The 144179-nt window shown below is 41.6% G+C and overlaps 4 protein-coding genes across 4 annotated transcripts in view; all 4 read right to left on the bottom strand.

The window, feature by feature from the left end:
• Positions 1–599: 599 nt before the first annotated feature.
• On the bottom strand, positions 600–29033 carry mgarpb (mitochondria localized glutamic acid rich protein b). Its single transcript, XM_033623161.2, has 6 exons — positions 28819–29033; positions 22773–22870; positions 20005–20077; positions 17521–18022; positions 6933–7828; positions 600–1856 (listed from the first exon to the last, which is right to left on the bottom strand). Exons 1-6 carry the CDS (start codon positions 28889–28891, stop codon positions 1819–1821), a joined length of 1680 nt encoding a protein of 559 aa, XP_033479052.2. The 5' UTR covers positions 28892–29033; the 3' UTR covers positions 600–1818.
• Positions 29034–36920: 7887 nt separating this feature from the next.
• LOC117255701 (ras-related protein Rab-33B-like) lies at positions 36921–42142 on the bottom strand. The gene is made up of 3 exons (XM_033624840.2): positions 41698–42142; positions 37587–37765; positions 36921–37451 (listed from the first exon to the last, which is right to left on the bottom strand). Exons 1-3 carry the CDS (start codon positions 41914–41916, stop codon positions 37124–37126), a joined length of 726 nt encoding a protein of 241 aa, XP_033480731.1. The 5' UTR covers positions 41917–42142; the 3' UTR covers positions 36921–37123.
• Positions 42143–43331: 1189 nt separating this feature from the next.
• Positions 43332–75807, bottom strand: LOC117255676 (N-alpha-acetyltransferase 15, NatA auxiliary subunit). The gene is made up of 20 exons (XM_033624802.2): positions 75626–75807; positions 62806–62890; positions 62599–62703; positions 61914–62071; positions 61030–61164; positions 60306–60459; positions 58925–59044; positions 58692–58787; positions 58347–58453; positions 58052–58124; positions 56289–56458; positions 56030–56182; positions 53302–53430; positions 52512–52725; positions 52211–52404; positions 51959–52067; positions 51517–51615; positions 51177–51320; positions 48532–48629; positions 43332–44983 (listed from the first exon to the last, which is right to left on the bottom strand). The coding sequence occupies exons 1-20, from the start codon at positions 75677–75679 to the stop codon at positions 44786–44788; spliced, it is 2595 nt and encodes an 864-aa protein (XP_033480693.1). The 5' UTR covers positions 75680–75807; the 3' UTR covers positions 43332–44785.
• A 26984-nt stretch (positions 75808–102791) lies between these two features.
• The window catches only part of maml3 (mastermind-like transcriptional coactivator 3), a 182165-nt gene continuing 140777 nt past the window's right edge, over positions 102792–144179 (bottom strand). The window contains exons 4-6 of the mRNA XM_033625142.2: positions 113875–114144; positions 108146–108224; positions 102792–106105 (exon numbers count right to left, since the gene is read on the bottom strand). Of these exons, the coding sequence (XP_033481033.1) occupies positions 105003–106105; positions 108146–108224; positions 113875–114144 (1452 nt within the window). The 3' untranslated portion in view covers positions 102792–105002. The remainder of the gene's footprint in view (positions 106106–108145; positions 108225–113874; positions 114145–144179) is intronic.

Below are 144179 nucleotides of genomic sequence, written 5' to 3' on the forward strand. Positions count from 1 at the left end.
AAAAAGCCCAAAAAAATCTTAGGGAAAAAAAAAAAAGTTAGGGCTGAAGCCTCAGACACCCAGGCCTAACAATGCCACTGGCACTGACATTCACCATAGCACAGTGCATTGCAATGTAGATTAAAATTACAGGGGAACACCACCTAAGTTAAGAATTCCAGTTTGTTATTTCCACAGCCAAGGACAGTTCAACCAATATTTGTGAATACGAGGAGCATTCTCTCAAAGCCAGAAACCAAAGTAAGTCTCACACTTGTGATGTCATATTCTGGAGCTGCTCTATAGACAATGAATTGGACACTGATTTTGTGGACCCACATACTGCTTGTTTTCTTGTTCATACCCAAATGATCCTATTCTATTGTGGTGCTGTCAGTTCTAAAATAGAAAATGTACCCATATACTCAGAATATTCCCCTGGGTGCTCTCTGTGTCATCTACAACATTTTTCCCCAGTTCATTATTTATGGAGCAGCTCCAGACTTTATACCCTATGACATAGATTTGAGTTTAAGCACTCTAGTTTTCGGATTTCGGAGAGAGTTGTTCCTGTTTACTAACATTTCTTCAGCTGTCATAGACCACAGGAATAACATGTATGAATTTAAAATGGGCATAGTTCCCCTTTAATAATACTGTTTCACACACCAATAATTTTTAACACATCACTTTATTTAAAGTATCTAAGAGAGCACATTATCATGACAACAGGGACACAGTTGACTAATTACAAAGTGATATATTAACTATGTAATATATTGATTTATATTAACTATGTAATATATTGATATATATTTAGTTAATATATGATGTATGTATGTATGTGATGAGTGTATGCAAAGTACCTACAAATATCTTTAAAGCAAATAATCCATCAACTCTTAGATATATTGTCACATTAGTGTTGAATATAATGTCTAAGTACAAATCAGTTCATATTACCAGTAAATGGTTTTTTGTTTTTTTTTTCAGTCTTTTGCTGTAGAAGGTAAAACACAGACAGTGGTAACACAACAAAATATATAATAGATATTCACCAACATATGGATTTACTATTGACATCAATTGAAATCAGCTTTCAAAAACAAATATCAGCATTGGTGTTGTATTTATTTTACCAATATGTTTTCTTTTAATTTTTTTTATATATTAATTTTTTTTCTTGGTTGGCTATGTTCATAATACTGACTACGCAACAAATTACCCCCTTGGGATAATAAAGATATTCTCGACCCCTTGAAACTAATGCATCCCTTTAAAATTAGCAGCACAAGTGTAATGGTCTTAAAACACTTAAATGCCTCAAGATAGTCTATATTCTATGACAAAAGTGACAAAAATACAAATCTTTATACTATAATATCAGCCGACATAAGTGGGAAAATGACTTCATCAGTTTGAAGGAAACAAATGGGTGAATTCACACTTAAAAATCTTGGTACTGTTTATAGATATTGTTCGGCAATATCTATGAAAATCAGTCTATCACAGCATGAACAACAAACCCCTCCCACCACTGCCTAATACAACAGAAACAGCTACAAAGAAACTTGCGTTCCATTCAACTAGTCATGAAAAGCTTTGCAACAGTGGCACCTAGAGGACAAGAGACATAATGGCAATCATTTCTCAAATACTAATATAATTTGAGCAGGAACAGATTGGAAACATAAAAAAACAACATCTCTGTTATAACATTTCAAAAAAGAACACATTATCTAGTGAAACCAGTTGCTCCTTCCTCATGTTGTTTTCCTTGGTCGTTCTGGCTTGGTTGACAGATAAGTAAGTGTTGTGGAAGGCACACTGTCTGCCATGTCATGACTGGGTCGTCATCGCAACCATAGTCTCTGTGGCTGAAACAAACAAGCACAACACAAGTTTGTTTGGTAGAAATACACAAGCTTTGTGTACGTGTCATTTTGCAACATACATATTTTCCTGAGGTTTCTACCGTTTTTTTTCCCCGTAAAAGGGTTTTTTTTTGGGGAGTTTTTCCTTATCCGCTGTGAGGGTCTTAAGGACAGAGGGATGTCGTATGCTGTAAAGCCCTGTGAGGCAAATTGTGATTTGTGATATTGGGCTTTATAAATAAAATTGAAAATTGAATTGACATATCCTAGTTGAAATAAGTAGAATGGACATGGGCAGCAGGGTTTTAATAGAGAGCAAAGAAAAATAATAATAATAACAGTGTCAACATGGCCTTATATACTAGAGTATATAAAATGTGGCTATCTGAGAATAAGATGTCCATTCTACTGTCTCTAACTCTACACAAATAGGTGTGCTTTTAGCTCTGCTTGTTTTGACTGTTTACCTTCTTAACTGTACTATTACATCACTGAGCAGCTTTTTACAGTCCAGACAGACACCTTTGGCTCTGTGGATATAGGCAGAAATACATGTGGTCAGAGCCAAATAAAGGGAAGACTCATATTATATTGGGATTTTTTTTTTGTTTTTTTGTATGGTTAAATTGAGCAGCAGTAAATTTAGCCAGATTATGTTCTTTATTGTGTCATGTTAATGTGTTGCTCAACAGTTAAGATTTCTTCAAATCTACAACCCCCATTCCAAAAAAGTTGGGGCACTGAGTAAAATGGAAATAAAAACAGAATGCAATTATTTGCAAACCTATAATTATTTGAACACAGTACAAAGACAAGATATTTGATGTTCAAACTCATAAACTTTGTTTTTTGATAAATATACACTAATTCTGAATTTGATGCCTGCAACACGTACCAATACATTTGAGACAGGGGCATGTTTACCATTGTGTTACATCACCTTTTCTTTTAACAACACTCTGAGGACACTTACTGTTGAGGTTTTGAAAGTGACATTCTTTCCCATTCTTGCTTGATATATAACTCCAGTTGCTCAACAGTCCGGGGTCTCTGTTTTTATGCATTTTCAATAGGAGACAAGTCTGGACTGCAGACAGGTCAGTCTTGTACCTGCACTCTTTTACTATGAAGCCATGCTGTTCTAACACTTGCAGAATGTGTCTCATTGTCTTGATGGCATTAGCAGGGACATCCCTGAAAAAGACATCATCTGGATGGAGTCTCGTTTAGTCTGGGAAGACAGTCTCAAAACGTATAAGAGGACCCTCCGCAATGCCAGAGCAAACTATTACTCAGCATTAATAGAAGAGAATAAGAACAACCCAAGGTTTCTTTTCAATTGGTCTCAATGATTTCTTCATCTAAATCATCAACGTGTCTCTTAGACCCCATCCTAACTAGGCTGCTTAAGGAACCTTACCTTTAGTTAACACTCACATATTAGACATGATCAGTATATCTTTATTAACAGGCTATGTACCACAGTCCTTTAAGGCAGCTGTAATTAAACCTCTTCTAAAAAAGCCCACCCTGGATCCAGAGGTGTTAGCCAACTATAGACCAATTTCTAATCTTCCCTTTCTTTCAAAGATCCTTGAGAAAGTAGTCGCAGACCAGCTGTGTGATTCTCCGAGATAATAATTTATTTGAGGAATTTCAGACAGGATTTAGAGTGCATCATAGTACTGAGACAGCACTAGTTAAAATTACAAATGATCTTCTGATTGCTTCAGACAAAGGACTCATCTCTGTACTTGTTTTATTAGATCTTAGTGCGAGATTTGACACAATTGACCATCAAATTCTGCTACAGAGACTGGAACATTTAATTGGCCTAAAATGTTCAGCACTAAGCTGGTTTAAATCTTATTTATCTGCTCGTTTTCAGTTGGTTCATGTTCATGATGAATCATCTCTATGTACTAAAGTTTGTTTTGGAGTTCCACAAGGTTCTGTACTCGGACCAATTCTGTTCACTTTATATATGCTTCTCTTAGGTAACATTATTAGAAATCACTCTGTAAATTTCCATTGCTATGCAGATGATACTCAATTGTATTTATCGATAAAGCCAGAAGAAACGGATCAATTATCTAAACTTCAAAAATGCTTTAAAGACACAAAAACCTGCTCCAATTTCCTGATGTTAAATTCAGAAAAAACTGAAGTTGTTGTTCTTGACACCAAACACCTCAGAGACTCTTTCCCTGATGACATAGTTTCTCTGGATGGCATTGCTCTGGCCTCTAGCACTACCGTAAGAAACCTCTGAGTAACATTTGACCAAGATTTGTCTTTTAACTCCCATATAAAACAAACCTCACGGACTGTGTTTTTTCATCTGCATAATATTGCGAAAATTAGGCCTATCCTGACCTGAGAAGATGCAGAAAAATTGGTCCACGCTTTTGTTACCACTAGGCTGGATTACTGTAACTCCGTATTATCAGGTAGCTTTAATAAATCTTTAAAAACTCTCCAGCTAACCCAGAACACAGTGGCACGTGTACTAACAGGAACTAAGAAACAAGATCACATTTCTCCTGTTTTAGCTTCTCTGCACTGGCTCCCTGTAAAATCTAGAATTGAATTGAAAATCCGACTCCTAACTTACAAAGCTTGAAATGGTCAGGCTCTGTCATATCTTAGAGAGCTCATAGTGCCATATTATCCCACTAGAACACTGTGCTCTGAGAATGCAGGGTTACTTGTGGTCCCTAAAGTCTCCAAAAGTAGATCAGGAGCCAAAACCTTCAGCTATCAGGCTCCTCTTCTGTGGAATCATCTTCCTGTTTAGGTCTGGGAGGCAGACACCGTCTCCACATTTAAGACTAGACTTAAGACTTTCTTTTTTGATAAAGCATATAGTTAGGGCTGGCTCAGGCTTGCCTTCGACCAGCCCCTAGTTAGTTATAATACACCTCCTATAATACACCAAGCACCTTCTATCTATCTCTCTCTCTCCTTTGCTAACACTCATGTCCTGTTACTGAATCACGCTAACTTGGCTCTACTGCATGTCACTAACTTGGCTTCTTCTCCAGAGCCTTTATGCTCCACTGTCTTGCAGATTAACTGGCATCGTAGCTGTGCCTGGATCGTGTGATTTGTGGCCAGCCTAAGGCACACCTGTGCAATATTCATGCTGTCTAATCAGTATCTTGATATGCCACAGCTGTGAGGTGGGATGGATTATCTTGGCAAAGGAGAAGTGCTCACTAACACAGATTTAGACAGATTTGTGAACAATATTTGTGAGAAATGGTCTTTTGTGTATATAGAAAATGTTTTAGATCTTTGAGTTGAGTTCAGCTCATGAAAAATGGGAGCAAAAACAAAAGTGTTGCGTTTATATTTTTGTTCAGTGTAGATGCAATGACGAACTGTGTTTACTAACAGTGGTTTTCCAAAGTGTTCCTGAGCCCATGTAGTAGTATCCTTTATACAATCATGTCGGTTTTCAGTGCAGTGCCACTTGTGAGGTTGAAGCTCACGGCCATTAAGTGTTGGTATTTCAGCAGGCATCAAAGTGTGTATGTATATTTACAAAACACAATAAAGTTCATTAGTTTGAACATTAAATATCTTGTCTTTGTATTGTATTCAATTGAATACAGGTTGAAAAGGATTTGCAAATCATTGCATTCTATTTTTGGTTATATTTTACATAGTGTCCTAACTTTTTTGGAATAGGGGTTGTAGAAATCTAGCAGCATTCACTGATAAAGGTCCTTTAAGTGTACCTCTCTGTACTGACAGTGTTTTATTTTGTAACATGTCACTTCATTTTCTATTCTTCTCAAGACTCAAAATAGCAGAAGAAACATGCAGACGTGTTTTACAATTCTTCATATGATGCATGTTCATTACTGTAGGTTTATTGATGTGGGCTGTTCGCTGCACGGTTGAAAGCCGATGTCTGATTGCCCACCTCCACACTGATTTTGGCAGAGGTGGGCAGAGGGTCCTGTAGCAACTCTAAAATATTAATTAAAGAATTAATCATCAGTTATATAGCTGAGCTTCTGACTACCATTGCTCCACATCATGACTTGAGATCCTCAAGCCTACCCTCACTAGTCGTCCCTAGGTCAAGGTTGGTAGCTAAAGGTCACCAGGCTTTTCTCATCAAGGCCCCGAGGCTCTGGAATTCTCTGCCTGAGGAGATTAGGCTCGCTAGCACATTACCCTTTTTTAAATCATTGCTTAAAACATGGTTTTATAGGAAAGCTTTCCCTTTGAATGCCTGATTTGTAACTTATGTGTTTTATTTCCTTTTGTTCTTTTTTGTTTTTTGTTCTTCTTCTTCTTTTTTTTTTAAATATTGTAATGTTAATGTTATCTTATTGTCATGCACTTTGTGAAGCGGCTGTGGCTCAGAGGTAGAGTGGGTCGTCCACCAATCAGAAAATCAGCGGTTCAATCCCCCGCATCCCCCCTACATGTCGAAGTATCCTTGAGCAAGATACTGACCTCCAAGCTGTGTGAGTGTGTTTAAAAAAAACCAACTGAGTAGCAGGTGGCACCTTGTAGGGTAGCCTCGGCCACCAGTGTGTGAATGGGTGAATGTGACTTGTAGTGTAAAAAAGTGCTTTGAGTGGTCGGATGAAAAGAAAGGCGCTATACAAATGCAGGTCCATTTACTTTTTAACCGTTTTTGGATAAGTGCTATACAAATAAGAATATTATTATTATTATTATTACAATTATTCTGGTGAATGCATTTGGGCTTCGAAAATCATAAAAGTGAAAAGCAAATGTATCATAAATGTTTGTTTGCTACAGAGTTGTTTTTTTTGCAATAATCCAAAATTTACTCTACTTATTAACTTTCTGACGAGGGAACCAGGGCGACGTTAACTTCTGTGTTGGCCTAAAGAAAAACATCATCCCTGGAGCACTGTTTTTGGGCAGGTCTTACTCTATCATCTACTCCACCACTATTTCCTTGATCTACATTTATCAAAACAAGAGAGCAACAAGTTGAGCTATTATGCAGCATTGTGGGTAAAGCTAAAGTGGGCAGGTCATTGGGTGTTCAAATACTTGTGACTGGCAGTTCATACAGTGTGTTCTTACTTTGTCCTTCCACCAGTGACACTGCTTCCTTGACCTCATATGTTATATCCACAGCTTCCTCACTGGCCAGCTGCCCTCCCAAAGCAGCAGGTGGCGCCACGTCCTCTGCTGCGAGTGGAGCAGAGTGGCAGGAGTGGCATTGCTTGACCTCATGTACTGGAGCCTCTGATGTAGATTCTGGTTCCGCAGCTGAAAGGACCTCTAGGTCTGACCCAGAGGAGGCTGCTGCCAGCTGAGTTGAGTCCACAATTGTTGCTGCTGCACTGTGCGTTGCCTCGGCTTCAACTGTTTCCTCTGCTGATGCTTCAACTGTTGCCTCCTCCACTGATGTCTCAGCAGCAGGTGTCGTCACATCCACTGAGGCAGCTGGTGTAGTGTCCTCGGCAAAAGCAGCATTTTCAGGTGAGGCCTCTGTAGAGACAGCCTCCTCTGATACAGCTTCAGGGACCGCAGCCTGATCTTCAGACTCAACCTCACCCACCTCCTCCACTGTTGGGGCTGAGGTTGTAGGTTCCTCAGACAGAAAAGAGGCTGCCTCCTCATCTGCTGCAACAGAAGCAGATGTTTCATCTTCAGCAAGCTTTTCAGCAGCGGGAGATTCCACATCAGGCTCTGCAGACTTCAGCCCCTCCTCATTTACTTCATCAGCTGCCTCATCACCTGCTGCTTCTTTAGCTCCCACCTCTGTGGTTACCTCCAGGACCTCTGGCTCTACCACCTCCAGTGTGAAGTCCAAACCTTTTCCATCGTCCTCTATTTTCTGGACAGCTTTTACCAGAGTGGTCTCTCCCACGGAAGCTGCGGCGATCTCAACTGTAGAGCCTGTCAAGATCTTCACAGCTGTGACGAGATCTGGCAAAGACTCTGAAGTACAGAGGGAGGACATGAAGTAGTGGCTTAGAGACATTTTAAATACAGTGTAGAATTTAAGTTCATACACTACAACAATTCTTAATATCTGAGTATGAAATGGCTTTGTGCACTTTAAAATTACTTTAATATTAATGTCTTAAACTAGTACGTACTAATAACTAGTAACCAGTTTTATTATTGGGTTTTGCACTGTTGGTTAGAAAAAAACAAGACATCTGAGGACATCACATTGGGCTCTGGAAACTTATGATGGACATTTGTTGACATTTCATGCACATAATGATGGATAAATTGATCTAAAAAAAACCCTAAATGTCACATCAACCAACTAGGAAAATAATAATTTGTTGCAGCTCCAGTAAATTCCCTCAGATTAAATTAGGATTACACCTCATGTATTTTCTAATTCACCTTACTGTGAACGCGAGGCATGTGCTGCACTTATCCTGGTTTATACAGTGCTGTGCTGTTTTTATTAAATTCCACTTACTTTGAGCAGGTGTCTATTACTGCATAGTCTACAGTCACCGCAGGTTCAGGAACAACTCTACAGGAGACTACCTGCCTATTTCATGCTCCCTCTGCAGGTGTAAGCTTTCGAGAAAAAGTGTGCATGGCACTTGAAAAAACAGATGGCTTTTCGAGTGAGTGTAGTGAGCAGTCTTAACACTCTTATTGGACAGAATTGGTTTGATAGCATGTCATTTCAACACAAAAGCCTTAAGTCTTGTTTTTATGACATGGAAACAGATGGATGTTTTTATAAAGATGATCCCCACATGACATTTAAATAATGAAATCACATGGCATTTATGTGCTGCTACATAGTAAACATCCCTGGATTGCCACCAACTGGTGAGCCACTGGGACACCCTAAAACAAGCACTGTAATCTAGGATTAGTCTTAACCTGTCTGTGGGACTGCATTAAACTACACTTGTCACAATTAAAACTCCAAGGACAAAGCTGATACAAATCAGTGACAAACAAATCAAAACTGAAGGAAATTAGAAAGGTAAGGTATTTAAGGTATGGTTTACTTTGTTGTTACTTTCAGTTTGTTTCCCTATAAAGTTTTTGGTAATATCTACATGTATCTATCTATCTATAGAAAACATCTTGCAATTTTTGATTTTTCAGTGGTAATCAGAGTTTCCCCCTTTCAGTTTAGAAATGATGGCTTGTTTCTTTTGCTTTTTTATATCTTAAATACCAGAGGCTTTACTGCCTTTTGGCTGTTGTCATAATATTTGTATTACTCGGGTAAAGGCAAGAGGCTTTTCTGTTTCATCTGTTCACAATGTATGAAAATTATTTTGCTTTTTTTTTTTTTTTGCTCTCTAATATATGTGTCCTGGATTGTCCTGCATACATTGTAATCTTTATACCTCTCCTTCTATTACATTTGTTTCTTTTTGAGCATTTTTTTCTTCCCAGGTTGCATATGATATTATCTCTCTACTTCCCATCATACAATAGGTGTCACCTCTTCTTTTTTTATTTTAAGATATTTTGGGGGGCATTTTTGCCTTTAATTGATAGGAAAGCTAAGGGTGAAGGGGGGAGAGAGAGAGAGGGAATGACATGCAGCAAAGGGCCACAGACTGCAGTCGAACCCGGGCTGCGGCAACAGCCTTGTACATGGGATGCCTGCTCTGTCCACTAAGCCACCGACACCCCAGGTGTAACTTCTTCATTGTCGTAGAGCTGAGGTGGCCTCCCAATGGACTTTATATCTACATTCCTTATCTTCAAACAAGGAATTATTTAATCTCTGTGATTTTTCCCTCTTTCTGTTTCCAGTTGTACTGTTAATATTATTGGAGCATGACCTCCAGACATATTGTGTCAATTTCACATCTGTACTCTTGTTATGTTATGTGCTTCAGACCTTGTGGATTTAAGATTCGCTAAAAGTCCACCCACTCCTATTTCTGTCTCCGCCTTCCTTAAAACTGCTGCCGTTTTATGTTTCTTTTTGCTTTGTGTGTCTTTTGCATTTGTGATCATATTAAAGTCCCTTCCCATGATGGTTATTCCCCTCACCTCTGTAACCAGTAGAGACAACCATAAAGTTTTGATGGGCTATAAATATTAAGAAGGAACACTGGTTTATTCTCTACATCTCCCATATTTGTCTTTTACAGTTTTGTTAACTGTAATATTTGAATCAGGATAGCTCTTCTAGCTATTCATGACAGTGCCTATTGCCAGTGTCTATTTCTCCAAACACAGAAGAAAGGGGAAAAAATAAAAATAATACAATGATAAGATAAAGCAGAACAGAAGCAAAAAAGAATCCTTTCAATAACCTGTTTTTTTTTAAATGAAAGTATTCCTCTCCCTGCCCTCAGCCTCTTTCATCCTACTTTTCACATGTAACCAAAATTGTATAATTCTACCAAAATGTTGTGAGACTGCTGCATAATTCCCTTCAACACCCTTCTATATCAAACTTTAACACTGGAGGAGAGAACGTATAAAAAAGAAAAGTCAGCACATTTTAATAAAGGGGGCTAACAGGAGGGGGAAAAAAAACATTCCTTTAAATTCCACCTCCCACCTATCACCAATCATTCACTGAGTGGCTAAACCCTTTTTGTATTAGGCTTTGGATGAGGCTTGATCAGAGGATCGTGTATTTTGGGCTATTTCCAGGGGAAGCACAGGGCTTCACCTTTTTCCATCCCAGGCGCTGTGGTCTCTTCCATCTCCCCTGGGTCGTCTGCTTTAGGGTCTGTTGACATGATTCCATATGCCTGTTCAGCCTTTGACCTTTATCCTCAATCATCACCCAGGGTTCTGCTAGGTATTTAGTCTGCGGTCTGATCCCCTTCTCCTTTAGGTGATTCCAGATATTCCTGAAACCTTTTTGCAACTTTGCAACATGGTCTAAAGTCTTGAAATAGATTCACTCTGCATGACATGCAAGTTTCCTCCTCGCCTACACAGTTTTTTAAACTTGCTGCCCCATCTCCACAGTGGGAAAACTCACTGCAGGGCTTATTCAGTATTTCTGTCACATTGAGATTCTCCCTTGGAATATCCAGGATCTCTGCATCAGCAAATCCTCTAATTGTATCACATTAACAGAATTATTGTTTTCTTCGATATTGTAGATCATGATGTTGTTATGGCTTGATTTATTTTCAAGATATTCCAATCTCCCCTCAGTCTTTTTTCAAAAATTGCTTTTTTATTCTTTCCTCAGTCCCCTCAGTTTTTCTTATTTTCTGCTTTTTTGTTTGTTTGTTGCATTTTTAGGCCGAGATTTAGAGGAAGCTAAACACTTGAGCTGCCATCTTCTCCCCCTCATGACCAGAAGTCACACCTGGATTAGTAAGATCTAAACTTTTCTAGCATTATATTAATTTATTATCTTGATGTGTAAGAGTGGTCATGTGGTCATCATTTCAAAAAACAAGCAATACAGGAGAACAAAGGACTGAAGGCAAAAACATTCCTTAGATCAGTGGTCCTTGAACTCTTTTCAATTATGTACCCCCTTTGAAATACTTTTAGCTAAGTCCCCTTTGACCAGCACACATTTCTTTTGATAGAAAAAAAGAGGTACAGCAAAGCACTGCTCCATCAGTGTCTGATTTACTAAACAACTTTGAAACTGAAAAACACTGAAACACTACAACACTGCTTTTGGTCGTTGTCTTTTCATCTTACACTTGAAGCACAGGAGCATGAGCATGGCACGAGGATCTTAAGGAAATGAAGCATTTCTACAAGAAGTGGGTGTTTCTACACCTACAACACAGTCCTGGTCACAGTCCTGAACTGACTGAAAGATGTTACAAAACAGCACACTGTTGTATTGAAGTACACATGGAGGCCACTTAAGTCAGTGTCTACGGTTTCATTTGTAAGTTGATGTGTAGTGGAAACCAGTGAATTCATGAGCAGATGAAAATGAGGACAAGACGAAAGAGAGACAAACTTTTAAATATGCCTTTTTTTCTACCATGTCTGTTATATTCTGCAAGTGACTTTCACCAGCACAGTACTGTGATGAATGTTGATATACAGTGGTGTAACAGAACGCATGAATTCCAATATAGCTGTTCAGAGTGAGGTCGCACTGCAAAAAAATATAATAAATAAATAAATAAACATACATATATATATATATATATATATATATATATATATATATATATAAAGTGACCCCAATCACAATTGAGAGGATGTTCATGCTGAGCCTGTTCACATCTGGTATTATCATGTCTCCAGTCACGAGTGGAAAGTTCTAGTTGTCTGTTTACACCAGGCATTTGAATGCATCTCCACATGCGTTCCTAGTGACAGGATCTCACTTTACTGGTCTATGTGCAAATAAATATGTGAATTATCTACCTTTGCCATGACCAAATTTCTCTGTTTTTGACAGGAGGGAGCTATGTAGTTCTATAGGCACACTTACAGCCTTTACTATTTACATTCACTTAAGTCTTATCTAATTGTAGGGCTGCATGCAGGATATTGACAGCCTCTGCATTGTTGTACTTGTTTATCATGAGAAAAGTGTACCTTTAGCAGCCTCCTGCTGCAGCGTGTGAGTGCAGGGCGTAAATATAGACAGTGCAGGCAGTGTGGTTGCACTGGGGCCCATAGGGGGAGTGGGCCCTCCAACAATGTGTTGGGTGGAGAACGGGCCCATAAATTTGATTGCCACCTTGAAAATATGCCTGTGTTCAAAGAGAAACTCCCATTACATTAAACACAGTGCCATTTGTTATACAGTGGTGGAAAAAAGTTTTCGGACACCCCATGCATTTGTGAAATATTGCATTAAGAATCACTCTTAGGTCTTCAAGTGCAATTTCTTTTAGTACAGTCACAGCCAAAATACTAAATAAATCCTAAAAAAGCCATTAAAAACTTAAAATTGATTGGTTCCATAAAAATACATAAGAAATTTTGAGTATTGGGTCATTTTGGTACCAGTGATGAAGGTCGTTCTTTTTATTAAAAGACACAATTTTTGTTGCCAAGCTTCGTGTCTACATAAAGCCAGCGCATTTGAAAGTTCTTCAGACACAAAAATGGCTAAAACAAGGAACCTAACGCAGGAAACACGCCTGAAGATAAAGATTCTCAGCCAGGAAGGGTACAGCTGCCGCCAGATAGCCAGGAAGTGCAGATGCAGTCCTTCGGCAGTTGGATACACTCTGCAGAAATACAGACGAACCAACAGCTTGGAAGACAAACCAAGATCTGGGCGTCCAAGGGTTTCTTCAGCAAGAAATGACCGCATCCTGATCCGCATGTGCAGGCAAAACCGCCGAATGACATCACAGGAGCTTCAGCAGCAGTGGTCAAACCAAACTGGTGTCCAGTGTTCCACCCGCACTGTACGTGGCCGACTTTAAGATCATGGCTTAAGGTCCTACAAGGCTATCAAGAAGCCCCTGATCAATGAGAGACAGAGGTTAGCCCGGCGTCGTTGGGCCCAGGCACACAAGGACTGGACAGCCAGGAACTGGAAGAAGATTTTGTGGTCAGATGAGTCCAGTTTCCAGCTTTATCTTCCTCCTGCTAATGTGAGGGTACGCAGAAGGCCAGGTGAAGCATTATCTCCAGCATGTACAGTACCTACTGTCAAGCATGGTGGAGGCAGTATCATGGTTTGGGGATGCATGAGTGCTGCTGGTGTTGGTCATCTCACTGTCTGTGATGGCACATTGAACTCTACCAAGTATTGTACCATTCTCGAAACCCACATGCTCCCTTCTGCACGTGCACTGTTCCGTTGAGGTAAAAACTGGATGTTTCAACAAGATAATGCCCCTTGCCACACATCCAAGGCCAGTAGAACTTGGCTGCAGGAGCACAGTATCCAGGTCTTAGAGTGGCCAGCTCAATCCCCGGACATGAGCCCCATTGAAAATCTGTGGTGGATTATCAAAAGGTCTGTTTCAAAGCATAAACCAAAGAATTTAGAAGAATTAAAAGCAGTAATTCAAGAAGAATGGGACAAGATTACCCCTCAACAGTGTGAAAGGCTCGTGGGGAACATGCCAGCCAGGATTAGAGCTCTACTGCGTGCCAATGGCAGGACTACTAAATATTAATTTGATGATGTGATGTTTTATTTATTTTTTGTTCAGTTTTGAACACATTCTCTGTTATTTGTTGACTTTGATACCGACAATGTTGAGAACTGACATATTGAAACTGTCAAGAATTTAGTTTTGTTATTTTTTCTTGTAAACAATAAACAAAAAAATATAATTTGTATTTGTTTGTATCTGTCTAATGCAGCCACACCTTTTGAAACACAAAAAAGATTTTTCCACAAATATTTCATGAGAATATTTGAGATTGTGTAAAATTTTAAGGGTGTCCGAAAACTTTTTTCCACCACTGTATATACTCTTAAAAAAAGATAAACTCATTGGTCATATTTCTTTTTTTGTAAAAGTCAGCATCTATAACAAAATGACATGCATATTCTTTAACTATAAATCAACTATTCTATAAATTAACTATTTTATAACTAGAAATCAATTAAAATTGTTAATTTCTTAATGTCTTATTTTCATTGGCATTTGTCATTGACAAACAGAGTGAAAAATTGAATTTCCCCTCGGGGATTAATAAAGTATATAATAATAAAAAAAAAAAAATTACAGATATGCAGTGATGATTGCTGGGTAAGCTGTGTGTTGATGTTATCCAATGTAAAGTCTCTGATCATGTGACGAGACGATGTGTGCATAATAGCATGTACTGTGGCCCATTTTAACTATCTTATGCCACTGGTGTGAGCTCCATGTTAGGGACAGCTTGGGGCGGCAGTAGCTCAGTCCATAGGGACTTGGGTTAGGAATATATATATTTTATATATATATATATATAATATATAATATATTTTATATATATACAGTACAGGCCAAAAGTTTGGACACACCTTCTCATTCAATGCGTTTTCTTTATTTTCATGACTATTTACATTGTAGATTCTCACTGAAGGCATCAAAACTATGAATGAACACATGTGGAGTTATGTACTTAACAAAAAAAGGTGAAATAACTGAAAACATGTTTTATATTCTAGTTTCTTCAAAATAGCCACCCTTTGCTCTGATTACTGCTTTGCACACTCTTGGCATTCTCTCCATGAGCTTCAAGAGGTAGTCACCTGAAATGGTTTCCACTTCACAGGTGTGCCTTATCAGGGTTAATTAGTGGAATTTCTTGCTTTATCAATGGGGTTGGGACCATCAGTTGTGTTGTGCAGAAGTCAGGTTAATACACAGCCGACAGCCCTATTGGACAACTGTTAAAATTCATATTATGGCAAGAACCAATCAGCTAACTAAAGAAAAACGAGTGGCCATCATTACTTTAAGAAATGAAGGTCAGTCAGTCCGGAAAATTGCAAAAACTTTAAATGTGTCCCCAAGTGGAGTCGCAAAAACCATCAAGCGCTACAACGAAACTGGCACACGAGGACCGACCCAGGAAAGGAAGACCAAGAGTCACCTCTGCTTCTCAGGATAAGTTTATCCGAGTCACCAGCCTCAGAAATTGCAAGTTAACAGCAGCTCAGATCAGAGACCAGATGAATGCCACACAGAGTTCTAGCAGCAGACCCATCTCTAGAACAACTGTTAAGAGGAGACTGCGCAAATCAGGCCTTCATGGTCAAATAGCTGCTAGGAAACCACTGCTAAGGAGAGGCAACAAGCAGAAGAGATTTGTTTGGGCCAAGAAACACAAGGAATGGACATTAGACCAGTGGAAATCTGTGCTTTGGTCTGATGAGTCCAAATTTGAGATCTTTGGTTCCAACCGCCGTGTCTTTGTGAGACGCAGAAAAGGTGAACGGATGGATTCCACATGCCTGGTTCCCACTGTGAAGCATGGAGGAGGAGGTGTGATGGTGTGGGGGTGTTTTGCTGGTGACACTGTTGGGGACTTATTCAAAATTGAAGGCACACTGAACCAGCATGGCTACCACAGCATCCTGCAGCGACATGCCATCCCATCCGGTTTGCGTTTAGTTGGACGATCATTTATTTTTCAACAGGACAATGACCCCAAACACACCTCCAGGCTGTGTAAGGGCTATTTGACCAAGAAGGAGAGTGATGGAGTGCTGCGGCAGATGACCTGGCCTCCACAGTCACCGGACCTGAACCCAATCCAGATGGTTTGGGGTGAGCTGGACCGCAGAGTGAAGGCAAAGGGGCCAACAAGTGCTAAACACCTCTGGGAACTCCTTCAAGACTGTTGGAAAACCATTTCAGGTGACTACCTCTTGAAGCTCATGGAGAGAATGCCAAGAGTGTGCAAAGCAGTAATCAGAGCAAAGGGTGGCTATTTTGAAGAAACTAGAATATAAAACATGTTTTCAGTTATTTCACCTTTTTTTGTTAAGTACATAACTCCACATGTGTTCATTCATAGTTTTGATGCCTTCAGTGAGAATCTACAATGTAAATAGTCATGAAAATAAAGAAAATGCATTGAATGAGAAGGTGTGTCCAAACTTTTGGCCTGTATTGTGTGTGTATTTTTCATATTTTTTTTTTTTTTTAATTTATATTTTTTTTATATATATATATATATATATATATATATATATATATATGCTAGCCTCAGACAAACAAGATACTTATTCTCAACAGATTCTTTTACAACCTACACAATCTTGATATATGCAAACAAACCCAAATCATAATTTTAATCATACATTCACCACACAACCGTTTACATAATATAGCACTTTTTTTAAAAAAAAAATAATGCAATGTTGAGACACTTTCTTCTCATCCAGAGATGTTTTATTCTTAGAAACTTGAGAATATTAATCATAATGACAAATTGCTGAGAGACAGGTGAATGAATTTTCGGTAGTGTTCCCTGAAAGATTTCACATTTAAAAAGGAGTAAAGAAACAAGAAAGGTGAGTTTGACACTTAAGAGAAAAAAAACGAGCGTTTCAGTATGGTCAAAAGAGGAAAAATGTGCAAAATGATCAAGAAAACGAGAGTGCTACAGCCATGAAAAAAGAGCAAACTTTTTTTTTTTTTTGGTAGAACTTTACAGTGAGACAGTTAATATTACAACACACCATCTGTGTTCCATCCCTACTGTTTGAATGATAATCCTAACCTAAGCAAAGTTTCATGGGATATAGATCGAAGTAAGCATTGGCTGAGCGGATGAAGATCAAGTGCAAATGATGTTGAATGAGAAAGACAACTTGAATAACTTAAGGATTGCATTCATTTACCGTGCTGACATTTTTAGATGAGGAAGAATATGTGAGGTTTGTTTTTTAAGGGCACTTAGTATAACATTTCGTAGAGAACATTAGTCATCAGCTCTGTCCCTTATATCACCTAGTTAACTCTCTATCAGCTGTACAGCAGCCAAACCATAATTTGGATTTGCTCTGATTATAAAAAAATTCCTATAGAAACTGAATTTTCCAAACTGAATCTAAAAACAGCCTAATGCCAAATGTTCTGGTTTGGGTCTGAAGTTTTTGGGTGAGGTAAGGAAAGGAGGGAACCCTGGGAACTGGACTGGTGAACCCCCAACTACAAGTGAAAACTAAACGCCATTCTTCCCCCCCCCCCCTTTTATCAAATAGGGGTTCATGAATCCTTTTTTCCTGGGCCCCAAAAGGTGGAACACAGTACAACTAACTCCTAGCCCTACTTTATGGGCAACTATCCTACCATCACAGCTTTATGCAGCCACCTCAGCAGCAGGGGTGGCCTCAGCCTCAGGGGCTGCAGGGCCAGTCTCTGCCTCAGCAGGGGGAGCAGGAGGGACTTCATCTACTGCTACTGCTGCCGTACCAACACTCTCTGCTGCAGGGGCTTCGACGGCAGGGGCCTCTGCTGGTGTCTCCTCCGTGGCAGTGACTTCTACAGTGACAGGAGCAGCTTCTGGAACTGCCTCTACCACTGCTGATGAGGCAGCTTCTTCTGTGACTGCTGGCTCAGCTGCAGCCTCAGCAATGACCACCTCAGAGGCCACGGCGGCTGCTTCACACACTGCCTCGACAACAGGTTCAGCGGCGGTCTCTGCCACAGGTTCTGCAGCGGTCTCTGCCACAGGTTCTGCAGGAGCAGGGACAGACTCTGTGGCAACTTCTGTGATGACCTCTGCAGCTGGCACTGACACCTCCACTGGGGCAGGGTCAGCTGCAGGAGCTGCTACTTCTGGTGCTGCCTCAGCTGCAGGAGCTGCACAATAAAAAAGGAAGCCGAAGTAAATAATAGCAACGTTCCTTGACCTGTGTCTCTTCATTCATACAGTTATGTGCAACAGAAAAAATTCTACCAAACTAATTAAAAAAACAAAACAAACAAAAAAAAAAAACAGCTAGTGCAATATATACCACAGATGCACCAATTGTGAAAATTTGGGCCAATACTAATTTTTTTTTTTCCCTTCCCCCTTTGCTGCATTCATTCAAGACATTAGGTAGTATTAAAAGACAGCACAGTCAATACCAAATGATCAGTGAGCACTCTGGAGTTAAGCAGTTTTTTTGTATCTGAATATTGTTTTTTAAGTAAAAGGTTTATTGGCTAAAATCCGAGCTACAAGCAGAGCTTCAGTGCGGCTTTACAAATTCTCTCTTCTCAGTTGCTGTTATTCAATATACATTTACAGCTCAGCACACTAAACTGCACTGTAGTGATACTCAGTGATGTGTATTCAGATGAATGTGTCAGGCCAATATGATCTTTAAATCACAATCACATCAATCACAGTCATGATGTGCATCAAGATGTTTCTGTGACTGTGTCTGGGAATCTGTGCTTGATGACATAATGTGATCACTGGCCAGTTTAAAGCTGAAGCAGTACAGTCTACAGTGCTGTAGGGACTACTGCTTTCTACTCTGGGAGCAGAAACACTTCCAGGCTGCATGTACACAACTGAACCAGTGGCATCTGCTGCTTATCCCCATTACAAGCTTGTTAGTCACTCTGGGCGTGGAGCCATGATCTCTCTGGGTTTATACTGGCTGAATAGACAATTTGCAGACAGAGATGAAAACAGACAGGCAAGATAAAACTTTTGAGAGTGATCATTCTACCATGTTTGATATTTGGGTGGTGAAGCCAGACCCAAGCCAACCAGCCAGGAAATGCAGCAGAATCTCCTGCTTTTTTTGCTTTCTGTTTCTCAAATTATTAGTACATATGTACACCTGGGCAAAATTAACATCAATATGTTTACTTCCACAGAATATTCTTTTTTACCCCTTACTCTGAAGAAGACAGTATTCCTATTAAGCTGTTTACATGGCTAATGAAAATCAAAGGGCATGTCGTAATACAGAAAAGTAGAACAGCTGGAGCTGCTTGTCATTTTTCTTCACATCAAAACAGAATTTTTCAAAAGTTTTCCACTGGTGGTGGATTTATGTCACAAGCTGCAGTAAAAAAATGCAATTGAGACATATTCTGAATGTGCTGTATACATGTCCAAACAATGCTATTAAAACCTGAATAATATCAGCATATCATACTTCTTAATTGGATAATGCTACATTAAGAAAGGTCAAATTTGGAATATCTAAACTGAATGCTGTTTACATAACCCGCATCAATTTCAGACTGTCATATTCAGAATAATAGTGTAATATTAATGTGTGTGTAAACATCGGCAATGTCACAAACTGCTTCTCTAGAAGCTAAAGATAGTTACTGACTGACCTTTGAGGCTGGATTGGAAGTGATCTGTGAAAATGTGAGACCCACTTTCTTTTGTGTAGTGTTATCAATTTTTCATGAGATGACTCAACAAAACCCTGAAATATTGGTGTGCAGATTGCTCAGACTGGTTATTGAATGTTGTTTGGATGAATAAGTTACTTAGTTTTGTCTGAAAACAAAAACCAAATAAACAACAAAAAGATACAGATCCCAGCAAAAATCCCATCAGTTTTGCTTATTTTCAGAAAATTAAAAAAAAAAGTATATTGTATAATATATCATGTATAATTGTAGAAATTCTGTGCCTGTAATTTATGCATTTGTTGCAGACATAAGTCTAAAATTCTAATTATGTAATTTACAAGAAAAGTGTGTTATTTATTTAAGAAATTATTCATTTCTGTAGTAATATTTAGAAACACAATCTCAGAAAGTTAAGTTTAAGAGTGTGTGTGTGTGTGTGTGTGTGTGTGTGTGTCTCTCTCTCAACAACTGACCCTTTTCTGTGGAGGCCATGCTGGCAACTGCATCCTCATGGCGCACACTATCACCATTGGCTGCCTTGTAAGCCTGACAGAAAGAGGGCAGATATGCACTTATTACATTCCAGCACACATCAAATGATAACACAAAATACCAGCTTACACTGAGATTTTTCTAACATGAACAATCACAGCTGATAGCGCTTGTGCTTTGCCAAGAGCCTGACAGCTATTGTCTTGGCAGACTGGCTGTATGCAGAAAGCACAAAGAACCTTCTATGTCGCCTCCAGTTTCTGAGCTGTGGTGTTGTCTGCTACACACAGACCAGTCTTTCCTGAGGATGCATGTTAACTGGCTCCCAGTTTACACCAGCCAAGACATCACACTGTAAAACTACAGATTGGATGATCACAAAGACCCTCTGCTGATGAGTCAGAAGTGGACGTCAATCCTTGCACCAGTGTTTAATGGATTCACATATTTTCTGATCTTGTAGATGATGCCTAGCTGCATTTATAAATATATAGAAAGAACTAATACATGCCAGTGTAACACTCTAATTTTTTTTGTCAGCGCCAGTGTTAACTGTACGGCTTAGCAGCTGCTTATGTCTAAAAATTTGGAATTTCATTATTTGTTCTGTGACTTGCGCAGTTTTTAACAAAAATAGACAATGACCATGAAAATGGTCTTTTGATAATCATATTGATATTGCACCAGCAACCCCGACAATGCCTATTTCTATAGATTATCTCACAGACATGGACAAAGATTTAGACAAAGATCACGCTACAGGGCTGCTATTAAGTCCCTTCTTTACACCACCTTTGCATATTTACACCACGTTACTCCAGTGTGTTATTTTAGACAGCATGCCAGCATTGCGAAAGCATAATACACTGCCTGGCCAAAAAAAAAGTCGCCACCTGGATTTAACTAAGCAAATAGGTACGAGCCTCCTATTGGATAATTACTGCATGGGCGATTATCTTTCAGCTGGCAACAAGTTATTTAACCCCAACTGATGCAATGAGTTGCTTCTCATTTCCTAAACAACCATGTCGAAAGACACATCCCGTGGTTGTGGAAAAGATGTTAGTCTGTTTGAGAAGGGTCAAATCATTGGCATGCATCAAGCAGAGAAAACATTAAGGAGATTGCAGAAACTACTAAAATTGGGTTAAGAACTGTCCAACGCATTATTAAAAACTGGAAGGATAGTGGGGACCCATCATCTTCGAGGAAGAAACGTGGCCGGAAAAAAATCCTCAATGATCGTGATCGGCGATCACTTAAACGTTTGGTGAGATCAAATCGAAGAAAAACAACAGTAGAACTCAGGGCTATGTTTAATAGTGAAAGTAAGAGCATTTCCACACGCACAATACGAAGGGAACTCAAGGGATTGGGACTGAACAGCTGTGTAGCCTTAAGAAAACCACTAATCAGTGAGGCTAACCGGAAAAAAAGGCTTCAATTTGCTAGGGAGCATAAAGATTGGACTCTGGAGCAATGGAAGAAGGTCATGTGGTCTGATGAGTCCAGATTTACCCTGTTCCAGAGTGATGGGCGCATCAGGGTAAGAAGAGAGGCAGATGAAGTGATGCACCCATCATGCCTAGTGCCTACTGTACAAGCCTGTGGGGGCAGTGTTATGATCTGGGGTTGCTGCAGTTGGTCAGGTCTAGGTTCAGCAACAGTATGTGCTCAAAGAATGAGGTCAGCTGACTACCTGAATATACTGAATGACCAGGTTATTCCATCAATGGATTTTTTCTTCCCTGATGGCACGGGCATATTCCAAGATGACAATGCCAGGATTCATCGGGCTCAAATTGTGAAAGACTGGTTCAGGGAGCATGAGACATCATTTTCACACATGGATTGGCCACCACAGAGTCCAGACCTTAACCCCATTGAGAATCTTTGGGATGTGCTGGAGAAGGCTTTGCGCAGCGGTCAGACTCTACCATCATCAATGCAAGATCTTGGTGAAAAATTAATGCAACACTGGATGGAAATAAATCTTGTGACATTGCAGAAGCTTATCGAAACAATGCCACAGCGAATGCGTGCTGTAATCAAAGCTAAAGGCGGTCCAACGAAATATTAGAGTGTATGACCTTTTTTTTTGGTGGTGACTTTTTTTTGGCCAGGCAGTGTAATAACAATACAGAATGGTGAAGCGGGATAAGTGAGTGAAATTCCTGCCTTAAAGAGGCAGTGTAAAAGGGGCTATTTACTCCTAACTCAACACTGACTGATTCTGTTTCAAATTAAAAGCCCTCTAGGTTCTCTGTGGACAGAGTCCCTTGATTTATTAACACAGGGTCCTTACTATAGATTTTATGAGGCAAACTCAATATAGAAAGACATAGATGACAGGCAGCAGGGCAACAGCAGCAACGCTGTCTGTGTGAACACCATACGCGTGCAAGCTGCAGCAGTTCAGTGAGTTAGCCATCATGCACTGCTCACACAGGCAGTGTGGCCAAGGCATAGAACTGCTCTGTTTAGCATGCAAGTCTACTTAACTCATGTTTCACATTTTGACTACAGTTTTAAGTTCCTTTAAAATTATATTCTCAGTTTTTAATATCATTTTAGTGTGGGAGGAGAAAATCAAGTAATAAATATTTTTAAGCATTCAAGTACTATTTCTCCCAAAATCTTTTAAGTTACACTCACTGCTGATTCTGAGGACAGATTTTGAGTGGAATACTACTTTAATTCTTACAGGTCAGGTCAACCTAGAATGGAGAAATCTCACACAGATACTCACATAGACGGCTGCAGCAGTGAGGCCTCCTCCGCACAGAACAAAGTACGCCATGTTGCTGGAGCCACCAGGGATTCCAAAGGCCATGTGTCGCACTGGAACTGCTGAGAGACACAGGAAGGCACAGTCACAGAGTTAGTTTGGAAATATGATTGGAAGCTGAGTCCTGGGGCTGTCCTGAATAACTTAAAGCTTTGAATTCTGATTTGGTCGTCGATTACCATGGCAACAATGGAAGCAATTGGGTCAGCCCTCAACAAAAGGTCAGTCACATCAACTGAAATATATATTATCATGAAATTACTAATTTTGAACTAGGACTGGACTTGTGTTCACTTTTATCGATAGGGCATTTGCTTTTTGTGTCATGAGATCCAAAATAAGCGTCATTAATATAAGAAAAATCAGAGAGTGAAAGTATGATAAATTTAAACATTTAGGTGTGTCATTCATTTCATTCAGGAAACTGCTCCATCAGAATTACGACTCGGCACATAGACCAGTGCATTCTGATGGCATCAACATGTCTCCATCCCTTAATCCAGTTACACAATACAGCCCTGGTCATTTGTAGCAGGGGAGATGGAAAGATTTAGAAGCAGCCAAGCTAAACACCTAATTGTCCCTTAAATTAAATCCCCAACACACGAACACATCCAGCTTCATGATCTTAGATGTGCATCAAAAATAAACTTTAAATGATCTAGTGGTCTTAAATTAACATGAACTAATCCCTCAGCACATCTGTCAGGAGTCAAAGAGGATCTGTCAAATGCTTTATAACAGGCGATTGGTGTGCTGGTGGTGACTGTGGATGGCTGCAGCCTGCGTACCCAGTAAAAAGATTTGCTGGTGTTTAAAGGATTGCCAGTAGTGCATGCAGAGGAGGCTGTAAATAAAACCACCCTGCTTCCCAAGAACTTCTTCATCCTAATCTCATTCTACCTAGATCTCTCACACACACACACACACACACACACACACACACACACACACACACACACACACACACACACACACACCGAGGAGTCTACATGCTGTTACAGTACATACGATATCTTTAGCATGATCCACACTGTGTGTGTACATGCACGTGGTTTACTCAGCAACCTGAGTAGGCCATCTTAAGTCATGAAAGAACACAATGTACAGCACACCCCTCCCCCTTTCGTCCTTCCCATGTTTCACATGTGTGTTCTGGCAAATCATAACTCATCCTGTGACTTTGCTACTGACAACTTATATCTATATAACATGGATGACTGTTTACCTGCTGCATTCACAAAATGTTTAATCGATCCATCACAGATTTAGATTTACATCAGTTTAAAAACAGCGATGAACAGTGTAGCATTTTGCAACTTAACAGACAGGAATTTGTAGAGATCAAAAACAGAGCTAAAAGAAAGTGAATATTTAATTTAAATTTATCAGGTGGACAGAAACATGAGTAACTGAACACTAATGTCTCTCTGTAAATGCTACCAAGTTTCTTATCAACAGGTCTGTCAGTGTGTCAGATTTGTGGCATCACGTGTGAGGATCCAAATTGCAACATACTGAAACTTCTGTGTGCCAAGTGTGTAGGAAAAGTACAATGGCGGACACGAAATTGCAACTGGCCCTTTCTAGTGCCAGTGTTTGATTTTTCCGTTCTGGGCTCATTCTTTGTCTTAGGTGACTAAAGCCCAGTTCAGATCAAAGATTTGCGACAAGACGAAACAGTTTTAGAATGTTGCAGAGAAATGTTGCCACGGTGTGAACTGGCCATCTGAGCTCGACTCAAGCTGGCTGATGGTGTCACCTGTAACTCAACTGGTCAAATCGTCGGTTGCTGGTTTTAGAACTTAAAGCTCGTCTCCTGTTTCAACAGCCAGCCGGCTTGTGCAGTCTGCGGGTCAAGTCAAAATGGCCGCAGATGGCGTGTTAACTTGCTGCTGCAGGTGCTCCGTCCCTGCTGAGCCCTCTGTTTCTGTCCTCATGGTGTGCTGGTGTAGGACAGTGGGTCACTGCTGCTGCTCGCTGTATGTACTTGTGCCCCGCTTGTACTTATGACTGATTAACTGGCGCTGGTTACTTATATTATTGTGGCGTATTTATTATGAATACAGTCCATCTGACACTGGTCTTGTTTCAGTTTTTCGGTTTCAGTTTCGTTACTACTACAAATGCAACTGTAGCCAGTATCTCACCATCACTATCCTCATTCATATTTTAAAGAAGCTACAAATTTTCAGCCACAAAATAAGCATGAAAAGCTGGAAATCAGAACGGAAGAACAGAGTTGTTGTATAGAGATGATACATCCTCTCATCTAGTTGCATTGGTATGAACTGGCAGGTTTTTTAGAACATTGCAGAACGGTGCATTGCAAGTAGTTGCCTGTTTCAACTCTACCCATCACAAAATCTTCGGTCTATTGCAAGTTTGATACCACTCTGATGTCTGTCTGCTAAATACGTAGCTGGAGGCAGCAATCAGTTAGCTTAGCATGGCATAAAGACTGGATACGGGGAAACCAGACAGGTAGGAAACTAGCTGGACTGGCTCTGTCCAATGGTAATGAAAAAGAAGGATCACTTTTTATCTTGTTTGGTTAATCTGTAAAAAACAAAACAAAACAAAAAAAACCCTAAAGTGTTAAAATGTCACACTGTGGTTTTCATGGACAGTTGTGTACCACAAATGGCCCAAATAGTGTAACATGTTAGTGAACTTGAGGTTCTCTGGGGCTGAGCAACCGTTTACCTCATAGCCTTTACGCTAAACTACCTGGCTGCTGGCTCAAACTACATATATTTGGGTCTAGTGAACGGAAAAAAATTGCAGCCACCATTGATGGTATCTTGGCTATCTAAGAGTGGGACAGCCTAAAAACGCTGTATTTCACCTGGGCGTGGTGCCTTACATCCTGCATCAAATTATGATCAATCTCGGAACCCATCAGCTGTATTCGGCGTCTGACTTCCGGCAGAGGGCGATACAGCCTCTGGGGGCAGACCCCCGATTTTTTGGCATTCCGGTTTGATTTGGGCGGAAACCAGGGCTCTTCTGCTCTTCTTCCGGAGGCAAGATCTCCGAGGTTTGCCTACAGACTCTACATTCACTGAATGTAGAGTCTGTATATAGAGACTACATTATGATTAACCTAATTTTTTCCTTAACCCCAGAATTAAACCTACAGAAGACTTCCTGCCTAACTAACTTCAAACAGATCAATTTTATTTTGTAATCACTGATTTAGAAAGATATACTTAGATTTTTGCTCCATGTACTGCTGACACGGCTGCAACCGCATCTAGAGTTAGATCTAGTCAGGCTTACAAGGCAGGCTACCAGTTTCCATGTATAGAGATGTGAGTCCAAATATACAAATTAAAAAGGAAAACATGAATAGTATATTCTGTATGCCCTATACATGACATAACTGAAAAACTGATCTCATATTGTATGCATGTATTATTCAGTCTAGTTGCCTAATTTTCCAAGCTTTAGAAATAAAGCGCAGTCCAACGTTCAGTGAAACAAAAAATAATTCAGGATTTTCAGCCATGCCAATAACTGTGCAAGAGTGAGTTGTGAAACTTAACAGGTGTGTAGCTGAGATTGCAATGAAAGCGTATGACAAAGATGGGTGTGGTACAAGCAAGGGGTCCCCAAAGGTAGAAGGGTAAGATGTAGGGAAAGGGCCATTGTTTTAAGTCATGGATTGCTTTATCACGGTTGGAATGATCCCATCCCAAGATCGTCTCTAGTTTTGGTCTTGTTTGTATTTTTGCATTTTACAAAAAGGTGCTTGCAGGTTGTTACAAGGTATAAACTTGCATTCGGAGCACAAGCTGAGATGGTCACAGAGCTTACCAAAGTGAGCACTGCTGCATCCCATATGACCATGCTCACTGAAATAGAGTACTGCAGGAATGAGTCCTTAAACTCAGACATGAGTTAGAATTTTAGTACTTCCAGTTCCATCTTCTCAAAGTCAGTGGGTTATTTAAAAATTGATTATTTGTTAGGTCTGAAATAAGGCCTGTGGTTACCGCAAGCATAAGAGACTTTCATGTTTTGTTCTACGACATCTGAGTTGTTAAACAGAAAATCCTGCACACTGCTTTTGCTCAGCTTCACAGTTTTTTAGTTTCAGTCCTACTGGACCTTGGTCAAGAATGTTCAATGATTTTCCAACACGCCTGCATCTGAGACAGTTGGATGTGCAAATATCTCTTTAAACAAATTGTTCTACGACATAAAATGCATCATTAAATACCCCACTGTCCATTTTGAAGCTTTTACGAGTCTTAAAAAAGCTGGTTACTAACAGTTTCTAATAAGGGACATTAATCATCATAATGCCAAACACTGTGCCAAAAATCCTTAAGTGGTGTTTATTTGTGAAGATTATTTTGCTGAGCAAAACCCAGAAGTATCAAACTTTTGTTTGCCAGAGTTTATTCTCTGCAAAAATCCAACGGAAAAACCCACAGCCTTCAAGTCCCTTCTCAAAATGGTGGGTTTGAACTCCAGTGTTTTAACTCCACCTGGTATTAGCTTACTTGAAACCAGGTAGAAAAGTACCAGGTAGCCTACTATACACAACTTTGCTCATGGAAACCCAGAATGGTTCCATGTGAGTCGGGCCATGCAGGACCATGCAGTGGAAATGACGCTATGATATCACTAAATTAAAAGATAATAAATTAGTAAAACTAAGTGTGTAGCAAACTCAAATAGAGCTGGACATTGTCCTCTTGTGTATGCCGAATCAATGTAGGAGTAAGTCCCCCCTCCTTCCTCCTCTAATACCCATGACACAGCAGCGTTATGCTGGGACAAGGCCAAGTACAGGTTATTTATACAGGTAATCAGTTAATCCCTGCAGTGAGGTTTAAGCCTGTAAAAATGGACATGCACAGCAACAACAGACAAGATGGCTGCTGTGATGATACACGTGTGTTGACCTGCGTGTTGGGTGTACTCTCCTACTGTCAGCTGACATATGCTGAGACAGAACCAGAGGAGAGAAAGTGCAGACATGCAGGACAACAAGGTCAGGCCTGCTGTGACCCTGACACACCTTCGTTTTTTTTTTAAAAGTCTTTTATTTCTAGAATGCAGCCTTCACGACCAACTATTTTTGCAGCTATAGTTCATTTTGTCTGCACCATCAGTCAGAGCTTCACCAATAGTTTTACAGGAAATTAAAGCAGCAGTTTGCCCTCAAGCTGAATTCCACGTGCTCAGAGCCCAAAGTAAAGGATGATCCAGGCAAGCACGCGTGCAAAGACAAAGCATCCTAAACTTTACCTGAATTCCCTTCATCTTAGATGCAAACACTCAGAGTTAGGTTTCAAATAATGCAGAAAAAATAAATGAAAATTCCGGTGTAGCCTCATGTATGCAACTTGTGCGAATGTTACTCTTTAAAATATGGTTATCATAGGCTAGTCCGTGGGGCTGGCATTTCTGCAGGCATGGTTGATCTCCATGTGGTCCAGCTCTGAAGTCTTGGTACAGCGTGTAACCATCACAAAGAATCACTACTAAATCGTTATTTCTTTGCAAACATTGGACTAGGCCTAAACGCTCGAGACTTTAATACTTTATCAAAAACATTAGGCGCATTTGATGCAGCTTAGTTATAAAACCTTAAAACCAAATTTTGTCGTGTGTCGTGCGCTCTTTCATAACCAGTGTGCAAGAACGGTGTGTTCCCAAAGCAGGACACACCTCCCTCCGACTGCTGCTCTGCACAATGGAAAACCTCTGAATCTAAATCTTTATGCGACTGTCTTCCCACAGAAATCAAAGATTTGAAAGGAAACTCTGCAACAGAAAGTCATTTTAAAAGCATTTCATTTGCACGAGTATAATCCCGCTTTTTAACAAATCTGTGAGACTGTCATTCACAAAACGTTTCAATTAGTCCAGTAATTAGTCCACAATGCAGACAAGCTGGTAAACGCACGAGGCAGCGATCTTTAATTAATTAGACGACACATCCTGTAAACTCCACACAGGTCATTAAGTGTGTTAACCTCAGGCTACTCACCATTTCTGGGTGTTGGTTTGAAAGCCCTTCGTGCCAGAGGCCCGACTCTCTGCAAAGCCCGTCTGCAGAACATCTTCTCTCTGTTATCAGCAGGTAAGTGAGTGTGTGTCCGTGTGTTCCCAGCAGCTTTTAAAGATGATTGAGGAGGAGCGCTCAGCTGCTGTCCAACACTGACTGCACAGAGCACCTCCTTTCTAAAAGACTGGGACACCAGTGCGCCCCCCACAGGCGACCTGGCAGAACAATGTCCGTGCTTTGCTGTGGCTTTGAGTTAATGTTGTAATGTTACGGATTTATAGTAAAATTATAAATATTACAATTAAGTTTTAATTTCCGTTCATAGCATGTGTCATGCTGTATAATGAGATGAAATGATGTTGACTGCTCTGTGGAGGATCAGACATCCCTCACGCTGCTTTCAAGTGGATTACAGTCCCATGTGGTTGCATGCAAAGAGACACTGAATTCTAGTTGCATAATACACTCTGTCCCAGAGCTATTGTGGGCCTGCACCATGCATGGCTGTGATTGGCAGATTGTCTTCTCTTATACTAATACACCAAGCAAGTATTTAAACGCAACACTTTTTTTGCTGCCATTTTTCATACGTTTAAGTTAAAGATCTGAGACTTTTTTCATGCTCTCAATAGATACATTTCTCCAGGTGTGGCATATCAACATGCTGATTAAACAGGATGGTCACAATAAAAGGACAAAGTTAAATTACACAACACGAACTGACACAGATGTCACAGCTTCTGAGGGAGTGTGCTATTGGCATGCTGACTGCAGGAATGTCCACCAGAGCTGTTGCCTGTGAACTGAATGTTCATTTCAGTAGCAGAAACAAAAGGTCCAGGGTCCAGGTATCACTGGATAATCCGTAATTCATTTGTAATTCTGAAACAAAACAAGCAGTCAAGTAATTGCTTTCTGAAACATCTAAAAAGATGATAAAAAAGAGAATGTAAACCCCTTCGGAACTGATCTAAAAAAAACTACAAGCCAGATTTTTACCAATGATAGGTTGCAATTGTAGATTGTAGTTAGTTGTACCTTGCTCTGTACAGAACACGTGAAAAACAAGTGTTACTGACACAGACACTCATCTCTTCTCAACTTGATGTGAACCATCCCTCAGTCACATGTGCTTTCAGAGTACTCCACATGAAACAAGATGGCTCAGAAGTGTTTAAAAAGGTGGAAGTGAACCCTTGTGTTACAGTAAGGACCTGTGTAAATATCTCCAAGTCTCCAAGGTTGCCATTTATGTCTCAGCAATAATAATAACAGGTGACAATGGTGCTCATGGAGGGGCACCATTGAGGAAATCACAATGCTCCCTCAAAATAAACCGATGACGTTGTACATCTCAAACTGGCAACCAAAATGTTCTATTATATTACTGGAAAAATGCTTTGTTAAACCTGGAAACAGAAGGCTAATGAGATTTTTTTGTGTTACAAGCCTGAGCTTAATAAAATAATAAACAGATAAATATTACTGTAAGTGAATTAGTAAGATAATAATAAAACAAAAAAGAACAAACAAATATCAAATGTAATAAAATAAGGAGAAAGATATAAAAAATACGAGGGTGGGGGTTGTAATGATTGTCTTAGAGTCACATATTAATCATAAAAAGAAACATTTTAGGCACATGTATACACACTATTCCTAACACACTTTTGTTTACATGTAAATCATTTATAAAGTGAATGTCAGTGAGGCCAGTCCACTGTGTCGCTGCTTCTTTCAGTTACGTCACTTAGATCATTGGGCTAGTGATTATCAGTGGCTGCCATATATTTATGAAGCTGCCCCATTGCTCTCATCAGGGGCCGGGCAGTTCTGCTGCTGCTCCCTCTTGTTTTGCTTTTTTTTTCTCCCAACCATGACATGTGTCTACCCATGCATGAAATAAAATCAACTTTGCACATAGGTCCAGTCCTATACCAAAGTTCCTCAACTAAACATTGGGGCTTATAGTCCTGATGGTGGTGCTACAGCAGTGTTGTGAAGTTTAAAACTTTGAAAATGTATAACAAATCGACTGTATGTGCTACAGCTTTGCAGTTTTCACCAAAATACAGCCCCAGCAGAAATATTCATACACGTAAACCTGGCAGGAGTTCTGAAGTCCATCACTCTGTTTCTGCAAAAACTGTTACACTAATCAAACCTCACTCTCCCACATTTTATTGCTTTTTCGACACCAAGTTTGCTACACAACATCTTGCAACTGCACTGCATAGACAATCCAGACAGATTTTTAGGTCAAAAATTGAGCCCACAATGCATGAAGATGTGTCAGTGTAAACAGTACTACAACCCCACTAAAACCTCTCACTAAATAAATCTCCAGGGTTCATGAAAAAAAGGACAACATTTTCATGACCTAGTAAAAGTGCAGTGGTATTTAATCTCAAAAATTGAATTTTGACAGTACTTTGAATTCTATGCTTTTATAACAGCCAAAGACAGTAAGAGCATCTTTAAACGTCAGTATGTCACTCATGGAGTAATCAGTCTTTGTGAAAATAAATGAAAGGTGACTCGATGAAGAACAAAAATTCTCAGAATTTAGTCTTGTTAACTAATTGTTGACAGTAGTTTGAAATTTGCCGTTAAATGCCATCCTGGTGATTGTGTGGAGTCACAGTGTGAAACCAATCTGTGACTTTTCACTTGACAGGTAGCTTAACAAGATCATGATGGGGGCAACAGCTCTGGTAGACATTCCTGCAGTCAGCATGCCTATGGCACACTCCCTCAAAACCTGCTACATCTGTGGCATTGTGTTGTGTGATTCAACTGAACATTTTTAGAGTGACCTTTTATTGTGACCATCCCAAGACATACCTGTGTAGTAATGATGCTGTTTAATCAGCACCTTGATATACCACACCTGTCAGGTGGATGGATTATCATGGAAAAGGAGAAGTGCTCACTGACATGGATTTTAACACATTTGTGACCAGAATTTGAGAGAAATGTATCTAATGAGGGCATAAAAAGTCTTCGATTTTTTTTTTTTAAGTTATTATTCATTCAACATATAACACAAAGACAATACACAAAACAAGGAACATAAAACACAATACCAAGGAGATGTTTACATTAAAATTCACATCTTTAATTGACATCTCAGATCTTTAACTCAAACCTGTGGAAAATGGGAGCAAAAACAAAAGTTTTGTCTTTAAATTTTTATTCAGCATACATTGAAAGTTCTTTACAACCAACTAAAATCCAGCAAGATGCTACAGTAGAAGAGGCATTGCACAGCTACTGTTACTGAATACATAAATCAACGAATAAATCGATCAATGCAGGGGTGGAATACAACCTCTGTAAAAGACTGTATATTGGCTTTTGGCAGTGTGGTAATTTGTGAAGCCAAACCATGAAGATATGTGACAACAGTCACATTAGTTAGCATTATATGTTACTGCAATCAGAATAGTGTGGACTTTGCACCCTAATGTAAGGGGGACCCTAAATCTAGCTGGTGTAATGGGTAGCAGCCGGTGTGATAATGCAGCATATAGCCTTTCTCTCCTCCATTCTGCCATACAGCTGTGGAGCAGAGTCAGGTCAGGGACACCGACTCCCTTAAGTTATCTAACATGATGCGATGTTGAGGGCTTGTCATCTCAGACAGATCCACCTCTCGCTCCTCCACAGTTCCACTCTCTAGCCCAAATGGTGACCACTTCTAGCCCCCCCCCCCCCAAAAAAAAAACAAAAAAAAAAAACAAGATGGCAACGTTCAACATACCAAACTTTAGTTGAAGTCAGAGTGGGAGTCCACAAACCAATGGGTGACGTCACGGTAGCTACAGCCATTATTTTCAGTCTGTCAGTAATGTGTTACATAAATGCTCTCTGGAGTAGCTACATTGAAAATCAAACCTGAATGAGTGACTATATTGTTTAAATAATTTTAATATTGCTTCAGACTTTTTCCAACTCCATGCACCTTAGAAGGAGATGAAGTTGTACCACAGATCCCTGCTCTGCTTCTACAAATTTTATACTATATATGTTATTTTTTATCCCTGTATATTAGCTTTGCACCATTTTAGGTTTTAGACTTAAAGCTAGAGTGCGTAACTTCTACAGGTCCGTAAATGTCTGTTTCACCCAAGCCACTACTAGAGGAGATGACACAATGCTGATTAAGCCGATCGGCTCCTCTAACATCTCGCAGTATTTTTCAGTATATATCATTTTTAGTATGCGTGTCAACCGGCGACATTCCCGCGCTGGCGCACAGGAAATGCTTCCTCACAACAAGAAGGGAGGGGGAGGACGAGCGGAGAGTCTCATAGCAAGAGGTAGAGCGCAGGTAGAAAGAGAAAGCAACATGGCGGAGAAGCGGCCGAGACACGGTTCAGAAGTGGATCCTACCACAAAGGCAAGTGTTACTCTGTGTACGGTGTGTGGCGACTGCCGAGTGTTACTCTGTGGCTTATTAGTTGTAATAACGCATTACCAGCTGGGAGGCGACAAAAGTTACGCACTATAGCTTTAAAGCAAAGTTCTTGAGCCCTCAAAATATATATCCAAGATCCTTGTGATGGTACATCAGCTCACAATAGGTTGGATGACACCTCCGTCATTGCTTGAGAGCGTCTGTTTCACTAGCACTGGCACTATGCAGTTTCGGGGTTCGGGTAGGAACCCAGACACAAAAAAAGACTACAAAATTTGGCTGCTTTACGGCATACGTCATATCCCCCTCCTCTCTTTAGAGGAGCGTAGCCGAACCGAGGTGAATGAAGTTAGATGTGGTGGTCATGGCTGAAGCGACAAAGAAAAGGAAGAATGTGCAGCTGTTGTCCAAGGAGACAAAGAAAAAAAAAGGGGAGAGCGATAAAACAAGAGCTCGAACAAAGATTAATATTGGCCCAGCTTTCACACGCTGGCGAGAGCTGAAAGAGGAGGAGGGATGCCCGACCGATGGTGACCTGGCGCTGTTACTGCTGTTACCCTCTACTTAGGAGACTCACTGTCTGCAGGTCGGCTGCCTCAGGTACATTTTAAGATAAAGTGTTAGCCTACATACAGACAGCTTTCATTTTAGTTTGTCTTTAACAGTTTGCTGTTAGCACCGCAAGTGCAATGTGCTTGTGTCGACCGCGATCGTAAATCATAATAGTGGTGAATGAGAGACTGTGGACAGAGCAGATTGAAATATGGCTTTCTACATGCTGATCACATGTATTGATAAAGTACTGGCTTGGCTGGCAGAAGTTTTATCACACTTACTCACAGTAACAAGCAAAACTGTCGTCAACTAGAGTCATCTTTAAGTTATATTCCCTTCATCTGCACTGCGACCTCTCTGCTGTTGTCTGACTTCACTCTGTTGAGTTTGTGTGTGTGTGTGTGTGTGTGTGTGTGTGTGTGTGTGTGTGTGTGTCTGTGCGCGCGCGCGCGCTGTGAGGAGGAGGTCAGCCCTGACATGCAGAGAGCAACTCATTTCTGAGTTTCTAAGATGAATAAATAAATAAAGCAATCGGCCTAATCATGTATGTACAAAATGCTATAAGGCTACTTTACCTGTTCTGAAGACATGATGATCGCGCATTACACGGCCAGCTTCAGGAAGTTCGCTGGTATCATTCGCTTGTCAACAGATGCACGCGCAGAAAGATTTTTGCAACAAGCAATACCGTTTTTCATCTGTAGGGGGACCCCATGAAGTAAAAAGCGCAGTCCTCCATTGTGTTGCTTTAACGTTCAGGGAAATACAACTTAATGTTTTATTGGTCTGATGCACTAGTTTGTTTTCGTTAACCCTGCTCCCTCTCTTCATTCACTCTCTACATCCCTTGACCTACAGAGAGCTCTGTCAGTCTCTTTGAACCAAGGAGGAGGAGCCATGTTTGAACGTTGTTATTACAGACAGTAAGTGACAAATCCTGTGTAGTATGCCTTTAAGCTCATTGCTTTTTATTTAAAATTTAAGTTTAAAATTACTGTTAATTGGACAAATCTAAAAAATACTATCCTCCTCCAGATGTCATCTCTCCTGAGTATTGAGTAAGACATCTACCAGTTGGCTGTTGAATGTTGCACAAATGTGACACCTGCATGTGCGCAAATGCACTCACTCAGTCACTCAGTCACTCAGTTACTCACTCACATACTCACACACTCACACACTCACTCACACACACACACAAATACTCTACTGCCATTACCTTTGGTGGTAATAGGATCTACAGCTGCCTTGTTCACTGAGCAGAAGACGTTTGCTTTCATCATGTGACGGCCTCTGAATCACTGATTGGACACACAATCACAGCACATGTGATAAACGCTGCCCACACTGCTCATGCACAAGACTGGTGCATGACTACTGTGATGTTTTGTTCATTTGGACATGGTCCTGGGGTGGGAAACCCTCAACAACTAGGATTAGATCGTCCCACACCATAACACCACTGTTCCAAAGTTACTCATAGCGAAAAGTGAGTGGATAAGCTGTCATTATTTGAGTTTTCACAGGTTTTATAAAAACTTTTTAAGCCTTTTCCCAGCTTCATTTGTGCATCAAACACAGTGAAATAAAGAATTAGTTTTCATCATGTATCTGTACATTAACTGTTCAGCTATCTCTACAGTTGCTTGAGTATATGTTAAAAGGGGCACTTACGCTAATATTTATAGTAGATCAACATCTCTTGTTTATTTCTCTACCTGCAAAATGTTGAACTACTTCTGATGACTTATCCAGATTTTTCTGTTAACTCAATTTATCCGACTTGGTACTAAATAATATGTTAGCACCTATAAGCAAAACAAACATGGATGCAGGGGCGTAGCACCAAATTCTGGGCCCAATGCATAAGCAGTCTCTGTGGGCCCCCTACTCTTCCTCTCTTGGTCCGTGTCTCTCTCACACAACTTCCTTTACAGAGTCTGCTTTCTTTCCTTCTCCTTTCTTTTTCTTCTTTCTAATTTATTTAGAACCCTGACTTCCCTGTCTTGGGAAAGACATGACAGTGTACGTTGGTGCTCCAGTGCCATAAGCAGTCACTCACTCAGCTCTGGCTGTGTTTAGAGATGAATCCTAGTGCAGAGTCGTACTAAACCATTTTGCGCCTTTAAGGGAGAGGGGCCTCAGAGAGCCTCCGCTATTTTTTTTTTTTTTTTTTTTTTTTTACACAAAGTTCAGTCTTTTAGTTGTGGCACTAATTACTTACAAATAAAAAATTGCAAATAAATCCAAACTTTTCATTCCAGGCTTTTTGAGGGGCCCCTCCTATAGGGACCCTGCGTAATCACTTCCATTTTCCCCCTACCATGATGCCCCTGCATGGATGCCTTATGAAACCAAAAGTCCATCATGCTAGCTACACTGAATACAAAAGTGAATACAGGCCAGTAAATTAAGTGTTGTCAGGGAATAAGGGGACAAGTTTATGTTGACTGCTGTGTGTGTGTTTGTGTCTGTGTCTTTACTCTACAGGGGAAGGGGGAAAAAAGAAAAAAAAGACAAAAGGGGACAAAAGTATATTAAAACTACTACTATTAAAACCTACCTTTACCCTGTTACCACCAATTCCAATAATTACATAATAATAAATAAACAGGGCGTCATCGGAATACTCCAGAACAGGTCAGCAGAGTCCGGCAGGCTCAACCAGGTTATTGTTGCATCTAATGGTTACTGATATGAAGTTTGGACTAAAATTTTGTATTGTTATATTGTTACAACTGCAGTTTCCATATTTTTTTGTCTGCGGATTATTTATTTATGTTGTTATTATTAATATTATCATTATTATTATTAATATTATTATTATTTTTATTATTATTCCAGGTTGGTTGAGTTTCTTTATTTTGGCTGATCTGCCCGGCTTGGGGTTGCACCCAGACCCTTATATATATAGCTGGCTACATTGCTAATGCATAGTAGTTTCAACCCCCACGCGACAAACTTTCCATTCATGACTGTCTAAAAGGTCACCTGGATCAGAGCCCTCACAAAATGTTTCCATTGACAGGCTTTAATTTTACAGCGATTGTAAACAATAAGATCACAAATATACAAAATATTTCCAAAACAGGACCTCTCACATATTTAAGAGTATAAAAATTTAATTTCTGTGTGGGACTAACAGAAACTGTATTTCCAGTGTAAATGATCTGCAATTTTGTCTTTGGTCAAAAATGAATATTATGCACAACGTGGTCATTCTCTGCCTCACACAAACACACTTATATTCACACACAATCATGCACTTAGAAAGAGCTAAACACAAGAACATCACATTTCTCTTCCCCCCTCTCAGCAGCAAGTCCACAGCTCCTTCTCTGCTCTCTTCTTGCTCATGACTTTAAAGGAGCCATACGCCGAGGGGTTTGCTGCTAAAGGTTTCTTCTGTCTCTTCAGTTTGGCACCAACAGCAACAACAATGTCATCCACCTTATCCTGCTGACACAGAAGCTCCCCGTCACCTCTCTGAGCATTCCCATATTTGTTAAGGGGGTCCTTGGCGGACGTCTCAAAACACATCATGCCGTTGGCTTTGGCGAAGCTCATCGCCTGCTCCTTGCTCACCTGGTTGTCAGTCTTGCTGGGATCACGGAGGTCACTCTTATTACCCACCAAAAACCTGGGAAGAGAAAAGGCAGCAGAAAGGAATAAATATGGGTGATGACTTTGTGCCTTGCATAAGGTAATATGGTTATCGGATGTTGACTAAACTACAAAGAATTTGATCTGATTGAATGCAGTAATAGTACATTACCTGGGGATTTCTTGCCCGAGGGAGTTCTGCCTGCACTCTTCTATCCAGGAAGTTAGGCTTCTGAAGCTGGCAGGGCAGGTGACATCATATACGAAGAGCACGGCGTGGACATTACGATAGTAGTGTTGCACCATAGACTTACGGAAACGCTCCTGTCCTGCTGTGTCCCACAGCTGGAGCTGGTGGTGGTGTTGGGGGGAAAAGTGAGGGATTATTGACATGTAGGCTGGCACTGAGGTGGACGTGACACAAACGTAAGGAGGGAAGCAGAGAGGAAATAACTTAAGGGAAATCACATGTTGAAATACCCCAAACCAGGCAGAAACACACACACACACACACACACACACACCCACACACACACACACACACACACACAGTGAGTCATCACTGAGAGAGAACAAAGGAAGTTGATCTGATCATTAGAAAGTCAGATCTCTCTGCTGAGTTTTGTCATAGTCTCCTAAAATAAGATAAGTCAATCAATTGATGACACACCTTTTGACTCTGTCTAAAAATGACTTACACATTTGGTACAACATAAACATGATTACTAGTTCTGTGCTTTGACAGGACTTGATATAAAAGACCGTAAATACAATGTTTGTACAAATACAATACCGTTTTGAAAGGAAAACCTTAAGACGCTGAGTCGTTTGTCAGTATTTCAAGACCAGGGCCCAGTTGATAAAAATTTAATCTGGATCAGACTAATCCAGATTTGTAAATCCCATGTTTTGCTAACCAGGAGCAAATAATCCATAATACTTGTGTGCTGTTTGTTTTTAAAGCAACACTGGATTGGATCACGCTGATCCAGATACAAACTTTTAAGATGACCAAATCTGAATAACCAGTGCTCTAAATGGGAGTACAAATCACAATGTAGGCAGTCTGCCAACAAACACACTGCAATTACCATTTATGGCCAAAGGTGCAGCCAAAGAAAACACAACAGATCTTTGAAATGATCATTTTTAATCATTTTGGTTTGATTTGACAGCTATTTGTTTTTGTTTTTATTTTTTAACTTTACTGTACTGAAAGGCTTAATAGACATATACACATACATAGACACACACACATATATATATATATATATATATATATACATACATACATACATACATGCATGCATGTATGTATGCATACATACATACATATATACATATATATATATATATACATATATATATATATATATACATATATATATATATATATATATATATATATATATATATATACACATACATATATATATACAGTACAGGCCAAAAGTTTGGACACACCTTCTCATTCAATGCGTTTTCTTTATTTTCATGACTATTTACATTGTAGATTCTCACTGAAGGCATCAAAACTATGAATGAACACATGTGGAGTTATGTACTTAACAAAAAAAGGTGAAATAACTGAAAACATGTTTTATATTCTAGTTTCTTCAAAATAGCCACCCTTTGCTCTGATTACTGCTTTGCACACTCTTGGCATTCTCTCCATGAGCTTCAAGAGGTAGTCACCTGAAATGGTTTCCACTTCACAGGTGTGCCTTATCAGGGTTAATTAGTGGAATTTCTTGCTTTATCAATGGGGTTGGGACCATCAGTTGTGTTGTGCAGAAGTCAGGTTAATACACAGCCGACAGCCCTATTGGACAACTGTTAAAATTCATATTATGGCAAGAACCAATCAGCTAACTAAAGAAAAACGAGTGGCCATCATTACTTTAAGAAATGAAGGTCAGTCAGTGCGGAAAATTGCAAAAACTTTAAATGTGTCCCCAAGTGGAGTCGCAAAAACCATCAAGCGCTACAACCAAACTGGCACACATGAGGACCGACCCAGGAAAGGAAGACCAAGAGTCACCTCTGCTTCTGAGGATAAGTTCATCCGAGTCACCAGCCTCAGAAATCGCAAGTTAACAGCAGCTCAGATCAGAGACCAGATGAATGCCACACAGAGTTCTAGCAGCAGACCCATCTCTAGAACAACTGTTAAGAGGAGACTGCGCCAATCAGGCCTTCATGGTTTGTGAGACGCAGAAAAGGTGAACGGATGGATTCCACATGCCTGGTTCCCACTGTGAAGCATGGAGGAGGAGGTGTGATGGTGTGGGGGTGTTTTGCTGGTGACACTGTTGGGGATTTATTCAAAATTGAAGGCACACTGAACCAGCATGGCTACCACAGCATCCTGCAGCGACATGCCATCCCATCCGGTTTGCGTTTAGTTGGACGATCATTTATTTTTCAACAGGACAATGACCCCAAACACACCTCCAGGCTGTGTAAGGGCTATTTGACCAAGAAGGAGAGTGATGGAGTGCTGCGGCAGATGACCTGGCCTCCACAGTCACCGGACCTGAACCCAATCCAGATGGTTTGGGGTGAGCTGGACCGCAGAGTGAAGGCAAAGGGGCCAACAAGTGCTAAACACCTCTGGGAACTCCTTCAAGACTGTTGGAAAACCATTTCAGGTGACTACCTCTTGAAGCTCATGGAGAGAATGCCAAGAGTGTGCAAAGCAGTAATCAGAGCAAAGGGTGGCTATTTTGAAGAAACTAGAATATAAAACATGTTTTCAGTTATTTCACCTTTTTTTGTTAAGTACATAACTCCACATGTGTTCATTCATAGTTTTGATGCCTTCAGTGAGAATCTACAATGTAAATAGTCATGAAAATAAAGAAAACGCATTGAATGAGAAGGTGTGTCCAAACTTTTGGCCTGTACTGTATATATATATATATATATATATACATATTTGTTTAACAGTTGTGAAGCTGTGATAAAGTAGACAATGGTGATAGTGACTTAACAGACATTCATTAAATTAAAATTCTTGAGATTATTACTTTAATTCTAACTTTCATTTCTCACTTTATATCAATTTTTCACAAGTATAGACCCCATGCTGTCTCACACTGGCTATTCTGCCTGTTCTATACACAGTTAGTAGCCTACATTGTGATATGTAGTTCCACTTAGAGCTCTGATTATTTGGATTTAGTAATCTTAAAACGTTTGTATCTGGATCAGGGTGATCCAATATAACGTTGCCTTGAAAAAGAATATACAAAAGTAAGATAGGTTATCTGATCATGGATAGCAAAACATGGGATTTCCAAATGTGGATCATTCTGATCTGGGCCCAGAAGTCTTATTAACAGTTTAAGTGAATTGAACGTTACTTGCCACAAAACAAACAAACAAAAACAACAACAACAACAACACCACACAAACACACACACACTTTTGATTAACACCCAAACTGAGATATTTCTTAAACTACACGTTCAGTCTGAACAGAAGACTTACAGTTTGTCTAATACCCTTATCAATAACATTATCTGGGGCAAAATTTGAAACTTCTTCTACCCTAAAGCTCTGAGGAAATCCTCAGTCACCACAGACAAACACTTCCTCTGTCATGTGCTAGTTTCAAAACACTCAGGAAACAGCACGAGCCAACTAACACCCACACTTTTCATATAGACTCATCAAATAAAATTCCCTAACTGTGTTTACACAGTGGGGCTCTAATTAATCCTGTCACAACTTCAGGATTAAAATCAGAGCCGAACCATTTATCAGTCAGACAGCTCTCTGATGCTGATGATAAAACAGAAACATGCAGTAGAATCAAACATGTAATGTTCACAGTGATTTAAAGGCTGCATTAGTTCTGCAAACACAGAAAGAGAAGTCAGTCTGGGACAAATAACTCAGCAGGGCCACAAGAATATTTAGAGCCAACAGGAGATCAAAGTGCAGTACCTATAAAACATGATGAAGCCACTGTTAGAAAACAAACATTCTCATGTAACCTGCATGAGGAATATGCTGTTCTCTTTTTTTTTTTTTAGTTACGTTTGTTCAGGGTGATTCAATCTGGCCCATAAAGAGCATAGTGAGAGCATTCAATGTTATAATTATAAGTGATTAACATAAAATCTACAGGAGCAAATATTTAGTGAAAATATATTAGTGAGTTTATTTAAATACCATCCGGAGAACCGCTGCTGGGTGTAAAGTGAATGTTTGACACAATTAGTCTGATAGTTTGTCCACTGTTTAAAAAAAAGTGATGTACATACATCACTACTTACCTTAATTCTCTCTCCGTGAATGTCCAGCTGTCTCTCGCGGAAGTCCACCCCGATGGTAGCCTCCACTCTGCTGGGGAACTCCCCGGCGCAGAGTCGGTGTGTGAGGCAGGTCTTCCCCACCCCGGAGTCTCCTATCACCAGCACTTTAAAAGTCCGACAGCGAGTCAGCAATGAGGACACGCTGCCCAAAGAGCTGGAGAACTCCAGGGATGACTCCATTTAACCTTCCTTCATACAAAATTCACCGGTAAACAAAGCGCAGAAACGCGCTGCGCGTCACACGTGATCTCCAGCAAAGGTTTGGAAAGATGCAGCTTCAACAGGAGGCTACAACTACAGCAGGACTTCAAGAGGTAAAGTATTCACATGGTTCAGTGCAACCTTCCGTCCAAAAGCTCCTAGAAACCTCCCGGTGCTGAGCAGCCTGAGGGAGGGTTTACTGAGACAGCTCTGTGATGATTGGTGTCGGAGGGTGGAGAGATGATCAAATGACAAGCGGCCAGGCGTCGGCATAGGGTCTTAGACTCTGGGCTAATATTCTGGATTCCTCTGAAAAAAATTATAGATAAATACGTTTGTTACATCACCCCCAAACCTTTCATTAGTCCACTTAAAATCTTTAATTGATGTGGGACCTACCCGAGACATTGTGCACAGCCAACATAGCGGATGGATATGACATAATATGGACTACCTGCCTCTCTGTGTATATTAATCAATCACTTATTAGCTGGACACACAAACACTCACTATGCTGGATTAAAATCATATAAGATATGTTTAACAACTTCACACCTCGACCTCAGCGATGGCCAAGGCAGCTACCTCATCCACTCACCTGCCCTACGAGAGGAACGCCTGCTGCCCTCTACTGCTGGAATGCATGTACTGTCATAGATCAGTCTCCTGCCGTCCGTCTCTTACAGGTACTGTTCTGGGTGACTGTGTTGGGCAAGTTACTCTAATTATGTAATGTATTACATATTAAGTTACCTTCATCTCAGAGTGATAAGTTGCTTTACAATATTACTCTACACAGAGTAATATTGTAAAGCAACTTAAGTTACTTATTACACTACTTACATTACTTTCACCAAAATAAACTCAGAAGACCCAACGTTCATTTTAAATGGATGAGGGTCATGTTGTTACACAGCAGGTAATCAAAGCATGGAAGCTCCAGTTTATTATATTTATAGTGAGACTCCTTCCCAGCATTCAGTGAACACACACTGAAACAGGCTAGGGAATGCCCCGGTGTGCATCCTCGAAGAGGTCCCGCCTTGAATTCTGGCAAATTGTGTGCAAAGAATTGTGGGTACTTAATGCCTGCAGAGGATACATGTATGCATCCTTGTAAATGCCCTGAAGGAAGGACTCAGTCCTTGGTAGAATTCGAAGGATCCCTGACAATGAAACAGTCCTTTGTTGGGATTCGATGATGTAGCCTCCTTGAAATTTGGCCATTTAAGGATCCTTCCTTGACTTTGAGAAGCACCAAGTGATAACGTCTGAGGACAAAGAGTGTGATGTCAGCCTCACCCACAATGCTGAGTCTGACCTGTCAGCTAGGAATACACCAGCAGCTCAGTGAGGTAAGCAGTGGCTCCAAACAGATGTAAAAAGTCAATTGCTTTCATTTGTTTGGTTTTAATACAAAAATCCAGAGGTATCATACATCGCCATCTCAGATTTCATCTTTCACATTAGAACCCAAATGAGAGAAAAAAAAAAGAGAAAGAAAAGAGATTGTGGGGGAAAAGGGGGGAAACAGAAAAAGTAAAACAATGTATTTCAGATGCTCATACCTTTACTCGCCTTGTAACAATTTTGCTTCTGTCAACTTGGGCAACAGGTTTGGATGCTGAACTCTGACCTTTAATGGAGCCATGTGAATTTGCAGAAAAGAGCCCTCTGAAGTAGGATGTTTCCACTCTGACTGTTAGAGTCTCTGTGTTCATGCAGATAAAACCATTTCTATCAGTGACAACAGCAACGACACAAGTGACTGCCAGGAGGCTCCGTGTAACCACTTCAACCCGATCTAGAAATGATTATCAATAAGAAGAGCGTCATTGATCCATTATGGACAGGAAGGTGTCTATGGTATTGCTTAGATCTATCCAACTCTCTCGGAACTACGTAAAAATGTTAAGAGTAGCAGTGTATTTGAAATGGAGCACAACACACACCCTTTACAGTTTTTAATCTGTGCTACAAGGTGCTCCATATTAACAGACAGAGGATTACATATTCCCAAGTTTAACCAGGAACCGTGAGGGAAGCACAGTTTGACCAAAAAAGAAAAAAAAAGAAAGAAAGAAAGACAGAAAGAAAAAAAATCAAAAACACACAAAAAACTGTTCACATGTGAGGTGACATTTGTGCTGTGCCCCTGCAGAGATCAGGCCTTCCTTAGACACTCCACTGCACTGCCACATGTAGATCAGTTTACTGAAGCGGTACAGCAGATACAGATTCGCTTGTGGTCGCTGGATGTCCTCAGTATCTCTTCCTGCTCAGCTTCCTACAGATCTGTCAAAGATCAGATCCTCTCAGCTCAGTCTCCTGTCCCCCAGCGACATTTGTGTCCTATTTTCATTTAAATTAGCTTTTTAAAATAAGGGATAGGCAGTATGCGATAGGCGTGTCGGAACAGCATCAAGTCAAACTTGAGTGGTTGCTGTTACCGTTATTGATCATCTCCAAGGAAACTGACAGTCCGTCACAGTTTCTCCGAACAGTTTGCCAATAACTATTGTTAATTTTCATATTCAGCTTGGTTGTCAGCTTTATTAAAAAAAAGTAAAATGGCCATTCTGTTATCCCCCTCCCCTCTTTCTCTCACTCCCTCCCTCTCTCTCACACACACACACACACACACACACACACACACACACACACAGTCCTGATTTTCACCATGTGGGAGAGACAAGCCATGCCAGGACAGACCCGATTGAGCTGAGCCAAAGAACGAAACACCCATTTTTGCTTCCTGTGTCTGGCTCTACAAAATGTCTGCCAGGCGTACCACAAGGCTCTGCACTCGGCTCAATTCCTTTTCTAATCCTTTGTTGTTCTGTTGCGCTCACATCTCATTGGCTAGCTCCTCCGTTTCCGTGGATATGTCTCCGTTGGCGATCTTTGTGTTTTCCTCGTATCCAGGAGGTGTGAAAGCTAACGTGTAGGGGTAAAGCTTGTGACACTCTGCGCGGTACGACTCTGCACGCTCCGTACAGTCACCCAACACACCACTCCGAAGACATTCCAGGATCTCTGTGCAGATCTGAGGAGGAAAAAAAATGATGAAACATGACAATAAAGGTTCCACACATTTAGGAAATTGTTACTTAAAAGTCAACTTTAATTCTGACTGATCCATTAACAGAGCTGTATACAATCTACAGTAGGTGAGATGAAATATGTGACTTGCTTTATCATTTACAGTCACACCAACCCAGAAATACATTTGGAGTTTTATTCACTGTTGGAAACAGTGTCTGAAATGAAATGCTGCCACAAGGGGGCTGGTAAATGAAAACAAAATCCACTGGTCAAACATATTTTTGACCAGCTAGATCAATAAATTGCCTTTTTGTGTTACATATACATTTGTTTCCATACATTTCTTTGAGATAAGGTATTATGCTGGATACAGACCAAAGAAGGGGCAAGAGACAAATCTGAAGGAAAACTATTACAATAAACTAAGCACAAAAGGTAAGGAAATTTGTGTTTGGTAGATTATTTCTTTGTTGTAACAATGCTTCTTGGCAATAAATCGTATACCATTGGAAAGCCTGTTTATTTCCCTTTAAAAAGGTGCCACATTTGTAAGGGACATGCATTTGTGGGATGAGCAGCAGAGCTGAGTATGTGGGATGCGCCCATGACATTTGCCAAGTCTTCTCTGCCAATGTCAAACAGCTTTTTTTTTGCCGTTGTCTGTTGTTTGGTGGATTGGATGACTGAAGTCTGAAGAAACGAGACATATTGGCTATTTAACAATTTATTCATTTAACAAACAGGAGCCTCAGTAGCATGTGGAAGAACCATACACAGCCACAACCGCCTGGCACCTCCTCCTCATGCTGGTCACCAGCCTGGTCACACACTGCTGTGGGATGGCATCCCATTCTTCAACCAGCATTTGTCGCAAGACAGCCAACGTGGTTGTGTTGGTCACTCTGGCATGAACAGCACACCCAAGCTGATCCCACAAGTGTTCAATGGGGTTGAGGTCAGGACTACTTGCGGGCCATTCCATCCTCTCCACTCCCAAATTCTGGAGGTAGTCTCTGATAAACCCTGCTCTGTGGGGGCGAGCGTCGTCATCGTGTTCAGTCCCAGACTGTGGAGATATGGGATTGCCACTGGTTGCAGAATTTTATCTCGATATCTCTCCACATTGAGATTGCCTCCAATGATGACAAGCCTTGTTTTTCCAGTCTGTTCTGGACTGTCTGGGCAGAGAGATGTCAGCTATATCGTCCTGGAAACCTTGACTACAAATCTGTACAAGACTGCCAACGGTTCAAAGTGCTGACAGGCTGAGGAAACGGTCTACTTCGGGTGCTGTCTTCTTGGGATGCCCACTTTGCAGCCTGTCTCTGACACTCCCTGTTATATGGAGCTTGGCCTCCAGTTTGCAGATGGTACTAGGGCTCACTCAAAATAATGCCACAACTTGGTTTTGCAGAACACCAGCTTGAAGTTGCCCTATTGCACAGGCCCTATCCAGATCCGTCAAACATGGCATGCCAATTCTTGGAGCAGACACCTACTGACTGTAGCGTGGCCCATGCTCACAGGTGCCGACAATCAGGTGCACCTGGGGGTACCAGAAGCTCAAAACAAGAGTCAATAGCAACAGCAACAAAAAAAAGAAGCTGTTTGACATTGGCAGAGAAGATTTGGCAAATTTTTTATGGGCGCAACCCACATACTTGTATTTGTGGGAATCTAACTGAGCTAACGATGTGTAGCATGCCTATATTGACAAAAGTTTAAACACTGTTGTTGTATTTTAATGTGCATTGCTAAGCCATTAAAAACTAACATAAGTGGGGTGGGGTGTGAGAGGTTTTCATTAGCCCCCTTTCCACCAACATTTCCAGGAACTTTTCTTACCAGGAATTTGTTTACCTGGGTAAAAGAATTCCTGGTAAGCTGTGCGGTTTGCATTTCCACCGCACCTCAAAGTTGCGGAAAATTTATTTAAATTAGCGTGATGATGTAGATGATAGGGGTGAGTTCGTGTACAAAAATCTCTAAATGTTTAGAGTGGGTAATTTTTTTCATGTAAACGTGTACACGGGTTTCACTGCTGAGTGTGCCCTGTATTTGGCTCCGCCAGCTTGGCTGGTTACGTGCTGGTAGAGAGTTGGAGCCAGCAGCTAAGTTTAAAAGTATTTTAAGATAAGTGTCAAACTAAGTTAGTCTACATACAGACAGCTGTCATTTGAGCTTATTAGTAACAATTGGCTATCAGCTGAACTAGTGCTGTGTCCTTGTGTAAGACATAACGTTAGTGATGGTGGATGAGAGACTGTGGAAGGAGCATATTGAATATTGCTGTCTACATGTTTACATGTTCATGCTTGCTGAACACATGTATTGATAAATTATTGGCTTCTTACCCACTAAGGGTTAATGTCACTTACAGTAACGAGTGTAGCTGCCGTCAACTTGAGTCATTGTCGAGTTATCTTCACTTTGTTTCCACCGCGGCTGCTCGGCTGTTCACCGGTTACCGTGTTATGTCGGTGTGTGTGTGTGTGTGGATGTGTGTAGAGGAGATCAGCGCCGGCACAAAAGAACCGATACCATTAGCGCTGATCAATACTACAGTCTTTAATAATTTAGCTCTCTCTCTTTAGGCCTCTCATGTCACTCTGGAACAAGCTGCCTGCTGACTTTGAGCACAACTGTGTTCACATTTAAAAGCAAACTTAATGTTCTCATATCTTCTTTTATCTGTTGTTTTTCATTGTAAAGCACTTTGAGTTTATGTGTAATGAAATGTGGTACATAAATAAAATTGCCATTGCCAACTGAAATCAGATGTAAATCCAGTGTCCTGGTTTCTGCCTTGTTACTGTAACATCAAGCCTTTCACTAATTATTTCAGGAAAACCGAGAGTGATTGAGTGAGGGAGAGTAGCACTCTCCAAGAGCACAGTGGTAAAGTGTTTGCTGCTAGCTTGTAATCATGGACTTGGTAAATGGATTTTCATTATTTCTAAAGGTTTTTTCTAGTCTTCTGACCATTTGAAGCACTCTACATGACATGCCACATTCACCCATTCACACACTGGTGGTCCAGGCTACCATACAAATTGCCACCTGCTCATTAGTTATACATTCACACACCGATGGAACAGCCCTCAGGAGTGATTTTGGGTTCAGTATCATGGCCAAGGAAACTTCAAAATGCAAACTGGAGGAGCCGGACATCAAACCACTATTCTTCAAATTAGTGGATGACTTGCACTACCTCCTGAGCCACAGCTACTGTTACATGCCTTTACATGCTTCAAAACTGGATTTATCCTCTGAATTTGAGAGTTTGAGAAAAAAAAAATCAGACAAAGCCCCACAATGGCCAGAAATTGAGATGTTGACTTAAATCCAAGTTTATCTAGAAATGAGTTTGCTACATAGGGACTATACTGAGTACCAGATTCTTTACCATATATAATTTTTTTTCAGTATTATAAGGACTGCACATATATAATTATTTCCACTGTGGGATCACTGTATTATTGCTACCATTGCATTTCATATTTTTTTTACCAAACAACAATTACATTGCATATTTCCATGAATACGTACCTCTATGGTTCTGTTGTTGAGTGACTCATCTAGTGCAGTAGCCAGCTCTGCTGCCTTCGTTTCCGTCGACGAGTCCAGATACACCATCATCTTAGCAGCTGCAGAAGGGAGAAAGTGTGTGTATTTGAAACAAAGCATTTTTGTAAAAACTCAACAAGGAATGTGACCTGAAGAACCAAGATTGTTTTTTAGGTATCCGAAAGTTAGAGATGCATTGATTGATCGGACAGTGACCTGAACTGCCTGGTTTTTAGCTTAATCAGCCATGATCGGTGACTGGCCAGACAGTTTCAGATAAAGCTGATCCTGTGTTGATTAAATTTACATACAATGGTTCATGTCATGAACAGCTGCATAGACAGTACCTCTCTACTGTCACAGCTGCTGCAACCCGAATTGGAATTCATTTCCATGCATGCTGCATGGGATTTGAAAGCTCCTGTGTTAAATGCATAATCTGCAGGATTTTCCTAAAAAACAAACAAACAAAAAAACCCTAGCAGTGTGTACTTGTGTCTGTATCTGCAGAGAACTCTATAAAAATGTAGCAACCAGTTTACACTGCTGTCTCTGTTTCTCTCTCTGTGGATATGAGCTGCATGATTTTAAGTTTTGTTAGCTCTCAAACTATTCTGTGGTCCTTACACCATTTAAATAAATTGTTTGCTATACATAATGTCAAGTTTTTCTTTCTACACCGTACAGGCGTTAAAAAAAAACATTTAATGCATGTGTTAAGTGATGCTTGAAACGGGGGCAGGAGGAAAATAAGAGGTGATGAAGGCACAATGTGCTTAAATGTACCTGAATGCCCATTTTAGGTGGAGCTTTATATAGTGCTGGATAGTTTCATAAATAAAAACACCATATTTTAATTGTTATATTTTGTGATTAAAATCTGAATCTGCAGTGTAACCAGTAACATGTCTCTGTCTGGTAAATGTATAGTATAATGTTATCCTATTAAAAAGAAGTAGAAGCATACATTAAGTAAGGAGTGTAGCACTGAGTTGCACATTTTTTTAAGTGCTTTGGCCTTTGGTAACTTATTTCAGAGTACAATGAATAAAAACACAATAATTCAACATTTCATATCTAAACATCATAATGAATCTAAAACCGTTTGAGTCCAGGTGTGCTGCTCTGCATCCAAAGAAGTATAGTGTTGAGTGTGAAGCGGTTTGGATGAGCGCTCTCCAGAAAGCTTCAAGCTGCAACACCACAGGCCAAACAATCATAGTTTCTGTTCTGAACAGGCAGCTTTTGAATGGGCACTGCACCAATTGAAGAAAAACAGAGATTTGGGAAATCTAACCTTGTAATCTAGTTAGCCTAGTTAGCTTTCTAACCAATTGGGGTCCATTTGATAGAGTTGGTAGTTTATTCTGTGGCAGCAAAACGTTTACCACAAGTGATTGAAAGGAAAATAAAGGGATAACACTGCCTGAGCTGAAAGGGAGCTGTCAATCAAGTGTAATCTGATCACACCACCATAATCCTGAGCAGCCAAATTACCTGTTTCTGAACTATTTTTCTCATAATTATGAACACTGATTTTCACTCAGATTTTTGTGGATGCTCATCTTTGATTACATATATGCATTTTTTACTATTTTAAGCCAAGTTTCCAGTGGCTTTAAAGAAAAGCTCCAAATATGCGTGTGTATGATTTTAATTATTGTTCTTAGAAAGAAAGAAAATCAGAATCAGGCAAGAAAATTGAAATCTGTGAATCTCTACTGAGAGTGTTTTAAAAAGAGAGAAACATATGTCTTTTGTGAACCAAAATAGTCCCTGTGATACAGTAACATGCATTCAACAAGAGTGTTGGGAGAGTAGTTTCAGTGTTAGAGAGATAGACAAAAAAACAGGACTCAAGATGGAAATATCCAAAGATGATTTATGTAATTAATTACCAACCACCAGGTCAAGGCTGTGAAAAGGTTTATGCTGGAAAAATAGAGTCAGATTCTATGTCTCATCAACTCATCAACACGACAGGCATTCTGGTTTAATGAAAAACAGGAAAAGAGGACTACTTCAAATCACAAGGACACTAATACATATATTTTAAATTGTGTCAATATTTTATTAACCTCACTAAGGCCACATTTACACAGAAACGATCCACTGAGAATGGAGACGTTTCCCCTTTACACTTTAAAGTTCAGACGACAACATTTTGTTAACAACTACCATGCACACAGAGCCAGTAGTTGAAGGTGTGGCTTTGTAATGATACAACATGCGCCTGCTCACGTACGCTTCCTTCTAAAGAGCAATGAGGTATAAACAAACAAAATGGCTACCACACAAACGTTTGTCTGGATGGACGATGAGGTGGAGTTGCTATTCCAAATTATCCTAAACTACAAAGCAAGTATATTTCAAGAAAATGTTTATTGGGAGTTGTGCCAATCCCAAAAAAATCAGACATCTTCAAGGCCTATTTAAAGCTGTATCTGACCACCAGAACGGCTGAAGGGAAGGAGTTCCCACATGAAAAACATTTAATTTTCAAAGCCTAGGTGTTATCAACACTAAAAGCCATCATCCGAGGAAAATATAGACAGGCAGAGGACTCTGGGTGGCTTAGTGAAATGTGAACATGTCCTTTACTAACATTGTGTGTGTGAGAGACCTACCAGCCAGTCGGTGTGGTATGGAGTTTGAGTGCTTGGTGAGGTAGGCCTGGTTGAAGCTCATGGCATTGCTGTCTCCGAACAGCCGGGTGATCTCCTGCTTCAGCACCGTCCTGACCACCTCTGGTAGCTCTTTGCTTTCTGAGACTGAAAGATGGTAAGTGAGGAAGATGAGTGAGATGTGAGCAATGGTGGGAAGAATACAGCAAACAAAGACATCAAAAAGAAGTAAGAATAAGGGAAATAAGAGGTTGGTGTGGAGCAAGTTATAAGGACATGAAACCAACAAAAGATATGCTACATATGGTGCACTGTGGTATAAATAAGGAACCCCCTTTCTTACCTCCTTTAAAGAAGCGTACTAGACACTGGTGTAACCACGGGTGGTCTGGGTCAATGGCCACTGCTCTCTTCACCGACTGGAGCATCAACAGGTATTTTTCTGAAAGGAGTAGAAGGATTGTGAATCTGTGTTACAGGGTGGCACCTAATGATTATTCTTTTATTGATTAATTTAATGATCAGTCAATTAATCTAACTATTAATGTATCCATTATTCTAAAGGTTTTATATTACTAGATTAATATAAGACTTAATTTAGACCTTGATCTGAACTATTTTTTTCAAATAGTTATGAACATTGATTTTCACTGAGTTTTTGGTGGATGCTTGTGCTTATGGATTGTTGATTACGTCGATGAACTGCCCCAGCCTCATTGTGTTAAGTGTTAAGGTAAGAACTAAAAGAAAAGTCATTCAATTATCATTCAAATGTGCTTTCCAACCTTTCCTGAAGTAGATCTCAAAGGCCAGTAGGTGTGTGTCTATTTTGTCCTTGACTAGGTGTTTGAGAGGCATCAAGAACTTGACAGCTTCTTCCAGTGGATTTTCTACCTGTAAAGGGGAAATGACAAAGTACCACACAAAGCAAAACAGTCAACGTCACAACTGATTCTGCTCACTTAATCAGCTGCTATTCGATTCAATTTTTATTGCATCGCCACTGAATGAACTTTTTATGACTCCTCTTTTCTGACCTTGACCAGCTTGTCAGGTATTAGCTCCTCCTTGGGCCCTCCTATCTCCTCATCATCATCCTCCTTTTTCTTTTTCTGGTTCTTGAGCTGCTTCTCTTTCTCTGCATTTTTCTTCTCCTCCTCCAGCTGGGCCTTCTTCTGGGCTCTCCGCTGTTTGTTTCTCAGCTTCTTAAGCTCTTTGTCCGAAAGGTTTGCTAGAGAGGACAGCAAGGTGTTAGCGATGGACAAAATGTCTTGTTTGTCCAGGAGAGCATTTAAAATGTATTGGAATCTCAGTGGTGCAAATGTGACTGCCCCTCACCAGTGTCAGCCTGCAGCTCCTTGCTGTCGTCAGTCAGGGGATTGTCGTGGAGGCTCAGGTAGATCTGGATGGCACTGATGGCAGCCTTGTAGTAGAAGGGATGCATCCGCAGCACATCTTCCAGCTTCAATAGGTCCACATAAGAGCGTAGCGTCATCTTCCTCATGCAGTAGGTGTGGAAGTCAAACTGGTCGTCTGTGATCTCCACAAAATGCTGAGAAGAGAGGGGAAAAATGAGGAAGATGTAACAAAAAACAACCAATTGAGAATTTGACCCATACATACAAAATATTTAACGTGGGTGGCTAAGGAGTCTCAGGAGTCTCACAAAAATTGCATGTCATAATTATAAATTTTAACAGACACCAACATGGCGCATACACCAAAAGGTTCTCTTGCTTCCAGGTTTACTTCTGTGGTATGTGCCCACTGAATATACACAGTAGTGGTTCTCCCACTGGCCCCGCCCATGAATTCCCTCTCAGCTCATAGGCTTTACATTGTGATGACTTCAAGGATTTTTAGGTTGTATCTCTCTATTACGGGTAAGTTTAACAACTATAAAACCACCATGGCTAACAAATTCAGAAAAAAACTCATAAATTCACCAGATTGAGGTGTTCTGTCAACAGCTATGGGAAAAATGCTTTTTGGCCACAGGGGATTTTTTTTTTTTCATTGCAATACTGTGAGAGTGGCCACTGGAAAAAAATTGGCTGCAAGGCTGAACGGCTTTCCTGAGGGTCTGGTCATAATGCATCAACTAGAATCCCTGATACTGAGGACTCACCCTTTCAATCTCGTGGCATTTCTTGAGGGCCTCCCCAAACTTGTTCATGGCCTTGTAGGCTAGTGCACACTCTGTCTGGAACCACATACACTGCATCTCGTTGAGGTTCTCCACTGCTGACGCTCCCTCCTGGACAACGACAGAGAAAAAAAAACCCAAATAAACACATGCTTGAACAAAGTAAACGGCATAACAGGGACAAGCTAATTAACCATGCCAACTACTGCAAAATGACTAGTCTCCGACAAACAAATTATAGGGCGAATAGTCATTTTGTATTATTGTAAATCTGTTATTACTAGAGCAGTGCCTGTTCAAAACATGTCTGTTTGGAACAGGCTGAGTGCTTGGCCTGTGTGTTGCTGCAGGCAGCTTTCTCTGCAGTGCGACCACTGACACACCATCACACAGGTATAAATGCTCGCAATGGTCTCACCACAAGGCCATGCGTGTAGGCTACGGCATAGGCTTTGCATTGAGCCGACTCGCAACTACAGTGATGGAAAAAAGTTTTTGGACACCCCATGTATTTGTGATATAGTGCATTAAGAATCACTCTTAAGTCTCCAAGTGCAATTTCTTAGCCATAGCCTAAAAAAGCCATTAAAAACTTTCAATTTTTTAAAATTAAATTGATTGGTTCCATAAAGATACACAAGAAATTTTGAGTATTGAGTCGTTTTGGTACCACTGATCCACCAATGAAGGAAGGCAGACAGTATTTTTTTGCCGTGCTTTGTGTCTATGTAAAGCCAGCATGTTTGAAAGTTCTACAGATACAAAAATGGCTAAAACAAGGAACCTAATGCAGGAAACACAAAGATGAAGATTCTCAGCCAGGAAGGGTACAGCTGCCACCAGATAGCCAGAAAGTGCAGATACAGTCCTTCAGCAGTTGGATACACTCTGCAGAAATACAAACAAACCTATTGCTTGGAAGACAAACCAAGATCTGGGCGTCCAAGGGTTTGTTCAGCAAGAAATGACCGCATCCTGATCTGCATGTGCAGGGAAAACCACCAAATGACATCACAGGAGCTTCAGCAGCAGTGGTAAAACCAAACTGGTGTCCAGTGTTCCACCTGCACTGTGCGTGACCGACTCCTAGATCATGGCTTTAGGTCCTGCAAGGCTATCAAGAAGCCCCTGATCAATGAGAGACAGAGGTTAGCCCGGCATCGTTGGGCCCAAGCACACAAGAACTGGACAGCCAGGAACTGGCAGAAGATTCTGTGGTCGGATGAGTCCAGTTTCCAGCTTTATCTTCCTCCTGCTAATGTGAGGGTACGCAAAAGGCCAGGTGAAGCATTATCTCCAGCAGGTACAGTACCTACCGTCAAGCATGGCGGAGGCAGTATTATGGTTTGGAGATGTACGAGTGCTGCTGGTGTTGGTCATCTCACTGTCTGTGATGGCACATTGAACACTGCCAAGTATTGTGCCATTCTCAAAACCCATATGCTCCCCTCTGCAAGTGCACTGTTCCGTTGAGGTAAAAACTGGATGTTTCAGCAAGATAATGCCCCTTGTCACACGTAGAACTTGGTTGGTTCACTTTGTCATTCTTATGCAGGTACATAAAAACGAAATACTGTTTCGCAAGTTAAGGAGCACAATATCCAGGTCTTAGAGTGGCCAGCTCAATCCCCGGACATGAGCCCCATTGAAAATCTGTGGTGGATGATCAAAAGGTCTGTTTCGAAGCATAAACCAAAGATTTTGGAAGAATTAAAAGCAAAATTCAAGAAGAATTAGAGCTCTACTGCGTGCTAATGGCAGGGCTACTAAATATTAATTTGATGATGTGAAGGTTTATTTATTTTTTGTTCAGTTTTTAACACATTCTCTGTTATTTGTTGACTTTGATACCGACAATGTTGAGAACTGACGTGTTGAAACTATCAAGAATTTAGTTTTGTTATTTTTTCTTGTTAATAAACAAAAAAAAAAATGCATTTGTTTGTGTCTGTCAGATGCAGCCACCTTTTGAAACACAAAAAAAAGATTTTTCTGCAAATATTGGAGATTGTGTAAAATCTGAAGAGTTTCCGAAAACTTTTTTACACTACTGTATAATATTCCTAAAGTGACATATTTTATGGATATTTCATATTATATTCAATGTGTTACAGTAACAGTACAGAACAGATGAACTGTACAATTAACCCAACTAGTGAAAGCAATTTGTGTAAAACAAGCAATATGGATACATTTTGAGGTTAATTAAAATATTTGTGATATTTTTAAGAACTTTTTATACAATGCTCTGTAATATATATATTTTAAAATTTTAAACAATCATACATACTTAATGGGCTTCTGTTTTGACAAATTCAGTGTTTTCATCTTTCTGATGCGTGACTATTGTTCTATTATCTCCTAGCATCTACAACTGTGTACAAGTATGTGTGTAAAGCCCTTTTCGTGTCAGCAGAAACCCTATATATTTTCTGCTGCATAAAATAAAAGTCACAGACTTCAGCACTGCTGCTTTAAAAAAAATCCTTGGCGAAACACAACATAAGTGAAAAGAATTCCGCCTTCAGTTATTCTAGGTTGTAGGATAGTAATACATAACGATCATGAGGTCTCCACTTTATACTAGTTCTTAGCAAACTGACTTCACAGAAAAAACAGCCATGATTTTGTTTTGCCATTTTCACATTTCCCTCAGCTCGTCAGCTGTTAGTGTGTACTTTTGTGCACATCCACAGACAGTTTCTCTTACCCGTGTAAACTTGGAGCACATTTCCTCGGCCTCTTTGACCATGCCAGCCTTCAGCATGTACTTGGCACACTTGGAGTTGATAAATCTGTCGGCAGTGTCCAGAGCCTGGGCCTCATCCATCCACTGAGCAGCTTCTTTAATGTTCCCAGCATGCTGCAGGAAGATAAAGGTCAACACAACAGTCATGACAACAGCACAGCAACACCCTGCTCCTCAGTTGTAACAGTAAATGCGTGTGCAAATGTGTGGTGTATGTTACCTTGTAAATCTTGGCTTTGATAAGGAAGAGCTCGATGAGCGTAGGCGTACTCTCAATTGCTGCGTTGATATATTCTAGCGCCAGTGTCTGTTGGCCAATCATGTCATAGTGTTGTGCCAGGAAGTACTGCACCCAGAGCAAAGTGGTCGGGGGTTCCTCCTTACCATCATCTATGACAGTGCAAGGGCATATTGTCTTAGTTTAGGTCTTTGGGATTATGCACAAAACACTACAACAGTTAAACCTGTCATAACCACGAATGAGAAGCGTTGATTATAATCCTTAGAATTTTATGAAATCAAACTTGGTTTTGGACTTTTTTTTTAAGTCTGCATTTTTCTACGGTAAACATTTATGTATTTGTATACTGTGATTACCTCTCTTAATTATCATCATTAGGGGTGCAATCTGCCATTCCAGCAATGGATTTAAATTACCTACCTATGCACGATGCAAAATGCACAATGCAAGTGATTCAGTTTTACTGTTTAATGTTATATTACTGAAATCAGCCTCACAGTTTACTGTTCACTCTACCACAGCTAAAATCAGAGATAGATGAAGTTTCTTGCAAAGCAAGCTTTTTTTACTGTGTCACATTTGAGCCTGACTTATGGTTGGGTGCTCAAAACTTTTGACGAGTGTTGCTTGACAGAAATGACGTATTTTCAATATTAATAAAGTGTCGCTCTACATTTTTCTTTCACGTTGCAAACCTGAAGATTTTTTTTATGCCATGGAAAACGTCATATTTTGTTGCACAATGTGATTGGTAGTATTACTATCATTGCCATGGAGATGGCAGTTTTCAATCCACACAGACTCCGACCTGTACTCAGTGTCTCTGTTCACAGAAGCAGCCGTCTGTCAGCAGCAGCTCCTGCGGAACTGAGAGGACAGAGAGCGGCCAAACTGCCTTCACCAGGCTGACTGACAACAGATAATTACTGAACTAAAAATATTTTTCACGTCAGCACCACGAGATGAAATCAACATTGATTCACTGATTTTATTTCCCAACCCACCATAATGAGTAAGGGGAATTTGCCGCTAGCAGACAGATTGGGAGCTGATCAATCAATTCATATGGTTAACAGTTAAAAAACATATACAGTGGGATATTTGTGTGATTTTAAACTGCTGTCTGTTCACATTATAGTTCACTAAACAATAACAGAAATGGACTGTAAAAAAATCACAGGGTGTCTCTGGTTGATGACTGAACTCTTTTGCCAAAGCATAAATTCAAATTATTGTGCTGCTCTCTGTCGAGCAACTCTTCAAAAGTGTCAGGCGCCCAACCATAAATCAGGCTTAAGGGTACTCCTAGGAAGGGCAATGTATTTGTTACGAGGGTAAGAACTATCTCTAATCATTCATCAAAAATGCATCTACAAAATTATACTGTCATTTTTTGCATTTTTTGTTAGTAGATTTGTTTTAAAACTTTGCAGGGAGAATTGACACTAGAGGGAGCAACCTAAGTGAGCTGTTAGATTAAGAGCTGCACACCTCCAACTCCTGAGCAAGGTAACCACCTTCAGTGTGCTCTGCAGTTGTGTGGAAAATTTCTTGCAACGTGCACAGCATGAAATCAGTTTATGAATGCAATTATTTCCACTGACTTCTTTAATAAATCATTAAGGATTACAACTTTAAAAAACTGTCTATTGCGCTACACTGACTACACGACACTCAATATTGCTGATTAGAAAGATATCAGATTCATTATCATCTTCCTGATTAATAAATGTTCTCCTCACCGTTCTGGTTGAACATTCTATAGCTTTTTAATGAGGTTTCATAGCCGACCACCAACTCCTCTATTATTGCCACCTGCAAAGAGAAAGAGGACACAGTTCATTACCTTACCTGCAGAATGGAGTACACATTTGTGAGTGAATAACTTTGATCGAGAACACTGGAATCTTTCCCTCAGATTGACCTCCCTTCCTATAGTGCATTATGTAAGCTGGTTTCAAATAAATTGAGGAACAAGTGTCAACGTGGTTTAGATTTAGCACGGTCATCTGACATGAATAGCAGCAGTGCTGTCACCTTTTCTTTGTCGTTGTAAAGTGATTTGAGGGTGGTGAAGACGGGCGGACAGCCTTTACTGAAGTTCATCCGCAGATACCTGTCCAGACACTCTCTGAACTTATCACCTGCAGAGGAATAAGGTGAGATGGAGAAGATCATTCACTCATGGTCAAAAATGATTAACAAGTGCAAGTGGAGTTACAAAAAAAAAAAAGAAAGAAAAAAAAAAAAAAGACTTGGAACCAAAATAACGTCTTAAACAACTAAGGTGAAGACAGCTCCTAGCTTTGTCATTTATTCCTTAACACATGGATGAAATTTAAGTTATATTTTAGTTTAAATAAGATGTATTTTTGGCCACACCAGAGAGGAAGTTGAGGGGCAGCCGGCGAGGAACCAATCCTTTGGGAAACTTGTCCCAGGCATCTTCATAGATCTTTTGTCTCTCTTCTACACCGCCTGGAGAACCCCACCCCCCAGAAACATTCAGTAGTGTTGACAACTGTTGCTTGTACAATGCATGTGGATATTTTAATAGTCAGTGGTCTATCATGACAATGCTGGTGTTTTAAACAGAAAGGAAAAAATTGTTATACCTGGCTTTAGGGCATTTTCCAAGCCGCGGTAATAGGACCAGTTCTCTGGGTTCCTCTCCTGCAGGCGACGGTAGACTTCTGTTGCTTCATCCAGACGTTCCAGCTTCAACAGTAGCTCTCCTGTAGTAACATGACAGAAGAGCTCCGGTGTCAAAATACATAAAAAGAGACAACAGCTGCTCAAATTCAACTGATAACCCGAAGTTAGCGAAAGTTCTTAAAAAAAGGTTGGAGAAGCTTAACACTATACACACAATATGAATTAGAATCTTGCAAAAGTACAACTCAATAAATACATAACTGTCATGTCAGTTGTGAGATTCTCTAAAACGCAGCAGGTACTAAGCAACTACAGAGAGCAAGGCCACACCTACTGTGTTGAGTATTAAGATATCTCATCACATGAACAAACATCACTTTGTTTTTGTCCATGCTGACTGGTCCAGCTGAATATAAACTGTTTTAAATAAAGAGCGGGGGTGAATATGCCTACATTCACTACATTTTTAAGAGCTAACTCATCAAATTGCCTGTCATGTTTTTAAGTATTTGCCAGAACGAAGGGCAAAGCAGCCTGCTGAAAGAGCTGGATGTTTCTGCAAAAATCTGCTAGAGGTCAAACTATTTTTTTTCAGCGCCAACACCAATTATTAATAATCAAGTAGACCGATATCCGTTATTTCAAACCTCTGTTGTACTGGAAAAGCTGATACTTTAGCAAGCTAACGAAGCTAAATGCAGGCACCTACAGGTCCAACAAAAAAAGGCTAACTGCATGTCGCTTTCATGCCCCTTCTCTCCTTCAGTGCTCACCCGCTAAAGTGAAAGATAACCCCAAATTTACTCTCATTGTAGAACCAGCTTCGTGTTGTTACGTTCGACTCACAGCTCTGCTCGCTCACTGGAGCTGCTCCAGTCTGTGTTTGCCTTTGCCCATCTGAGGCACAGTAACCTTCAGTAGTGAAGACTAAGGAGTAGAAGCCCTGCTGGGTTTTAGTAGTAGTCACATACAGGTGCTCTTTGGATACTTAAGGTATACTGTGTTTATTCCATCTTGCGAAGACCTAATTGCATTACTCTCACTCGAAAAATATAACATGTAAGTCTTCTTTAGAAACAATCCAAGGCACACTGTAGACAGGTACACACCTGACAGGTATGTAAGCTACAGCAGACAATGACCCTGATGCTTATCTCTTTAATCTATATTGCCATGTAAAATTAAGACTTTTTAATTTTTGCACAAATCCTACAGTGTGCCTCGGATTGTTTACCCTTTGACTGACCTGAGATGTGATGAACCACCAAGTTCTAACAAGGGATTTCCAAGATTTTGGATTCAGTGTGACATTGTCACTAAGTATGGAGCACTGTGACCCACCTCGTGTCTCCTCCACAGCCAGTTTGTCACAGATCTGCTTCTCATAGTTGGATAAATGCTCCAGGGCCTCCTTGTACAGGCCTGCTTCTCTCAGCACCTGGTTCTGGTACAGCAGTAACTCGCTGTATTCGTAGTCCACTTTGTCTGGAGACGTCTGGTCAAAGAAATGACTGTTAGTGACATCAACATTTTCTACTAGCAACAGTGAAAATCTATTGGACCTGTTGGGTGTAACTGTGCAATTCAGGAAACTCTCCATCATTATTCGTGTATTTGTGCAGTTGCCTAGTGACACAAGCTTGTTGTTGTATTAAATAGATGGCACATAGACAGGAAGCAGACTGCTCCTATCAGGAGCAAGCCAGAGAGACGGAGAGAGTAAGCTCTATTGCAGTTGTGACTGATACAGATGACAGAAACAACACCCATTTTTCAACTCTGTTGAGAGGAAGGACTAAACCATGCACTGTAACTGAGATGCATCAAACACCAAGTCAGACATGAAAAACATGACAAGAAATGTGGGCAACCCTGTTACTCATCTTACACTGCAGTGCATTGAACAGCATCTCTAATACACAAAATACTTCATAAATCATTACCCTCTGTTCCATCAGTTTCTCAATCCCGATCATTATAACCATATCTCACCTTGTGTACGAAGGATTAGAAAGATGGACTATAGAATACATTAGACAAATGTTAAGCCATCATGGGCTCTAACCTGTTGTGTTTTCCTGAACTCCTCAATGATTTTTGCTGCCATCTCGTAGTCCTCCAATAGGTGATAGGCGATGGCATAGCCGATCCAGGATGCCCGCTGTGCTGGACGCAATTGCAACAACTGGTACCGTGTCTCCTACAGAGAAAAAAAAAATGCAAACACAGGTTTATTTGGCCATGCTCACCATCAGAACCAACAGGGTGAAAAAGACTCAACTTATGTCCCCTCTATTACGAATCCCTCATATGTGGCCCAAAGGATTTGTAACGTGATGTGTAGCTGGAGAGATAAATGATTAGGAAACAAGGTGATGGATAGCAGCACAAAGCGAAGAAGAGAAATTCTGCCGAGTCATGGTATTAAAACCACGTTGGTACTAGCTGGCTAAGAGAGAATTGAAAAAACGCATTTTGACTCAGAGCCCCTCCCTTTACCTCCCTCATACATATTTTTAATCCTTTCATCTTTCTGTTTCATACCTCTCACCAAATAAGCATCTAAATCCCAGGCTGTGTCCCATGGGTGGTGTTCTACATTGTGAAACCTGACTGCTACCTGATTCCTGTCTCAGTCAGTGCAATGCTGCATCCTGGACAAGGCAGAGCGACAGATGGTAGTGTGTGTTCAGGGTTTTTTTCTACACAAATGACTTAAGTCAGTTTTATTCTTGTATTAAAAATAAAAGTTGCTATATTTCTTAAATCTGCTTCTCACAGCTTGGTATGGACTCTAGGCTGTGCTGTTCTACAGCTGACCCTGTGTCCTGATCTTGAGTGGGCCAGGAAGACTGAAAATGGGTTTTCATTATGATAATCCAACACCTATCTTGGAATAATTATTTGAGCTAGAAAGGATCCACTCATAGTTCTCAGGACAGTCCTCACCCTGTAGCCCTCGAGGTCTCTCATCTGGATCTGCAGCAACGACAGGTCTCGGAGGATCTGCAGGTTGTCCTTGTCCCACTTCAGAGCATTGCGGTAACACTTGATAGCCTCATCGTACTTCTTATCCGAGCGCTGCAGTAGGCCATACACATGCCAGCCTGGGACGCACAGTTAAGGAAGATAGGAACCACCTACTCCACTGGATGTTATCAGACTACTATTAAAAAGATATACAGAAGTGCACAGAGATGTTGTGCTTACTGGGGTCACTGGGGCCCAATGAGCCTCTCCTGGTGAAAGCAAGAACTGGTTTTACTGGTCTATAATGTATCAATCACTTAAAGAGTAACTAAAGCCCCAGACAACCTTTTTCAGTTGAAAACCAATATATATACATATTTAGTAGTGTTGTTGACTGATTCAGGTCCTGGTCTTGGCATCTGGGTGCAAAGTATTTGAATTCTACATATTGCATTATAAATATGCATAGTGACATAGAAAGAGGATGTGCTGACTATACTCCACAAAAGACAAGAGCGATAATGTGTGGCATGATATCCTGTGGCATCACACACATTCACACATTTTACAAAAGACACACCAGCCAGAGGTCTTAAGTGACAACAGCTTAGAGCATATCTCCTTCACTAACAAACTATGCGTGCAGTGACATGATTAAGGATACAGACGTGGCTCCTGAGGTCATTGCGAAGGCCTCTTCTCACCAGGTCATAAGCCTCCTCCTTCTTCCCCAGACAGTTCAGGGTCAGTCCCTTCATCGCCAGGGTCTCTACAGAGCCAATGGTACAGCATATAGTAAGAAATACAGTACATTGCCCACTGATACGAGAAATTTTCCATCCATCTTTTTATCTGTACGTCTGCTGCTTACCTCCATGCTCAGCAAACTTAGGGTTGGACAGAATTTGTTTACAGAACTTGAGCCCGTTTCTGTACTGCTTGTGTTCGTAACATCGCTGTGAAAAGAAGAAGACAGAAACCCCATTAAGTCAAGAGAACAAGAGTGATATTTCCTGTCATGTTTCTAGGTATGCATCCTGTGTCCCTGATGCTTTGAAATCTGAAAGGAGGGGTGACCAGTAGCTCAGTGGTAGAGCGGGCTTCTCATGCACAAAGGCAATGTCCTTGGTAGAGCGGGCGTCCCATGCACAAAGGCAATGTCCTTGCCGCAGCAGCTGTGCATTTGTTTCCAGCCTGCAGCCCTTTGCTGCATGTCATCCCCTCTCTCTATCTCCTCCTTTCACGCCTTAATACTGTCTTGTCAAATAAGGGCAAAAGCCAAAATAAATAAATAAAAAAGGAAAAATCTTTAAATCTGAAAGGATGCAGTAAACTCACTATCAATGTGTCCTGGGTCACATCCTTTTATTTTCCCCAATTAGGCTACATTGTGAACAACAAATCCAACAGTATTTCTCATGTCACAGAAAGCACTAAGAATGAAACTTGTGTTTAGGATGCGTCAGTGTTTTGCCCTATTGCCATCATGCCCAGCTCTCTTCACCTTCTCAAAATGATTCCACACTTTGGATTTCCTGCCTGACATGTTATTAACTAGCCTAAGTAATAAGAGCAGATACCAGCCCTATAAATTAGGGGCCATACACATGCTGCTTCTTTAATCGCCTGGAAAACGCTAGGTGCTACTCTTGTGCCTTGTTTGTGCCAGCTTTCAAGAGCATGGCGGCAGGTTGCGTCTGAGGCTGCAACCTTAACAAGCACTGTATAGCCTATTTACCTGAAATCCTGAGAGCAGAGCTGATCTTCTTCCAGATGTTGTTTATAAGTGTGTAGGCCTATCATCCATGGAACAGATGTAAAGCTCTGGGTAGCCCTGCACTAAAATGGTTAACTTTTCCATATTTATCAGACTGAATATTTATAGAAAAAGGGAAAGATATCTCTCAGCTGTGTTAGTTAGTAACATGACTCCTGTCTGATTGCTGATGCTGATGGTCCAGTCATATAGGTTATGATTTATTTGACAAGGTGCAGCTGCTAATAGAGTTTCACATGTGTTTTTTTTTTCTGCAACTAAGCGACAAATGAAATCTTGCTGACTAATGACCTCTCTAGTCGACTAACGCTTGGTCAACTAGGGGAGGGAGGGCAGCCTTAATATTACGACAGACATTCCTGTAATCTTAAGCCGCTTTTCCACTGAGCAGTACGGTACGGTACAGTATGGTAAGGTACAGTTCAGTTTGGTGCACTTTTTTCTGTTCCCACTAAGCTTGTCACGATACCAGAATTTCAGTAGTCGATACCAATACCAGTGAATTTCCACGATTCTCGCCACGCACATGTGAGTGATCGACGGTGACAACGCGTGTGTGTCGGCTTCATTGAGTGTACCAAGTGCAGCACGATGCTGGTATATGACAGCAAAACGGGGACCTCGACACTTAAGAGGCACATGACAAAGGCTTGCCATGGAAAGAAAGACAAGAGTCAGCCTTCAATGTCCACGGTCGTATTCTTAAAAAAAGTTGGGTTTAAACCAGGCTCGGGCTCATAATTACAGTTTAAAGGACGGGCCGGGCCAGGCCGGGCTAATGGAGAACAGGCGTTCTTCGGCACTCGTCCTAGGCACAGACTGATGTGCGTATACTGCCCCTGTCAGGTCCGAAAGGAATCGACACGGCCCACTGAGGGCAAAGTTGTATCCGGTACTTACGGTACCGAATAAAAACAGGTACCGACGTATTTTTTGTGTGTTGGCATCGACTTGGTGCCAAAGTATCGGTTCTCATGACAACCCTAGTTTCCACTGTGAAAAGTTGTGGAGGGTACTAACGGAACCATTCTGTACTGTTCCCATTTTTGGTGCCCCTTCTGTTGGGGTACCTAGCACACAGATCTTGTACTAAAAGGTGGAGCTGTGAACACTGCAGCACTGGGCCCTCTGTTCAGGGCTGCGCTATGGCTGGTTTTGAAGCTCACGTAACCACTGTTGATACCATGGAGAGTTTTATTAGTAGACTGTAACTATAAAATGAAATTATGTTTTTCTGCCTCTTGCAGAAGCTGTAGTCGGAGTAAAAAATAACATAATTCACTCGGCTGACTGCCGGCGACTTTTAAAGTGGAACGTGTACTTGTAATGTTACTCAGTGCATGAGGTGAAGACATAAAACAATCAACGCACCCTGAATATTCCATATGACAACTCTGACCATTACTTCAGTTTTTATATGACATATACTTTTAGTAACGAGTGGATCTTCAAGTGTTTATATATTAATTTCGGCTGGGTTAAGTGAGAGAATATATTCTAATCCTCACTAGGAGAAAAAAAGCTTTGCGGAGCAGTTAAGGGTACCGTTTGCGGTGGAAACACTAGGGTCTAGGTGCCATGTCTGAAGGGTTACTTTTGGTTCTAAAGGTACCATACCAAAAGTGTTTGGTGGAAATGGGGCTCTAGTTCCCAACATCTGCTGTGACAGCAGATGCTGGCTTAACTCATCTTAATAATGACGAGATGATGCTTTAACGTGCAGGACTTTATGTTTAATTTTCAGATAGATTAATCGTCTGGTGATTGCAATTATGATTTTGAGGTCAAACAATTTAAAAATTAATGAACTCAAGGGTAAGCAATTTTTGGTCAAGGATGCCTGGAGATGTTATTTTGTCTTCTACGGAAGCCGCGCATGCGCAATACCACCCCATCCCCTCCTCTCTTCTATTCACTCCACGAGCCAGTCAAGTAGGTGAACTACGAATAATGCAAGGGGGAGGTGATTGCGGAAGATTTCAAAAATAGCGTGTGGAAAATGACAGAGGGAGAGTGAGAGAGGTTGGTCTGTGTGTGTGCGTGCGCGCACATCGGGGCCGAACTCCGCTGTGTGTGATACAGACAGCAGAGAACTGTAAACGCGCGACCATGTAGAGACATAATCAATTGCAAAATTTTGACCAAAATAATTGTGATTATGATTTTTTCCATATTTGAGCAGCCCTACCATAATTAGAACCATGTAACACCAAAAAAAAAAGTTTCGCACTACAATTTGTCAATAACACAAATTTTCTTGGGGACCCTCTCAAAGGACCAGCTGCGGTCTCAGGGGCTCACATCACTAATTTCAGAGAGAGACAGAAGCACTGTAACACTGATCCTGGAGTTCATAGCATTGTTCTGACTCATAACAACTAGCTCAACTTAGCGAGAAGAAATATTACGAAAATTACACTTTTTATTTTACTTTTTTGTGATCCTTGCTGATGAACTATAAGCTGGTACCTGGGACAGGATGTCAACAGCAGCTAGACCTGTATGGTATAACATTCACCAGATTAAACTAAAACGCCCTAAAGGACAAAGAACATTAAAGTCCTGTTCACATTTTGAGTTCTGGTCACATATTCAGAGAGGATCATAGTTGTTCACCCACAATGTTATTACAACAGCAGAAAAATATCAGAAGATGTACTCAAAAAAAAAAAAAAAAAGTTAACATTTATCGGCCTTCTGCACACCATTGAGCTTAAATGCTGATACAGACTTTTTACTACAACATACAGTACCATACCATACCACCTTAACGAAAGCTTCTGCCCTAAAATTGTATTTAGTATACAGCTGCACAATAAACCCCACCTCTCTTTTTAAGCCATTCACTGTTCTTGTGTATTTGCATGAGTGAGAGAGATACAAAGAGTTAAGCTGGCAGATGGCATTTTGTTGTCCCACCATCAACTTCATTAATGGTGAGAAAAGATGACGTCAACTTCACATATGGGTGCCAAGGTCGGTTATGAAATTATACAGATGAACTAGATGAACAGATGAACTAAGTAGAGGATTGCTTGCCTGGCTCCAGACCTGAATCCGTCCACTCAACAGGGCTGACTGATTTGTCTGACCTCGTGGCATGAAACAACAGTTTCTCAGTTGACAATCCATCAATCCAATGAGCACCGCAGGGGTACTAACAATTAGCTAATCAGCGCCACAGGCAGAACTAATGCTGTTTTCAAACATTATCAAGCCAGGGCTCTAAAACTTGTGTACATGCACTGATGTATGCAACTTTTAAATTATTACATAGGCCAATTTTTTTTTTTATTGTACTATTTGGTGTATTTGTCCTTCTTTATCCACCCTGACTGACTGAAATGACAGTAATGTACAGGTAAGCTACTTCACCCATATCAGTTTTCAGCGGAAAAAAATCATTTACTGTAATATGCTTTGTTTCACTGAAACTTAGATAAATCCTGAATACTGGACATCGCCATTCAACCAGGCGACTCTTTCTTCATATACCCATTTGACAGAACAGAGGACACCGGGAACAAAAATGGAAGATGCGTGCGCTTTATGGTAAATAGGAACTGGTGTGACAGTTCCTGTTCCTGCTTACTAGGGCTGACCTTCCAATCCATTTATGGACATTCAAAGCTTCGGAGCTCAGAACGACTTTAATTCGAAGCATTCCATGACAACTGGGGTGGGGGGGTGGGGTTGAATTAAGATAAAAATATTCACAAACGAAAAAACACTAATGGTCGGTGATAAGTAGTGTTTACATTTTGATTGAACACTAAATTAAAACCCTCGGCACATACTGCAGCACAATCAAACAGATGCGCAACTCAGAGCATCAGAAGTGTCTCTGACACCAGACTCAGAGCGGACCGGTGGAACTGGAAAATGCATATTTTACATCAATAAAATCTATTTTAACATTATTTTGAGTCACATTGTTGAAAGAATTTAGTCGTCTGTGTTCAAGCAGGAAAATAGCAGGTCTCCATTGTGCGTCGGGCTTTCTATTTCCTTGCCGGAGATTTTTTCTTTTTTAATGACATGATATATAGGCTATTATAGCCAAGTGTGGCTCATGTACTACAATCATACTATTAGGCCTACTAGTTACTACTAACGTTTTTCAAGTGATTTCCCAAATTTGTTGTTGAGTTGTGATATGCCAATTGCTTTTGGCAAATTTGGCACTCTGCTTTCTGGGGGATGTCGGGGCATATTTTAAAGTGCAACCACACATCTGATGACCTCTTGGACATGTCTGCCAGCTCTGAGCGCGCTCGCTGTCAGTATTGGACTGGTGGTGGTTAGTATTGCGTTTAAGGCCTCCCCCCAAAAAACAGGAAAAAAAGCGCTGAAGCTTCGAATTTTTTTTTCTCCACAATCGAATCCCGTGCCATCCAACGAAGCTTCGAATTTTTTGGGTCAGCCCTACTGCTTACCTGATCTAGATTATTGTCAATCAAATGTAGACTGCACTTTCTATAAAGGGAATTCACATCTGTCATTATCACAGCGATACATTCCACCACAGGGAATACAGAGGCTGCACTGTTTTATCTCTGCAAAGACCTGAGCTGCGTGCAGACAGGTAATCCTGATGCTGTGCTCATTGTTGCTGGAGACTTCAATCAGGCTAACCTTAAAATGGTTATGTCGGGGCGTTGGTGGCTTAGTGGATAGAGCAGGCGCCCCACGTACAAGGCTGCTGCTGCAGCGGCCCGGGTTTGACTCTAGCCTGTGGCCCTTTGCTGCATGTTACTCCTTCTCTCTCTCCCCCTTTATGCTTAGCTGTCCTATCAATTAAAGGCAAAAAATGCCCCCCAAAATATCTTTTAAAAAATTATAAAAATAAAAATGGTAATGTCTTATGCACATTGTTGAAGATGGCTGCTTTGTCTCTTTCGATAAAATATCTGCAAAGTACAACCTACCCACAACACATTTTTTTCTAATTTTTAAAAGGTCAGACGTCGCAAAATGCGACCATTTGGTCACAGTCTGGGGCCCTGCATTGTAGAATTTGTTTGCCCAACCCTAGAGCTTTTTCTTTTTGAAAACCTTAATAAAAAATATGCTGAAACAACAAAGGTTATGTCTAACTTCCATCAACATACTGACTGTGCCACAAGGGGAATAAACACTTTGGATCCCTGCAATACACTGTTAAGAGGCGGCTTCAGAGCAGAATTACTACCCCCGTCTGACAAAAGTGACCATGCAGCCATCTTTTTGAGAACAAACTACGGGGCATGCCCCATTGAGGCAAGACGTCCGTGGTGGATTTAAGATGTAAAATAACAGGATCAACTGTGCCCAAAACTACAGTTAAATTATTCCACAATCAAAAACCATGAATTACCAGAAATATTTGAAATAAACAAACACACCACATCTTACAAATGAGGATTGCAATGTGGAAAATCATAAAGCAGCAACCTACAATGTAAGAAAAGCAGTAAAAGAGGCAAAAGGAGACTGTAGGAAGAAAGTGGAACTATCCCAGAACCTTGTGGCAAAGTCCAACAAGTATTACAGATTACAACCCAGCCATCTCACTCCCTGTCAAGTGCTGATGCGTCTATATGAAGTAAGAAAAACAATTTCTATGCGCGCTTTGAGGATATCATAGCCAACAAGCAAAGCTGAAGGAAAGGTTATTGGATGGGTGGGTGCACCTTTCGTACCCGTCTCACTTCATGAGCATGATGTCAGGAAGGCTTTCCACCATGTGAATGCCAAAAAAAATCAGCAGTGGACAGGTCCTCAAACTATGCTCTGACTGTCAAACTGTCATACCCTGTGCTTTAAGACAAAATTTGACACGGCTACAAGAGAAAATGTTCCCTGTTAGTAATGTGTACAACATGCATCAGTTCAAAATGTCACACATGCAGTATGCAAGCTTACAGACTCTAGTGCACACCAATACTGATATAGTATATTTAATGTAAATTTAGCAACATTACAAGCTTTTTGGATACTATTTAAATACAAAACAAACCTTATGGGACAACTTGGATGTAGGGTTGGGTCGGTTCTCGGTAATACCAATTCGGTTCGGTACTCCGTCTTAGACTGGGTTTTTTTTTTTTGAGACCAACCGAACTGCATACTTGGGCGGAACGTACGCGGAGCAGACTACGCGGAGGTCCGCCCGGTACAAGTGGACGTCCGCAAGCCCTGTGCGCGCAAAGCACGACCGCGCAAACTTCGCTTCGCGCACCATTGAACCAAAAAAGGCGCATTCTGTATAAACAAAAGTAGGCAGGCGGCATTTTGCTGCACTCCCTGATTTTGTTTTTATACTGCCAATGCTGAAAAAAGACTGATTGGGCTTTCCTGCAAATTTGCACAATAACTATCTAAAAAGGGCTTCAGTTCCCTTCTACGGAACCTGTCACACTACATGCAAAGCACTGCACAAAAAATTGAAGGGGCTCCACTTTGTTGTAGGCATGTTGCTACAGGTATCAGGGAAATTAAATAGGCTACATGGAGGAGATCCGGTTTAAAGAGTTATATCCATAAGTCAGGATCAAATATTGTCAGTGCACTGTGTGGCACCATAGGACTTTTCAGTTTTCCCACTCCTGTTAGATTTGTAGTTTTTGTACTTTTCTGTATTGGCCCAGAATTTCACAATTGGTGCATCCCTAATTCATTTCCCTGCAAATTCAGATACAGCACCAAACTTTTCATGCCCGATCAAGACTCCAATGAGACACTGATGAAAATTATTTAACTATTTCAATGAGATTGATGGTGCAAAGTCCAACTTTAGGTTAGGCTAGAGTAAGGGAATGGATTTCCCCGTCCCAACTGAAGAAAATGGAATTTCATTAAAACTCTGCTGCCATGCAGAAGCTGGAAACCTGCCAACTTCTTATAATGCATTTAGAAAGGGTAAGAGTCTGGGAAAGCAAAAATTAATAGGGGTGTGGTCCACTTCTGTCTACAGCTGGAGAGAAAACGGTTTCAAATTTCATATCACAACCCCGCTGCAGAGAGGGTAATGACAGTAATTTTAATCTGGGCTTTCTCATTTACACAACAACAATTTCCACCAGATGCAGTGCTTTCAGACCTCTTCACAACTAGTAATAAGAACTAAAGGTCAACTCACTTTATTACACAGAGTGTTCAACAGTGATGTTTAGCTGAATTTTTTTTTGTGACATTAAACCCCAATATGTGCCTTCTATAGACCAAATCAATGTGACATTTTGCTAACAGCAACAATTACTTGCAGGAACTGGCAGTTGATTACAATTGTGAAGATATGCAAAACTGGCAAACATTTTTACTTCTGTTAACATTTTTAGCTGTAACTGTAACACTTCAAGATTTATAGTTAAACAATGTGGTCCAACCTATCTGACCTTTCTAGTGCACTTAGTTTGCTGCTTGGCTATCATTTTTGATAGACCAAATCAACTGGCATGGATGCTAAACAAAGTATTGCTGTGGACAGGGGCTGCAGAAAAGCACATTTTAGCCACCTAAAAAAATAATTTAATTGTACAATGTATTTGAATATTTGCTTCACTTTTCCTTACACACCAACTGGTCGAGGCAGTGGTAGACCAGTGACACAGTGTTCAGCTAGGTTAAGTTACTGTTTTTGGTGGCTTTGATGTAACGGTTTTAATTCCCCATCAGAAAAGACTGTCTGATGGCAAAGTAAAGCAGTGAAAATATTCTTAATATAGCTTACACTTAAACTGATACTGGTTCCTTTTTTGTTGGTGGGCCTCTTTAGGAGGCTGGGAACTAATTAAGGCAGCATTTGCTCAGGGCTATTTGATTTCTTGTACATGACACAAGAATTTTCTACCCAGAAGCTGTTGTAAATTAACAATGTGATATGGTCTGTAGACTGTTTCACTGGAATCACATTGCTAGACAACAGCTTGGGTCCATGTTTACTTCCTGTCTTCTGGTGTCTTTCACATACACTGCAAAACATTCCAACAGGAAATACAAGGGGACCCACTTAGAATGTTTATGTTATCAAGTTGGGCTGGGAGAGGGTTACTGCCCCAAGTGAAGGAGTTCAAGTATTTCGGGGTCTTTTTCACGAATTAAGATGGAATTAGGGCTGGGCGATAACATGATAATAAGGTATCCCGCGGTATCTAAAAATAGCAACGGTATCAGTTTCATTACCGTCATTGAAAAAAGAAAAAAATCTGCTGCGCATATAGGTCTATAGGGGCCAAACATAATATTAAATATAATTTCTTTAATGCCTAAATAATGAGCACTTGTCCAGCACCTATGTATGAGTGGTTGAGTTTTCAATTTAATACCTTTACAATTTAAAACTAATAGTAAGCTATAATGTTTCTCTTATAACTGCCCTTAACTGTTGTTGGGAGATGACATTTGATAAAGTTTTTGGATGTGACGTTGTCACGTGACAGCTCGGACGTGAGAAAGAGAAGAAAAGATAGCAAGCTGAGCATCAAGGGAGTTGGTCCCAAAAACAAAACAACTTAACAACTTCTGCAAGCAGCAGCAGCAGGTCCAGTGGCCATCAGAGTGGAGGAGGGAGAAGCGTAACCTGAACCACCCAAAAACAATGACTCTGGGCAGTCTACTTCAAAGAAAAGCCGATGCGGTGGCAGGTCCAGTCGGCACCATACAGGAGCGAGCAGGAGCAGAGATAACTGCCTGTTGTTGTGGGGCTGTTATTCAGGGAGATGAAGACCTCCTTCTCAGGTGGAAATGTGATGGAGCCAGGCGTTTTCCTCTGATGTTGAGGGCTGCCTGCAAGTACCTGTGTGTTTGTGCCACAAGCTCTCTATCAGAGAGGGTGTTCAGCACCGCGGCAAAAGTTGTCAATCCACTACGTGCCCTGCTCCAGCCGGAAAAAGTAAACATGCTGGATTTTCTGGCAAAAAAACCTTGAATAGTTTTGAAGCATAGGATGCTGCTATAGTTATCGTTATACTTTGTTTTTATTTCATTTTCAATGAGGCGTATCCTGTTCTGACGGGCAAAACCGTTCGGACTTGGAGAGGGTGAACTTTTCAAACTAAAGGTAGGCTCTAAAATTTAAACCAATGAACAAAAGCCTATTTCCCATTGCGTTCTCAGGATAGGATTATATATGCTCATTTTCGGTTATGCCTTGTTATTTATCGTTCTGTTTTTCTTATTTGACGAGCCCTAGTAGAGCTGTGCTTTTAATTTGATTTATGTTGATAGGTTCTAAAAATAAACCATCGGACAGTACCCGTCGCGGTCTCAGGATACGCTGTACAGGACACATTATCGTTACTGCCTTTGTTGTTTATTGTTACTTTTTTATTATTTGATAAGCCTTTAAGTATTGGGTGCTATAGGGCTGTGTATTAATTTAATTGATTTGTGTCGATTACTGTCCTGGAAGTGGACTGTAGCCCACAGACAATTTGTTGTCATTTCATTCTGTTTGGTTGACTGCTGCATTTGCGTAATTGTTAATAAAAGTTGTTAATGTTGTACATGTTTTGTTGTTATTTTTTCAGTATTCTTAGGCCTATGTAATGTTTGCTATTCTGTTTCTGAACGGTATAGGCTCAAACCGACATTTTGGCGACTCCCTCTGAGCCCTTCAAAGTGATTTTTAATTAGTCGCGGTAATACCGTACACCCCGGGAAAATGTGGGGAAGGTTTAACAGTAACAAAATTTGAATACCGCCCAACTCTAAATGGAATGTGAGTTGGATGGGCAGTTTGACACGGCATTTGCAGTGATGTGGGCCCTGCACCAGACCATCACGGTGAAGAGGGAGCTGAGCTGAAGGACAAGGCTTTCAACTTACCGGTCCATCTATGTCCCAACCCTCACCTATGGTCATAAGCTTTGGGTAGTGACCGAAATACAAAGATTGCAGATAAGCTGCCAAAATAAGTTTTCTCTGTGGCATGGCTGGGCTCAGCCTTAGAGCAAGGGTGAGGAGCTCAGGTATCTGGAGGGAGTTTGGAGTAGAGCCACTGTTCCTTCACATCAAAAGGGGCCAGTTGAGGTGGTTCAGGCATCTGATTAGGATGCCTCCCAGACACCCATTAGAGGAGTTCCTGGTACATCCAACTGTTAGGAGGCCCTGAGGTAGACCCAGAACACACTGGAGGAATTATATATCTCATTTGGCCAGGGAATGCCTCAGGATCCCCCGGGAGGAGCTGGAAAGCGTTGGTGGGGACAGGTTTGTCTGGAGCACTTTGCTCAGCCTGCTGCCCCTGTGACCCAACCCCAGATAAGCGGGTGAAAACAGATAGATGGATGTTGTCAAGTTTGAAACAGTCTGTACTTATTTACTCATGTTAGATGCTTATGCAGAAATTAAGACAACCAGAAGACTGTGGAACCTGTAGAATCATTAAAAAAAGGCAGTGCTGTGCATGAATGAGAATGGCTCTTCTATATTTTTCTGTTAAATGTTTCCTGTATTACTGGCTGACACAAACACAAAAAAATTCAGCTCTTATTTATTAAGTGATTTAACAAAGAACTCATTTTAGCACATATTCCACACTGTGTTCCACGGAAAATTTAGTGTTTTAAAGTTTATTGGTTAACTCTAGTGTGAAATAGGAAAAACACAATTCCAGTCTGACACAATAAACTGTGTGGCCCAACAACAGTTCAAGAATATGCAGTACTCCCTCTGAAGTGTGCAGCAAATACAGGGTCTAACTTTTCAAGATCAGGTGCAGGTCACAGGTCTGTTTTTCCTGCCAGAGGTAGAGTAAATTAATGCCCTCTGCCAAATGTGCTGATAAACATCTACCAATCCCCAGCAGAGCCCCTGCCTTTCAAAACAATGAAGGTTATCTGAACTGGTCAGTGACGTTAAACTGGTCACTGCCAACGTACTCCACACACTGTCAACCAATAAGCATGGCAGAAGAAGAGCGAGACTTGTTTAACATGCGACAAACTACACTGAGCTCCTCAACAACTCAGCTACTGTCATATTGTAACTAAGACTTCATCCACACCTATTCAGCCATTCCTGTCACCAACATTAAAACTTTGCGCAGATAGCAAATAAACAGTGGAGCGACACAAGGAATCAAACATGGACGAGAAGAATGGATGGATGGATTGATAGCAAACTGCCAGAGCAGAGCAGGCCTGAAGCAGTTACACCTTTAATGATAGTCACACCGGTCCACCACGTACTTCCTCTCGTTTTCACGCCAGTTTGTCCTACTCGAACCTATATCGCTGACATTAATACCTGCAGACCGAGGTCCCAAACAGACGGATTAAGACTGACAATCACACAAAGTCGGCTATACCAAGATATTTGACGCTAGGTAGCTAGCGTTAGCTGATTGGCTAACGTCAAATGGCCAGTCAGTGGGCTGAACTTGCATAGCTTGTTAGCATGGCCCACGTCTAGCAAAAATCAAACGTACAATTATATTTCGTTTAAAACACCCGATATGCAGACAGATAACAGCAAACAGATGTCAAACGTTATCCGAGGTAGTTTGAGAAACAGTTAACTTAACTTATATATGACCGTTACAGTGGCTAGCTAATTGGCCATCGTGGAAACTAGCGTCAAGTTAATGGTTGCTGTGTATTATAAGCGCCGAGGCCTATTGCAATTAACTTGCCTGGCTATTTAAACTTGCACTAACCTACTTTTTATTCGTTCTGCATTTTAATTACCACAACACGTCTGTCAAAATCACAGCATAGTCACGAACAACCATTTTGGCGTTGCGGTGACAGCGCTTGTCAGGGCCGGGCTAGCTAGCCCATTCAATGATGCCATTTTGCTAAGACACTGAAGCTAACGCTAGCAGCTGGAGAGCTACACTGGTACACAGAGTGCCGCCGATTAATCCTAAAACTAGTCAGTTGTCTGTGTTAACGAAACCTATCGTTATGCAACTCTTTAACAACCAACTCACCAAAATCCTCTTGAAGAGAGCGTTCTCTTTCGGCGGTAAAGTAACTGTCGGCATTGTTACAGTTGAGATCAGTTTCCCCCTCGACCTCAGCACATGTAGCTAAAGTTAGCCCGGGTAGTCAAGACGGGTAGAATTGGGTGATGGCTCAGGCTCGACTGCTTCAGCCGCTCCGCTCGATTGCTCCGTCTTCTCTCCTAACTCACTTCCTGCTCACGTGGTGACGGAAGATCCGAAACCCTTTCAAAATGGCGACGGCTGGTAAAAATAATAATAATAATAATAATATGTTTTCTAGTGTGAAAGCCGCAGCCCACGGTTCTAACCCTTGTCCCCACTCAGTGACACAGACCAATGAGAAAACTCTGGTCATTGGCAGCTCTTTTCTGAGAAATGTGAAGTTAGCAACACCAGCAACCATATATATATATGTAAATATATGCTTCCCTCAGGTAACATCATTAAAATCACTCCATTTCCATTGTTATGCAGATGATACACACTAATATCTATAGGTAAAGCCAGAAGAAGCAGATTAAGTATGCTTCAAACATGCCTTAAAGACATAAAATCCTGGATGAGCTCCAATGTTGTTAAATTCAGACAAAATTGAAGTCATTGTTCTTGGCCCCAAACACCTCAGAAACTCTCTATCCGAAGATATAGTTTCTCTGGATGGCATTGCTCTGGCCTCTAACACTACCGTAAGAAACCTTGCAGTAATATTTGATCAAGATTGGTCTTTTAACTCCCATGTAAAACAAACTCCATGGACTGCGTTCTTTCATCTGTGTAATATTGTGAAACTGAGGCCTATCCTGTCCCAAAAAGATGCAAAAAAATTGGTCCACTCACTTTTATTTTTTATTTTTTACCTATAGGCTGGATTACTGTAATTCCCTATTATCAGGTTGCTCTATTAAATCTGTAAAAACTCTCCAGCTAATCCAGAACGCAGCGGCACATGTAGTGACAGGAACTAAGAAACAAGATCCTATTTCTTCTATATCTTTTAGCTTCTCTGCACTGGCTCCCTGTAAAATCGAGAATTGAATTTAAAATCCTTCTCCTAACTTACAAAGCTCCAAATTGTCACGCTCTGTCATATCTTAGAGAGCTCATAGTGCCCTATTATCCCACCAAAACACTGCGCTCTGAAAATGCAGGGTTACTCGTGGTCCCTAAAGTCTCCAAAGGTAGAACAGGAGCCAGAGCCTTCAGCTATAAGGCTCCTCTTCTGTGGAATCATCTTCCTGTTTTGGTGCAGGAGGCAGACACTTTCTCCACACTTAAGAGTAGACTTAGGCCTGTAACTTTCCTTTTTGATAAAGCGTATAGTTAGGGCTGGCTCAGGCTTGCCTTGGACCAGCCCCTAGTTAGGCTGACATAGGCCTAGTCTGCTGGGGGACCTCCTATAATACACCGTGCACCTTCTCTCCTTCTCTCTCTCTCCTTAGTTTCTGAAAGGTTGGTTCTTCTTGATTTGCTAACATTTACGTTGTATTTCTACATATCCCTAACTCAGCTTTGTACTCTACTGTCTCCCAGGTTAACTTGTATCGCAGCTACGCCTGAATGGTGTGTGGTGGTTGTGCCGCTGCCGTGGTCCTGTCTGATGGTCCTACTACTGCTGTTATTACTAGTCAACCCTCTACTGTTATTATACACATATGATTATTATTGTCACTAGGGCTGACCCAAAAAATTCGAAGCTTCGAAGCTTCGTTCAATGGCACGGGATTCGATAGTGAAGCTTCGGCTCTTGTTTTTCCGTTTTTTGGCGGAGGCCTTAAACGCAACACTAACCCCCACCAGTCCGATACTGACAACGAGCGCACTAAGAGCTGGCAGATATGTCCAAGAGGTCATCAGATGTGTGGTTGCACTTTAAAATATGCCCCGACAACCCCCAGAAAGCAGAGTGCCAGATTTGCCAAAAGCAACTGGCATATCACAACTCAACAACAAATTTGGGAAATCACTTGAAAAACGTAAGTAGTAACTAGTAGGCCTAATAGTATGGTTGTAGTACATGAGCCGCACTTGGCTATAATAGCCTATATATCATGTAATTAAAAAAGAAAAAATCTCCGGCAAGTAAATAGAAAGCCCGACGCACAATGGAGACCTGCTATTATCCTGCTTGAACACAGACGACTAAATTCTTTCAACAAGGTGACTCAAAATAATGATAAAATAGATTTTATTGATGTAAAATATGCATTTTCCAGTTCCACCGGTCCGCTCTGAGTCTGGTGTCAGAGACACTTCTGATACTCTGAGTTGCGCATCTGTTTGATTGTGCTGCAGTATGCGCAGAGGGTTTTAATTTAGTGTTCAATCAGAAGTTAAACACTACTTATCACTGACTATTAGTGTTTTTCCATTTTTATCTTAATTCTAGGGTTCGGATGTGTCGAATGCTTCAAATTAAATTTGTTCTGAGCTCCGAAGCTTCGAATGTCCATAAATGGATTCAAAGGTCAGCCCTAATTGTCACATACATATACTATCATATGTTAGTGTATACTAACAACATATGCTACCACAATTACTGTTATTATTATTATAATATTATTATTACTAACATTAATGTTGTTGTAGCTATTATCACAACTGTCTACCCTGCATCTTCAAAGTGGGTTTTGTTATAGGAAATGGGGTGATAAAGCCACAAGTAAATAAGATCCATGCCATTGAGTCCTGCCCCTACCTGAGACAAGGAAGCAGCTCAGGTCTTTTCTGGGAATTAATGGAATTTTACCATTGCTTTATCCTAAATTTTTTGCCAGGGCAGCTCCCCTCGCCGATTTTACGGGATTCAGATGTCCCAACCTGATTCGGTGGACGTGCCCACAGCCACACAAAAGTTACCTGAAGTCACTTCCGAGTTGGAGCTGGTCAAAAGATGGGGCTGAGGGCGGAGCCTGTTTTTATGCGGAAGGCCATCCCACAGACTGCACCAAGAGTTAATCATGGGGGGGGATAAGGGGTTTCTTTGTATTAGTCTTAGTTATTGTCTATGTTAGTTCTCCCCTTTGTGTTTAAATTGGACTGATCAGCCACTATATATGTTGCCCCATCGTCTCTTTCTGTCAGGTCAGTTTGATGAGGTAATGTCTAGTTTTGTTAGCCTTATTTTTCAGTAGAGTTATGTTTGGTTGACCTCTTTTAAGGGCCCTATAACTCAAATTTTGTTATCCTAAGTCATTTGCTTTGTAAAATTTATTTTTGGAGAAAATAAACCCACCGTTTCGGCTGTGGACACGGCCATCACAGACTCAAGAGCATAAAGGAGATACCAGGAGACCGGCAGTTACACCAGGAGAGCTGGACAGGGCTGTAGAGGGGCATCGGCCCAGCAGCAGGACCGAGTATCTGCTCCTTCGTGCGGGGAGGAACAGGAAGAGCACTGCCAAAGCCCTACAAAATGACCTCCAACAGGCTACTGATGTGCATGTTTCTGACTAAACTGTCAGAAACAGACTCCATGAGGGTGGCATGAGGACCTGACGTCCTCTAGTGGGGCCTGTGCTCACAGCCCAGCACCGTGCAGCTTGATCGGCATTTGCCAGAGAATACCAGAATTGGCAGGTACACCATTGGCGCCTTGTTCTCTTCTCAGATGAGAGCAGGTTCATACTGAGCACATGTAACAGACGTGAAAGAGTCTGGAGACGGCGTGGTGAACGTTATGCTGCCTGTAACATCATCCAGCATGACAGATTTGACAGTGGGTCAGTGATGGTCTGGGGAGGCATATACGTGGAGGGTCACACAGACCTCTGTGTCATAGCCAACGGGACCCTGACTGCTGTTAGGTATCGAGATGAGATCCTGAGAGTGATTGTCAGACCCTACGATGGTGCAGTGGGCCCTAGGTTCCTGCTGGTGCAGGACAATGCCCAGCCTCATGTGGTTAGAGTGTGTAGGCAGGTCCACAAAAACGAAGGCCCTCTCGTTCCCCTGACCTAAATCCAACTGAGCACCTTTGGGATGTTCTGTATCGTATATCCAATGCCACCAGGTACCACCACAGACTGTCCAGGAGCTCACTGATGCCCTGATCCAGGTCTGGGAAGAGAACCCCCAGGACACATCCGCCGACTCATCAGAGGCATGCCCAGATGTTGTCAGGAGTGCATACAGACATGCGGGGGCCATACACATTACTGACTCACAGGCAAGTTAGATCAGCCTGTGATTTCAGTTTTTTACTTTGATTTTGGGTGTGATTTTGAATCCAGCCCTCAGTGGGTTGATGATTTTAGTTTCCATTCACCATTGTTACGTCATTTTGTTCTCAATTTATACAATGTACATCAGAAAAGAGTCATTTGAGAAGTGATTTAAAAGAAGGTACTGAGTTTGCTAACCTCAGCTCCTCGGGTAAGGAGTTCCACAGCTGTGAGGCTCTAGCAGAAAATGCCCGGTTTCCTTAAGTAACAAGGTAGGCTGTGGGAACAGTTAGAAGGGTCCTACCTGAGGAGTGCAGGCAGAAGAAGCTCGGTAAGTCTATAATGTATGTAGAAGCAAGGCCATGTAAGGCAGTTCGTCTTGTTTCAGACTCAAGATGGCTGCAGCGTGAGTGAGTGCAACACAGGCCTGTCTGCTTGCTTAATGTAGCTCTATAAACCGTCCTACCAGTGTGCCTATATACACCTGACTTGTTTTTTTCAAAGTCTGGTAGTTAGTCACTTTTCTTGGTTCGACTGGATAACACTGATCGTCTTCACAATGTCTGTGGATCAACAAAATCAGATTTCTCTACAAACTTTATGGGACGGCATACAACAAATGACTGCCTGATGTGCTTGCTCATCTTGATGCAAAGGTTGATCCTATTCAAACAAAACTGAGCAGCATTCAGATGTCCCTGGATACTGGATACTACGAGAACAATATTCAAGATCTGCTAACCTTGAACAAAAAGCTATCTAAAGATAATGCCTACATGACTGACAAGATTCAGGATATGGAGAACCGGAGCAGATCTTCCAACCTTCGCTTTTTTGACACTATGATACTTACAAATGTTTGCGTAATTGTGCTTGGATGTTGTTTTATGAGGCCCTGGCGGCTTTCAGTTGTCTGTTTGTCTTTAACGTTACACAGCTTGGCTTTCTCTCGCATGCATTCTTCTTACTTTTTTCTGTGTCTCAAGTGCTGACATAGATTGGTCGTGTTGCCACGGGACGTGGCGACTTCAACTTTTAAAGTTTTACACAGCACGTCTTTCTGTTCAACGCTGCTGTACCTGAATCCAAAGTATTGCCATGTAATAAACGTTGCGTTTTTTCGCCACCAGCTCAGCCTGTTCATGGTCGTGCTCATGCTCTTCTTCAGCGTCTATGTTGGTCACTGCTGAATGCCGGCTGGTCACCTGACCATACGTGCTGCACACACCAGGATAGCATGTGGGCGTAATGTCAACAAACTCCACACAATACAGGAGAGGTAGTCACGTTCACAGGCACACACGTTAACATTTATTTACATTAAATCGCAAATCGCAGCCTTTTATGCGGTTATGTAATCGCACAGCCTGACATCGCGATTGCGATTAGATTAATCGTGCAGCACTAATTCAAAGTAAATACTTTTGACGCCATCAGCAGAATGCTCCACACAGAGCCGGCCCAAGGCATAAGCGAACTAAGCACCTGCTTAGGGCCCCGTGACCACTAGGGGGCCCCAAGAGCAATTAACTTCAAAAAAGAAAAAGAAAAATAATTATTATTATTTTTTTATGTGTGAATGATGATGATTCATATATTATCAAATGTACGTTCTTGTACAAAAAGACAATATTATGTTAACAGAGTGTAGTTTCCTTCTGTCTCTAGACTAAATGTCAGAGCTCCGCTAATGCACGCTGCGCATACGCGGAGCTAGGAGCAGGTGGCTAATAATGTCGCTTCAAAGGACATACCCTTCAGGGGCAGAAAAAAGAAAAAGAAAGAAAGAGGAAGAGGAGAAAAGACAACAAGATAAAGGTATGTTTGCATGTCTTGGTAATGTAACGTTTGGTGTCATGGAGATTTTGAAAAGTTTCCTCAAATTAGGAAAGTCCCTAATTATCGTTGATATTTTGTTCCAACTACGTTAGCCTATAATAGCAAATTAGCTAGCTAAACTTAGTTCAAAGCCAGAGAAACTTCTCTTTTAACTGGAAGGTTAGATAGCTTACTATTCAAGCTAACATTTTTGTGTTTGTGTAATACTTTGAATAAGTTGATTTGCGGTGTATATATAGGCTATATATATATTCTGGGTCACTTTTTGGCATCAAAACAACGTTTTTGATAACAACATTTGATAGCAAATGTTTAATAACAACTAACATTAATTACAGAAGTGGTGACGTATGCTAGCGATATGTTTTTGCAGTAATGAATTAACTCAGTTAACTTATAGTTTGAGATATGTTGTTTGCTGCAGAGCATAGTAATTTATGTAAGTAAATAAACATATTCCTTTTACATCAACTCCCTGTTATGCTCATGAGTTACATGAAACTTCCCCAGGAGCACTGTTAAAGTATTTTGGAGGAGGCACTGGCTCAGCCCAGGGGCAGTCCACCTGCTCAGGCTCAGCCAAGGCTAATGAAACAGGTGAGGGAAAAACTGTCACCATATATATTTAATTTCTAGTCAAATTATCTCATTAAGATATACTAACATAACAAGACATAATCATATGACAAGGGACATGTTTTTCATCTTAGATCCATCTCCATCCTCTGCTCCATCCTCTGTGCCCACTGTCCCCTCTGTGTCTGCTGCAACCTCAGCTCTACCTGTTAAGTTAACAACAAAACAGCCTTTGTAATTGCTCAGCGTACTGCAGAACATTCTGAGATGAATCATTTTGTCCAAAAATATTAATTTAATTTCCCTATATTTTACTGCTTATTTATTTAGAAACTAAGCAGCATAATTTTCAAGTGTAATATGACATCTAACATGGCTAGCTTTTGTTGTTGTTGTTGTTGTTTTTCATCTTAGATCCATCTCCATCCTCTGACCCATCCTCTGTGCCCACTGTCCCCTCTGTGTCTGCTACAACCTCAGCTCTACCTGGTAAGTTAACAACAAAACAGTCTTTGTAATTTTATTTTATTTATAAACCATTTTTATTATCTTGTTTCAGGTGCCACTGTTCATTTACATCATTATGTAAGTATTTGTTTGATATTTTTTAAATGTTACTGTGATGTTGCACACTCACGTGGTCGGGTACAGAGGGAAGGCAGACGATTTAACGCTGTACAATATTTATTATCTTCTGCTACACAGCACATGCATATGCTCTCTCTCTCTCTCTCTCTCTCGCTGGCCCTACTGTCCGCTCTCTTCCGGACCCAGCCTACTGCAAGAGAGAACCAGAACCAAGTTACCAGCATGCTTTTATGTTTTTACTGTGATTACCTGATTCTGTCCAGCTGTCTGATCGCCGGCTGAGACGCTCCCCCTCCCTCCTCCAGCAGCCGACAACTCAACCACACCCCGCTGCCACATACCCCCACCGCCCGACTTAGGCCGGGACCCCGCCGGCCCCCCCTCCGCCGAGCAGGAGAGAAAGTCCGCCACGACCATCCGGGTACCCGGCCTATGGATCACTGTGAATCGAAAAGGCTGCAAAGCCAGATACCAGCGAGTGATCTGCGTGTTGGCATCTTTCATGCGGTGGAGCCACTGCAGCAGGGCATGGCCGACCAGAGGGTGAAAGGGCGCCCCAGGAGGTAGTAGTGGAGGGCACCGACCACCCACCGTATGGCGAGGCATTCCTTTCCCACCATACTGTAGTTCACCTCCCGCTGAGCCAGCTTACGGCTAATGTACAGTATGGGGCGGTCAACCCCCTCCACCTCCTGGGACAAAACGGCCCCCAGCCCGCTGTTCGAGGCGTCTGTCTGCAGGATGAAAGGGAGAGAAAAGTCAGGAGTAAACAAGAGTGGCTCCCCACAGAGGGCTTGCTTTACCCTCTCAAACGCCAGCTGACACTGCTCCGTTCACTGGACCGGATCTGAGGCACCCTTTCGGGTCAGGTCGGTCAGAGGGCTGGTCAGTTCCGAAAAAGCGGGGATGAACCGCCTATAGTAACCAGCCAGCCCCAAAAACCTCCTGACCTCTCTTTTCGTCTGGGGTCTTGGGCAGGCCGCAACCGCTGCGGTCTTCTCTACCTGTGGCCACACCTGCCCGCCACCCAAGTGGTACCCCAGATACCGTACCTCCCTCCGTCCAACTGCACACTTCTTTGGATTGGCCGTGAGCCCCACCCACCTCAGGGACTCGAGCACGGCCCCCACCTGCTGCATATGCTGCCCCCAGGTCTCACTGTGGATGATTACGTCATCCAAGTAGGCGGCGGCATATGCAAAGTGAGGACGCAGCACCCGGTCCATAAGGCGTTGGAACGTGGCTGGAGCCCTGAACAACCCAAACGGAAGTGTGACAAATTGGTACAAACCGTACGGAGTGGAGAAGGCCGTCTTTTCCTTGGACTCTGGAGACAAGGGAATCTACCAGTAGCCTTTGGTCAAATCCAGTGTTGTAAAAAAACGAGCGGTGCCTAGCCGATCCAGGAGCTCGTCGACCCGGGGCATCGGATAGGCATCAAATTTGGAGACCTCATTCACCCTGCGATAGTCCACACAGAACCGTATTGACCCGTCAGAGTTGCGTACAAGTACGACGGGGCAACACCAGTCGCTGTTGGACTCTTCTATTACTCCCATCTCTAGCATGGCCTGAAGCTCTGCCTGAACTATTTTCCTTTTGTGCTCAGGCAGCCGATAGGGCCGTGAGCACACTGTCACGCCCCGGGGAGTCTCAATGTGGTGTTGTATGAGTGTCGTGCGTCCCGGCAGGGGGGAGAACACATTGGCAAACCGCCGTTGCAACTGGGCAACATCTGTTCTCTGGCTCGGCGAGAGATGGTCGTCACAAGGGACCGGGGCTGAAGTTGGTTTCACCACCTCCGGTCCCAACTCATCTCTCTTGATCACCGTGGTAGCCAGAGAAACAGACGCCACCTCTCTCCATGCTTTGAGGAGGTTGAGGTGGTAGATCTGTGTTGCCCCTCCCCTGTCGGAACGCACCACTTCATAGTCAACCTCCCCCACTTGCCGTATGACCAGCCCTCTGAACCGGCGGCGGTGTCCCTCCGGAGTGCTGCCCAGGCGGTCCAAGATGGCCCTCCTCAGCTGCCCGTAATCATGGCGTGAGTCCGCCAGCAAGCTGTGCGTGGCCAGCTGTGCCACGCTGGAGAGCAGGGGCAGCAGCCGCATAGCCCTCTCCTCCTCCAGCCATCCGCACGCCGCCACGGTGCCTTCAAAAATATCGAGGTATGCTTCTGGGTCATCCTCGGTGGTCATTTTCTGCAGGGTGATCTGCGGTGGTCGGCTCAGGCTGGCCTCGGGCCCGGTCGTCGTGGTGGCCGGCCGCTGCAGGAGCTCCCGCAGGAGAGCCCAGTCCTCCCGCTGGGACGCCGCGATGTCCGCGAGCGCCTGGGTCTGGTGCTGCTGTAGCGCCGTGGTGGCCTCCTGCATCGTGGCCAGGTGTTGCAGGGCCAGCCCCAGTGGGGTTTGGGGAGATTGGCCTTCTATGCCCCACGTTGGGCGCCAGTTGTGATGTTGCACACTCAGAAGGAAGGCAGACGATTTAACGCTGTACAATATTTATTATCTTCTGCTACACAGCACATGCATATTCACACGAGCCGGTTCCAGCTCCAGCTCCGGCTCGCACTCTCGCTCTCTCTCTCTCTCTTGCTGGCCCTACTGTCCGCTCTCTTCCGGACCCAGCCTACTGCAAGAGAGAACCAGAAGAAGTTACCAGCATGCTTTTATGTTTTTACTGTGATTACCTGATTCTGTCCAGCTGTCTGATCGCCGGCTGAGACACTCCCCCTCCCTCCTCCAGCAGCCGGCAACTCAACCACACCCTGCTGCCACAGTTACTTAATACCGTCTGTTTTTGTACATTTGCTGTTGCAGTTTATTTAAAACGAAAAAATAATAATGATAAAGCAGACTGTGTTTACAGTAAAGACTGGTTTATTTTGTTACTTTTAGTTGGCCTAGATGACATTTGGTATCCCACTTAGTACTATATCACTGAATTTGCTACTATTTCAGATTAAAAACCATAGATTGGTAAAACATGCCAGGCTGCTCTTTGAGGTTTTATGTATTGATTCTCTGTGTGACCAGTAGGGGGAGTTCCTGACTTTGCCAAATATTAATTGAAAGATTTTTCTGCAAGTTTGCAAATCTGTTGTCTGCTTCCATGGCCTTAATCACTGTGGATTAACAATCTGACTACAACAAAAAGTTCTCACCTCTAGTTTTACAAGTGATGACTGAGTAGAACATGAAATAACTTATAGTAGGTGTGTGAATGATCAATAATCAGTATTACTGACAGTAATAGAGGGCCCCAAAATCAAATTTTGCTTAGGGCCCCATGGAGGCTTGGGCCGGCCCTGGCTCCACATAGGAGGCCAGACCTAGCTGTCTCCATCCAATGTCCAACCCCATCCTTCTGGACTGGGTGTCAGCTGCTGGGCCAGTTTGCAACTCGCTTCACGTGCTGCAGGGAATCTTGAGTTAGTGGAATGTGTTCCACACATTTGTTTTGTTCTTCTGGCAGAACAACTCTCTCCGTGCTTCACTGACAGATTCCAAATCACTCGTCTTGTCGTAAAGGATGACTGTGTAGCACTCTAGAGGTCAAAAGTGTGGGGCATCTATTGTCACGGGAGTGTGGGGATTCGCTGCCATGTAGTTGAAGGCCCGGGTGACCTCAGGGTAGGAATTCCAAGCCATCCATGCTGACTTCTTCCTCTTTCCACAGGATGCTGAGGTTGTGTCACAGCCTGTGTAACAGTGGAAGACAGTAAGTGCTGTGGACTTCTCAATGCCAAGATCATGGTAGATGGTATTTATATGAAGATATGTGTAGTTCTTGCCAGTGCCAAAAGCGACCCAAAGGTCTGCAGCTGGATACTTAGTGAGCAGGGCATGGAACTTACTGATGAGGATAACAACAACATCTGTATCCACAGTACGTACCAAGCAGGTAGAAGAGCCATGTTCCAGGGCATCAAGCAGGTGAATCAGTATCCTGGTGTTGGCCTCTTCATAGTTACATGGCAGCACGGACTGGCTGGTGTCTGTGCTGACCACTCTGATGCCGGATGTAATGAAGACCAGCTTACCCTCTGGCCAGCCAGTGAATGCAATCTTCCTGGAGAGTAAGGTAAAGAGTTCTTGCTTGTTCATAGGGCCACACAAGAAATCTGGCCAATTCCCTGGGAGCTTGTTTTGACCAGCCACCTTCCGTCATATCCCTTTGCCTTGCTTCTCCTTTGTCGACTCTTTGATGCTGCTGGTGATGTAAGTATCCCAGACCACATCAACTCTTTTGGAGGTCTCCAAGTGTTTCATGATGTGGGAACAAATACACAACTGGCATATTTGTCAAATGTGGTAATGTTGGGAGTGGACAGAAAGTGCACCACAGCTGCTCCATCAAGTACTTTGACAGCAAAAGTAACTGGAAGTGTTCATATCCCCCTATCTATGTTGCAAGGGCACATATAATCGGGAGAAGAGAGCCACATCATCCTTCAACACTGAGATCTGCCCTTCCTGCTTGGTCTTGGTCTTGGGTGTTGGGCATTTGAAGAGAGGCAGTGAGTTTTCTTAATGGGCTCATGATTGGATTGTGTGCTGTCCATGATCACTGTCTTAAGGTACTTGTACTGATCTCTGCCCACTGATTCCACAGTAAGAACTGTGTTAACCACAGACTCGTCAATCACATTTTGTGTGTCCAGAGTTAGAAGTTCAGGGGTATCATCTAAGAACTGATGGTATTCACCAGAGCTAGTGTTTGGTCTTTGAATGTTTTCTGTGTAGACATTCCTTCTTTGTGGTGTTGTTGTGTATTGTGTTCTTCTAAAATATACTCCTGCTCAAACTCTTTTAGGAGTTGTGCCTGTTCAGGTCCTGCAATCATCCACTTCTTGAATGCTGAGTGGTTTCCGGTGAGTCTCACTGCACCCCCAGAACCCTTCACCAGATTGTTATTCTGATCATGAGCCTTGTCTATCGGTATGTTCGAGAATCTGTTTGTGGACTTGGGAACAACCCAGTGTCCATGTTCTTCAAATTCCTTGTGAATGGATGTCAGCAAGCTTTCCATGTCATGAATATGGACAGGAATCCATCTGGCGTAGTTCTGGTGATCAAGGGCAAAGGACCATGGGACAAGAGCCTTCAGTGACTCAACATAGAGGGGGAAGTCCTGTTCTCTGTGGGCCCGAACAAATATCAGATCCAGAATTTCCATGTTAAGGATGGTATCCCAGTACTGGACATGTCACCATGTCCAAGAAGGCATCCTGCTGCAGCTTTGCCAATGCCAGAGTGCTCTTTTGGTGGGCATGTCTTGTCCTACTTTGAGAAAGGAGTCAGCTGTACCAGAAGATGCAATACCGGCCTCAGTCAGTGCAGTGGTCCATCCAGAGGCCTCCAAGTAGTCGCCATGTGTCTTCCACATTGCCATTTCAATATAGAGATCGCCAAGCATGATTACACACTTGTCTTCACCATGCATTTGAGGCCAGTTCCACTGAATATATTTGGCCAGTGCAAACAGTGGTGCATCCACAGCCACTACTGGGATCTATCCTGGATTCAGAAACTTTGTGGCTTTGCACTGCACAACCATCCCATGCTTGATCATGGAAGCTGTAGCAGCCTTCTCATTGAACAGTGTCAAGAGCTGTGTGAGAGTGGGCAGTAATCATCTGACACATTGTGTAGAGATGTGTGGTAGGCTGACCAGGCCACAATGTCTCCCTTGTCTAGCTTATCCTTTTCGATCAGCTTGAGTGAATACTCGAGCCAACGCTTTCATCTGTGCTCTACTCAGGTGCCCCTCGAAAGCTTTATTGGATTGGGTGTCTTGGGAACAGCCACACTGGCCTTCTTGAGTGCAACCGCCAGCACAGTGGTGAATTTGTCAGGCAATCTATGATTCTTTTTTGTTTCTAGCAAAGACATGCCTATTCCATCCTGAAAGTGTCCCACATTGCACTTGGAGGGGAACTGAAAGAGACGCCTGTGGAAGGAACCTTCAGCTGTGGTACTTGATGGGTTATGGTCATGGTTGTCTAGGGCACTCACAGTGAAAAGCCCTTTACGCAGTTGAGCAGGACACACAGCACCACTCTTTGCAATGTTCTCACAGACAGCAGTAGCCAGCTGATTCTCCAGTTCCATAACCCAATCATAGCTTACACTGAGGCCCAACTCATACAGCTGTGCCATCAATTTCTTTGACCTGGTCTGCGTGTGCACACTTAATCCCATGCAAAGGGGCAAGGGTCGTTCATACTCCAATGAATGTTGACGTTTGTTAGTTGGGGCCCTCTTCTTAGAGTTACACAGGATGGTCTGTGAGATAGTGAGGCAGTCCTGGGAGTCACTAGAGCTCTGATCCTTCAGGTCAGCTCTGACCAGCATCATGGTCACCAGGGACTTGAGATTGATGGGTACAGAGTTCTGCTGGCATTCAGTGGGGAATGAGGCATTCAATTTGAATCCAGTGAAGTTGAATATATCACAAGGCACAATTTTAGCAGCCTTGGCCAGAATCAGTAAATCCTCTTCATAGTCACAGTTCAAAGCCTGCTTCAGTACTTCCCGCATTCCCTCTTCGAAAACAAGTATCCCATTCTTTCCATCACTCTGCTCCTGGGCATGGGGAAAATACTTCACGACTTGTTTCTTGAAGCGAACCCTGTTGATTTCCTTGCGGATCCCAAAATCGAGCAGGTGGTTTTCAAACATTTCATACAGGGATGAAAACATAAAGTAAAACTGACCACCTTCCACACAAATTTCCACGTGAGTAACAAGCTCTACAAAGGCTCTGGCTTCAATTTGTTTCTCTTGTTTCTGACTGTTAGAGGAATCTTGGCATTGCCTTGTTAGCGTCTTGTCACCACCCGTAATTTTGCTCAGTAATTCAGTATCTTTCAGGTCTGTGGCCATAATCCAGACATTTGCATCTGCTTTAAGAGTCATGAACTTAGAACTTAGAAGATGTCCATCAGACTTTCTGCAAAACAAACATGTGCTCTTGTCCAGGGGCTCACATTGTCGAGGTTGTTTCCCATCTGCAGCGTGGGTGTCAGAAGATCCAGCGCTCACCCTCTTCTGTGCTCTTTCCAGTTTGTTTACATTGAATTTTGAGTGACAAGATAAATGCCACTGTGCTTGATGCCTAACAAACTGGTCCACATTAATGTCCCCTTCAGAAGGAAGTGGTACTGGCAGTTGATTCAACTCCCTGAAAGCATTCACATTATTCAGGAAACATTTCGGAGGTCTCCAGGTCCCGGTGCATTTAAAGGGCATCGGAGTGCTTCAGTGGTAGACTTTTGGCATTCAATACACAATGCCCAATCCATTATGTTCTCAAGACTTCAGTCAAAGGCTGCTGAAACATACGCAAATTACAGGTATCTAGTTAGTTATTTACTGTCCTTGCCCTGCTTTCTCCACATTCACCTCCACTGACTGAACATCTCCATGGAACGAACAAAAAAAATGTATGATTAATGTTATCGCTACCAACGCACAGAATGACATGAGTTACGTAAATTACAAAGTCATGAGATCTGATTCTGAGCTAGCAGCTAGTGAACATTATCAATAGCAACAACAATATACTTAAAATACAATCAGACAGAGTTGTGCTAGCTGACTAAGGTTAGCTAAATTCCTTGTAATATTACTAGCAGGGCTGTGTCTCTGATTGCAAACCAAACTCTTCTGCTTTAGCTTGCTTGCTAGTTAGCCAAGTACACCTATTCACACACTTGTTTTCTGATGGGAATATTTTTTTCAAATAAATAGGAAATTACAAGAGGCAGATCCATCAAAGTAAATAAAAAAATAATTTCAACTGGACTACCATCAATGTATGTTGTCCCCAGGTTTCCCCTAATGAATGTGTCGTTAAACACATGTGCTCCAATTTAAGAGTGAAAGGCTAGTGTTACTTACCATGTTGTCTCCTGGAATGCTTGCACTGTGTGTTGAAAAAAATATGTGTTGTGCATAATCTACATATTTGTATTGATATATTGCTAGAATTAACCAAATGATCTAATATTGACAGAAATAGTCCCCTGGTGATATGCTCAATAGCTTTAATGCAGTGGCAGCCACCACAGTGGGCATGCAGTTGTGTTCACTGCAGTGATTTTACACAAAAAAAAATTGTTGTTGACAAATTCTATCGTGATTGGTGATATATATTTACAGTATGAGAAGATATTATTAAAAAGCTGTTGATGCTCTGTTTTGCAATTATTTAGTGCTATTTGATGTGCACTTCACCACTGACCACGAGTGTCAGCTGCATCCCTCTCCTCTGTGCTGTGGGGGAATGTGATGAGGGGACAGCGATGATGAAATAATGAGCAGAATTGGACATGAGATTTGAGTATGCTTATAATTTTTACATCTGTTTGTCAAAAAGTTATGGCGTACTAGCATAAGAACTAATAACACAGCTGGATTGAATGTTTATGATGAAGTATAATTAACGTGTGATATAAGGCACAATTAAATGTGTGAGAGCCATCATTATACATATAATGATGTCTCTCGCATCTAATTTTTGCATTATGGCTTCAATTCACCACCACACCATCTGCACCACCAATTTCCCCTCTCCAAAATGTTCATAGGCATGGGTCAGAGTTTCCCTATAAGTGTGCACATTCTCTCGCCAAGTGGAAAGTGATGTGCACCTCTTTCAGGCCATGTTTTGTGTGTACGCCATGGTTATAAACAAGACCCCAGGTCATTTAAACCAGTAAAAACACTGAATAAAGCAGTTCTATGTTACAAATCAATGTTTCTCCTACGCTGTTCAACAGCTCGGAGACAGGCTGCTAATGTGTGGTCATCTGATTTCTGATCTAGGTGTTATGGAGGCTTTAACTCGGAGCTGAATTATCCACAGAGGTCTCAGAACAGACAAACAAACAAACAGACCCGGTAATTTTAACTGGTACAAACATCGATTTAAGCAGTTTCACATGACAAATCAGTCTTTATGTGGCAGTGCTCAGCACAGATTGGCTACAAACTATGGTGGCCAACGCCAAAAAGATAGTGACCCACCATGTGCTAATGTGTGGTCACCTTTTTTCAGATCCAGACATTCAGGGGGTTTTCACCAGGAGCTGAATTATCTGCAAATGTAACAATTGGAATTAATGTTGTATTTGTTGCAGTAGACCTGTCTACGTGTATTGATGTTGCAGCACAGCCCTGTTTGTGGTTGCTAAAGGTATCTAAAAGAGTAACATGCCGTTTCAACATGTGCACCTATACAGTTCAATAAAATTATTGTCTGGTTGGGTGAAATCAGAAATTCTGGAGTTTTTGTGATTGTAAAAGATCAGAATTCAACAGCAGATGTGTCCTGTTTTCCAAAACAAACGGACCTGCTGATTTAAAGCAGTAAAAACACTGAATAGTCTCACGTTACAAATCAGTGTATATCCAACCATGTTTTGCACGTTGCTGCCAGCAGCTCGTCCACCACATGCTAATGTGTGTTCACCTTTTTTTTCTTACTTATTAAGATCCAGACGATCAGGAGGTTTCCATTAGGTGCCAAATTATCCACAGAGGTCTCTTCCTCTCCAAAGTGCTAAAAACAATAATAAAAATAAAGTAAAGTAAAAATAAAGCAGTTTCATGTCACAAATCAGTGTTTTTCCAGTGCAGCTTGTCACAGATGGCTTCTGCCAACATATCCCCCTAAATCCTACACAGTGGACCTTTAAGGGGACTGCACTTTAATATTGCTGGGCATCTCAGACAGAGAGAGACACATTAAAAAAAGAATGGTCATTTTTTTTATCTTATTTCACACCTCCCACAATGCAACTCAGCAGCAGCTTTTTGTTAAATCCTCCTCATTAGTAAACTCCCATGTCTTTCAAATTCCCTTCCCTGAGTTTGCAACATTGGCTCTCTGTATAAATGCTTGGTCTCCAGCTCAAGCCAAGATAACCCTGATGATATCAACATGGCAGCATCTGAGTTATTATTTCAGTCACAGAAGACATTCTGCAAATGTTTTCACAGGCTGAGTAGTATTCCTTGTGGAGTGCTCTGAAATGAAAAATGGAAGAAATGCCCCATGATAGGTTTTACAGTACATCAACAGAATTGCCTTCATGGCTCCACACTCAAGGCTGCTGTTATAGTATAAACTGTGGAAATGTGTAGTAATAGTGAGCAGAATGAAGCCTTTCTCAGTTCCTACCAGCACCCACTAGAGGGCGCCATATCAACAGAAAAAAGGTGAAACCACATCACTGCTCACAACCAGACAATTCGTTTTCATCATTAGCCAACAAGCAAACTTAGCACTACTTTTAAGTTGTGAGAGAGAGTAGAGAGCTCACTAAGCATGTGTCTGTATGTACTGTATGCATATACACGAGCAGGTTATCTGAAACAAACTGGGGGAGCATACAGAGCATTTATCCCGCACTGATATTCTCCATTTAGATAACTAAATGAAGCAGAAAGATAAAGTCATCCGAAGGTAATTAGAAATCTTTCTGTGTGTTTGTGTGTGTGTGTGTGTGTGTGTGTGTGTGTGTGTGTGTGTGTGAGAGAGAGAGAGAGAGAGAGAGAGAGAGAGATGGTGTTTTATTCATGGTGTGAGACAGCTCAGGCCTTGCTCTGCTGTTATCTGGTGGCCTCCTACTCCTCCACCACCACAATGGCTCCTGCTACCACATTCATCAACTTGACACCACACACACTTTCTCCCTCACTCCATACCATTCCATCCCCTGTTTTCTCTTCCCCCCTCCATATGTCTTTCCACTACACATTTCTCCAGCTACATTTTTTCACCTTATTACTCTCCGAGAGGGAGAGAGAGTGAATGATTCTTCTAACTCATCTTCCACTCTTTGTGACACATCATTTGTCGTTGTGATTAGAGCCCATAAGGGTGCCCCTGGAGTGTGTGCACGGCTGATGGTGTGTGTGTGTGTGTGTGTGTGTGTAAGTGTTTGGCTACAGGAGGAAACTGTTATTAACTTGGACTTGTGGCTGGCTTGTTGTCCATGCTGCTGATGATCTCCCGAGCAATGACGAGCAAGAATGACAGTTGTGTGTGACTACATGGGACATTTCTCTGCCACAGGCCCTTGTAATAACACAATTAGCTGGGTTAGACTTTTTTAAATAAAGAAACAAAAATCAATCAACAAAATCATTCAACAACATTACTTCTGCACTGCAAATGTATCTTATTTTTTAGCCACCATAATGACAGAAGGTTGGTCCACCATTTTGGTCTTGACAAAATGTCTCGACAGCTATTACACTTTACAAAAATTTAAACACAGCAAATTTGTTATTGCTCCCATTTTTCACCGGTTTAAGATAAAGACCTCTTGACCATATTTCTCAGAAGAATCATCTTAATTGGTCTGTCAAGAATATTAAGTATTTGGGAATGTTCATTCCTAGAAAACTGGAAGACACCTTTAATTTGAATTATCTCCCATTAGTTGATAAAATATCAGAGGAGGGGGCGTCAGTGGCTTAGTGGTAGAGCAGGCGCCCCATGTACAAGGCTGTTGCTGCAGCAGCCCAGGTTCAACTCCAGCCTGTGGCCCTTTGCTACATGTCATTCTCTCTCTCTCTCTCTCTCTCTCTCTCTCTCTCTCTCCCCCTTTCACACTTGACTTTCCTATCAATTAAAGACAAAACTGCCCAAAAAATATCAGAGGAGAATTGGTCTTCTTCCTATTTCTCTTGTGGGCAGAGATAACATAGTTAAAATGTCCATTTTGCCTAAGTTTTTATATTTATTTCAAAATCTTCCGATTACTCCACCACAATCCTTTTTTTTAAAATAGTAAAGAGTTTAGTGTCATCCTTCATATGAAACAATAAAACCCCACGAATTCGGATGTCAGTGTTACATTTACCATACGAATCTGGTGGCCTGAAGCTTCCCAACTTTTATTACTATTTCTTGTCATCTCAGCTTACTCAGTTTAAACAATGGTTTTTAGACACTTCATGTTCATGGAAAAGAATAGAATCTTTGGATATCTATCCATACAGCTAGGAGCATTTAACATATATTAAGTTCAAAGACGTAGACAAAATGACCAAGAATGCTGTTATATTAAACAGCCTCAGTATTTGGAATTTATCTCATAAGTTGTTAGGCTATAAGATTTCGATCTCTCCTTTCGCTACAATTTGGAGGTGTCCAAGTATTGCATGCTATAAGGATGATACCTTTAAACCTTGTCATGATAAAGGTATCCGAGAATTTTGTCATCTGTTTGAAAATGGGACATTTCTTTCATTTGCTCATGTGCAACAGAAATATGGACTAAATTCTTCCCATTTATTTAGATTTAGATTTTTCTAAATAAGATATGCAGTAAATGCTGAAAATTGTTCTCTTGAAGAGCCCATACCATCAAAAATTAATGATATGTTAAACGCTAAGGAGATCAAGGGAAAACTTATCTCTAAAATGTACAATGTCTTTACTGAATGTTCTGTGGTAAATATAGATAATGCAGGACAAAAGTGGGAACAAGACCTACATTTGGAAATACAGAAAGGGGATTGGACTTACATTTGTAGGCAAGTTCATAAATGCTCTTTTAACCTAAGGCACAAACTAGCTTTTTTAAAGATGATACACAGGATTTATTATACCCTTGAGAACTTTGGATAAAATGAACAGTGAGATGGCATTTCTTTGCTGGCGCTGTAAGAAACAAAAGAGAACATTTTTTCATATGTTTTGGTCATGTGACGCACTTTCTGTTTTTTGGAACTCTGTTATTCAGTTGACATCTCAGTGTTTACATGCATCTATCCCTCTGTTACCTCCTTTATGTCTTTTGAGAACTAGCATGTCCAACAAGTGGAACAAATACCAAAGCAGATATATAGATCTTGCCATGCTGGCAGCGAGGAAATGTATAACGCTGAACTGGAAAGATTCCACACCCCCAGGAATTGTACATTGGTGGAAAGAAGTCTCAAGCTATCTTACAGTGGACAATGTATATTACAGGAGTAAAGGCAGATCCTCAGATTTCTTAAAAATCTGGCAATCTCATATGGAATCCAACTTTAAGAGTTTTCTTTGGGGTCAATATAAGGCATAGAAAACATTAAGACCTGTTTTGTTTTGTCGTGGTGTATTTTGTTTGTTCCACTTTTTATGTTTGTTTTGTTTGTGTTATGTTTTTTGTTTTGGTCTCGTTATTGTCTGTTTTGAGGGTATATATCCAGATGTCATTCTGGCTCTCCGATTGTTTTGAACGAGCATACTGACTCAGAGACATTCTCATTGTATTTTTGATGCTGTCAAGTTTATTTTACTGTGTTAACTTGATTTATCCTGTCAGGGGATCTGAACTGTGGGGCATGAGCTCTATGTATGTACAACCCTCTTTTTTTGAAATATGAAAAATAAAATATATATATAAAAAAGGATAAAGATCTGTGTCTAATGCACTCAATAGATACATTTCTCTCAAATTTTGGTCACAAATGTGTTAAAATCCATGTCAGTGAGCACTTCTCTTTTTCCATGTTAATCCATCCACCTGACAGGTGTGGTATATCAAGGTGCTGATTAAACAGCATCAATACTACACAGGTGTGTCTTAGGATGGTCACAATAAAAGGAGACTCTAAAATGTGATGTTTGATCACACAACACAATGCCACAGATGTAGCAGGTTTTGAAGAGGCGTGCCATTGGCATACTGACTGCAGGAATGTCCACCAGAGCTGTTGCCTGTGAACTGAATGTTCATTTCACCACCATAAGCCACCCCCAATGATGTTTCCATGAATTTGGCAGTACATCCAACCGTTCTCACCATTACAGACAACCACAACCACTCCAGCTCAAGATTTCCACATCCAGAGTCTTCACCTGCAAGACTGTCTGAGAGCATCCACTCAAAAATCACCCCAACAACAACAACAACAACAACAACAACAACAACAACAACAACAGGTGAAGAATTTCTGCAAGAATCTGCAGATCAAATCTTAAAATCTGCAAATAATTTCTTTTTTCTTTGTTCTCATCTTCCTCACCGGGTCTTGACCTGACAGCAGCACGTCATCATAATAGAGACTTGTGTGATTGGATGTACTGCCAAATTCAAGGAAACATCACTGGGGACGTCATGTGGAGAAATGAACATTCAGTCAGGTAAATGGATTATCTTGGAAAAAAATGTGTGATAAGCATTCATCATTATTTTTGACACTTGAAATAATAAATGATTCATCAATTCAGCAGCAGATTTAATAGTAAAGAAAATAGCTGTCTCTCACAGCCCTGCAGCTGTTCTAGCCTGATTGGATTTGTGAAGGAAACCTATAGTTTTAATCTTCCAGGCAGCTGGGACTATCAACAGTTGCTCTACTTATTCACACTGGTAATGAACACCTCAACATTGTGCTCTCTGGACATGTTAAGCTGTGTTCTAGGGGTGGATTGTAGCAACCCCCCTCCACTCCTTTACTCCCCATCTTCCTTCTGTCCTGTCCTTCATCCTCCTTCTTCCTCTCATTTTTCTCTGTCCCAGGTGGTGTCGCTACTGAACATGAGTAATGATGTTGTCATCTCTGTTAGTCTCCATTTATCAATGTCAAATGGGATGCGGGAGTGTGGTGTGTGTGTGTGTGTGTGTGTGTGGTGCTGGATGGTGGGGGGTAGAGTCGAGGAGAAACAAGGCAGTCAGGGAGAAGGGAATGGAGAGATGGAGCAGGAATATGAGGAGAAGCGATAGAGGGAGGTGGCCACGATGAAGAGGAGAGATGAAGAAAAGGGGCACGGCTGACAGAGAATGAGAAAGAGTGTGTTTGAAAGGGGCAGAAAAGATGAATTACAACAAAAAGGTCGTGGCCTGCATGTGGTCATGTGGTCCGTCAGTCTGTCTATCTGTCTGTCTGTCTGTCTGTCTGTCTGCTGATACCAACAGGGAGCCCATGAATCATCATCGCTATTACTGCCAGACAGAATTAAGGCTCTGCTCTTTAGCATATGCAAGTCTAATTATGCAAATAAGGTCTGTTAGACAAAACATTACTACGGCAGTTAGTCAGTCTGGTTTTAGGCGCTACATGAATGTGTGTGCATTTGTCTCCGTCAGTTTTGCGACCCTGAATAATATGGATGTTGTTGTGTATACACAGGCAAAGCGGGGTGCTGTATGGAGCCCAGGAATGGACTGTAACCACTAACCAATTGATAAAACACTTTGAAAAAAACTCTTCTTCTCTGTTTTCCCCAAACATTTCCTTTTCATTACTGCATTTTCAATAAACCTAACTTTCATCATAAAACTACAATAGCCAGTGAATTTATTGTAAATCATCTATATACTGTGCTGTACTGCTGTAGCACCACTGTATAAACTCTTGTACAGAGGGTGAAGAAAAACTCAGGCAAAAGTACAAAATTATTAGCATCAAAATATACTTATATGTAAAAGTCCTCATTATGCAGAATGTTCCATTTCAGAATCAGATCTATCAGTCTATGTTACTGGACAATTATTGAAGCATTATTGTGTTTATTACTTTAATGTTACAGCTGTCAAAAGAGTAGCTCATTTTAATTACTTTACATACTGCTGGGTAGCTTGTGAATCCCCTCCAACAGAATTTTATCTTAATCTACATTAATACATCACAATTTAATTGTTGAATATATTCTGTATTGAGGCCACCCCTGGTGAAAACAGTGTTTTTATGCAATGCTCAGTTTTTTTTTGGCTGTTTGGCTTCCATAACATATCTTCTTTCAGACTAGTGGAAATAAAACATCCAAAATACACATTTAGGGTTTTTATTTTATCTTAGATTTGTGTTCTGGAAATTTATGAAAAAAGTGCATATTTAATTAGATAATGTCTCATTTGCATATTCACACATACAATTTCAGAAAACTTGTAATACAAAAAAAAAAAAATCCCCCTAATGTAAGTAATTAGCATGGGAAGTTTCAAAGTGATATCTGTGAAGTTTTTACCCTAGTGTCCGTCTTGCTTTGCCTCTAAAATGACACAAGGTGAAATTAAAAAAAAAATTGAACCTGGCTTTGTCCAGTGTTCAGATTTATGTTCTGGAAACGTGCAAATCGCTAGATATTTAATCAGATAATGCATAATTTGCACATTTAAACATAAAATTTCAGAAAACTATTAAGATTATTGTCTTACTAAAAGTAATCAACTGGCAAGTTTCACTGTGATATCTATTACTTAAAATTTTTACCCTATTCACCTGTGGTCTCTCCCCTTGATAATCTGAATAGAGCACTCCAGGAATGAGTCCTAAAACCCAGACATGAGTTAGAATTTTTGCTCTCCTTGTTCCCTTGTTTCAAAGTCAATGGGTGATTTGAATGGGTTTTTGGTTAGATGGCTGAAATAAGGTCTGTGGTTACCACAAGCTCAAGAGACTTTCATGTTTGTTATACAACATAGGATACGTCAGTAAATACCCCAATGAAAATGTTGATGCTTCTCTGTGTCTTAAAAAAAGCAAGTGGCTAGATGAGACCACAGAATGTCATCACACCGAACACAGTGTGATACAGTCTTGTTGTGGTGGTGACATTAAGTCATGGAACCATAGTAGACAAAGCAAACAAAGGATATAGGCCTGCTCACATAAAGGTGGCCTACAAGTATCTCAAAATTGTACTTAAGTTCAGCACTTGTGTAAATGTACTTAGTCACTTTCCACCACTGCTCTTGTAGCAGTAGCTAAAGCATTTTAGTTGATAGGCTGAAAAAAGGGGTTATATGTCTATCTTAATAACACTATTTTCATTTTCAAAAGCTCGTCCGTCATCATTATCATGGACTTTGTGCCCAATAATGTTAGCAAGTCAAATCTGACAATTTGAAATTATTGTCTTAGTCTTTCTTTAAGGCGCAATTGTAATTCTTTTTTATTCAGTACTAGGCTTAGGCCAAATTGTCTGTGAAATTATCCCAAAATGTTTAATTTGACCAATTATGCTGTCTCTTTTTCTCTCTCTCCTGTGCACCACACTGGCCCACAGGAGCACAGTACACATGAAGCGGAAGATGACCATCAGTCAGGGATGAAACTGGCTCCCTTTCTCAGACCACAACCGTTTGTTTGTTTGCTTATTGTTTATTGTAGTGTGTATGCGTCTGTTTACAATATATATCTTGAATCTGCTTCCAGAGTCATCCCTGTGTCTTGCCTCTTTCTAACCTTTAGAAATATCTGGTTGCGATCTAGTCAAGTCAGTTTTATCTATATCACACCAAATCAGAAGTCTCAGGGCACTTTTGACATGAAGGTCTACACTGTACATGCAGTTTTTATTTTTATAAAAACTATATAAGGCACAAACTAGCTAACTAGAGTATACTGAGCTAATTCTGCTAATTAAACAAATTGCAAGTCCTAGCAACCAAGCTGAATTGCAAGGCAAAGTAGAATTTGATGGAATTAGTCTTCAAAGTATGTATGTGGGTGGAATAAACCTTTAAAACTAAAGTACTTGGACTGCCTTGTTTGCACTTTTGCAGTCATTGAGTTTAGAGGGTGGCACTGTGGCAAAAAACTAGGGTCCTATAACTGTGGTCCTAAAAGTGCAATCTCCTTTACTGCAGGAATGCAGTATTAAATCATTGTGCAGCACCCATCCATAACAGCAAGGTGAACGAGTTAGCTAACAGTTAATGCACTATTTAAACATACTGCCCAATTGGCTGTATTATTACATTAAGTGTACGGACATTCTTCTAAGCTACAGTTAATCATTTTGTAACTTCTTTGTTATTAGGCACATTATTGGAGCCCCAATTTAATATGCAACTTTTTTTTTAAATACAGTATATGTAGTAGGGGTCCCTGTTCTGTGTCTTTCAGCTATGGGGTTCTTGGCCTGAAAAATGTTGAAGACCCCTGTTTAACTACATTCAGTTAGTTTGGAGGCTCCACAGTTGTAGTCTGACTACACCAACAAATGAACCCAATGAACATTCATTTAATATGATCAGCGAGAACATTCTCTCTTTATTGTATCTTTTTGAAAAACAAACAAAAAAAAGTCTTTTGTAATTCTCTTTTGTTAACATTTCAGAATTCTGTACAGGATAAAAAGAAATAAGCACTGCTTAAGAACAGAGTCAAATCTCAAACTAGAAAAAACAAATGAAAAAAAAAAATCCAAAAAGAGAGGTTTACATTACAAATTAGTAGTAAGACATTGTCTGAAGTGCAATGGCATAGCTCAGATGGGTTAAACGTGAAACCAAAAAACTTCAAAATAAAAATACTTCTCTATTTTCCAACAAACAGTAAATTCTTTACAGAGTAGAGACTGTATTATCTGATGTATTTAAACCTGTAAAAACATATTTACAAATAGCCATTATCTTTTATATACTTTTTCTCATAATCACATATATGTCAGCACCAGTAAAAAAACAACAACCAAACAAATAAAATAAAATAAAATAAAATAAAGAACATCAACAACAATTTTTGTTAAAATGTTGTCTACAGACTTGGTCCCAGTACATAATGATATTTGGAGGAAGCTTCCTTTCTCTTCTTGAAGGGATTTCAAACCATAACATGAACCCTTACTTTGAAGAAGACAAAAAGGTCACAAAGGCCGTGATCTTAACACTGATCCACAAGTGTCTCTCTACCTTCCCGCCTCCAGTTTGGAGTGGTAAAACTCAGGTGTTTTCCTACACATCATCTCCATTTCACTGGTCTGACACTGAACTTTTATTGGAGCCTGCCTGGAGTACTAGAGCGGTATCAAAGTTTTGGAAGCATGAGCAAACAATCCAAGAGTTTATTTAGACACTGACACAGAGTTTTTATTGATTTCACCATCTCCCCTGATAAACCGGGAAACGCTACAACCCTAAACATCTGCTTGCTGTTGACCTTCAGATTCCACACAGTGAGACGGAGGACTTCTGCTCCCCAAACATGACAACCAAAGAACAAAACCTCATTCGTGGGTGCTGCCATATGCAGCAATGCTTACAGGATGATGGGCGTGGTGGTTAAAGTTTGTATTTAAAGGGTTGGATTATACAACATCAGCAACCATGAGATAATGCATCAAATGCGTTGATGACAAGGAGTTAGTTTACAGAGAAGAAGAAGGCTTTTTGGTTTGTTGATTACAGTATCATTCTCCAAACTTTCACTCTGATGAGCTAAATACAAAGTAATGCAAATACAAACACGCTCTCATTCACCTCTTAACCTAGATTACAAAACAGTTAGAGAAGTAAAGTGTTATCTTACCAATGACTACTGTATTAAAACCTATTTGACACATATTTATTACTCAACCATTAGGGCAAAAGAGAGGACAGCTTGTTGATGATGAATGAAAGCCAGAAGGTCTGGAGTAAAGCCCACAGTTTACTTAAGTAAGTTCAGAGAGGGGGAGACACTGATGACAGTGGAAGCACTTATTGTTTTGGCGCTAACTGGCGCCAACCGTCGTCACCCTTTAAAGGGACAGTTCACCTCAAAATCATAAGTACATCTTTTTCCTGTAATGTATAGTGCTATTTATAAGTCTAGATTGTTTGTGTGAGTTGCAGAATGTTTGAGATATTTGCCGTAGAGATGTCTGCCTTCTAATTAGCACTCAGTGTGTCGTTCAGAAGGAAGTGTGCATCTACTCATGGATGAGAGGCTCGTGCTCATGACAGTGCGAGATGTAAACTTAAATGGCGTCCTCCTCGGCTGAGCTGTGACATTAAACAGGATTTATATATATATATATATATATATATATATATATATATATATATATATATATATATATATGTACACACACGTTATACCTGAAACTTTAAAGTATGCCGTGCCTACAGCATAGGCTCTGCATAGACACGTAGCCTACATTGTAGCCTGACGTGCATCACTGCAGAAATGTAAATTCACGTCACTGTAACAGAGCACTTCTATTTTTTATTTTTTTTTTGTATGCATGTGGAAACTATGCTTTTATTTACATTTATTTTACAGATAAAAAATTGGCAGCTTATGTCCTGTGTGTGATTTATCCTGGCTTCATAAGAGTAGAGAAAAACTTAAAAATTTATGCAATGTAAATTGTGATAGGCTCACGCTAATAAGGTTAGCATGTTGTATTTTGGGGGGAAAACTGTTTAGTACAAGGCAGTTCTTTTGTTGGTGAACCTTGTGAGTTATAATGGAGCCAAATTTTGAAACGTTACCTTCGTTAAAAGTTGCTGTTGTTTCTGGGTTCATATGAGTAGAGGAAGAGTCAACTAGTCATAGAGCTGACGCACAATTAGCTCAGTGGTGTTAGGTGAGCTAGCTGTAGGCATGCTTTCTTCTGGGTGCGATACAGTTGGTGGGTGTAATTCGGTATGAAGAAAATAGTTCCAACATGAAACTGATCACAACAAGGTCTGTGGATTATCTTGAGTAACCACGTGATGATTTCTGGAAAAATGAAATTGAGTATCTTTTGGTACTCTGAGCACCAAAGGCCGAGTGTTTGGAGATATCTCCAACACTCATCAGCTCACACCAAAACTATCTAGACTGATAAACAGCACTGCAGGTAAGAGAAAAAAATATGTATTTTTGATTTTGGGGTGAACTGTCCCTTTAAGTCCAGTCTGAAGTTTCTCAACTGTCTATAAAACAAAGTCAAGGCTTAGCAGTGGTTCATTTTCGTTGTAAAGCTCTGGAAGGGGACAACTGGTATTTCTTCACAGTAGTGTTACAGTATAGCACAGTTATGATCTAGTTTGGAGCAAGGGTGTTTTATAGCTGCGGTACAAGAGAAGCCACAATGTAAAGCAGGGCTACGGTGATTGACAACCAGCTGTGTCACAATGGAAGGGAAGGCTGTGCTGTGATGGGAGGACAAACAGATTTTCAAAAGACAACACAAACTAAAAGAAGGCTAACTTTGTTTTTGGTTTTTTTGTTTTTGTTTTTTTTTACTTTTAATTGACAAAACACAACCAGCATCATTGTTAGAGATAAAACACAGCAACAAACAAAACATGTTGGGTGGGCATTCAATGAGCTTTTTTTCCCCTAAAAAGAAGTCACTTGTGGTGCTCAGATACATTCAGTGCCCAGCGATCATTCTGCTTTGTGTTAGCCTGATGAATGCAGTGTGGTTTGTGTCACACAGGCAGACGGTTTAATGTAATATTAGCTGTGCTAGCTGCCTCTCACACACATGCTCATCCTCCCAGGCTGATGCTTGTTTGTCTGTTTGTTGGTTTGTATACGTGTGTGTGTGCATGAGCTTTTGAGTCCAAGTGCTTGCTTTAGCTGCCTGTTTTCTCCCTCTTTGTCTTCCCCTGCATGCACACCCGTCATCCACAGCCACGCACAGGAAATGAACCCCCCCCCCCTCCAAAAAAACCAAAACAAAACAAAAAAAAGCCACCATGGTCGGTTGCCTAGCAAAAGCACTAGAGGGCAGAGTGCGCTTGTGTGGGAAAATAGGGGAACATCATTTGTTCTGTTGTGATGTTCACAAGTTAAACAGAGAAAGGAGTGTTGAGAGCGAGGAATGAGTCTCGGGGGGGTGGGGGGGGTGAGAGAAAGAGAGAGAGAGAGAGAGATCAAGTGAAGAGAACAGAGAGACCGTGGAGGCGACAGATTTGTGTGCGTGTGTGTGTGGGGCAGAAATCTGAGAGAGGAAATGGGAGCGCTGAGAGTGCTTTTTATTCCCTTCAGCTCCTCACATAGTTGAGAGATATGAAGCATTGAGCTGGGTGGCACGAACACACAAACACAAATAAATTGCTGTCTTGAGAACAAGTCTTCCTTCCCCTTCATCTGAAGCTCAGGCACCGCTGTGTAAACGGGGCTCGCTTTCAAACACTGAAACTTGAGAAATATTCATTCCTTGGAGAAAAAAAAGGGAAACTAATGAAACACAAGTCTTAATCGCTATATTGGTTTTTCATTAATATGCACGAGACATAATGATTGCTCTCTCCATCTCTCTCATACACACACGCACACGCGCGCACACACACACACACACACACACACAAAACATAACATAACACAAAAACTACTTTATAACCTTGCTCATGTTGTACAAAACAAAAACATGCCAGTCTACTTCATGTCATCCTGTTTGTTTTACTTTCTCAGGTTTTAACATATATCCTACTTAAACATTTAGTTCATCCAGTAAAAACTCTTCTCCAGTTTCCCCATTGGCTATTGGCTTGGGAAAAACTCCTCCATCCAACCATCGCTTGAGTCCAGCTCCGCCCCTGTGCCATCGGCCAATCCAAAGGCTCCTCCCCCTGAGGGCCCGCCCCCATATCCATAGGATGACATGTCCTGATTAGCTGTCCTCTGGTAGCCTGGTGGCTGACCTCCAACACCTACACCCCCTGGTCCATAGGGTCCACTCCCTCCTCCCCCTCCTCCTATTCCAGGCCCCCCTGGGCCCGGCCCGAACCCCCCCATCCCAGTCATCCCCTGGGCCATCACCCCCTGGTTCATCCCCTGGTTCATGACTATGGGCCGGGGCTGGTTGGTCCTGGGCTGACCACCCATGTGAGGGCCCATCATTTGGCCACCCATAACAGCCGCTGGGTTGCCCACTCTGGGGTCCATTCCCTGGCTCAACCCCTGGCCCGGCCCCTGAAAGTGTTGCTTGGCCATGCGCGGAGGTTGACCTGGCTGCATCCCATAACCCTGGGTGGAACTGAACCCCACCATGTCTCCTCCCCCTCCTCCTGTAGTCCTTCCAACTCCTCCTCCCATGGCCTGCAGACTTTGTCCTTGCTGCTGCGGCCAGCCACCTGCCGTCATTCCCCCGCCTCCCCCTCCTGCTCCCAGCATGCTTTGCAGTCTCTGTGCTTGGGCTTTGGCATTGGGAGGGCCTTTGAGGGGTTGCTGGGTCATGGAGTTCATCAACATTCCCTGTCCTCCATACCCTCCAGCTCCACCACCTCCTGGGCCTCCAGGCATACCCCCTACCCCAGGACCTGCACCTGCCTGACGGGGCGGCCCTCCAGCGGGGTTGTGCTGCGGTGGAAGACCCATGGAGGCTTGCACACTTTGGCTCTGGTGCTGCTGCTGGTGGATCATTTGGCTCATGGAGGGATTGAGCCCATACAAGGAACCTTGGTTTGACCCCTGGTTGCCATAGGGTAAGCCCATGTCAGTTTGGGGTCCCACGGAGCCCCCCTGGCCCTGTACAGAACTCATCTGGACCATCTGCTGCTGGTTCTGCTGCTGCTGTTGTAGGAGACGGGCGGCCCGAATGTTCTGGAGAGCCTGGCTTCTGGATGCTAGATCCTGAGGAGGACCTACGAGAGAAGAATTAGAGGAGTTAAAAGTGAACTAGAATTACAGCCCTGCAGTTGTATGCCTCCACACACCAATCACGTTTCTCTTACAGTTTACATCCATGTCTGTGAAAATATAGATGCTTCACACACATCTTTCCCCCAGCAGCACAAATTACCTACACAATCAGCACAGTTTCAAGGTGGGCACCCAAGATTAGTGACACCCACTCAGTATCTCAGCAGATGTCTCCCCTTCTCTTCCTGAGATATGATGTTGAATAACAGCCAGAAAAGTGTTTTATGCAGAACATTATGATGTCACAGTGAAGTTGATTTTGACCTTTTGTAAATGAAATGTCATCACTTCTTTATTTTATCCTATTAGACATTTGTGTGGATTTTTGTCACAATTAGTGTAAGAATTCTTGAGTTATGGCCAAAAACATGTTTTGTGAGGTCACACTGACTTTGACCTTTAACCACCAAAATTGAATAAGTCCGTCATTGAGTCTAAAGGGACATCTGTGCCAAATGAAAGAAATTCCCTCGACATGTTTGGGAGATGTCATGTTCACAAGAATGGGACGGACGGACAGACAGACGGACGGACAACTCAAAAACATAATGCCTCCAGCCAGTGCTATCGCAGGCACAAAGGCATATAAACAGAGACAATGGAGCCGGACATTCGTAACAGCTTTTGAGCCTGTATACTAGATCCACTTAAATCACCAAATGGTACACAAGACCAATCTATTCAGTTGGTGCTGAGGCAAAGATTTCTGATCCATGACAACCTGTTTACTCTGGAAACAAATGCTTCCCTCCCAGTTAAGTTTCAATCTGACCACACTAAAATAGATCTCAAAAGTGCCAGCACCTCACTTCCCCTCTTTTTTCCTACCAGAGCCTCAGTGGCAGAGCTGAGGAGGTCTGCTAGCGTGTAAATAGCTGTAAATCCTTTAATAAACCCACTTCTGACATCATTCCTCTAATCCCTCACCTCACAGCTTGGACTGTAACTGCAACAGAGGAGTCAGAATAGACACATTCCAGAGTTGTAAGCAATGTAACATCACACATTAGCCACATCTTTTCCACTTCATGTATATATAAATGAGAGCAGTATTTGATTATGTTCTGATTGCAGGTGATATTACTGCTGTATTGCTTTTAAATCACCGGTATGCTGCTGGATAGCTGAACTAACAGAAATATTTCTGGGCCAGAGTTCCATTCTGCAACCCCCTCCTCCTCTTCACATTATCTCCTAGACTTGCAGTCAGACTCTCTGATGGCTATAAATGGCTTTTGACTTGTCTCTGCTCTCCCCTCTCTTAATTTTTCTTCATTTCTCCATCATCCTCTCGCCCACTCATCTACCTCTTTCTCTCTCTTCCCAAGCTTTTCTTCTACCTACCAGGCTATCTACCTATTCCTCTTGTTGCCAGCACCCCCCCTTTCTCACCTCCCTCCTCTCATCCATCTCTCTGACTCCACCGGAACTCTGGGGGATCCAGGACAGACAAGTTGCCGTGGTAACAGGCAGAGCAGGAATATTCTATTTTTTTTTTTCGGAGGGAGCGAGAGAGAAAGCGAGAGAGAGAAAGACAGAGGCTGAAGAGCATCTGAGCGCCAACTGATGTATCTGACAGACAGACAGAGTGGACGAGGTTTGGTTTCAGGGTGATACTCAGTCAGCGCTGCTGTTTGCATACATGTTTTTATGTGTTTGTGTGTCTATCTGTCTCTGAATATGTCAGATTGAACTGTAAAATCTGTTAAATGTCTTGGCTCTCTACCATGTATACCATACTTGTTGAAGACCAGGTGCACATTTGCGATTGTGGGCCTTTTTAATGTAACCATCAGAGTGCAGAAGAAGAACTACAAAACTGATTTACCAAAAAATCCATTTACTAATGTGCTCATCAATAAAATGTGGAAGAATTTAGGTCAGGTCTTGCCTTATTCATTGGGGTGCCGCCATTCCTACGTTTATGCACAAACTGTGTGTATTGTTGCTCGGAGGAAATTAATGCATGTGATAGTACTCACCTTGGTACTGATTGACTTGGGGGTATGGATTCCTTTGGCCTTGGCCCATCTGTCTGGGGAGATGCTGCTGCTGTTGGAGCTATGTGCGCATGCACGCACGCGCACACACACACACACACACACACACACACAAACACAAACATAAACACAAACACAAACACACACACACAGTTGTTAAGACTGTATGTTAGAAATGTGTTACATGCTTTCATTTTATTTCATGCATTCAAGATCTTGTATTGTTGGTTGTAGAAAAGTAAGAACAGTTCATCAAAACAGATTTCATGAACATAAACAAATGCATATTGAAGTCTCAGCTCCAGAACAAAGCAAAGCTTTCTGTCATTAGACCTTCATCTGGGCAAACATATTTGCCTAATCTGTTTTAATTAAAATTGCATTGGACTTAAGTATGTTAAGCCTTCTTTTCTCCATAGTAGATTTTTTCTGGCCTTCTCACACCTGAACATTGTTTCTTGAGTGGGTTAAACTTTCAAATAGTACGGTGTCAGGGTCACAACTTTAAATACATCCTGAATGAGAATCCTGCATTGACAGGTATAAGCAAAGGGACAAACCTCAATTTTAATTTTGATAGCTGGTCAGTTATTTAAGTCATGGTTTGGTACGAATGCCACAGTACAGGTTAATCAGATGTTGGTACAGCAGAAGTGAGACAGATGTTGGTACAGCAGAAGTGAGACAGATGTTGGTACAGCAGAGACAGACAGATGTTGGTACAGCAGAAGAGAGACAGATGTTGGTACAGCAGAGACGGACAGATGTTGGTACAGCAGAGACAGACAAATGCTGGTACAGGAGAAATGAGACGGATGTTTGGAACAGCAGAGACAGACAGATGTTGGTACAGCAGAAGAGAGACAGATGTTTGATACAGCAGAGACGGACAGAAGTTGGTACAGCAGAAGTGAGACAGATGTTGGTACAGCAGACAGACAAATGCTGGTACAGGAGAAATGAGACAAATGTTTAGAACAGCAGAAGTGAGACAGATGTTGGTACAGCAGAGACAGACAGATGTTTGGAACAGCAGAAGTGAGACAGATGTTGGTACAGCAGAGACAGACAGATGTTTGTAACAGCAGAAGTGAGACAGATGTTGGTACAGCAGAAGTGAGGCAGACGTTGGTACAGCAGACACAGATAAATGCTGGTACAGGAGAAATGAGACAGATGTTTGGAACAGCAGAAGTGAGACAGATGTTGGTACAGCAGATACAGACAGATGTTTGGAACAGCAGAAGTGAATTCAATACCAATACCTTCAGTAACAGAGGTTTCCCGTGCCGACTTTAACCTCTCCCAAATTGATCATTTTGTTGATAGCGCCGTAGGCTCGCTGCGAACAACGCTCGACTCTGTAGCTCCTCTTAAAAAGAAGTTAACAAAGCAAAGAAAGTTTGCTCCTTGGTATAACTCTCAAACCCGTAGGTTAAAACAAATATCGCGAAAATTTGAAAGGAATTGGCGATTAACCAAACTGGAAGAATCTCGTTTAATCTGGACAGACAGTCTCAAAACTTATAAGAGGGGCCTCCGCAATGCCAGAGCAAACTATTACTCAGCATTAATAGAAGAAAACAAGAACAACCCCAGGTTTCTTTTCAGCACTGTAGCCAGGCTGACTGAGAGTCAAAGCTCTATTGAGCCTTGTATTCCTTTAGCCCTTAGCAGTAATGATTTTATGAGCTTTTTTAATGACAAAATTCTAACTATTAGAGGCAAAATTCATGACCTCCTGCCCTCAGATGATAGGCCTACCTATCTAACCTCAAACACAGCTGTAGAATCTAATATATATTTAGATTGCTTCTCCCCAATTTCTCTTCAAGAATTGACCGCAGTGATTTCTTCATCTAAATCATCAACGTGTCTCTTAGACCCCATCCCAACTAGGCTACTTAAGGAGGTCTTTCCTTTAGTTAACACTCATATATTAGATATGATCAATATATCCCTATTAACAGGCTATGTACCACAGTCTTTTAAGGTAGCTGTAATTAAACCTCTCCTAAAAAAGCCCACCCTGGATCCAGAGGTGTTAGCCAACTATAGACCAATATCTAATCTTCCCTTTATGTCAAAGATCCTTGAGAAAGTAGTCGCAGACCAGCTGTGTGATTTTCTCCAGGATAATAATTTATTTGAGGAATTTCAGTCAGGATTTAGAGTGCATCATAGCACTGAGACAGCTCTAGTTAAAATTACAAATGACCTTCTGATTGCTTCAGACAAAGGACTCGTCTCTGTTCTTGTTTTATTAGATCTTAGTGCGGCGTTTGACACAATTGACCATCAAATTCTACTGCAGAGACTGGATCACTTAATTGGCCTAAAAGGTTCAGCACTAAGCTGGTTTAAATCTTATTTATCTGATCGTTTTCAATTTGTTGACGTTCGTAATGAATCATCCTTACGTACCAAAGTTTGTTTTGGAGTTCCGCAAGGTTCTGTGCTCGGACCAATCCTATTTACTCTATATATGCTTCCTTTAGGTAACATCATTAGAAATCACTCTATAAATTTCCATTGTTATGCGGATGATACACAGTTGTATTTATCGATGAAGCCTGAAGAAAGTAATCAATTAACTAAACTCCATAACTGCCTTAAAGACATAAAAAATTGGATGAGCGCCAATTTCCTGATGTTAAATTCAGACAAAACTGAAGTTATTGTTCTTGGCCCCAAACAACTCAGAGACTCTTTATCTGATGACATAGTTTCTCCAGATGGCATTGCTCTGGCCTCTAGCACTACCGTAAGAAACCTCGGAGTAATATTTGATCAAGATTTGTCTTTTAATTCTCATTTAAAGCAAACCTCACGGACTGCATTTTTTCATCTGCGTAATATTGCGAAAATTAGGCCTATCCTGACCCGAAAAGATGCAGAAAAATTGGTCCACGCTTTTGTTACCTCAAGGCTGGATTACTGTAACTCTCTATTATCAGGTAGCTCTAGTAAGTCCTTAAAAACTCTCCAGCTAATTCAGAATGCAGCAGCTCGTGTACTAACAGGAACTAAGAAACGAGATCATATTTCTCCTGTTTTAGCTTCTCTGCACTGGCTCCCTGTAAAATCCAGAATTGAATTTAAAATCCTACTGTTAACTTATAAAGCTCTAAATGGTCAAGCTCCGTCATATCTTAGAGAGCTCATAGTGCCATATTATCCCACCAGAACACTGCGCTCTGAGAACGCAGGGTTACTCGTGGTCCCTAAAGTCTCCAAAAGCAGATCAGGAGCCAGAGCCTTCAGCTATCAGGCTCCTCTCCTGTGGAATCATCTTCCTGTTACGGTCCGGGAGGCAGACACCGTCTCCACATTTAAGACTAGACTTAAGACTTTCCTCTTTGATAAAGCTTATAGTTAGGGCTGGCTCAGGCTTGCCCTGTACCAGCCCCTAGTTAGGCTGACTTAGGCCTAGTCTGCCGGAGGACCCCCTATAATACACCGGGCTCCCTCTCTCTCCCTCTCTCTCTCTCTCTCTCTCTCTCTCTCTCTCTCTCACTCTCATCCTATTACTGCATCTTGCTAACTTGGCCATTCTGGATGTCACTAACTCGGCTTCTTCTCCGGAGCCTTTGTGCTCCACTGTCTCTCAGATTAACTCATACCGCAGCGGTGCCTGGACAGCGTGACGTGTGTGGTTGTGCTGCTGCCGTGGTCCTGCCAGATGCCTCCTGCTGCTGCTGCCATCATTAGTCATTAGTCATACTTCTACTGTTATTATACACATATGACTATTGTCACACAAGTATACTGTCAGATATTAATACATACTTTCAACATATTGTACCACAGTAGCCAGAACTATAACTATAATATTATTACTTTCATTAATGTTGTTGTAAGCTACTGTCATTACCTGCATCTCTCTCTCTCTCTCTCTCTCTCTCTCTCTCTCTCTGTCTCATTGTGTCATATGGATTACTGTTAATTTATTATGCTGATCTGTTCTGTACGACATCTATTGCACGTCTGTCCGTCCTGGAAGAGGGATCTCTCCTCAGTTGCTCTTCCTGAGGTTTCTACCGTTTTTTTTCCCCGTTAAAGGGGTTTTTTTTGGGGAGTTTTTCCTTATCAGCTGCGAGGGTCATAAGGACAGAGGGATGTCGTATGCTGTAAAGCCCTGTGAGGCAAATTGTGATTTGTGATATTGGGCTTTATAAATAAAATTGAAAATGAATTGAAGTGAGACAGATGTTGGTACAGCAGAGACAGACAGATGTTTGGAACAGCAGAAGTGAGACAGATGTTGGTACAGCAGAGACAGACAGATGTTGGTACAGCAGAGACAGACAGATGTTGGTACAGCAGAAGTGAGGCAGATGTTGGTACAGCAGACAGACAAATGCTGGTACAGGAGAAATGAGACAAATGTTTGGAACAGCAGAAGTGAGACAGATGTTTGGAACAGCAGAAGTGAGACAGATGTTGGAACAGCAGAAGTGAGACAGATGTTTGGAACAGCAGAAGTGAGACAGATGTTGGTACAGCAGAAGAGAGACAGATGTTGGTACAGCAGAAGAGAGACAGATGTTGGTACAGCAGAAGTGAGACAGATGTTGGTACAGCAGAAATGAGACAGATGTTGGTACAGCAGAGAGACAGATGTTGGTACAGCAGAGGTGAGACAGATGTTGGTACAGCAGAGACAGACAGATGTTGGTACAGCAGAAATGAGACAGATGTTGGTACAGCAGACACAGACAGATGTTGATACAGCAGACACAGACAGATGTTGATACAGCAGAAATGAGACAGATGTTGGTACAGCAGACACAGACAGATGTTGGTACAGCAGACAGACAGATGTTGGTACAGCAGAAATGAGACAGATGTTGGTACAGCAGATACAGACAGATGTTGGTACAGCAGACAGACAGATGTTGGTACAGCAGAAATGAGACAGATGTTGGTACAGCAGACACAGACAGATGTTGGTACAGCAGACACAGACAGATGTTGGTACAGCAGAAGGGAGACTGGTGAGTTTTTTCAGGATTTTATTAGTGGACAGTGCCTTTCCTACACAAAGTGAACAGAGTGCGACCAGGAAACCAAAGGCAGCCCTGATGATCTGTTGTAGCCATAGCTGAGGTGCAGATATAGAACATTCAATGGAAAAACATATCAGTCTGCATTCTTGTAGTACAAAAAGCAGCTACTGAATGTGTGTCTGGAGAGCAGACGGTGTTACTCATTTAAATTTGAGGTATGATATCTATTATATTTAACAATATACACTAAACCTTAGCAGGATGTTTCCTCTCAAATACCTATAGTTGTGCCTGTGTATGTTTTTGCACATCCAATTAAAACCAACTTGGTGGGTGGTGACTTCAGAGTTCAGAACTCTTTAACACTTGATTCCCTCACAGAGAGAAATAAAAAGAAAACACCACATTATCACAGCAGGCGGCATGTGGCAAACACACACACACACACACACACACTGCAGAGATGAAAAGGAAGTAGTGAAGAGGGGGCTGGTTGAGGGTAATTATTATACATGCAACCAGACAACAGTAAGGAAGAGGAGAGGATGAGCAGCAGACACAGGCACATATACAGGAGTGTATGAACAAACAAAAAACAAATTTAATGCATGACAGATAAATCCCAGAGGCCTAGCCATTTTGTTTTATTACTACACCATCACACTAACCTTATGCTAAGCACAATAATTTAAACCTACTCACCTGCTCAGCCAGTAGTTGCTGCTGCTGCTGCTGCTGTCTCTGCTCTCTGAAGAGCTGCTGTTTCTGTTGCTCCATCAGTTGCATCTGCATCCTCTTCTCCTGCTCCATCGCCATCATCTGTTTCATCATGGCTGCCTGCTGCTGGTTGCCCACATAGCCTGGAGGTGGTCCTGACCCCTGATTGGGCCCCACCCCTGAGGCCACGCCCCCAGCAGGGTGAGGAGGCGGGATGGCGCCTGGAGGTCGTGACATTCCTACCACACCTTGTTCCTGTACAGACAGAAAGGAAAGGGCAGCTGGTCAGATGGACTGTTGAGCAATCAATAACTTATTAATGAAACAAGTAAAAGGAATAGGTTAACATTTTGGGATAAATGCTTATTTGATTGTTTTTGCTTGAAGACTACCACTCTCGTAAGTCATGTCTGTTACACATAAGGCTACACCACGCCCCTGGTTAGTTTAGCTTAGTATAATGACTAGAAGCAGGGGGCAAACAGCTAGCCAGGCTCTGTCTAAGGTAACAAAATCTTCCATCCAGCATCTCTGGAGCTCACTAATCCACGTTATTGCCAACACTTCCTGGAGTCTCCACTGGTTGCATTGCAACTGCTCCATGCTGAGAAATAGACTGATGCATAACCCTGCACTCATAAAATGGTGAATTATTATTTACATACTTTGGTTTAGAGCTCTGATTGTCCGCCTGAGCCCAATTGGACCCACCCGCCAGGTTTACAGGTGTTTTTATTGTTTGTTTGTTTTTTTCTTTCTCTTTTTTTGGACTGAATCAAGAGGGGAAAGAGGGGGAAAATGAGAGGGGGACTGTGACTGAAAAAGTGGCAAAGCAACGCAGCAGCAATATACTGGAGAATCTGGAGAGAGACAGAGCGTGTGCGAAAGAGAGAGGAAAAACAGTGGTGTGGGGGCCAGGGTTTGTAAGGCAACCTGGTTTGCAGAGTTTCCTTTCCCTCCCCAGCAGTAGAAGAAATGTGCATTACATGCAGTAAACAGCAGTGATCATCATCATCAACTGCCATGCAAACTAGATGCACAGAGAGGCTCAGCCAGGCCCCCAAAAATGCTCCTCAGCCTTGTGGCCAATTTATCCCAGTAGCCACTCACGGTATTGCAGTGAACAAATCTACTGTGGCCCAAAAAGCATTTGCCCCACAGGCCACCATTGTAAAAGAGATGTCTGTAAATCTGTTGACAGTACACATCAAAGTGCAAACAAGGTCAGTTATGACTCCTTCTATTATGAATTTTTGATCCATGGTGGTTTTAAATTTGTAAAACTTTCCTGGAGCTCTTTGACATTACAATGCAAAGTCTATAAGCTGAGTGGTAACTCGAGGGTGAGGCCAGTGGGAGAAACCCTTCTGCACATATTCAATGGGACGCATACTAGAAACGTAAACCCAAAAGCCAGAGACTATTTTTGCGTATGCTGCAGGTAACAACACCCTTTGGAATGAACAGGCACCATTGTCATGCAGTATCTGGATATTATTATACATTATTATGTAAGTGTACACACACATATATATGTACATATATATATATATATATATATATATATATATATATATATATATATATATATATATATATATATATGTACATATATATATATATATATATATATATATATACAGTACAGGCCAAAAGTTTGGACACACCTTCTCATTCTTCTCATTTCTTTATTTTCATGACTATTTACATTGTAGATTCTCACTGAAGGCATCAAAACTATGAATGAACACGTGGAGTTATGTACTTAACAAAAAAAGGTGAAATAACTGAAAACATGTTTTATATTCTAGTTTCTTCAAAATAGCCACCCTTTGCTCTGATTACTGCTTTGCACACTCTTGGCATTCTCTCCATGAGCTTCAAGAGGTAGTCACCTGAAATGGTTTCCACTTCACAGGTGTGCCTTATCAGGGTTAATTAGTGGAATTTCTTGCTTTATCAATGGGGTTGGGACCATCAGTTGTGTTGTGCAGAAGTCAGGTTAATACACAGCCGACAGCCCTATTGGACAACTGTTAAAATTCATATTATGGCAAGAACCAATCAGCTAACTAAAGAAAAACGAGTGGCCATCATTACTTTAAGAAATGAAGGTCAGTCAGTGCGGAAAATTGCAAAAACTTTAAATGTGTCCCCAAGTGGAGTCGCAAAAACCATCAAGCGCTACAACCAAACTGGCACACATGAGGACCGACCCAGGAAAGGAAGACCAAGAGTCACCTCTGCTTCTGAGGATAAGTTCATCCGAGTCACCAGCCTCAGAAATCGCAAGTTAACAGCAGCTCAGATCAGAGACCAGATGAATGCCACAAAGAGTTCTAGCAGCAGACCCATCTCTAGAACAACTGTTAAGAGGAGACTGCGCCAATCAGGCCTTCATGGTCAAATAGCTGCTAGGAAACCACTGCTAAGGAGAGGCAACAAGCAGAAGAGATTTGTTTGGGCCAAGAAACACAAGGAATGGACATTAGACCAGTGGAAATCTGTGCTTTGGTCTGATGAGTCCAAATTTGAGATCTTTGGTTCCAACCGCCATGTCTTTGTGAGACGCAGAAAAGGTGAACGGATGGATTCCACATGCCTGGTTCCCACTGTGAAGCATGGAGGAGGAGGTGTGATGGTGTGGGGGTGTTTTGCTGGTGACACTGTTGGGGATTTATTCAAAATTGAAGGCACACTGAACCAGCATGGCTACCACAGCATCCTGCAGCGACATGCCATCCCATCCGGTTTGCGTTTAGTTGGACGATCATTTATTTTTCAACAGGACAATGACCCCAAACACACCTCCAGGCTGTGTAAGGGCTATTTGACCAAGAAGGAGAGTGATGGAGTGCTGCGGCAGATGACCTGGCCTCCACAGTCACCGGACCTGAACCCAATCCAGATGGTTTGGGGTGAGCTGGACCGCAGAGTGAAGGCAAAGGGGCCAACAAGTGCTAAACACCTCTGGGAACTCCTTCAAGACTGTTGGAAAACCATTTCAGGTGACTACCTCTTGAAGCTCATGGAGAGAATGCCAAGAGTGTGCAAAGCAGTAATCAGAGCAAAGGGTGGCTATTTTGAAGAAACTAGAATATAAAACATGTTTTCAGTTATTTCATCTTTTTTTGTTAAGTACATAACTCCACATGTGTTCATTCATAGTTTTGATGCCTTCAGTGAGAATCTACAATGTAAATAGTCATGAAAATAAAGAAAACGCATTGAATGAGAAGGTGTGTCCAAACTTTTGGCCTGTACTGTATATATATATATATATATATAGCGCTCTGCCAATCCTGTTGTGTACAGACTATTGAAATAACAGAAGGAAGAGAAGGAGAAGTGGCATGAGGAAACAAGTCAGCCCTTTGCTTGTAATAAATGTTTTAATATTAAATATTACATAATATTAAATATTTAAGTATATGATATATTTTTTACAGTAAAAATTCAGGATTTCAATCTGGCTCGGGCCCAAAACTGCTGCCGTAGGTTGGGCTTAGTTCATGGTTCATGGTTCATGGTTGGTTCATGCAGCTTGATGTTTTGGGCCCGATCTCAGCTCTACTTTGGTTTTGACAGACGTGGGCTGTAAATAGAACAAATGAGATATAACATGAGAGATGAATTGTGTTATCATCAGACAGGACCAGGCTAGCTGTTTCCCCTGGCTCTTTGTGTTAAGATAAGCTAACTAGCTACTGGCAGTAGCTGCATATTAACTACACAGGTATATGAGTGGTATAGATTTTCTTATTAATACGTTTTGGCAAGAGAGCAAATAAAGCCCCTTTTCCACTGCACAAAACCCCTGCTAACACCTGCTAAAATCTGGCTTTTTAATGTGATGGGTAAGGTTCTAATCAGCATTCACACTCGGGTCAAATGACTTTGCAGTAGTTACTGATATTTATCAGCTTAGGCTCTGATCGACATTGATGGAAACACAACACCCGAGTGAATGCACTAATTTTAGGCCCTCAACCAGCAAGATGCAATGAGGATGCCACCACAAAATGGCATCCACCTCTGCCTAAGCAGTGCTTAAACATCATTCCAAAGTAGTCTGCAGGTTGAAAGACAGACTGAATAAGAAAGAGATATGCTAAACGAAATAACCACAGAACCACTGAAACATTTTCACTAGCCTCCATGCAGCTTTCTGTTTACTAACCTGTTTCCCAACCTGTCTGTGAAGTTGGAAAAAAAGTAAAAAAAGTAATTTCGAATTATGCAAACTTCCTCTTCCACGCCTTTGTTACTGCTCTTTAACACAAGTGAATGTTGCACAATTACATCAGGTACAGAAATAATACAAACTCAGTACACTCCCTATTGTGTTGCCATCTACAGTGACACCTTTGCACAGTCTGTTTTAAGCATATAACTGTAGTCAGCCATTATGTTTTATGACAGCTCACAGATCCAGCTGTCTGTGAATGAGGAAATGAATAAAATACAAGATAAAGACAAGACTGCCTCAAGATTCAGCTTGGCCACCCTGAGTCCTCCCAGTGGGGCATTGGTTGGTCCTTGCTGCATACATTAGATTCTCATTAGCATATAAAGAGCACTCGTCCTCCACTCAGCCGTATGCTAATCTTTAATAGGATGAAATGGCCTGCTCTGGCCAATGGCAGGGGAGCGTTTATGAATCTATTAAAGGTTGGACAGCTGAACGAGAGTGGGCATCGTTTAGGCCCGCTGGCAGTAAGAGAGAAGAAAGGCCTGAGAAAAGAAGAACAAACGATTCAGGCCACATATAAATGCAACAACACACAGCCACCCACAGGAACAGACAGTGTGCAACAAATCACATTTAACTGCAGGGCAAGAATGAAACAGCAAAAGCAGGATTACAGTAGCGCATCGTAGCATTGGCAGAGTCTGTAACACACCACTATACTGAATATGTTTTGAAAGAGCCAAAGCCTCATAATCCACATTGAGGCTCCGCTCTTCTTAGACAGGAGTTAGGTGGAGATAAACCTCATATATTAGAGCACAAAAAAAAAACCCTGTGGAGCAAACAGAATCGGCTGCTTAAGACTGGCTCACTAGACAGCCAGACCAGACTGATCGATGTTCAGAGCTACGTGTCTCATCTCCGGTTGGCATGTTCCTACCCGATGGCAGCAGGGCAGTGAGACAATATAAGAAAGACGTAGTGTCAGAAAATGACCAACAGGTGGCAGTGGTGATCTTTAAGCATGCATGCATGTGTGTGTGTGTGTGTATGTGTGTGTGTGTGTGCATGTGTGTTTGAGTCTCACTGGCCTCTCAGCAGATGGCTCAATCATGACGGTTCTGATCTACGATCTCTCCCTCTCCCCCACTCACTCTACCTCTTTTCTTGCCTTCACTCCAAACACCCCGCCATCAAACTCCTTTCTCCACTCTTTCTCTGCTTCTCTCTCTTTCTCTCTGCAGACAGGGGGCCCTGAGTCATGTCCGCACAATTGCCAGGGAGCGAAGGAACGGAAGAGAGATGGATTTCAAAGGAAGGAGGAGGGGGAAAGTCTCGGAGAATTAAAGATTTTGGTGGAAGTGTTGTTTGTGTTGCAGGGGAGAAGAGGCAGTAGTAGCACAGTAGCAGTTAGTTGAAGAGATGACAGAAAACTACAACGTAGTTAGTTAAATAAAGACACGCAGAAGAGAGACATATGAGGGAAGGACTGAAAAAAATGCTCATGAATTAGCAGAAGTATCAGTAGTATTTCAGTGTTACTAGTGCTTCACTGAAGTGTTGCTAATAGGCAATGGATTAAATGTCACCACAATAAAGCTTATTGAAATAAAGCAGGTATCCTCAAATTAATTAAAGGGAAGAGAAAAGAACACGTATGAAGAAAGAGAGGAGTCATGACAGCAGATCTTGCTTTGGGAAAGACAGGAGGAAACGAGGAGGTGATAAGCCAAAAGTGGAGGAATAAAAGGTGGGATAGGGGGGAGGAGAGGAGAGCAGGTACCCTGGCAACAGTTGCTGCGGTGAGGAGCAGATGGCGCTCTGAGGAGCGGTTATGGCCGCCGTGCATGGTCACCCTCCACAACACTTGGCAGACCTGAACAAGTTACACACACTTGCATTTAGCCTACCTTAAAATTTAACTTTGGCTTTCTTCGACTTCTCTCTCTGTTGAACAGTACATCTTCCACTCTCTCTGTGCTAACTCATGAATGTTGGTTAAATAATGTAACAAAGAGCCTCTACGGTCTATTTGCTCTTTTAGCCCTGTCAATCCAACCCTCTCTGTCTTTCACTCTGTTTTTCCGTCAACCCTCCAGATGCTTTATTTTGGCACCTTGGACTGGCTCCAGTCAGTCCCCGAACTCTATGCTTTGCAACAGAAATGGGTCAGCGGGTAATGAGACTCAATGTTTAGCTCCTAACTGAAGCAAAAATAGAGGAACTGCAGCAGCTATTGTACATTGCAAATAGATCAGTTTGTAGTGGGAAGGATCAGAGAGGCTGGAATGAAAGGAAAGGTGAATGTATCACAGGTTGTTCCAGGGGATGTATGTGATTGTTTGCGTGTGTGTGTGTGTGTGTGGTGGAGGCTGTCAGCATTATTGAGTTAGGAAGCATGGAGAGCCCAGGTGATTACATTACACATGAAGTGAGCGGAAATGTGTATGTGCATGTGAGAGAGTGGGGTGAGATTTTCCATTTCATTCCTCTGTCTCATTGAACAGAACTATGTGTCCATTTTCAATGTATGTGTGCATGTTTCAAGATGTATCTGCATTAGGGGTGGGCTATATATCAAATATACTTGCGGCTTGTTACACGTGGGACGTATAAAATGACTATATCACAAACATCAAGTATAAATGGTCACATCATTTTTTATGTCACAGGCATGAGACTTGCTTCAGTGTTTCAGTTCTCTCACTCTCTCCTGTGGCTCTCTCCCTCGCACAGACACACACTCATGAGGAAAGACTTACAAACATTACACGTCACACACTCTCCTCTGCCCATCTAGATCACTTTCTAGAGCTAGTGTGTGAGCAGGCGAGATGTGTTTTTCATCTGCAGGGCTCCAGACTGCCACTATATTTAGTCACATTTTGCGACCATGAAGCACCAGTGTGACTTGCAAATACTATTAATATATGAACAGGAGAGCTGTTAGTTTGTTTCCAGGTTACAGTGAACAAATCCTCACATTTAATGGCGTAGGGGAACAGTTTAACTTTTAAAAAGTTTGATGCTTGAACACGAAGTGCGTGTTTTTGTATCTGCAGGGCTCCAGACCCGGCTATCTTTAGTCGCATTTTGCGACCATGGAGCACCACTGTGACTTGCAAATATTGTTAGTATATGAACTGGAGAACTGTTAGAGTGTTTACAGCTGACAGTAAATCAATTCTTGTGTTTAAAGGCGCAGCAGCAACAGTTTAAACAAGTACTTTGCGTTGCATTCTGTTTGTATGAAAAGTGCTATATAAAGAAAGTTTGATAGATAGATAGATTTAACTTTGTGCTGCTAACATCTGACTGCTGACCCGAAACTTCAAGTTCACAACAAAAACATCAACACTTTCTGCCTGAGATGAGCCAAGTGCTTCAAAAATAAAAGCACCAGTGGTTCTGCTTTGATTGATTTAATTATGACAAGTATTTATTTAACTTCATTATGACTTTTGTTCATAATTTTGTATTTTAGTAGTCTACAGTACTTTAGAAGAAATTTAAAATTTTGCGATAGATATCATGTATTGTGATATTGCCTAAAAATATTGCAATACTATTTTTGAGCCATATCACCCAGCCTTAATCTGCATACACTAGTGAAGCACGCTCACACATAGAAAAAGGACAGTACATGCAACCACATTCAAAAACCACTGCTACAAAACAACATGATGCCTTACTGTTCATGCATACAAGCATAACACAGCTGCACATCATGTGTAAACACATGCACGCACGCACGCACACACGCACACCTACACACACACACACACACCCTATAAAAGCAGCGGCGCCTGGCAGCACAGTGCTCGGTGTCTGTGTGCTCTCCAGAGTGGCTCACATCTGTTACCCACTTGTGTAACAGAAGAAAGGGAGGGAGTGTGAAGAGAATGAGAGCAAGAGCAGTGAAAGAGTGGAAACAGAGAGAGAGGGCTGAATGGATAAGGAGATGCTTCATTAGACTACGGCTGCAATCACACTGAGAAAGTGGACAGGAAGTACATCTGCTTGCGTTATTATTATGCATCTGCGCTGGCGACAGCCGTGGCTGGAGGCGTTATGTTTTGGGGTTGTTGGCCCATACATCCATCCGTCCTATTCTTGTGAACACGATCTCTCAAGAGGAAATTTCTAAAAAGTTGGTACAAACATGCACTTGGGCTCAAGGATAAACCAATTTTGGTGGTAAGAGGACGAGGTCACTGTGACCTCACAAAAAACCTTAAAAGCCATAACTCAAAAAATAATGCGCTAATTATGACCAAAAAAAAAAAATCACACAAATGTCTAATAGGATTAAATAATTAAGTGATGACATCTTATATCCAAAAGGTCAAAGGTCAACTTCACTGTGACATCAGAATACTCTGCAAAAACACTTTTCTGGCCATTACTCAACGCCAGAACTGTATAGCTCTTCTGTGCTTCCAGATTAAAGATCTGTATGAAGTATCCATGTTTCTCCAAAAAACATACCCTTAAGCCATTTATCAAATTCCTTCAAGTTTTCACTTAATAAAAATCATATGGACAGACATGGATGTAAACTGCAACTTGACTTGTTGGTGGAGGCATAGAACCGTGAGACGTTAATTCTAGTTTGGATTCTGCATGTGGATCAGAGGAAAAGCTGAAGCGATGGGGAATTTTGCAGTACACTGTGGTACAGATGCATGGAGTGAGTTAAAGCTCAAGGGTTACAGGTTCACATCTCTTTCACAGCCAGCTGTCATCAATGTCTGAATGTCCTTGAGCTTTACACTGGTGTACCTTGCACTGTGATCCTGCTTGTGATGCCTGAGATGTGTAGAAATATGCGTATCAGAAAGCTGGAAAAGATACTCTTAGTAATTAGAATGGATGCCTCATACAAATATAAAGCCCCTTATATAAACATATAGTTCAACAAGCGCCTGACATCTATAAAAATAGCCGAAACCTTATAAGACAAATAACATTACATTGTGTGGTCATATAGAAAACATACAATGCCTACAGTGTTATGTTAGATAGATAGATTTTCACTATATGCAAAGCTCTGTTAGTGTCTGATTGGCTGGAGGTGGTTTTAAGTTTTTACACATTGAGGCATAATACAGAGGTAAAATGCCATACACCCATCGTGACATTTGCTGTCTTCCATACAGTCGCCATGAAACACCAACACTACCATACACTAAAAGCAACTAGCTGCTTTATATATCCTCCCTGCTGCAGGTCATTAAGTGAACAAGACAACTTAGGTGAAATCAACATCATATAAAATATAAATATTTACATGAAACCAACACCAAAATTAGAAATGAATGAAAATTTACATAAATACAAATTTCTATTAATAAATCAATAACAGACTCAAAATGATCACATCAATCAACATTGTTTGTACTTCTACATCCCTCCTTCATCTAAATGGTTCGCTCCTAGAGCTCTTGAGCAGGTGCTTTGGCCTGCCTCAAGGCAGATATATAGCCTTGAGATTTATAGGCTACTCATGTGGCCTATGTTGTTGTGAGCATTTATACTTGTGCAGTGCTGTTTCTGTGTTGCGCTGCAGTTACACCTCCAAAACACTAGTTGGCGGTGGGGTTTCTGTGAAGTACTGTAAAGTTTCATTGATTCAAAACACACCTAAAACACACATTAAACATGGCTTATAGCGACAAATACACAAATTGGCTCCATTATAAGGTTCACAGACAAAACACTTGTCTTTTGCTGGACACGTTTTCCCCACAAATATAACATGCTAACATTATTTGCGCAAGCCTATGGCATTTCACGTTGTATAAATTAGCCTGGCAGCCAGCTGAGTTTTCCAATACTCGTGAAACCAGGAACAATGGCAACATTTTGCAAAGGTAATGTTACAAAATTGGGCTCAATTACAGCCCACAAGGTTCCCTGACAAAACAACTATCTTGTATTAAACACATTCTTACACAAAAATAACGTACTAATGTTATTAGTAGAAGCCCGATAACAGTTTGCATAGCGTTTTTCTCTACTCATATGAAGCCAGGATAAATCACACACAGGACTTAAACTGACATTTTGTGGGGCCTTTATTGTCTTCACAATTTATTGTTTCTTATCTATGACATAAAATAAACGGTTTATTTCCACTGAGGGAATGCTTTTCAGCTTGGAAAAATAGACAGGAGGTCTGCATTACATTTCTGAAGAGGTGAACGTCAGGTGTAGAGCATGTATCTATGCAGACCCTACGCTGTAGGTACAACGTTGATCCTATGCAGAAGCTTAAATCCTCCTTCACTCTTTTGCCACCGCCCTCTGTTGAGGAGACACCCAGGAAGAGGTGAGTACTGCCATTGTCTGACTTTGCTGTCCCAGGTTGCCAAATATCTTGGTGTTGTGATCACTTTATTTCTGCTGTTATAGCTTTATTGCATTGGGTGGGAGATGTGAGTGCATATTTAATGAGATTGACTACAAACATTATCCCTGCACCATCTACTCTATAGCATTTAATTAACTTACTGTCATCCAGTGTTTGGTGAATATTTCTTCTACCTCTTTGTCTTCCTGCCATTTTCTCCTCTGCTTAGGAAACTCTTAAGCCTCTTAAAGGTCCTCCTCTCTACTCCTAACCATTTCTCACCCCAGGAGCTCTCTTAAGGGCTAAGATGCTTTGTGAATAACTTTTATCTTTACCCGAACCTAGTCTTAACTTTAAGGGGGAATTCTTAGAAAATGTCACAATTCTATGAATTTTCTTAGAATTTTGTCACTAGGAGCAAGTCTTTGTACTAGGAAGCTTTGTGAATATGGCACCAGGCAAATCTCAATTATACCTAAAGGATTAAGCATTTTCAGATATGCAATTTGTGTAGCAGTTGATAAATGTCTTAAAAACTTGTTAAGATTCTTCTAGTCTGCTCCCATCAGAAGGGCAGAAACATGGTCCATTGAAGTACACAAAATCCTGGCATGTCACCAAATGTATGCAGTTTTGTGATGTCTAGTCTGAAATGTCATGTCTTGTTTGAGTAAATAAAACAAAAAAAAGATCCATTTTGGGCATCATTTCGGTCTGGAATGTGCCACCTGAAAATCGTAAGGTAATGCAACCACAAGTGCAGTCTTGCTGCAAGAAGCGCTATAACATGAAACAACAAGAGAAAGCTGACTCCTTCTGTTTGGGTTTACTTCAGCTCAGAACAACCAGAGCTGACCAGTTTGACAAAGTTGTAGCTTAATATTTCTGTACGCTTAAGCATGTTTATGACACTTCGTAAGACACATCCCATTGTCTAGGTTTTCTTTATTTCTTCCTTCTGTGCAGCTTCCTTAAGTACAGTAGTGCACGTTTCTCCACAGATGCCATGTTTGTTTACTTCTGTGGTCATGGAAACACTCTGATTAGCTATATGTTGCCCTGTTGAGGACTGATGTTTGGTACCTCCATCAGTGCGTATGAGAGGTTGTTAAGTATATTTGCTGGGGCTGTGTGTTTGTGCCAGCTTTGGCAGGCGTTGTAATTTACATACTTGTCGCCAGTCTTCTTCACATCTGTTGGTGCCCTCATGACTCCAGTCAGATCCAGACCGTCTAGAGAAGACTTATGGGTTGATGCTGGTTGACAGGCAGGTAGGAGGCTGAAGCCCTTTTTAAACAGGAATTGTGCAAATTTGCAGGAAAGCCCAATCAGTCTTTTTTCAGCATTGGCAGTATAAAAACAAAATCGGGGAGTGTGGCAAAATGCAAAATCCCACCTGCCTACTTTTGTTTATACAGAACGCGCCTTTTTTGGAGCAATGGGGGGTGTGAGCAAGTAACAAAACGTGTGGCTCAGCGTGTGACGTAAACAGTGATGTGGGAGGTTAATGGCCTCTTCGTTTGTGAGGACAAGGAGGGCGCGCAATTCCTTGTCTCCTCAGTTGCTCATCTTTACAGTGTCTGTCAGGTTTGTGTTTCCCTCTTGCTACTAGCTGCTCGCTAATTCCTGCTATCAGCTGTTTCCTGTTTATCCACTGCCAGTGGGTTGCACGTGTGGGTCATCAACAGCTTCTCCCACAAGTCTTCAGCAGCCCCTCCCGTTGCAGAAGGCCGCCTCCCTCTTTTTAAACTCAAAGGGTTCCACCGATATGACTATCCTACGAGGCCGAAAATTGGGCACCTCGGATCAACTCTCTGGCTCTGTGTCTAAACGCTCGCAGCTTGCCGGCAAAACGGCCCAACAGTCGCGGAAGATCTGGCAGTATAAAAGGGGCTTAAGTTAGTGTAGCTGTGCTGTTAGTGAACAGTCTGAACTCAGATCAGTTTTCTCTGACAGGTTAAAGTTTAGTTTCAATCACAAACTCTGTGAGAGAATACAAGTATAAACCTCCAGACTAACACGTTGCAGATTAAGAAAGAATTCAGGCTTTAAGTAAGTTATTTCTCTGCCTCTTAACAGTGAGATGGATAGGTTAGAATTTACAATGAACCTGGTTACAAATCCTAGTTGTCTCAGATTAGTTATTTGTGGTGTCAAAGTTTTTGAGAGCATAAATAGAGAGATGTTGAGCTTTTCAAATGTTGATCAGTAAGTGTGTGCTCGTTAATCACCCTTTTAACCTTTCAAAAACTAATAGACAAATGACAGTTTTTAAGTGTATAGAAATTATATGTAGTTGCAGAAAAAAACTGTCTAAATGAAAATTTTATAAAAACCTCTTGCCTGAATTCTATTTTCTGATACCCCTATTAGCCCAATTGAATAATTTAAAGAGAAAAAAACTTTTGACTAAAAGTTGACAAAGTAGTCATGACTAAGGTCATGACCTATTGTCGACTTAAATATTTTGATTTGTCATTGACTGAAACTCAAAAAACTAAAACTGCTACAATGTGACTAAAACTAATAAGCTTCCTTGTCTGATGACTAAGACTAAATCTTAAATGGCTGCGAAAATGAACACTGTTAGAGCGCATGATTAAAACATAAGTATTGTGCAGCACCTGACACACAATTGTACTGACACACACACACACACACACACACACACACATATAGGTGGAAGTATGAGGGCAGTGGTTTGATTCTTAGCCACCAGTTGTGTGGAAACATCCGCCCACCTTCTTTAACCTAATCCTGTCAAACACGCACGGACGCACGCGCACGTGCACACACACACACACACACACACACACACACACACACACACACACACACACACCTACTCAGTTTGTTCCTGAAGAGAGTTATATTTAAACTACTGGAGAGGAGTCTTGCTCCCCACAGAGGTCTGTTTAATCTCTTAACATCTCTCTGCTCTAAACCCTAACTGGCCTATTTCTGAATGTCCGGAACCTGCAAACATCCATAAGATGTACAAGCGCTGCCCAAAGCTCTTCAGGATCATCTGGAAGACCCTGCATACGATTTGGCATAGAGGAGCTGTTGCTGACCAGTGGAAAAAGGCAGAGGGGGTCTGGATACCAAAGGAAGAGAATTCCATGAAGCGTGAGCAGTTCAGATATATCTCGCTGCTCAGTGTTGAGGGGAACATCTTCTACAGCATCCTGTCCAGAAGGCTAACAGAGTTTCTCCTGAAGAATGCATACATTGACACTTCAGTCCAGAAAGGTGGCATCCCTGGCATACCTGGGTGCATCAAACACACTGGAGTTGTGACTCAGCTAATTAGGGAGGCACAGGAGGGAAAAGGAAACCTTGTTATGCTGTGGCTCGCCCTCACCAACACATATGGCTCAATACCTCACAAGCTAGTCGGGACTACCTTGGAACGGCACCACATATCCAGAAAGATCAAGGACCTCATACTGAAATACTATGAAAACTTCAGGCTCAGAGTCACTTCTGGGTGTGTTACATTTGATTGGCATAGACTTGAAAAGGCGGTAGTAACTCTGTGCACCATCTCAGTCAGCCTCTTTTCCCTAGCCATGAACATGGTAGTCACGGCAGCCGAAAAGGAGTGTAGAGGCACTCCATCTAAGTCCGGAATTAGGCAGCCTCCCATCAGAGCCTTTATGGATGACCTCACAGTCACCACAACATTTGTGCCTGGAGGAAGATGGATTCTTCAAGAACTGGAAAAGCTCATCTCCTGGGCAAGTATGAGCTTCAAACCAGCTAAATCCAGGGCCGTGGTGCTGAAGAAGGGTAGAGTGACAGACAAGTTCCGTTTCTTTCTGCATGGCCTTGCAATCCCATCTATTACTGAGAAACCAGTCAAGAGCCTAGGCAAGGTTTTTGGCTGTAGTCTCAGGGACACCGCCGCAGTCCAATCAACTTTCAAGGAGCTTGAGACATGGCTCACAGCTGTTGACAAGTCTGGCTTACCCGGCAGGTTCAAGGCATGGATTTACCAGCATGGCGTCTTACCTCACATAATCTGGCCTCTGTTGGTTTACAAGGTGACCCTGTCAACAGTGGAGTCCCTCGAAAGGAAGATCAGTAGCTACCTCCCCAGATGGCTGGGCCTGCCATGCAGCCTATGTAGCGCAGCACTGTATGGCAAGACCAACAAGCTCCACCTTCCTTTCAGCAGCCTTGAAGAGGAGTTCAGGGTCTCTTGCAAAAGAGAGGCAATGCTCTACCAAGACTTGAAGGACCTGAGAGTGGCATCAGCTGGCATAGTGGTGCGCACAGTCAGGAAGTGGAAAGCTCAGGAAGGCCTGGCGTTAGCTGAGTCTCGCCTAAGACACAGGGCATTGGTGGGCACAGTGGCAACTGGTCGAGCAGGGTTGGGAGCTCTTCCTCAACCCAACAATGAGAAGGCACATGGCAAGGACAAACGCCGGCTAGTCCTGAAAGATGTGCGAGCAGGGGTTGAGGAAGAGTGAACAACGAGGATGGTGGGCATGAAGCAGCAGGGAGCATGGACACGGCGGGAGGGAGCTCTGGAGAGGAAGGTGACCTGGTCTGTGATCTGGCAGGCAGAACCCCAGCGTATCAAGTTCATGGTGACAGCTGTATACAACGTCCTACCCAGCCCAGCAAATTTCCATCTCTGGGAATTTAGAATTTAGAATTTAGGAATAGAAATATAGAATTTAGAAATATAGAATGTAGGAATGGAACACAAAATTATACAAAGGGACACACAAGCATTAAAAAATAAAAAATAAAAACAAAATCAGACTTCTCTAGGAAACACTGAATATGGTTGCCCTTTCTGGTCATTTTGATTAATTAAAACAACTCTTACCTTTCTTGCATTCCACACAGCACTTAGAAAAAATTTGAACATCCACAACTCCCGCCTCCCTCCAAAGTCCCATCCCCCTTCTCCTGCAACTCTCCCTCCCTCCAAAGGCCTACTCCCCCCTCCTCCATTACGTCCTCATTACGTCTATGATAGACATAGGTATTGACATGGTAACGTTAGATACACGGAAGAGGAGAGCGAGTGTAACGTTACAACCAAGACAGTCAAACGCAACCCCGGAGTTTTAAAACTCAACCGGAGCAGTGATGACTGATGAGTTTTAGAATAAGGTTACAATGCTAACATTACATGCTACGTGAGCGGTTACGTCAGTTGGAGGCCTCCACGTGGGGAAGACAGACAGGACAGGAGAAAACTCTCTTAGAAGTTTTCTTAGAACCACATGAAAATGGCATAATTAGCTTATTAATATCATTTTAACTGAACAAAGGAAGTGTAAAATTTCCAGAAAGGTAAGTGTTGCTTTAAGATACTATGCAAAAAAACCAACAACATTGTAGTCTTTTATCTGACACTGTGTAATGTTATAAGCTAACATGTCCACCATCAATTGCTACATTAAATGCCTGTGCACACACAAGTAAACGCATGTGCAGCGTTCACAAAATGTCTGTAGAGGAGCGCTTCCAGGACTCAAATTGTTTGCTTGAGGTGGTGCTTGCTTGGATGAGACAATCATATATAGCAAAACTCAGGAAACTCCAAGGCACTCTCTATGGAAAAATTAGAAAGCATTTATTGTTATTGCTTGGTCATCTTTAAAAACTCTGACGCGTTTCGGCATACAAGCCTTCATCAGGGAGTCAAACAGCTTTCAAATTGGAAAAGACTTTCTTATAAGCTTTCCTAGCTTATAAGGCTTAGAAGGCTTGTATGCCGAAACACGTCAGAGTTTTAAAAGGTTTAAAATGACCAAGCCATAACAATAAAGGCTTTTTAATTTTTCCAAAGAGAGTGCCTTGGAGTTTCCTGAGTTTTGCATGTGCAGCATCGCCTGGTTCAGTCTGATTCCGACTGTGAAAGAAGTTGTGAAATATTTGTGATTTCCTTATGCCCACAGTGACATCTTAAAATTGTTCGTTTTGTCCAGCGCTAATTAATATCATTGATAAAAAAAGAGAGAAAAGCAGCAACTCTTTGATAAGAGACTTTCCAAAGGTAAGTTCAATCAGTGTTTGTGAACATAAGCTACTCTGTCTCAAAGCCAGAAACAAGAGAAGTCTCAAACTTGTGATGTCATATGTCCCTTTTCAACAGTCATGGGCAGTCATTGTCTTGTCTTTGGGCCATTGGCCTAGCACAACAGTATTTTTCATTTCCATTACAACAGGGCTACCCTCTTGAGGGTGTTTCTTAAAGTGATAATGGCTTGTCTTTGGTGATGATGTTTAAAAGCAGTGGGCTGAACCATGGCTTAAGTCCCCTGTTATTTTTGCTGCAAGTGTTTTTCTACAGTAGGGCAGGTAAAAGAAGTTTACATGTTGGAGGTGAGCTGCTTGCAGAGGCTCAGTAAGAGCCTGCTGTCTGCAGCTCTTCATCTAACTATCTCACTGCGGCTGTTTCTGCTTTCACTTTCCTCCCTGTGGTATTATTAGACTTGCCTTTATTGAAGAAAAGCCACTAACAAAGTTCTGCTATTACAGTAACAATTCTTCACAATCAAAGTTCCCCATTATTTTGTTATGGATGAACTTTTATTGTGAAGCACCAAAATGAGGAAATCTTGAGTTTTTGTACAGCAACTTCACACCACTTCTAATATGGCTGATAGCAAACACAAAACAGTAAAATAAAGCAGATATCTAAAGTAAAAACAGGACGCAGAAGAGAAACCAAACTCCAAACCACAGACATTCAATTAGAAGCTACTTAAGTACTGAGAGCTGAACACACAGATACTTTTAAAAATGTCTTTCTCTCTGGACTCCTGCAGACGGAGGTGAGTAGAGTCTAGCAACACACACACGCTTGTTTGAAGGGGAGAAGAGGGGTTGTCAGGGGTTGGCTGCGGTCGGCGGGACGTCACCACTGCCCAATTGAGGGCGGGCAGCCTGGCTTTTGGACCTACTCCAGAGAAGTTCCATCTCTGGCGTGGCTTGGCGCTGCACAGCACATCTAAACTGACAATGGAAACACAAATCGGTACAGCATGGCTTTACTCAGCGTGGCTAAGAGTGACAATGGAAAAAGGGTGATAGGGTATAAAGTCTGGAGCTGCTTCATAGACAATGAATGGTAGCCTGATTTTGTGGACCCACAGTTTGTTGGTTTTCTTTTTTATACCCAAATGAGCTATATTCTATTGTCAGTTGTGAAATAGAAAATGTACCCATATAGGGGCCATACATAGGCTGCCTCTTTAACCACCTGGAAAACGTGAGGTCAGGCGCTGGGTGCTATTCTTGTGCCTTTTCTGTGCCAGCTTTCAAGAGCATGGCTGCAAGTTACGTCTGAGGTAGCTAAGCAACCTCAAAAAGCACCATATTATAGCCTATTTACCTGAGACCCTGAGTGCAGAGCTGATCTTCTTCCAGGGGCATTTAGTGTGTAGTTCTATTGTCCGTGGAACAGATGCAAAGCTCTGTTAGCCCTGCACTAAAATGATCAACTTCTTCTCCTTATTTATCACAGACTGATATTTATGGATGAAGGGAAAGAAGTCTGTCAGCTGAAATTGGTTGGTCCTCGTCACATGACATGAGGTACACACTGATGCATTCCAAAGTTGAACTCAGTTTATCTCAGGGTGCAGCCATTGCATCCCGAAAAAAAAAGGTGCTCAGGAATGCATGAGCGTCATGACAGCGTCACATGTTTTAGCACTCCTGCTGCACGTCTACATTGAAAACAATGAATTTGAGGGTGCAAAAAATGCAGCATGTGTACAGCCCCTTACTCGTAACATTCTCCTGGGTGCTCTCAGTGTCATCTATAATATTTATCGGCATTGTCACTATTTGAGTTTTAGCACTCTAGTTTTTGGATCTGGGAAAGAGATTTCTTCATGTTTGCTGTTTTAGACTGTCTTGGCCCATAGGAATAACATGTATGACTTTTAAAAATGGGCGTAGTTCCCCTTTAAAAAAAAAAATCAGAATCTAATCAAAAATCTTAATGTCAATTAATTATCTTTCAATCAACTAATCATTGATCAACAAATAGTTTCAGCCCCACTTTTACTTTGTTGCTTTGCTTTGTTCTCAGCTCCACAACAGTTCCCTGTTCAGACTGTTATTAGTGAGGTGGGTAAACGGTGGCAGACGGTGGAATATGACGAGCAGTGAGAGGACAGAAGACAGGAGTAAATTATGTTCATGACAACAAGCGAGGGAGGGAGTGTGAGCGGAGCAAAGGGATGAGATCATTGGTGGCTAGGGAGTGATTGTGGCGAGCAGACGAGTGTACCACCCTGAGAGGGACCAGGTGCTATACTAAATCACCCTGGAAACGGTTACCATGGAGACCTTAAAGACACATGTGCGCAGACACGAGAGAGGGTATGTCTGGCAGAGTGTTTGAGAGAGGGATGTAAATGTGAGTATTTTAAAACAGGAGAATAGTGTGTCTGTGTGTGTGTGTGTGTATGAGAAAGAGGGAGGGAGAGATTGATGTGTTTCTATGTAATCTAATCATGGAGGCTGAGAATGGTACATGTGAGTGACAACTTCGAGCCACAGCAAGTGGATTGCTCTTCATCTTCTCTTCTTCTCACTGTCTCTCTCCTGTCTTGTGCACTTTCATATCATATCCTCCTTTATTACTGCTGTGTTCATGTGCACACACATATATGTGTGCTGAGGCTGATGTACAAAGCTTGTAGCTAGAGGTAGCAATAAACAGTGAGAAGAGCGAGAGGAAATCAAACACTGTGGTGTGTGTGTGTGTGTGTGTGTGTGTGTGAGAGTATCGCATTCGGGCTCTTCCCAGAGAGAATTCCCAGCTAGAGGGTTTGACTTATTCACAGCTGCGATCAGTGCTATAACACGACTCTTATCGGAGGTAAAGATACGCTCAACACATCTGTTCATTCTCCCATCTTTGTTTACCTCCCTCCTTCTCTCCTGTTAAACTGCCGTTTTATCCATCCAGCCATTTCCCATCTCTCTGAATAACCTCCACTTCAGTTTCCTTCTTTACCCTCTCACCACACACTGTGTTCCTGTCTTTTATTTTGCTCTCACTCAGTCTATCCCTCCTTCTCTTCCCCACCTCATTCAATGTCTTTCGTTTCCCACTGTTCTCTCATTCATCTCTTTTTTTCCTCAAATTTCTCCCTTATATTCTATCTAAGATCCCTCCGTCTAGCCACTCCTCCGTACCACACCGCCCTTCCTCCCTTGTTCTCTGTCTACCTTTCAAATCCGTCCATCTTCCATTTATTCCCTCCTTCTTTGTTCACCCGAGGGCTGATGCTTCCTCTTCTCGCCTGCTTCATGCACCTAACAGTGCTTTTCTCTTCTCCTCCTCCTCCTCCTCCTCATTTCAGCCCTGCTTTTATTTGTTTTTCTACCTGTTTCACATTTGTTTTTCGAAATCCACACTCCTCCATTTTTATTCTCGCTTGTGCTCATTTCACGTCTGGATCGTTCCTGCCTCAGCAGCTATAATTTTGCTCCTCTGCCCCCCTACCCTTTCACAATTTACTGTGTTCCTCTTTTTCTCTCTCTCCTCCTGTTTCCTTTGACTGTCTTTACAGAATGGCCGTATAACCTCCACCTCTTTGTCTCTCCCTCCATCTACCTCTCTAAATCTATCTCTGCCTCTGTCATAGTCCCCTCATTATGCCTTCTCCTCCTCTCCACTCCCTCCCTCTCTCCAGAGAAGCCATTAGGTGCTGTTCTAAGGCTATCACTCTTTTGCTCTCTCCCTCTCTTTCATTCTTGTTTTCCTCTCTCTACCATAGTCTTGGGTCAACAGGCTCCCCCTTCCCTTCCCTTTGTCCCCCTGCCATCCCTCCTCAGTCTCTCTACCTCTCTTCCTGCAGTTCTTCAGGCACTCTTTTCTCTCCTTTTCCCTCGCCCTCTCCTCACGTCTTTGCATCATCCAACTCCCTTCCGCTTCCATCCTCTTCACCCTACCTCCATCTTGATTTCTCCACCCTTCTAACTAACCCCCACCTTTCCCTCTATCCTACCATGTTGCAGTGAAATAGTCCAGTGTAGTGGTGGGCTCATATAAACTCTATATGCTACATATATTTAGTTTATACTGTCACAGATATTGTGGTTTTTTTTAAATCATCAAGAATACATCTGCTGCAGAATTCTGTCTGCTTTATTCGCTCTGGAGAGTAGATATAACGATAAATAAATCCTTTTTTTTTTTAATCCACTTACTGTATCAGAAGCGTACCTTCACAAATCAGTCTAAGCACACATGCAAACACTATCTACAGTGACAAACTATCCTTTTGTCTTACACATTTAGCTGCCTTTAAGCGCTGCACCTTCAGCTATCTCTATCGCCCCAGACTCTGCCCATCTTTGTATTCCATTAATCTCTCTCCTCCTTTACCTTCTCTGCCTTACCTCTCCCTCTCTAATGCAGGGGAGAAAGAGCAAGGGAGAGAAATATGGAGACAGAGAAAAAGAGAGTGACCATTATCTAAGCCAGCATCTGCAATAATTCCACAGCAGCCTATTATCCACAATAGAGCCAAAATGGCCTTTGGTAATATGATGAAATCTGCCGTAAAAAGTAGAAATGGGACTAAAAGCGTCAGAGTGTAGAAAAACCTCCATTCCTCAGCTGCTTTATCACATTATTGCATTCTACTCATCTCTCTCTTTCTGTCTGCCTCCCTCCCTCCCACGTTCGGTGCATTACTTTCTCCAAATTCTCTCTATTTCACTGTTTGTCTCTTTCTCTCCGCTTGTTTGGTGATACCCTTCCCTCCATCAATCACACGCTCTGCTCCTCTCTATTGCTTTCCTCGTTCCTCACTTTCTCTTTCTGTCTCTTCATTGCTCTCTCTCTCTCTCTCTCGCTCTCTGTCTTTGTGGCTCTCTGTGAGTTTGTGTCGATCTGTTGTCGGATAACATCATGTTCTCAAAAAGTGAAAAATGGAAATTCCATTAAAGTAAGTGTTGGTCTCAGTCTCTTCCTAGTACAGCTAAAATGCTAATCCAGCTCACACACACACACACACACACACGGAGAGACATGGATGTGCATGGATGTGACTGTGATGAATACAATAGAGGAAGGACATTCCAATCAGTAGTGAACCACAAACAGGCGCAGGGAAAACAATTTGCCGTCATTGTTAACAGCTGCTGGTGGTGATGATTGTGTGTGTGTGTGTGTGTGTGTGTGTGTGTGTGTGTGTGTGTGTGAGGGCTTGTGTGTGTGTGTGTGTGTGTGTGTGTGTGTGCGTGTGTGTGTGAGAGAGAGAGAGAGACAGAGAGAGAGAGAGAGAGAGAGAGAGAGAGAGAGAGAAAGAGAGAGCACCAGGCCCATCTCTCCCCTATTCTTGTCCTCCCCTCCTCCACTGTGTCGTCCCAAGGGAGGTGGAGAGGTGATGTATAGACCCTCTCCTGATCGCAAGACTCAGCAGAACAGATGGACAGGGAGAGAGAGAGAGAGAGAGAGAAAAAGACAGTGAGAGAGAGGTGTATAGTTGTAGACTAAACAAAAGAGCTATGTGATGGTGTGTGTTTGTAGGCGTGCACATTGTGTGTGTAGACTAAAGATGCTGAGAGCTTATATTGTTTTAATAATCTTTAAAGCTGGTAATCATTGTGTTTCCTGTTATACATATGTAAGGCGAAGTATCTTCAAACACCACGCTAGCACATTTACTGTGGCTAGAGATGTTCTCCGTAGTGAAAAATATTCATCAACATGTCAGGTCACACCTGTTTTAGCAAGCAAGTCTGTTCAAGACAGAACTGACCATGGCATTGGAATAAACAGCAATATTATACTTAACTTGCCAGCATCATCCTTGAAATTTTGCAGGGGTTATTTCAAATAAATAGCAGGCTTCCACCCCATTCTATAGTCCTATTTGCTGTAGTTCAAACATAATTTCAATTACTGTATTTGAGACAAACCCATGGAAAACCCAAACCTGATGTGTTTGAATTAAAACTAGGGATACACAGTATTGGATTTTTTGCTAACATCTAATATGCTAATTTATAACAACTAATTTCCCTGATAACTGACACTGATATTGATATATTTATTTCTTTTTCCCACCTAATTTTAGTGATTATCAAGTCTCTTCTGTAGTGGAATTAACATCATAATATGCATGCATACTCTAATCATGATTGCCCACCAGCAGATGGAGAAATGATATAAAACGCTTTTCACTGTATGTAATATTTATTCATTGTAAAAAAAATAAGAAAAAGCATGTTGGCCAGTTCCGATAGTTCAAGCCAATATGAGCTGACACCAATGACGCGCCGATATTATTGTGCATCCCTAAGTAACTGCCTGCCATGGTACGCCTCCACAAACCAGTCAAGTTGTACTTACAGTTTACATCCATGTCTGTGAAAACATGGATGCTTCACACACATACTTCCCCCAGCAGCACAGAAGATCTATACAATCAGCACAGTTTGAAGGTGGACACTCAAGATTAGTGTCACCAGTTCAGTATCTGACCAAATGTCCCTCTTTCTGTTCCTGAGATATGATGTTGAAGAATGACCAGAAAAGTGTTTATGCAGAACATTATGATGTCACAGTGAAGTTGACCTTTGACCTTTTGTGTTATCACTTCATCATTTTATCCTATTAGACATTTGTGCATTCATTCTTGAGGTATGGCCAAAAACATATTTTGTGAGGTCACAGTGGCGTTGACCTTTGGCCACCAAAATCTAATCAGGTGATCGTTGAATCCAAGTAGATGTTTGTGCCTAAATTGAAGCAATTCCCTCAAAATGTTCTTGAGATATCACGTTCACAAGAATACAAGGTCATAGTGACCTTGACTCTTGAGTTATGACCACCCAAACCTAATCAGTTCATCACTGGGTCCAAGTGGATGTTTGTGCCAAATTTGTAGGAATTTCCTCAGGGTGTTCTTGAGACACTGTGTTCACAAGAATGGGAAGGACAGACAGTCAGACAACCCAAGAACACAATGTCTGTGGCCATGGCCATTGCTGGCATGGAGGCATAAAATAATAAAATACAAGCAGACCACCGCTTGTTAGTGTTTTTTTGTTGTTGGGAAAATCCTGCGTATAATGCCTTTAAAGAGGCTAAATGCTCTGTAGAGGTGAGGGGAACTGAGAAGTGTGGTGATACTGTCTGTGGGTTCGTCACTAATTGCAACCCCTTTACATTTTACATAAACACTTGATCCACTGTGTTTCATAGTTTCATAAAACAATGCTACAAAGTGAAAAAAATACATACATACAACACATACAGTGTACAGTATGCATTTATGATGAATTAAATGCCATGGTAAGTAGGATGGCAGTCAGTCATTGACCACCGAGCCCTACGACAAAGAGCAGAGCACAAAGCAGGAGCAGACTGTAGACATAGAATGGCTCATCAAAGACAATCGGTCTGTTCATTTATGCTAACATGTTACTTGTTTGAAAGTCTACCTGTGTAGAAAATGGCAGACCTGCACTGGCTGACATGACATTGTGGGGCTCTGGTGAGGACAGAGACGAATCGGTGAGGCTTCTATGCCAGACTAAACCGGAACACTCTTCGCACAAAAGTGAGCCATAAAGAGTCAATTACCTCGGCTGTGACCAGAGACCCTTCCTCCCGCCGCCTTATCATTTCTACAAAACAAGGGCAATCGAGGAGTGGTTAAGAGGGAGGGAGAGAAGCGAGTGAAGGGTGGGTGGAGGAATGATTCAAGGAGGGGTGGAGGGAATGCTGTTGTTAAAGGAAAGGGAGTAAACAGCCACCCTGAGGAGATGAAGAGTAGTGGCAGGGGGGAGGGAGGGATATATAGGGGAAATCATTTTTGAAGGAGTGGACTGTCGGTCAACCTAGGGAGAGAAATAGATGTGTAAACAAACACTGGCTATAGGGACAAACACGAGTGAGCTGGAGAGGGAGGGAGAAGAGGGAGGGGAGGATGGAAGCAGAGTGGGAGGAAGGTACGGAGTGAAAAAAAAAACAAGCTCGACCATGTGTTTAAGTCAACAACAGCAAAAGAAACCTCAATAAAGAAAAAGGTGTGGGCAGGAAAACACTCCACGGGGAGAGAGGAGACAAATGTAGAAGGGAAACAGGCACTGTGAGATGTAGAGAGAGACAGAGAGAGAAGGACAGAGATGAATTGAGAAATCCAGAGAGAGATGGAGAGAAAGAAATCATGAGATACTTGCATAGTGATGGAAAGTAAAGGAAAGCAGACACTTCCTGTAGCTAAGTGACAGTGTTGTACTCGAACTAAGGCGAGGTGGGAGGAGAGGAATGGAGTGATGGAGGGTGGTGGGAATTCAACAACAAGAAGAAAAACTAATTATTCTGTGATTCCGCTAATTAGCTCTGGCTTTACTGACAAGCTTTGCAAGGCAACAGACGTTTACCAAAGGATTCGCACTACCCTGATGGCCCGGGTGGGAGGGACTGGAGGAGAGAGAGAGGGAGGGAAAGACAGAGGGAAGCCGAGGTGGGAGGGAAAAAGAGAGAGGGAGCTACAAAGATGGGTGGGGGGAGGCGCGGAAAGACGAATGAACGGAGACGGACCGAAAGAGAAAAAAGGGAGGGAGGGGTGAGGTGGTGGCAATGATGAGGGTCTGAAGTTATCTGAAGCCACTCCATCAAGTAAGAGAGAGAGAAAGAAAAAGAGAGAGAATAGCAAACCCCAGAGGATAAACTTGTGACGTCTTTTTACCCATGCACTGAGCAGCTTTTACATAAACTAACAATTAGAAAGCCTCATTTAGGCTCTTAGCACTGCAGATTAAACACAGACTGTACTCTTATATATGTACTGTACTTCGAAAAGACAGAAGCAGGGTGTGTGTGTGTGTGTGTGTGTGTGTGTGTGTGGTGGCGGGGAGATAACAGTTGAAGGGTTTTGTGTAAGTTTTGAAGTTATTACTTCCTAGGAATAAGTCACTCTTTTCCTGGGATTTCCCACCCTGAGAAAAGTTTAGTTTTACACAAAACTATAGATAATTGATCCTTCACTAAGTCCGGCCCCTCAAATGCAGCCTTGCCAATCAGAGTGTAGCTTTGGCCAGCTTCGACAAGGGTCTGACAACTTCATGGCTTCATGGCTGTGCTCCATAGACTCTCATTTTATTTATTTTCAGGCTGGTTTTGTAGATTTCAAGCTAAACATTGCGCCCAGGGCACGTCGTAATAATGACATTCTTTACGTGGAGAGTTTGAAAGGAGATATATGTTTCTTCCCTGTTCCATAACCAAAATCACACCCTGAAAAGTGTGAGGTTAGCCAGTTGGCTAGCTAACCTTACTTTTCAGGGAGGCTAGAGAAGCCACACTTTTCAGTAGCTAGCTAGATATAGCCTGCTGAATGTATACACGCTTCTTTTGCTTTTTAAAGGAGACATATTATGCTTTATGGGGTTTTTCCTCTTCTGTAGTGTGTTATACAGCATTTTTCTGCCTCTATAAGGTCTGCTAAGTAAAAAAAAAAAGTCCAGTCTAAAGGGAGTTCCGTCTCCCCACAGGGACACAGTTCCTGACCTGCCTGAAACAGCTCGTTTTGAATTTCCCACTTTTACTTCCGTGATTAGTTTCATAATAGCGTGTATGGCACACAGTCCCCGCCTGCCAGTGCCCACCTGCTCCGAGCAGAGGCGGAGGAGAAAGGCTGCAGAGATTTGAACCACTGAGGAGCTGTTGAGGAGATGCCATGTCTGGGAGACACTGCTTTCTTCAATGTGACCAAAAATTACCCTTGTTTGGACTGCCAAAGGACGAAGGAACAAATAATAAGTGGTTGGAATTTATATTTGATACAATTCCTCCACAATACAACCCGGACATTTAATTGTGTTCCCTCTATTTTCCTGAGGACAGCTGCTTCACAAACCAGGAACAGATTACTGCTGGATTTTCACAGCAGTTACTCCTGAAATACAGGCCAGTTCCCCTTGTTGGACAAATCTGGGGATTCATGATCACAACCTGTAAGTATGCTTTATGAGTTGTGAATTTGTTGTGTAAAAACAAACTAGGAAGCTGCTACTGAGTGTTGAAGTGTGGAGTAGATGGCTGTAGGAGCTAACGTTAGGCTGGACACCCAGTGCTTAGCTGTAGGCCTCGGCTAACTGGCTAAACAAAGCTATTGTTTAAATGCTTTTGCTACTTGCCGTAGAGTAAGTTAAACTGTTAGCTGGGTGGTGTGAGTAAGATGAATTTAATGACTTAACTGTGGAGAATCTAACAGAGCTAAGATTCGCAGCATGTCCATATTGACAAAAGGTGACACATTTCAATGTGTGATGCTCGAGCTAATCAGCTACTGCTGCTAACCGACAGGCTAATCGCTCCCTTTTCCTTTGTGTTTTACACTGCATAGCTGCCAACTCTCACGCATTCGCCATGAGAGTCACGCAGCTGGTTGATCTCATATGGTCTCACGCCACACCTCCAATTTCTTACCCAAGGAAAAAAAAAAAAAAAAAAAAAAAGTGCTGGTAGTCATTCCACTCCTGTTTGGTAGGTGGCGCCACCTTACATAGGCTACTACTACCTACAATGACCAATGATGCCCTCCTGTTAGTAAGAAGAGGAAGAAGAAATATTTTCAAGTCTTGCATTACTCACCTCCAGGTATGCTGGCATGTGTGTTGTGAAGTAGTTAGCCCCTAGCTTTTGGAGTTTACATTTCGGGACGTTGGTAGCATAGTGGATAGTGCCGATTCCCCATGTACAGAGGTGATACCTCGCCGTAGTAGTCATGGGTTCGACTCTGACTTGCAACCATTTATTGCATGTCATTCCCCCACTCTCTCTCTCCCCATTTCACTCTGTTCTATCCATCAGAGGCGAAAAAGCCCCAACAATCTAAAAAACCCTTTACATTTAGTTTCTTATATGTGTTGTGAGAGCATGTATAGGCATTTGTAGAGCTTTGTAAATGTCAAAAATGCTAAATTTGCAGCAAAGAGTTCTTTATGTTAGCAGCTAAATTAAAATAGTAGCCTATTGCTGCAGCAGCGATCCCTTCAAGCAGCTGGGCAGAGCAAGCAGTAGATAGGCGAAAAATTCCGCTGTCATAAATTGTGGGCGCTAACTGAGCATATGCTCATTGATGGACATATTTAACACAATTGAGCCATTGTTTGTTTATGTGATTGAAATTATGTGACTGGAATTGCACTTATGAGTTCATTTGGTAGTCACCACACTAAAATGATGTAAAACAAGGCAAATTAGAAACATGATTCATGACAAATGCAAGAGACAAATTTATATTAATATTGACACAGCATTTATTTTGGTTACCTGTTGTATTTGGTAAAGAAAAGAAAAATGAAGTATTAAAACATAATTGTCTGTGATATTAATAGGTAATAATTAATAGGTATTTGCCTAAACGACAAAATTGTGGTCAGCCCCGCTGAATCTCACTCCAAGGTTTTATGAAAAGTTGGTAGCCCTGTTTACACAGCCTTATAGCTGTAGGCCTCGGCTAACTGGCTAACCAAAGCTATTGTTTTGAAATGCTTTTGCTACGCGGCGTACAGTAAGCTACACTGCTAGTCTCAGTAAGATGAATTTAACACTTAAATAGTGGAGAGTCTAACAGAGCTAACATTATGCAGCATGTCCATATTGACAAAAGTTTCAACATGTCTAGCTGTGATGCCCGATCTGAGCAGCTAACTGCTGCTAGCTCTAGCAATTAGCCGACAGGCAGCAATCAGACCTTATTGTTTGTGTATTAATTTGTGGCTGTACTTGGTAAGTGTGAATCGGCTTTTATCATACGTTTTACGGAAAATGTGCAACATGGTTTTTTTTTCACTTGGAGCTCGACATGGAAGTATTTATGTGATGAAAGGATGTTATGTGTGTCTGTCTACATGTGTTTGAATACGTATGTTTGATCTGCTGATTTTTCAGGGAGGAGACAACACTGTTAAGCGTTTTAGATGCTGACTAGGGTTGGGACTCGTTAGGATTTTAACGATTCCGATTCCTTCTTAACAGTCCGATTCCTTATCGATTCCTCTTACTGATTCCTACATTATATTCATTATACTTGCTATACTTAAAGCAATCATACAAATACAAAAACTTTATTCTAACTGTTGCACAGTACAATTAGATGAAAATATACATTTGTGTGTGGTGTGTATTTCAGATTTAGAGCTTGTATCATCTCCCTGAGAATATATAACAACAAAAAGTGATTCTCTGATTTCTGCAGTAACACTATTAAATTAACCTCAACAATGTAATAAAAAATACTTATATGCATTCATGCTTGGGCACTGTTATTTACGTGACAACACCTGAACATAACACACACAGACACACATTGGCTGTTTGTTTCTACCTCTCCCCTCGCTGGAAGCGTCGGACCTCCCGCCTCCCGCTCCCGTCGCCCGCTCCCTTCTCAAACACGGAGGTCTCTCTCTGCTGAGCACCCACGGCGCACGCCCGGCCTGTTAAATAGCCTGTAACCATGACAACTGTGTGACACAAACTCAGTGCTTTAGTGATGAGATAATGTCGGGCTCGGTCGGGTTCGGACAGAAAAATGCGGCCTGTGCCGCACTCTAATGAAAATGCACTTTTTTTTTTCAATCTAGGAACCGTTTGCAGGAACCGTTACGCCAAATGTGATGGAAACGGTTCCGGAACTGGAACTTTGGACCCGGTTCCAAAAAAGAACCGGATCCGGATCCCAACCCTAATGCTGACTATGAATGGGTATGGTTATGTCTTACACGCTAATTTAGACAGCACGCTAGTTCAGCTAATAGCGAATTGTTACTAATAAGCTAAAATGACAGCTGTCTGTATGCAGACTAACTTAGTTTGACACTTGAGTAAAATTTGGCAGCTACTTTTAAAGTAAGCTGCTGGCTGAGACGAACAGCCCCTCCTCTCTCTACCAGCACTAATGTTACCTGCACACAGTGAATCACATCAGCAGAGAGGGAGCGGGACAGAGGACAGAGGACAGAGGACAGCAGGACTGACTTACAGTGACTGATAAAAACTAAACTTCACTCAGTATTGTGATGTCAGGACTACTATTTACATAGTGATGTTGCTGTTGTAAAAGTGACTGTTGCTGCTCTGGAAACATTTAGTTATATTCAAAATATTCAGTTATCCTGTTCTGAATTTATTCTTTTTAAATTAATATATTTTCTAAAAAGCAATTATTTAGAAAAGAAAAAGAACCTATAAGGAGTATCGATAAAAGTAGTAGTATTGATAAAATCTTAATGATACCCATCCCTAATGTTTTTTTCATTTGGTGCAGTATCAGTTGAAGATACTTAATTTTCCTTTGTCTTTTAGATTACATCACAGCAGGGCCCTGGTGCCCAGCACCTCTCCACTACAGCCAGATTCCAGGATGTAGGATGCCAAACGGACCCTCCACAAACAGTCTCAGTGGGCACACAGTCAGTACAGGGCTACTCTGAGGGAGCAGCCTGAGAAGCAAAGGTATGTAACACAGAAATTACATGTGTTTTTGTGTTTGAGATACAGTACCTGGAAGTATTTTACAGTACTGAAATGATGTTTCCCAAAAGCTTCAGAATATATATTTCTGCATCACATTATCACATGCCTGTATGTATATATACACACACACAAAATATACAAAAACAATGATTCAGACCGAGGTGCTGCAGCAGTGAGCAGTACAAGAAATATAATGTGTGTTTTAAACATTAAAGCACATAAATTGATTCCACTAGACCCCAATATTACATATTTAT

The sequence above is a fragment of the Epinephelus lanceolatus genome, chromosome 3, assembly GCF_041903045.1.
Source record: "Epinephelus lanceolatus isolate andai-2023 chromosome 3, ASM4190304v1, whole genome shotgun sequence".
Classification (NCBI taxonomy): domain Eukaryota; kingdom Metazoa; phylum Chordata; class Actinopteri; order Perciformes; family Serranidae; genus Epinephelus; species Epinephelus lanceolatus.

Bases quoted from the DNA above. Each gene is read 5' to 3' on its own strand.
- mgarpb (XM_033623161.2), bottom strand. From the start codon at position 28,891: ATGTTCTGCAGACGGGCTTTGCAGAGAGTCGGGCCTCTGGCACGAAGG. The intron at 22,871-28,818 runs GTGAGTAGCCTG...GTCTCTCAGCAG, and splicing joins CAAACCAACACCCAGAAATG to TTCCAGTGCGACACATGGCC. The intron at 1,857-6,932 runs GTAAGAACACAC...TGTTTGTTTCAG, and splicing joins GTCACTGGTGGAAGGACAAA to CCACAGAGACTATGGTTGCG.
- LOC117255701 (XM_033624840.2), bottom strand. From the start codon at position 41,916: ATGGAGTCATCCCTGGAGTTCTCCAGCTCTTTGGGCAGCGTGTCCTCA. The intron at 37,766-41,697 runs GTAAGTAGTGAT...CACCACCACCAG, and splicing joins TTCACGGAGAGAGAATTAAG to CTCCAGCTGTGGGACACAGC. The intron at 37,452-37,586 runs GTAATGTACTAT...TTCTCTTCCCAG, and splicing joins CTCGGGCAAGAAATCCCCAG to GTTTTTGGTGGGTAATAAGA.
- LOC117255676 (XM_033624802.2), bottom strand. From the start codon at position 75,679: ATGCCGACAGTTACTTTACCGCCGAAAGAGAACGCTCTCTTCAAGAGG. The intron at 58,454-58,691 runs GTGTGGCCAAAA...ATTCCTCTGCAG, and splicing joins GCCCCTCAACTTCCTCTCTG to GTGATAAGTTCAGAGAGTGT. The intron at 56,183-56,288 runs GTAACATACACC...ATCTTCCTGCAG, and splicing joins TCAAAGCCAAGATTTACAAG to CATGCTGGGAACATTAAAGA.